This window comes from Artemia franciscana, chromosome 6, assembly GCF_032884065.1.
Source record: "Artemia franciscana chromosome 6, ASM3288406v1, whole genome shotgun sequence".
In the NCBI taxonomy this organism is placed as follows: domain Eukaryota; kingdom Metazoa; phylum Arthropoda; class Branchiopoda; order Anostraca; family Artemiidae; genus Artemia; species Artemia franciscana.
The window spans coordinates 35,499,242-35,643,420 of record NC_088868.1 but is presented as its reverse complement, the minus strand read 5'-3'; the positions used below and the strand labels follow the sequence as shown (position 1 = coordinate 35,643,420).

The following is a 144,179-nucleotide window of genomic DNA, read 5'->3' as shown; positions in this document are numbered from 1 at the left end:
TTTTAGGTTTCCCTCCCCCCAAATGTCACCGGATCCGGTCGAGATTTAAAATAAGCCCTCAGAGACACGATATCCTTCTAAATATCAAATTTCATTACGATCTGAAATACCTAATTTTTAAAACGTTTAAAAAAATTTAAAATTGTAAAGTTAAAAAGGCCTAATTTTTTCTAATTTTTCCGAATTACTCCCTCCACCAAAGAGAGCAGAGCAGATCCGGTCAAGTTATGTCAGTCATGTATCTTGGACTTCTGCTTATTCTTCCCACCCAAGTTTCATCCTGATCTCTCCGCTTTAAGCGTTTTCCAAGATTTCCAGTTCCCCCTCTCCAATTACACTGGATCTGGTCAGGATTTGAAATAAGAGATCTGAGTTACGAGGTCCTTCTAAATATGAATTTTCATCAAGATTCGATCACTCCTTCGAAAGTTAAAAATACCTCATTTTTCCTAATTTATCAGAATTAACCCTCCTCCTCCCAACTCCCCCAAAGAGAGCGGATCCGTTCCGGTTATATGAATCACGTATCTAGGACTTATGCTTATTTTTCCCACCAAGTTTCACCCCGATCCCTCCACTCTAAGCGTTTTCCAAGATTTTAGGTCCTCTCCCAACTCCCCCCAATGTCACCGGTCCGGTCGGGATTTAAAATAAGAGCTGAGACACGGTATCCTTATAAATATCAAACTTCATTAAGATCCGATCACCCGTTCGTAAGTTAAAAATACTTGATTCTTTCTAATTTTTCCAAATTAACCGTACCCCCACTCCCACCCAGATGGTCAAATCGGGGAAAAGACTACTTCTAATTTAACCTGGTCTGTTCCCATTACGTCTGCCAAATTTTATCATCCTAGCTAATCTGGAGGTGCCTAAACTAGCAAAACCGGGACAGACAGACCGACTGACGGACAGAACTTGCAATCGCTATATGTCACTTGGTAAATACCAAGTGCCATAAAAATAAGACTTTATTCAAATATTTCAAAAAACTATAAGCTCCAGTGGTATTTTCTGTTCCTCTCGATAGCCTGTCGAGGCATCCAAAGGATTTTTCCCCGTTTAGAGCAAAACTTGGTTTCGAGTCAAGATGTACACAGAGAAAGGGGGGAGAGGAAGCCTTTAGGCTTGGTTACAACAAATAAGTCTTAACATTTCCCCTTTAATTGCCAGTAATATAGGGCAAATTACAAAATAATTATATAAAAAAATATAGGCCCTACATTTTCATTAAATTTGATTCTTTTGTTTTCATGTGGGTCCTCCAAATACTGCCCCCTTCCGTAAATTAATTACCGCAAAAACTTACCAGACTCAATTATTTCATTTTGTGTCAGTTACCAATATTTTGCCGAAGACATTCGAGAAGCAACGAACTTGCCAATGATTTTGTTCAGTTGCAGAAAAAAGAAATACAACTAACACACCAGACCGTCAAGCGCTCCTGACTATAAAATAGCTTTTTGGCCCTATCCTTAAAATACTTTATTAACAAAAATATAAGAAGTGTGGCTAGCAGTTTTAAGCTCCGTTTATTTTTTTTCTCTTTTGAGACAATATCTAACTTATGTTATGGTCCTTAACGCTCCCTCCGACAAATTTCCGCGTAAATTTAAAAATATTTCAACGAATATGAGAAACTGAAACGCAATCCGTATAACCAATTTTGAGTCAAAGATGGGAAATGATGCTTTAAAATGATGTTTTACAAGAGATTTTCACATCTTGTCAAATCATGATTCTAGCTCTAAATCATGATTCTTCTGATGATCATAAGATCATGATCATGAGACTTTAATGATTCTTCTGATAATCCTGATCATGAGATTTCTAAATCATGATGCTAGCTCTAGAGCTGAACTTAGAACCTGACATGTGACTCGTGAACTTGAACAAAGATTCTGAACAAAGACTCAAAGGCTCTATTAGAGCTTGTGATAGCCTTTTGAAAATAAATATCTTCAAAAATAAATATCTTGTAAAATAAATAAATTATTTTCTAGATCTGTAATTTTGTAATAATAATATATCTATTATTTATAACAATTCTACAAATTATTTTATAATAATAAAATAATTATTATCTTATCTACATAGAATGAATTCTATTTTTGAAATTTTGCAGTATCATAAATGAAACCCAATTAATAATGGCATTTTACTCAGATAAGTTAATGCCGACAATGGAAGGATGGCCGACTTTCAAATACGTCGTGTTTTCAGTTGGTAATCGTGCTAATATTTAACTGGCCACTCTACTTATTCAGCTTCACTTTCCATTGAATATTAACACCTGGCACCTTTGTGCCTTTAAAAAATGGCGTGTTGTGTTTTAGAACACCACCTTAGGACAACAGGGTTACACATTTATTTCATTTTTGTACTATAGTGGTAAGCAGGGGTCACTTTACTTTTGTATTAAAGAGATGGTTGCACAGGTCATTAGGCTTATTGTCTATTTTTTTTTGTAGTGTTGGTTCTTTTGAAATAAAGAATGTTTCATTCTAGAAAAAAAAAAAACAAAAAAAAAACAAAGGACCCAATCTGCAGATGCTAGATTTTTTTTATTAAGTTCCAGAGACTCTGCAGCTCTACATTCCTACACGTTCTAAATTTCTGCACGTTCAATGTTGTGGACACGTTTAATCTGGCAGAGCTCATTAGAACAGTAAAAATCATACCTGAATCTCACCCGTCTTACAGCTTCTGTTGCAGTCAATGTGTATATTTGTTTTTAGTATCTAGAACTGGACAGAAACTGTCTTACCTTTGGAATCCCCGGAGGGATGTTATATACAACTATTTAAGTTGGATTGTGAGTTAGAGTCCAATGTGCAGATTTTATTGGAGCATCAAGAAGGGACTTCAAATTTTAAATTTTCTCTGCAGACTTGTCATCTTGGGTAGCTACAAGCAATGGCCCAAATTGGTTGATGTTTAACGAGAACATAGATTAATTTTACAATTGCTATTTTAATATGAACTTTTTTTACCTCAAAGGGGGTTTAAGGTGATATTTTTGGATAGATGTCCAGGTTTGGCCCCAATTGGTTGATGTTTAATGAGAACATGGATTTTACTAATTTTACAATTGCTATTTTAATAAGAGCTTTTTTACCTCAAAGAGGGTTTAAGGTGATATTTTTGGATAGATGTCCAGGTTTGGCCCCAATTGGTTGATGTTTAATGAGAACATGGATTTTACTAATTTTACAATTGCTATTTTAATAAGAGCTTTTTTACCTCAAAGAGGGTTTAAGGTGATATTTTTGGATAGATGTCCAGGTTTGGCCCAAATTGGTTGATGTTTAATGAGAACATAGATTTTATTAATTTTAATTGTTATTTTTTTATGAGCTTTTTTTATCTCAAAGGTGGTTTAAGGTGATATTTTTGCATAGTTGTCCAGGTTTGGTAATGGGATATTTGTTGTGTGTGTGGTAAATTATATGTGATTGGTGAGAATATTTTTTCTTTTCTTTGGAGCTCCTTTGAAGGGCCTCTGCAAAATCAAATTTATCATATTGTCACAATTGCACCCACCTCAATCATTGAGTATATGAAAACTCCTGGATATGGAACCATACAAGTGTTAAAACACTCCTTGGGGCTAAATGTTTAACAACAAATGTGAAATTCATTTTTGTATATTTGTTTAGTTTTTAATATCTAATAGGGTTTAAATTTTCTGGGTTTTTTTTCAGCATATAGCTTCTTGATTTGTTCTTCTAGGGGTAAAGGGCTAGAAGGTGCTAACAAACATAAATGTAATTCTTTTTTTTACCGTCGTTCTGCTTTTAATTTGTAATATTGTTCAAATTCTCAGTGTTTTTTTATTTTCTTTTGTTTTTTTCAGGTATCTACCTTCTTCATTTGTTCGTTTAAAGTTTCAATTATCCTAACTTGTTGTTTATACAAGCGAGATATTCGCGGTACGTATATAATTTTTAATTTTGCTGTCCAAAAGTCACATTCTTGACTATTCTTATTTTGAATCAAGTTAGTTTTGTTGCCATTTGAGTCGAAGAGCTTGACAAAATGAAATATCGCACTAGTAATCTATCTTGTTAAACGAGCAATAATTATTTATATATATATATCTTCTATATATATAAAAATAAGTTGTCTGTCTGTGGATGGATGGATGGATGTGTCAGGTGACGTCACCTGAAAAAACTGGATTAGGTGACGTCAAAACTGAAAAAACTAAAAAAAGGCAAAAACTACAAAAAAAACTAAAAACTAATAAAAAAAATAAAAAAGCTAAAAAACTAAAAAAACTATAAAGGTAAAAACCAATAAAAAACTAAAAAAAAAACTGAAAAAACTAAAAAAAGGCAAAAACTACAAAAAAAAACTAAAAACTAATAAAAAAAGTAAAAAAGCTAAAAAACTAAAAAAACTAAAAAAACTAAAAAAAGGTAAAAAACTAAAAAAAATAAAAAATAAAAAAAAACTAAAAAAAAGGAAAAAACTGAAAAATAAGCTAAAATAAAGGTAAAAACCAATAAAAAACTAAAAAAAAAAGGAAAAAACTAATAAATGACGACACTCAAAGAGAAAGCGACCAGGACAAAAGGAATGTTCGATTAGCAATCAACAAAGCACCGGGACACAGGGAGTATAAATGACGACCAGGACATAAGTAAAAAAAAAAAAACTATCTATATATATAAAAATAAGTTGTCTGTGGATCTGTGGATCGTGGATCAGGTGACGTCACCTGAAAAAACTGGATCAGGTGACGTCAAAACTGAAAAAACTAAAAAAAGGCAAAAACTACAAAAAAAACTAAAAACTAATAAAAAAAATAAAAAAGCTAAAAAACTAAATAAACTAAAAAAAGGCAAAAACTACAAAAAAAACTAAAAACTAATAAAAAAGCTAAAAAACTAAAAAAACTAAAAAAAAGGCAAAAACTACAAAAAAACTAAAAACTAATAAAAAAAATAAAAAAGCTAAAAAACTAAAAAAACTAAAAAAACTAAAAAAAGGTAAAAAACTAAAAAAACTAAAAACTAAAAAAAAACTAAAAAAGGTAAAAACTAAAAGAACTAAAAAAGAAAAAAATAAATGACGACACTCAAAGAGAAAGCGACCAGGACAAAAGGAATGTTCGATTAGCAATCAACAAAGCACCGGGACACAGGGAGTATAAATGACGACCAGGACACAAGTAAAAAAAAAAATTAACAAAACTAAAAAGAAGGTAAAAACTACAAAAAAACTAAAAAGAAAAAAAAACTAAAAACTAATAAAAAAACTAAAAAATCTAAAAATCTAAATAAACTAAAAAAGAAAAAAAAAAGGAAAAAAATAAAGGAGAAAAACAAAACTAAAAAACGAATGTATATACAGACCGGTACACCGGGATACAAATGACGACCGGGACACAGGGAATATAAATGACGACCGGGACACAGGGACACAACTACAACGGGGACACCGGGGGAAACAGGGGGATATAAATGACGACCGGGACAAAAAAACTAAAAAGAAAAAAAAAACTAAAAACTAATAAAAAAACTAAAAAATCTAAAAATCTAAATAAGCTAAAAAAGAAAAAAAAAGGAAAAAAATAAAGGAGAAAAACAAAACTAAAAAACGAATGTATATACAGACCGGGACACCGGGATACAAATGACGACCGGGACCCTGGACACAGGGAATATAAATGACGACCGGGACACAGGGACACAACTACAACGGGGACACCGGGGGAAACAGGGGGATGTAAATGACGACCGGGACACCGGGACAGGGAATGGTCGATTAGCAATCACCATCAACAAAGCTCAAGGGCAATCATTAGAATCATGAGGTATAGATCTGAATACAGATTGTTTTCCCATGGACCATTATATGTTGCATGTTCAAGAGTCGGTAAACCTGACAATCTATTTATATGCAAAGACAATGGGACAGCAAAGAATGTTGTATATTCGCAAGTTTTACGTAGTTAAAACCATATATATATATCTATCTATATTCACAGGTGGGACATAGGGACACAACTACAATGGCGCGTAACTATTATGGCGCGTAACGACTTACGCGCGGGGGGGGGTTGGGGGGGGGCGAAGCGCCCCCACCAACTAGGTGTTGGGGTGGCGCGAAGCGCCACCCCAACAGCTAGTATATATATATATATATATATATATATATATATATATATATATATATATATATATATATATATAGTTTTTCTAGAAAACAGTATAACTATTTTTTTTAATAGAAATAGTAGCATTTCCAGTTGTGAAAAGATTAAAGGAGGCTACGATAATGTGAAAATTCGTTTCTTCTTCCCAGCCCGCTTAATATTTTCATAAATCATCTGCTGGTTGAAATTATGGACCTCTGAAGGTTCAGTATCAGTAGAAAGAGTTTCTAAAAGCAATTTTTTTGTTGAAAATCAGTTGCTGCTGAAGTTTTAGAGAAAGACATTCTTTCATCTTGGTATATCTTTTTTTATAGATGGCAGGATCCGTGCTGTTTGTATGAACTGCAAAGTTTCTAGAATTTTTTTCAATAATGACACAATAATTTGAAGATTACACGGCATTTAGCGCATTTACCCGATTTTTCAAAAACTGAAAAAAATTTTAGTGGAAAATTATGAATTTCTTAGAAAAACTGGAAAAGAAGGAACATGTGGCAATAAAAGTTCTCCCCTTGCAAAGTACGTTAACTGGGATTATTTTGTATATTACGAATTAATATTTGTTTTATTAACATGTTTCCTTATGTAGTGGACTAAACCTGGACTTACACCCAAAATCTAATAACGAAAGGATAAACCATGATACAAAAATACGAAAAACTAGTTAGTTACATTTGACAACAGTTTTCGTACGTAAAAGTCAAATGTAATCAGTCAGTTCCTTCACAGAGACACCTCCATCTTCAAAAGAAAGACATGCATTTTTAAGTTGTTTGGTGCTCGATATTTTTAGCTTACCTTGTATTGATTTTTCACTCAGTTCTATTTCTTTTTTAAGTTATTATTTAAAAACTGGATTTAAAATTTTTCCAACTATATATTTAGTCGTGTAAGTTTATATTTAAGATTTTAAACGATTAGATTAAATTTCACTGTCCTTGGTACTTCAAAACAGAAAGAGATACCGAGCTTATCTTAAAAACATTTTTATTAAAAGAATTTTTTTTTACATTTTTACATTTTTAAACATTATTATTAAAACATTATTTTTTTTATTATTATATATATTTTTATATATATTATATATTATATATATTCGTATATATTATATATATTTGTATATATATATATATATTTGTATATATATATATATATATATATATATATATATATATATATATATATATATATATATATATATATATATATATTTATTATATATATTATATATATTTTTATTATATATATTTTTTTTTTTCATGATTTTTTTTTACATTTTTAAACATTATTATTAAAACATTATTTATAAAAGAGCGACTTACTTGAAGAGTGCTTTAAGATCACCTTTGATGGCAGCTATGAGTATTGGTGTGCCAAGACACGCTGGCACTAGGTAAAGAAGAGCAGGCTGAGCATGTTTGAACACGTGCATGACGAATATGGTCAGGAACAGTCCGGCAATGTAGGCAAAAAAGGTGGCGTTGAAATATGTTTTTCTACCTCGGTTCAAACTGAAAATAGAAATAAGTGGTAAAATGTAGGCAAAAAAGGTGCCATTGAAATGTGTTTCTACCTCGGTTCAAACTGAAAATAAAAACATGAGGTGTGACATAGGCAAAAAAGATGACGTTGAAATATGTGTTTCTACATCGGTTCAAACCGAAAATAGAAATATATGGTATTAACTGTGGATAAATTAATACTAAGAATGGGAAGAGATCAGTAATTTACTACTTCCCCCTAGAGGAGACACGTCGACAAAAACGAAATACATTTTATTTGTGGCATCTTGCTTTCTCTAGTTCATTTAATCGTCATGACGTCAAAAATGAGAACATCATCACGTTACAGGGCTAAGTGTGGCCTGGATGAAAAAATATATTACCACTGTTTGCTTCTCTGAAAAACTTCAAAAGTTCCAAATAAGGATCAAAAGTTGTTATCACGTTTGTTCCATTATGGCATGGATGGGGCGATACTATAAATCAGGCACAAAAGCCGCTAGGCACCTTTGATAAAAATGATAAAGCACTGTTACTCGACCGTTGCTGCAACTCATCATCGAAACCCCATTTTTCATAGGCTTTCATTCTGAAGTGGGGCCAATAGGGGTTCAGGAGGTTTTGTAGAAATCTCCTGAAAGCGAGCTTCCAGATTTGGGAATGTCCCTCATGCAAGATTTGTACAGAGGGATGATGGAGTTAGGAAGTTCTTATAAGCAATAATTAGGCCCAAATTTCTAGAGTATCTTAGTTTTCTAGATTTCTGAAGAACGAAGGAAACTCGATATTGAAGTATAGATTATGAGAAATATACATCTACAATCGATAAAGCATAAGAATCTACCCAAGAAAATATTGTAATCCAAATTATCATTTTTGGTCCTTACCATACCTTAGTCCTTAAAATGATTTTGTTTTTGCAATCCCTTGCTCCCTCTTCCCCTCAAACCAAGAATTCCGTGGACGATTTAAGCTTCCTCTCGTCCATTTTCAGTCTTTGTCACGCTTATGTAAATGCTCAAGAATAGAATTAATAAAATTTAAAAAGTTAGCGAAAATAGTTTGAAAGCATTTCTTACCTATTGTCAAATCGCAAGAGAAGAGCGATAAATATTCCAGGGATAACAATGTCTCCAAGTCCCAACATGGCAAAATTACTTGCTGAAAGGCCGTTTTCTAGCAAGTCCGAAGGGAAAATCACTGAAAAATGGGAAATAAATAAATAAAACATACTATAAAACGAACGAATATTATAAAGAATTCGGCGAAATCTATATTCAATTAAAAACTAGTATATTGAATCTTAATTCCAATTTTAATGTAAGGAATTCTTCAATGAATTTCATTTGTGGTTGGGCCGTGGATTATACGGCTGAATATTAGCTTTTGAAAGTGAAACAATCTTAGCCCTAGTAATGCTACCACTGTGGCACTGAGCCACCTTAGGCCAATACAGCTGTGGACACTACCCCGACATACTAGAAGCTTCATTTTTTACCTCTCCCACGAAGCACCCATTGGTTTTAAATCCTTTCTTCTTACCTCTTTCCATCCACGTAGATATGTGTTCGAAATATCCAGTTAAATAATTTTATATCTATTCACTGTCAATAAAAAGGTATCATCCCTATGAGTTTTACTGCTGATGATGAACACTGTATATGTGTTCGAAATATCCAGTTAAATAATTTTATATCTATTCACTGTCAATAAAAAGGTATCATCCCTATGAGTTTTACTGCTGATGATGAACACTGTATATGTGTTCGAAATATCCAGTTAAATAATTTTATATCCATTCACTGTCAATAAAAAGGTATCATCCCTATTTTGAACTGTTTTACTCTCTTTCCATCCATTTTGAGGATGCCGTTCTTTTCGTTTTGGCGAAATTTTGGCCAAATTTTGGCAACCTAGCATCAGTAAAACACGACATTAACATCTTAACCTTTCTTAACATGTTTACCGTAACCATATGACCTTAGAAACTGAGGTCGAACCGGCATTTTTTGTATAACTTATTATTTACTAAACGGTCGGTCAAACTAGTAACTCAAACTCACATTAGATGATTCCGTTGAATATAATCTAATATATTTCTCTCAATCTTCTAAAGAATCTATGCTTTATCACCTAGACCCCCACCATCTTATTTTAGCTTGTAGACTTATTCTCCTATCCCTCAATAAAAGAAAGAACTTTGAAAAAAAACAAAGAAAAAAAATTTAAATGTTCAAGTGAAAGTCAACAAAGATTGAGTCGGGCACTTTATTTTTATTCTTTTATACACTAAGTTCAGTTACATATTAAAACCATTAGTAAATACAAAGATAACAATCATTTAAAATATAAGAATAATTCTGACATGAATATTAACTAGGAGCTGAGTTTTGACCAGTGAAATATTTTCTTTTTTAGCACTGGGAAAATGTGAAGTTGAAGTTGGGAAAGTGTGAAGTTAGGCACAGTTCTTATTTTTGCTGTGAACATGCTACCTGCTCCAGCATTGTCCTCAATTAGAAATGAAATAGTTTGGGTAAGATTTTCAACTTAGAATCATGTTTAGTGAAGGCTAAAACATGTGATAGTAAGGAGTTGTGTGGGAACTTAGTGGTGAACTCTTAAATCTAGAAAAGAAAGAAACTTTTCCAGAAAATCTAGAAAAAAAAGGACTAAACTTTTTCAAAAAAGAGAAAGAAAAGGCAAGACAGAGCTGTTTGAGACCCAGGGTAGCTATGTAAGAAAAGTCATTACTAGCATTTCTTTTTTCGGTTAGGCAGTTTTTTCACAGTCTAGCAGTTTTCCGGGTATTTTTCTCACAACTGGTTACAACCTTGGTTCCATTATAATTTAAATGTGGGTTCACAGAAAACCACCCTCATTCTACTTACAAAAGTAAGACAAGTTATACTGTTTATTCTGTCTACCATATATGCAAATAATTTCTTAGATCATACTGTTTTTCATATCTAGTAGGGAAGAAAAAACTTGCAGGAGGAGGTAGTACTTCTCCCTCCACCCCAACAGGGCTTTTACCCCCCATCACCAATTTTCATTTTTGCGTCTCCTCCCCCCACGCTAGATTTTACGTTTCTTGGTGTTTTTATTTAAAAACTGAGACAAGAAAAAACACAACAAAATACCCCCTAAATTTTTTTTAATACATTTGACATTCTCTTCCCTAATTTCCTTGAATTGACACCACTATCCCTCACTCTGATTCTTAGAACTGCATTAGAATTTTGCGACAACACAACAGCAACTCTGTTAACCCTGGGTAGCAATCACAAATGCAAGAGAGACAATGTTTGGTATTTGTTTAGTAGATGCACGATTTAATGTATTTTTCCACGATATCTGCGGTTTTTTTCTTGCTGCTGGTTATAGCCGTGTTTCCAAGAAAATTTATTTGTGAATTTGAGGGAAGGCGGAAGGCACATATTCTATCTGTCATAGATGCAAATAATTTCTTAGATCTCATTGCCTTTAAATTAACAAATGAAATGACAGTATATAGATATACACTTAAATCAACTAATTAACAAGACTTAATTAATTAAGTTAACGTTAATAAGACTTAAATTAACTTGTCTTTTTAGATAGAATAATGGGAGACCAGATTTTGTGAAAGGGTTTTAAATTGCAAATACATGATAAAAAGTACATATTCTCGTATAATGGCACAGTTTGGATTTAAGTCCCATTTTCAGAGTTCTGTTACTCTTAGCATGAGTTGTTTTTTACTTACAGTTTATTATCACAAACTGTTTGAAAACCTCTTCATATGAATTTCCAGAGTCAATTTCAGTTTAATCGAATCGGTTAAATTTCAATTGAATTCTAATTTTACAAGTCACAGACGATTTGAAAATTGATGAGCTTAATTTTTTAAACTTCTTTTTTAATTTAAAAAAAAATCTGATTTTTTTAAAAAAAATTTAAACTTCTTGTTTTTTACTAAAATAGACTTACAATAACATTTACCTTTGAAAACAGGGATTCTCCAGCGGAAGGCTTCCACATTGAGTTTGTTTGACTTTAGCGTAAAAAGGAAGGAATTTTGAGGAGGCAACCTCCCCTCATATACAAAATAATTTCTGTTCGGTCTAAGATTCTCTCTTAGAAAAATATTTGTAATGTTATATTTCGAGCAACGCTTCCGAACTTGACATGAATCATAGTTTTTTGGAAATTGTTTTAAAGGAGCGAAAACCCTAGAACTTTAGGGGTGACTTTAGTCATCTGACTTTTTGAAAAGTAATGGTCGATTTTGCTAAAAGTAAACAACGATTTCGCTATTATTTTTTATTTTTAAATTATTCGAAAAATCACTACTGACTAGTTAAATATGAAAAATGATAACATAAAAAACACAAAACACATAATAAGGAATAGCAACGAACGGAACGAAATTAAGGAGCAGTAGAGAACAAAAACACAGTATCATTTTTATACAGCTCTGAAAAAGTTGTGGCAGCTCTCCCTCTCACGGAGACTATCTAACTCCCAAGCCTTTCATCACAAAAAGATTACAAAAGATTTATAGTTTGAATATCCCTGATTTATCCGGTATAGTTACAAGAATTTTTTCGAACTAGCGAGAAAACGAACGCTCTCCTAGATTAAAAATGAACAGCACGCTAAGAATTAAGTTCTAAGATTGGTTTCGCGCATTGATTTCCTTTTTTGTATAATTAGTATTTTTGGTATTTTTAATTTGGGCTTATAACTACAAGTTCACCCCCTGGAAACTTCCCTCCCTATAGAAAATATCCCCGTAGAAAAACCCCGAGCCACAAATTGGAAACGAAAGTCCAAGGTAATGACTTTTTTTTTAATTCAAGAACTTTTTTCTGATTAAACTTAACAGGATGTGACTTCAAGACACTTTGCAGTAACATGAGGCATCAATTAAATCATTGTTCATTTATTCATATATATATATATATATATATATATATATATATATATATATATATATATACTATACATATATATATATATATATATATATATATATATATATATATACTATACATATATTTATATATATATATATATATATATATATATATATATATATATATATATATATATATATATATATATATATATATATATATATATATATATATATATATATATATATATATATATATATATATATATATATATATCATATATATATATATATATATATATATATATATATATATATATATATATATATATGTTCATTTACATATATATATTATATTACTATTCATAATAATATAACAAACATAATAATATAATAATCATAATAATAATATCATCATATGTTTGTCCATTTATATATATTATTAAGCTTAACGATTTTTTGGTAAACTTACCTACAAGCGCAATTATTTCACTGTTGTTATGACAGATTAGGTTATTTATAATATAATAATTCGTGACAATAATGTAATAGTTACAAATTACGCTTAATTCAGTCATTTTTCAGATTTTTTTTTCACAGTATCATTGGATAATTACAAAATTCATCAAAAAGGAACTTACATTTAATTGGTGCTTCAAAGGATTTGGCAACTGTTACCATCACGTTGGTTCCAAAAACCCAGAAAACGTCATAAATGAATAGGCCAGAGAGAAGAGTGCAACCAGTCAAAACAGAGTTCAAGTGAAGTAATTCAACCCCATTAACGGCGAAAGCAAATGCAAAAATATTATTTGCTATCCAATGCTAAAATTATTTAAGAAGCGAAAAAATAAGTATTATAGTGAACTTGCTGTATGTATTCAGTAAGTGTCCGTAGCATAGACAATCATAATTATGAAAACAATCACGTGATAATATACAACTGGAGACAGTTCCTCCTAAGCAATTTTATGTATTTTTTGTCTGTTAGTACAGTTAAAAGACGTTTAAGCCTTGAATAAACTGCAACACAAATGATTTTTACACCATTCGATAGAAAAAACCTACTTATTAGCCTATCCAAAACCGGCTTCCAAAGTCACGGCGAAATGGGTTAAATTTACCCTGTAAGTACTAAGGATGGCGCAAAAAACAAAAAAGGTTATTTCGCGATAATACTCAGGCATATCTTCTACAGAGTTATCAAGGTCGTGAAAAACAAAAAATGAAAGTAAAAAGGATTTATTCGTATTACAACGTTATTTTTTAAATCATTCTTGTTTCAAGTTAGTGGGGGTAAGTCCAAAAATCAACGAAAAATCCTATTTTAGTCAGTAAAAATTACCTTTCAGAATTTACAAGCATTAATACATGCGTGTACATCTCATATGTAATAAGGCAGTATGAAGACTGCATCGGTCAGACAATGTCGTGAGAAGACCCAATGACCGAACAATCAAGCAACTGCTTCTTGCAACTCCTTTGCCAGATTGGCGCAGGTGTCCTGGTGGTCAATTGAAAAATTGGCGGCCAACTGTTAAAAACAACCTCGATACCATTAGTGGATTTCGGAAGTTTGGCAGAAAGTGGGAGAGCGCATGGTTCCGGTTTGCTGAAGAGCTGGCACAATATTGCGACAAATGGGGGAATACCATACGGAGTCTTTTAGATGCCAGGTGAGGCGTTCACGTTTGGTCGTGCAGCAAATAAAAGTAAGTAAGTAAAGAGAATATCTTATTATCAAAACTGCATAAAGCCAGTGGGTTATATTAAAAGGTGATACATTAACAGAGCTTGTCAAGTATATTATACCATTTTGTGTCATGACTCGGGGCTCGAGTTTAAATTTTAAGATTTTTTCTTATTTTTTTTTGGTGGGGGGAGGGAAGACAAAATTTTTCATTTAAGGGAAGCGGAAAAAATGAGCTTTGTCTGGTCCTCAAAAAAGAGAATACACGACGGTTTATTTTTTAACTGTCGTCCAACCAACTCTTCTGACAGGTAAACACATAAAAAAGTAAAAATTCATTAAATATCAGCAACAAAATAAAAGATCATCAATTTTTCTGGTTACTGCAACATCTGTGCTTCCTAATTAGATTGATCTCTCTGTGAGTATATTGTTTTCCACTGTCCTTATGTTTTTTACAAATGCGAATATTTTTCAATGTTCTCTAAATTGCATATTATTGCAATTACACTAGATAGTAAAGTCATATTAAATTATTAATTTTTTTATCGAATACAATAAAACTGTACTTATTTTAATAACAGAGATTAAAAAACTGTCTTTCTTGACACGAGCATAGCTCGGCCTCATGGTACTAATACATAAGCCTACATGTTTTGTAAATTATTAAAATATATTGTCATTGTTGAAAAAAAACCAAAAACTGTATTGGCTATTTTAAAATACAAACTAGCTGCGTATTTTTTAGACAATGCCTAGTAACAAGTAGCCGTTAACAAGCCTAGTAACATTTGGCTGTTATAAAATGCAAAATAATATAATTCTAATAAAGGTGAAAGGTGAATTATTCCCCCATCTTCTCATGTCTAACATTGCATTGAAATATAATATTTGCCCTTTTAACTCATGCGATACCCAGAAGAACTAAATACTCCGTTACTAAGAAGAAGTTGGCTGGTGCTTGATATTAATCAAGCGTCTCAGTTTGAACCCATTCTCAATGTATTGCTACAGGAAGAAATACCTAATACTCAAGCCTAAATACCTAAAATACTATTACCCTCAAGTGCCACTGCTCCATGGCAAAAAAACATAATACCTTCATTGCAATCCCACTGAGATCCTATAGAAGAGACACATCACCAGTGATTACATTGTTGCTGCAAGTGTAAGATCCCTGATCCCTGATCAGGGTAAATCAGGATTGATCCCTGATTTACTCCTTGTCTTAAATGGTTGAAATTAAATCCCAGTTCTATAGCCAGTTTAATAAAGAGGTCGAAGAACCAGCTTTTTTTGTTTCATGGACCTCTTGATGAAGAAGAAGAAGAAAAAGTACTGTCAAAATGTTTCTGTAATTTTTCTACCAGCAAAACATCTAGGACAATCTTGGTAGGTATTTCCTACCTTTTAGTTCTGGTTGCAAAAATCAGGGATATCTGAATCTGCTAAAAAGTGGTTCTAGACTCAACTACAAACAAACATAAACTTAATATTGAAATTACCCTACCACTAACAAATCTAGGACTATTTTGGTAGGTGTTTCCCACCTTTCAATTCTGGTTGGATTATTTAGGTAAATAATAAACTAGTTTTAAACTCAACTATTAACAAACATAAACTGAATATTGAAATTACATTCCCAATGTATTGTTGTGTCAAAACATTTTGAAATTTCTCTACCAACAACACACCTAGGAAAATTTTGATAAGCGTTTGCCATATTTCATTTCTAGTTTTATAAATCAGGTATACCTATAATACGAACAACTGAAACTCAGTTGTAGACTCGACTAATAACAACTGCAGACTGTATATTGAAATTAATCAACCATGTCAATTCGAAAAACCGTCGCATTGAACTGTAACTATTAACAATAAAAAACGCTCTGCTCAGGTATGTATGTACACATGCGTGCACATAGTAAAAACCAAAGCGTGATGACAAGATTTTCCAGAGGAAAAGGAAAAGCTTCTAATTCATAAGGACATTTTCTAAGAGGACGCTTCAAAAAGCGCATTTTTAACCCCAAATATCAAAAAGTTTGCATATCATGTTTCCCAGACCAACTGACTTGGAGGTGGAAAGGGAAAGAGACGTCCTCTGACGAATATTACGTTATAACGAAAAACTTGGCATTTATGAATAGGTATACATCAGTCCAACTCTTTGGAAGGAAGGGTTAATTCATGGGGTAACTAATATGCATCAGGTTATGGTACCTAGTTGCTACCAAGTACCACCGACTAGGTTGCTAAGTTGCTACTTAGCAACAGACTAAGGTACAGACAGAGCTGCTACTTGTTCCTCTCCAGCAACTGAAACGTCAGTTCGACCCTCTATGCACCCACAATGACTGAAAGAGGACTTTCATTTGTTTTTAGGAATATGCCTCAGAAAAAAAGCTTTGATTTTAAACTAACTTGAAGCTATTCTATAAAAGTGTTTGAGCAGTCACCCCCACATCATCATCTCAGGCTTGCAAGCATAAACAATTACTTTTAAATATTATGTTTATTTCATTACGAAAGGCACTAGATGCAGTAAGTTCCTTTCAAATGGCCTCTTAAACTGATCTCTGTGATATTCCAGTGCCCTGCTAGTGCAGTGATGAAAAAAAGAAGGAAAACTAAGAATACATCAATGCAACCCACGCAAAAAAGTAATTTTCCTTATTGTTCAAGCCAGGGGCAGTAAGTTGCTTGTATCAGGTATTTGGCAATGACAAATCCAATAGTGTCCCTTTAGTTTCGATGAGACGCCATTTTTGACGAGTTTCAGGCTATTTTTTCAAAAATTCCTACAAATTGGTTTTTAAAATAACATCTTAAAATTAAGATTAATCGCGATGAGCTACCAGTCTTGAATCAGCAACAGATGGTTATTCTTTCTCACTAGCCTGTTTTTTTTACGCCTTAAATTGTTTGTTACTATGGGCCGTGGCTCGTTCTTCACTAGATTGTAGTGCAACCACGATATACATACCTTTTTCATGAGGTACCAAACTCCAATGGCTGAGGACAAGGCAGCAGTGATGATGTCAGAAGTCGAAAAATTCAAAGCGAATAGGCTTTTTGTCTTTGCGTGTTCACCTTCAATTTTTTCTGTTAAGATGATATCAAACTTTCTCAGAGGCAACAAGTTGGAAATGATACCGTAATACCTTTCCAAGGTAGGGCTAAAACATAACAAAAATAAATTATTGCGAAGGTAATAATAACAGTAAAACATAAGGAATAATAACAAAAGGTAATGTTGTAGCATACATAAGAAGACTCAAATTAAGACTTTGATCTTGAGTTACAATCTGTTAAGATGATATCAAACTTTCTCAGAGGCAACAAGTTGGAAATGATACCGTAATACCTTTCCAAGGTAGGGCTAAAACATAACAAAAATAAATTATTGCGAAGGTAATAATAACAGTAAAACATAAGGAATAATAACAAAAGATAATGTTGTAGCATACATAAGAAGACTCAAATTCAACAAGTTGGAAATGATACCGTAATACCTTTCCAAGGTAGGTCTAAAACATAACAAAAATAAATTATTGCGAAGGTAATAATAACAGTAAAACATAAGGAATAATAATAAAAGATAATGTTGTAGCACGCATAAGAAGACTCAAATTTAAGGCTTTGATCTTGAGTTACTATACAAGAAAAGGGTCCCCATACCACGTCCCTCCTCCTCCTAGCCCATTCCCTGGCAGCGCTTAAAAAAAACAACCTGACAAGTGGAAAAAATCGTTGTCTTTAGCTGATTCAGGAATGGCAGCTCTTATCTATAATAGTCTTAATAGTAAAACGTTTATTTTGAAAACGAATTTAAGAAAATTCCGAAGAATAGCCAGAAAACCCTCAAAGATGGATTCTGATCGAAACTGAAGGTATATCATTGAAATTGCCATTACCGAAACCCTATGCAAGCAACTTACAGCCCCATGGCTTGAACAACGAAAAAAAATCTCTTTTTTGCTTAGGTAGCATTGATGCCTCCCCTTTTTTTTTCCTTCCCCACTGCTAGCGGTGTACTGAAACATCATAAAGAGCTCATTTTAAAAGAAATTGTTATATCTAATGCCTCTCGTATGTACCAAAACATAATATTTAAAATAAAATTAATTTTCCAGACCAAAAAAAACTGCATCTCCATAAACAACATGATGGATGACGTTATAGTCAGAGATTTCAACCATAAATGACTTCATAGTATAATTACGAGATGGTCCAAGTTGCAAATGGGTTTCATTCTTTACTATATTCAGCTAAAAAAAAGGTGGCTTTTTCTTGTTTTATGGTCTTTATACAAGACGCTGATAAAGAGACAGGAGGCAATATCAATTGCTTTACATTTGTTTGTGCTTTAGCCTAACTACATTTTTAGTCGATCCACGTACTTAGGGTTAAGAAACAGCTAGTAGATGCCATTCACTGAGGTCTAATGGTTCACTGAGGTCGAATGGTACCAGGTTACTGAGGTCACCTGGTCTCCTTCGAGAGGTGATAGCTTCCTTCTTATTGGAGGAAAAATTATTTGTTTTGTAACATAGAAGGTTTCATTCGTATTTTAAACGGCACAGAAGGTGGAGAGATTGAGCAGGGCATTTCAAAAGCGCTGCCAGGGAATGGACTAGGAGGAGGAGGGACGTGGCATGGGGACCCTTTTCTTGGATAGTAACTCAAGATCAAAGCCTTAAATTTGAGTATTCTTATGCGTGCTACAACATTATCTTTTATTATTATTCCTTATGTTTTACTGTTATTAAGACCATATTTACTGTTATACTGTCATACAAGTTTACTGTCATACAAGATGCGGCGATAAAATAACGGGAGTGTTCGGAATAGAGGTACAAATTCGCTAAAAGAGGATGACCGCAACATGTGGAGCCTGAAGCCCTTTCTTTCGAACGCTGCACCTCCCGTGTCAGTAAATAGAATATTCTGGCCATGACCTTATAAGAGCTAGTGATTTGTTTTGCCGGAAAGTGATAAATGTAAATAAATTTGCCCGATTTTTCAAAGCACTGAATAGCTACTTCGCACCCTTGCCTAGTTTAGCTTGTGAGTGCTAGTGTTCCTAGTTTCTTGACCCGGCAATGTAAGTAACCAAAGACTTGATCCTTTTGACTTTTTTTTAGTGCAGTATTCATGCCAGTCATTGATTTATGGACTTTATTCACTTTGACTCATAGTAACGCCATCTACATTCGCCACTCTGTGGCAATTTGGACTCCTGAAAAGGCCACCAGATGGCAATGTTGTGGCGTTGCCATAAACCACCTACAGACGCACACGCAGAGGCAAGCGCGGAGGCAAAGGAGTAAGTGGCATTTTTTCCCAGTGCATATTTCAGATCTGTCGAATCAGATTAAAGACTAAATAGGAAGTTAGACTATAGTCGCTCGTAAAGCTAAGCTGTCAGATGCACTATGAAATCCCACCGACTCTGACGCCGTGGTATGTTGATTTGACTGTTTCTGCTGATTCCAGTGAAATTCCTCCTGTTGTATGTCCTTAACTCCTGTCTGCTAAATCGCAACTTTCCTCTGTTTTCTTGACTAACGCTTGATTCTTGACTAACAAGATGGACGAACTAGAAGTCTTCTTACGAGAATCCAGTATACCTATAGCAATCGTGACTGAATTTGAGATATCAGAAACTATCGGATATATCAAAGCCTATGCTTGTTTTTGACACCCGTCGTGATAGAGGCCTAAGCCACAGAGGTGGTGGTGTTGGACTGTGTTTTTGTAATGACCTCCCATCCAAAGTGCTGAGCCCCCCTCCCCGAGTGACTTTTGCCATGAAGTAGTCTGGGCTGAATGTAAGCCTTCCCAACTTCCGAAGAAGTTTTCGTGCCTGATAATGGATTCTGTCTATTATCCTGAAAGTGCCAAAAACATACAGGAGCTTGTGATTTACTTGCAATCCTGCCTTGATAAGTTTTGACGTGCATATGCTGCTCCTGCCTTTATTGTTGGAAGCGACTTTAACCAGACCATCAAACAGTAGCTATCCAATGCACTTGATCTGAAACAAGTAGTGAACACTCCCATCCATCAAAGTGGCAGTACTTTAGACCTTATATATACAAGACGCTGATAAAGAGACAGGAGGCAATATCAATTGCTTTACATTTGTTTGTGCTTTAGCCTAACTACATTTTTAGTCGATCCACGTACTTAGGGTTAAGAAAGAGCTAGTGGATGCCATTCACTGAGGTCTATCACCTGGTCTCCTTCGAGAGGTGATAGCTTCCTTCTTATTGGAGGAAAAATTATTTGTTTTGTAACATAGAAGGTTTTATTCGTATTTTTAGCGGCACAGAAGGTGGAGAGATTGAGCAGGGCATTTCAAAAGCGCTGCCAGGGAATGGACTAGGAGGAGGAGGGACGTGGCATGGGGACCCTTTTCTTGGATAGTAACTCAAGATCAAAGTCTTAAATTTGAGTCTTCTTATGCGTGCTACAACATTATCTTTTATTATTATTCCTTATGTTTTACTGTTATTAAGACCATATTTACTGTTATAAAGACCATAAAACAAGAAAAAGCCACCTTTTTTTTAGCTGAATATAGTAAAGAATGAACCCCATTTGCAACTTGGACCATCTCGTAATTATACTATGAAGTCATTTATGGTTGAAATCTCTGACTATAACGTCATCCATCATGTTGTTTATGGAGATGCAGTTTTTTTTGGTCTGAAAAATTAATTTTATTTTAAATATTATGTTTTGGTACATACGAGAGGCATTAGATATAACAATTTCTTCTAAAATGAGCTCTTAAACAGCTCTTTATGATGTTTCAGTACACCGCTAGCAGTGGGGAAGGGAAAAAAAGGGGAAGCATCAATGCTATCTAAGCAAAAAAGCGATTTTTTCTCGTTGTTCAAGCCATGGGGCTGTAAGTTGCTTGCATAGGGTTTCGGTAATGGCAATTTCAATGATATACCTTCAGTTTCGATCAGAGTCCATTTTTGAGGGTTTTCTGGCTATTCTTTGGAATTTTTTTTGAATTTGTATTCAAAATAACGTTTTACTATTAAGACTATTATAGATAAGAGCTGCCATTCCTGAATCAGCTAAAGACAACGATTTTTTCCACTTGTCAGGTTTTTTTTAACGCGTTTTTTTAATTTGTTCTCACTATGGACATTGGTTCGTCTTTTACTAGGCTGCAGTACCCAATACAATCATTCTGCTACCACCAGTACTCATTCCGCTGAATCTTAAAAAGACAATTATAATATTCAAGACGGCAAACCGCAAAGGTATTGAGTATTCAAACAAGCGATTTCATAAAGAAAACGTGGAAATGGAAAAGAATAAAATATGTTCATTCACTACCGGATCTTCTTGGGAGGGTGTAAAGAGGAAGTTTTTGAATAGATTGGGATGGAGGAGGAGGTTACGTAGCTGTCTTGGCCCCTGGCAGCTTGGTGCCACAGTGAGGTGCTAGCAATAGTAGTAGTATTTTAAGTTAACACGAACATGTCAAAATTGAAAGAAAAATTAACTTCCATTCTCCCATCCCAATCATTGACTCACACCGACTCAAATGGACTGGAACACTTTAAGTGTGAATTTCATAATCATTAAAGATAATTGCTTAAAACACGGTATTGGTGTTGGAGCCAAAATTCCCCGGTGGCAAGCTGAAATTTCTAACCCTGGGACTATAGGCAAACCCAACGATTTTTCCTTAACTTCTTATTGTAAACCTATCGTTCTATACTAATCAAATAGTTGAAATAATAACAGTTGAAAAAAATTATGTGCCTAATTATTGTTTAATTTATTTGACTTTCCCATTTACTTTCTTCATCCCTGCCAAGAACAACTTATCAACTTAACACCATACAAGACTAACTACAAAGGATACCTATTTAATTTTATTTTAACAGGATATTGCTTCAGCGATAGAAAAATATCATAATTCCTTTATGTAATTAAAATATTTTTTTTTAACTGAAAGTAAGGAGCGACATTAAAACTTAAAACGAACAGAAATTTTTCCCTATATTTAGGAGGCTGTCCCCTCCTAAACGCCTCGCTCTTTACGTCAAAGTTTTTTTGATTGTTTTAAAAGTAGAAAAGTTAAAATTAAGAATTACAAGACTCAGCACTTTGGATGGGAGGTCATTCCAAAAACACAGTCCAACACCACCGACTCTGCGGCTTAGGCCTCTATCACGACGTGTGTTAAAAATCAAGCGTAGGCTTTGATATATCCGATAGTTTGTGATATCTCAAATTCAATCACGATTGCTATAGGTACACTGGATTCTCGTAAGAAGACTTCTAGTTCGTCCATCTTGTTAGTCAAGAATCAAGCGTTAGTCAAGAAAACAGAGGAAAGTTGCGATTTAGCAGACAGGAGTTAAGGACATACAACAGGAGGAATTTCACTGGAATCAGCAGAAACAGTCAAATCAACATACCACGGCGTCAGAGTCGGTGGGATTTCATAGTGCATCTGACAGATTAGCTTTACGAGCGACTATAGTCTAACTTCCTATTTAGTCTTTAATCTGATCGACAGATCTGAAATATGCACTGGGAAAAAATGCCACTTACTCCTTTGCCTCCGCGCTTGCCTCTGCGTGTGCGTCTGTAGGTGGTTTCTGGCAAAGCCACAACATTGCCATCTGGTGGCCTTTTCAGGAGTCCAAATTGCCACAGAGTGGCGAATGTAGATGGCGTTACTATGAGTCAAAGTGAATAAAGTCCATAAATCATCGATTGTTCGATTATGACTGGCATGAATACTGCACTAAAAAAAAAGTCAAAAGGATCAAGTCTTTGGTTACTTACATTGCCGGGTCAAGAAACTAGGAACACTAGCACTCACAAGCTAAACTAGGCAAGGGTGCGAAGTCGCTATTCAGTGCTTTGAAAAATCGGGCGAATTTATTTACATTTATCACTTTCCCGGCAAAACAAATCACTAGCTCTTATAAGGTCATGGCCAGAATATTCTATTTACTGACACGGGAGGTGCAGCGTTCGAAAGAAAGGGCTTCAGGCTCCACATGTTGCGGTCATCCTCTTTTAGCGAATTTGTACCTCTATTCCGAACACTCCCGTTATTTTATCGCCGCATCTTGTATGACATCTAGACCACTAACGACCAAAGTGATCAAATACTGGAAGTGGGCATACCTGGGCCCATGATTTGCATGCTTGAAACTTGGCTATCAAAGGTCGCTCTCCAGTGTAACCAAGGCGGTATCAGAGACAGAAGACCCTCCAAAAAGCCGTGCGACGCAACTAACAAGCTGACCTCGCAAATTTCAACATCCCGTTGTAACCCATACTGGAGGATAGTTAGATTGCTGCAGTGATGAGAGATGACTTGTGACTTCTTAGATACCCTAAGCACCCTGGAGATACAGAAGGGTCTAAGCCTAAGGAATACCTAATTAGTTTTGAGACTCAACGACAACGCTATTAAGCAAGTACAAGAAACAAACAAGATTCAACTAACCTCAGTAGATGCGTTAGAGCTGAAACACCAAGGATGAAAAAGTAGAAAGTCAATAAATAGTTGATGTAAGCCTTTGAAAAAATCTGAAAAGAAAAGTTGAATAAATTTCAACAATTTGATTTAAGAGCACAGAATTGTTTTTCAATAAAAAGATTTTGGACTTAAAGGATTTAAACGAAAGAATAATAAGATTTATTTTAAGACATACATTACAGCTGCTAAACCTGCAATACTTACATACAGCGACATAACTAGGAGATAAGGGGGTAGACTTACCCCCAGACGCAGCATATGTTGGAGTGCCATCTAGGTATTGTATATACTCAGGTAATAACTAAGGCACCCTACAATCCTACCATATAGACGATATGAAATATACTATAAAGACAGGGAATTTCACTTTAACAGTGACAGTACTTCCTTGTTTTAGCAGGGACAGCTATTACATAGCTGTAATATACATGGCCAAAATATAAAATAATGTTATAAGGTTATCTAAATAGCGAACAAGACCACACCACCATTCCATTCTGCCATCAATAAAGACAATATCATAAAGAGCAAATTTTGAAGACAATGAATCGCAGACGATTTAACTAATTGAATCCATTAATTAATTAATCTATTCATTCCGACGTAACAACTTGAATTAGGTATTTTCTTCTTAGACCACGCTGCCGTTCTATGACGAACAAATAAATTTTCAAATGGGGATAATTCCATTTACTTAAACAGTAAAAAACAGGTACAGAAGTCCAGATATTTTGATCACATATACAGCGAAAGTAGAATTCATTAGTAGAATTCAACTGATGACGATCCCTGTATATGTAATCAGAATATCTGGACTTTCATACCTGTTTGCTTCACTGTCTAAATAAATGGACTTATACCCATTTGAAAATTTATTTGTTCGTATATCAATTAAATTAATTGAGCATTTCGCCCACACATCTAGTAGCCGTCCTTACCTTAGTAAAACAAAAGAAGACTCTTAGCTAAACTTTGATAAAGAAATGACGTTAGGACTCACGTTAGGAATTTTTTGTCTTTATTCTACCTTCTTGATTTGCCGAGGGAAGCTATTAGGTATAGCCGACAACCAAGATATTCAATTTTTTTTTTTGCAATTTATTGTTTTCATAGGCCTCTACTCATTTATCTTTTTTTATTATTATTATTATTGGTAGTATTTAAACAGTGGCTGACTTCAGATTATTACTATATTTCCAAACATAATAACATTGATATCTTAAATTCAAAAATTTAGGTTGGATTAAATAGTAACTTCTGAAAGTTACTATATATTCTAAATATCTATAGAAACTTAACTTAATCTTCCTAGATTAAATCACAAACACTCCTAAAAGTTGCAGCTGAATTCGCAATCATTGTCTCCGAGATGACAGACATGTCATTTTGATAGTCTGGGTCTGGATGCATGGTTCTACTCAATTTACTTCTATCTAACTCCTTAGGCCAAACTTGAAATTCAGTTTGGTCACTCAATACCCCTAAAAATGTCAAACTCGTCTTCCAACTTGAACCTGACGGAAAACAGTTTATCTATAAGCTTAGTACATCTATAATCTATATCCTTAGATTTTTTATCATATCTATAATCAAATAATCGATAATCTTAGATAATTTCGATAATCTTAGTACACATGATTTCTGTGGTTCTAGATAGCTACTTCACTGGGAATAGATTTCAGTCGAACAGGGGCTAATAGCGCCAACAATTTTGAATTGGTTAAAGACTTTTTTTCACCCTTCCCCTCAGCCCACGATCAAAAAACAAGATTTGACGTTCTCCAGACCACCGCCTTAAAAAATTCCTGAAAGTTTCAGTTTGATCACAAAGGTCATTCCTTAAATATTGCAAATATTCAATAATTAAGGTGGAAATTAGACTTTAGTCCAATAGGAAGCAAACTGACTTAATTTTAGTGCATAATACGGAATACCATGTTATAAATTTGAACTGTAAATCCTAAAACATGAAAGTTCCCAGGATCATTCGCCCCCTTCTCCCCAGGAACATTTCCTTACAATATATGGAAATGTCATAATTTATTATAATAGTAAATATAATAAAAAATCACTCTAGGGATGTTGATAAGTCTTTGTACAGGGGATATTAAAACACTTTTTATCTATATCATGGAATACATTTCATGGGGTGCCATCAGGGGGAATGGGGGTAATGCTCCCCTTTGGAAAAACGAAAAGATAAGAAAAAACATCAAAAAGGTAAATGACAAATACTTCTATGCAAACTCAGAAAAGTAGAAGTTTTCAGTATGATTCCCCCCCCCCAGGAATATTCCCCTTTTATAATGTGTAAATGCTATTATAATTATATATTATAATCTAATAATATATGGAAATGTTATTACTTATTATAATAATAAATATAAAAAGAAAGAATCACTTTAAGGATGCTATTAAGTCTCTGTGCTGGGGATATTAAAAAACCATTTGCTCTATATCAAGGTCGGTATTATTTTCATGGTTGCCGCCAGGGGGAAAGGGGTTAACTCTCACCTTGGAAAAAAGAAAACACAAGAAAAATATCAAAAAGGAAAATGGAGAAATACTCCTGTGTAGATCCTAAAAATGGAAGTTTCGAGTATCATTCACCCCTCCTCCCTTGGAATGTTTCCCTCATTCTATTAAAATCGAAATATTATTATAATAATATATCATTATGATAATACAGAGAAATTTTATTATTTAATATTATAGTATGCCTAGAAGTTATTTACCCTCTGGTCACTTTTGACTCTTAAAAAGGCCACTAGAACTTCTTATTCCCAATCGTATGATTCCCCTCCAAAGTGTATTCGACCACCTCTTCCATATGAAGTGCCCCTTAGAAAAAAATAATAAAACATTGAAGCCTTATGGTAGGCAACTCTATAGCGCTGCTTCTGAAAACTTTATACACTGCGTCATCTCAACAACGCTTAGTAGCAAAACATTTGATTGATACATTCCACCAATTGCTTCTGTTTGTGGTCAATAAACTCAACAAAAATAAGATGCAATGCTTTGAATACGCATATAGTTGCATAATTGTGCGATGAGAATGATTAACACTTCCAACGATTGCCACAACACACTGAAGTACTCTGGTTGTTAAAAAGAGCATGTAAAAACAAGATTTGCTCAATTTCTGATTCAATTTTAGAGTTCTTGGAAAGTAAAGATCCGAATTTAAAAGAAAACCTGATTAACTTGAAAGTAGATATTGCGCATTCCTCACGTTTGTTAAAAAAAATAGTGCCATTAACTTACAATTATTAAGGGCAATTATGAAAAAAAACAGAGGGTGGAATTTCAGCTTTTCTTGGAAAATTGAGATATATGAAGCAAAGCACTAAATGACGTGAAGTTCCCCAGTTTTCAACCTTGCTACAATTAGAGAATCTTGTTACAATGGGTGGCCTCAATAAAAAAAATAAAATAAAAAAAAGATAAAAAAAACAGCAAAGGGTAAAATTTTCAGCTTTTCTTGGAAAAAAATTTTATGAGGGAAAGTATTAGTTTGCTCGAATATATCCAGTTTTCAAACTTTCCCCAGGTAAAATGCCCTGATGATGATGTTTATCATATATGCATTCAACATTTATTTGCCACCATTAAGACTTCCAAATCAGATTTAAAGACATCCTGAAGATTGAAATGTCACAATGGCTCAAAAGGTGCAATTTAATACCAAAACATCCCAACTCTCATTGAGCCTTCAAATAAATACAGAATTAGTTCTAAGAAAGAGACAAGAGGAGGGTGAAGGTAGAAATTTATGTGTAATCAACAGGGAAGTATTAAGGATTTCTGTTTGGGAGTTTTTTTTTCCGGACAAGGGGGAGGAAAAAACTTAAAAAAACACACCAAAAATGTAAAATTGATATTTAATCCCTCTTGATTTCTGGGATAAAATTTCTGGTCTAAGTTGTTGTAATGGAAGTAAAGAGCAACATTATACCTCAAAATGAGCAGAGCTTATTCTGTATAAGAGGGGGACGTCCCTTCTTCATCGCCACCTCTGTCTCACGGTCATTGAAACTCCGGAGAACCTTCGTTCAATCAGAAATTGAGTTCTAGTCCGTTCTTTAAGCTAAAAGTGATTGGAAACCAGCCAGCTGCTGGGGGGGGGGGGGGGGGTATTTTTCACGGGAGGGTATTTTCCGCGGGTGGTATTCTCCGAGGGGAGGGGTAAACACCTAGACCCGTAGACAGTGAAAGGGCGATGGGAAATCCCTTAACAGACATAAAAAAGGAGAGATAAATCTGGCTTTGATGGTTTGTGACGTGCTATTTTCTTCGTTTTTGTGACAACAAAACACAGGCTTTTCATTAATCATCTTGATAGGCACTTATACCATGACTTTGAAAAACAAACAATTCCAAAAAGGTTGAAAATGTAAAGATTATAACTTCTGTTTTACCCAATGATATTGCCTAGTAGTTGTAGAATACTGCAAAACTGAGTACAGTGGTTCAGTTGCACAAGGGTTCAGTTACACGACGGTTCTGATAAATGGGGTTCAGTTGCACAAGCGTTCAGTTACCCGATGGTTCAAATGCAACATAGTTCAGCTGCAGGAGGGTTCACTTGCTTGGGGTACAGTTACATGGTCGTTCAGTTGCAATGGACCCTCCCATTTAGACTATTACTATTTTGTGATTGTTATTACAGAAGTTGCGTAGCGTTGATGATGTTGAATTTTAGTCATAATAAAATTGTTATTATATTAAAATTAATCAACCATCAAAGCCAGATTTATTTGAATCCAGAAACTAGAACCAGATTGGAATATACAACACCCACCCCCCGCAGACAATCCCTCCTATATTCCCGTTGGATAATTCCAGATCTTTATTAGATGAGAAACTCCTGTCTAAATAAGGGGCAAACGTATGGCATTGCCTATAGTAAAGGCTCATAAGGGTTCAATGTGTTAATATTTATTCTTTTATTTTTCCCAGGGGCAATTCATGTGGAACGGGTGGTCAAAAAATCTTTGGAGGGGACTTAATCAATTGGAAGTCGATAGTTCCAGTGCCCTTTTCTAAGATTTAGCCGGCTTTTCAACCAAATGCTACCGAAGGAGTTGTTACTACTAAAACGTCTTAAAAAAATTATTCTAGTTTAATGGCCCTTTGGTTTCAGCACTTGTTTTGAAAGAATTTCCAGACAAATGTAGAATTAGTTCCAAGAGAGAGACGATGGGAGGGCGAAGGTAGAAATTGATATATAATTCTCAGGGTCGTATCCAGGACTTTTTTTTTAGGGGGGGGGGGGCTTTGGAATAGGCACAGTCCCCAGAATCGGAATCAAAGTCTGAAGGAGAAAAGCTAGATTTATAAGCAAATCAAGTTGAAGACATTCTTAATGACTGTGAAAATGACTGAATGTTTTACAATTCTGATTCAGTGCTTAGTTAATCAAAGTCATCAAATTGGTACCAACTTATTTTTTACTTGTATTAAGTGTTTTTGAAAATAAATGAAAAATAACGTGTATACAATATGAAGAATTGGGCTGAATACAGCTTTTTAAGTATGCAAGGCTATTATGATAACATTTTTCAGATTTAAATATAGAAAAAAATGATTGTGATTTTTCTCCCAAATAATGCTAGATTCGATTTTTTTTTCTTTTTAGAAAATGGATATCCAAAGTCAGCCACTGTCCAATTGTTGAGGTATTACCCTAGGGACGAGATTAACAAAGGGTGAAATTAGACTGTCTATAGACTGAAACTATAGTTAGATGATGAGGCATTACCTTTTTTAAGCCCAGAAAAACCAGAATAATTAAAATATTTCATTAAAAGCTAAAAGTGATGCATAAAAAGAAATGCTCAATTGGGGTTGTAGCTACAGGGCAACACCAATTTTATCCTGTGTTTCATAGGGAGTACCATATTTTACCAATTTTACTTAGCGAGTTTTTTTATTTTACAGTAAACTGACAACACTAAAAATGGGTAATGTTAGAAAACTTGAAACTTCGGCAATCAAAAATAGATGGAACTTATAAAAAAAGGTTCTGAAGAAGAATCTTTAAAAAAAAAAATCAAGAAAATATTGAACTTAGCATCAGCAGAAATATACACCATCAACACTTAAAGAGTTTATTTCACTATAATTTTATTTTCAATGTTGTAATAAATATAAAAGATAATACTCGTAATATAATTCCTTTTTAGTATAGAGGCAATGATGCAGTTGCAGTTATTTGTAGTGATTTTTTTTTCTCTTTTAATTTGATATGCATATTCAATTTAAGTTTTAGTCGTTTTAAGGTTTATTTATACATTTATATCAATACCTGTTGTATGTTTGTTTGCTATGAAAGCTTATTTAATTTCCGTTCGTTTTGGGTTTCATTTATTCTTAAATAGTAATTTCTGGTCGCTTTAAATTTGAATTATATGTTTTTATCTCTAATAATCTTAAGCATAACATGGCATTTATTTTTCTTTGAAAAACTTCGTTTTAGAAACGTTCTTTTTAATTAATTTCATTAAAAGGAGAGAGTTGCAGTAACTGGTCTGCAACTGGTTGTTGAGTTGCAGAGAGTTGCAGAGTCTGCAACAGATACACTGCTGATATTGATTTCGCAATTTCAAGATAAAAAATTTGATACAAAAATTGATTTCAAGAGACAAAATTTTCCTGACCATTTCTGGGTTGTTGGTACAACAACAACAACAACAACAACAATAATAATAATAATAATAAAGTTGTTGGCACAAATTAAAAAGTGTTCATATTCAGAAGATATTTGTTCTAATGCCCTACAATGTCATCACTGCCAAATCAATCTATCCTTACCTTGAAGAATATGTAAATACCAAAAAGTGCACCACTTGCAATCAAAGGATATATATATATATATATATTATATATATATATATATATATATATATATATATATATATATAATATATAATATATATATATATATATATATATATATATATATATATATATATATATATATATATATATATATATATATATATATATATATATATATATATATATATATATATATATATATATATATATATATATATATATATATATATATATATATATATATATATATATATATATATATATATATATATATATATATATATATATATATATATATATATATATATATATATATATATATATATATATATATATATATATATATATATATATATATATATATATATATATATATATATATATATATATATAATGAAAAGAGAAATCACCAATGCAACAGCACAACCACATTAAAAAAAAGAAAAAAAAGAAGAAGACAGAAGGAGAAAAGGAAGACTGTTTTCCTACATCAGTGATTAATAGATCAGCGCTTGAATGAGGCATTAACCTTACTCATCCATACAATCACATAGGTCAAACAGCATAACCATACACAATCAACCATAAAGAATAATCCATGGACAGGCAGTCGTGTCGTCAATAAGTATAAGTCGTCATTTACCAAACAATAAAAACAGCAAAGACAAATAATTCAGAGGCAACAACCCAACACAAGGGCTCATCAGGAGAATACACACTTGCCTATAGGGCAAAAAACACTAATCTGACACAAAACAAAATAATCAAAAACAAATGCCGACTGCTGCTGCAAAACATTGGCCCATGGGTGGATCTTGGCGGATAAATTGTTTTATTTGAGATAGAATTGCTTCTTCAGGGTTGGTAACACTGTACTGGTGTGTACTTGTAGTACAGTGGGCATTATTTCAGTTTATCTGTAGGTGTAAAAATGTGCCAAAATGAGCTAAGGTACAGATAACAAGGCAGAATCATAGCATTGTTCACCTGGGCCAACAGACAACAATCAAACTTCCGCTTTTTTACCACTATATAGCTATATGTAAAAGAAGACCGCTTCTAAAACGAGAGCGCAGTAACCAATTTGTCTCTAGTAATGACCATCAAATAGGGAGGCCCAGATATCCAATATTGTCCACAATCTCAAAAATAGAATGACCAAGTGTGATGCTCTGACCAGCATCTGATTATGAGTTAAAAAGCAGAACTTCAGACTTTTCAGCATTAAACTGGAATCCAACATGGGCATACTCTTGTTGCAACTTGATAAAATTAGCTTCTAGTCCATGCAGAGACCAGCTCAGGTTCAGCACATTGTCTGCATAACCAATCAAAGACAAATCAATACAACACAGAATATAAGTCAGAAGTGACTTTGATTGTGGCCTTATAAGACTGTTATTAAATAGAAACAGTATATGCAGAGAAACAGTAGAATCACATAAGAGACTAGCAAACTCCTTAGCTAGTAGAGGGAGCCTATGCTCCACTTTCAGATTTTCATACATGTCAATGCTAGGAGGCAGGGTCTAACACCAATAATATGAAAAAAACTTCGTTTTCTTAAAGAGTTAAAGAGGCTGCGTCCCAAAGTCAAACCTTAAAACGTACAGGAATTAAGAGAGGCAGTTGGGGGGCTGCCGCCCCCCAAACCCCCCACTTTTAAAGACTCTTTTGTACAGGTTTTTTGTTTTGTTAATTAAAAGAGGGCCTTTCCGAAGCCAAGAGCGGGGGGTTAGGGGGGCGGCAGCCCCCCACAACAAAAAACCTGTACAAAAGAGTCTTTAAAAGCGGGGGGTTTGGGGGGCGGCAGCCCCCCAAATGCCTCTCCTAATTCCTGTACGTTTTAAGGTTCGACCTTGGGACGCAGCCTCTTTAACTCTTTAAGAAAACGAAGTTTTTTCATATTATTTCTGTACGTTTTTCTACAATCCATGGTGGATGTAATTTAATAATAATTTTCCATGTTTATTTTCTCGCTTTCTGTATCAATAAATTCAAACTGACAAAATTATCTAATTTTGATAATTTTAATAGTTTAGCAGCTTAATATAAAATTTAGCAGCTAGTGGTTTTTACCCACCCGCCTCCGGTTTATGGGCCCAGTGCGCTTCCGCTGCGCCAACCTGCTGTTATGCTTGTTATCAAACAAGTTATTACAATAGAAAATTTCACCAACGGCTTCAATTAGGAAATCAATTTAAATGGTTCTTTAGCTTGCTTCCATCAAGCCTTACCCCAGCTTCAGCATAAATTCTTGTGAACATTCCAGTATGTAACTCTGATCACATGTTTCCATGTTTATTTTCTCCCTTTCTGTATCAATAAATTCAAACTGACAAAATTACCTAATTTTACAAATTTTAAAAAGTTAGCAGCTAGCGGTTTCAATCCACCGACCTCTGGGTTATGGGCCCAGCACGCTTCCGCTGCGCCAAGCTGCTGTTAGTGTAAGAATTTTTCAAACAAGTGATGTTATTACAAGAGAAAATTTTACCTTCAATGGGGAAATGGGTTTTTCTAAGCTAGAAAATCGGGGGGTTAAGATTTTCCGACGAAACTTTCCAGGAAAATTACTCGGAGAATTCCGCGTCGAATGAGTCTTCGTACACCCGGATCCGATGTCGGCTGTGACCTGTAGGCGTGGCAGAAAAAAAGGGTTTCTGTCATTTTTCTCAAATAAAAATTTTACGGGTTAAGACAGAATTTTTTAAAGCTTTCAGTCAGTCTCACCATGTCGAGCTGATCATTTTGATGTACTTGATGTTGAAATTCGTAACTTTTAACAACAAAAAACTTAACATGGGCTCTTATGGGGAAATGGGGTTTTTCTAAGCTAGAAAATCGGGGGGTTAAGATTTTCCGACGAAACTTTCAAGCAAAATTACTCGGAGAATTCCGCGTCGAATGAGTCTTCGTACACCCAGATCCGATGTCGGCTGTGACCTGTAGGCGTGGCAGAAAAAAAAACAAAAGGAGAACATGAACTTTAAGCGGCAATGCGTGGTTTCTGGAAAACAGGGAAGGAGTTATCGGATCGAGCTGAAATTTCGCAGATAAGCTCCTGGGCCCTAGGGGACCTTAACTTGTGAGTTTCAGCCCGATCGGACAACGTTAAAGGGGGGCTGGGGTTGGTGGATCGAAACTTTCGGCCAGATTTTCCCCATGAAGGGAAAGTCGGAGGGGGATGAAATTTGGCAGGTTTCTTAGTTGGAGCTCGGGCTACGAAACGCATCCCTCCCCATTCCTCTGCGACCACTGGAACCGAAGATCGCTTAACATTGTTGTGGTTCGCCTCTTTAAAGAGCCACAAGTGTGCCTCCTTGACCAAACCCAAATCAAATATAATCTCCTTGTGGAGAAGAGAATCAAATGTTCGCCTTACATCATGGGCAGCTAAAGCAATATTTCCACCGTGTTTATATGCATCAACTAAAGCAGATACCAAAGCAGAAAGGGCATGACCACACCCAGGGCAAGACTGAAAACCAAACTGGTGGGCCTAAACTGTACATTTAGTTCTCAACTCATCAGTTATCAATTTCTCAAAAATTTTACAAAATAAAGTTGCAACTGTTATTGGGTGGAAAGACGAACATTCAAAAGGGGGTTTATTCTTCTTAAGGATAGGAGTCAAACATCTAATTGAAAAAGAATCAGGGACAAATCTCGAATTGAATATCATTTGGTAAAGGAGTAATAGGTGTTTCATGAACAGTTCACCACACAACAACAAATGCTGTACAGAAATCCCATCAAATCCTCTAGACTTTTTTTTTCTTCAGTTTACCAATTGCAGAAATATTCAGGCTCTTTGTAATAATCAGCCCCAGATTAGAAGCATGCCGAAAAAAAAATCAGAGTTTCACTTTGTAACTATTTTGCAGACATGGACCTGGAGCAGAAAATTCTTTTTTATAATGCTCAACCCATGAGGAAAGTCGTATACGAGACAGTATTTGATTTGGCACATCTTTTAAAAGACTGGACCACAACTTATTTGGCAGAGACCAAACTTCTTCAAAACAAGATGAAATAATTGAACTCTGATGCAGACAAAGCTGCTTTGCAAACTAGAATTTTATATAAACATGCAATTTTCACAGCCACCCATCACGCAGTTTATCTGCTTGAATCCAAACTGAAAGCTAAAACTTAGCAGAAAAACATGCTTTCACAAATTATAATTAGTCAACCAGCCAAGCTCTTCACTTTTAACTTTTACTCACCTAATAGGTACTGCTGAGTCTTGTGCAAGAGCTAGGGCATGAGGAAGTTCACAACAAAAACGTTCAACCTAACTTGAGAGTCACACATATTCTTTCTTGAACTCTGCATCAACAAATAAAACAGTATACAAATTTTTGCAAGGACATCATTGCACGCATTCTGGAAAATATCTAGAGATGCCCTGTCCCAATCACAAGCATAAAATACAGATTGCTTTTTTAGAAGCCAGTTAGAAGAAGGGCCAAAATCACCAATCAGAGCACTAAAGGACAATGGAAAGTGATTTGACATAAAATTGGAATCACTAACAACTTCCACAATAGTTACAGATGATGTATGACAAACATGGTCCAAGTTAGATGTACTACTCAAATTACGGATGCAAGTAAAAATAATACCTGGGCAATCACAATTACAAGAAGAATTAAGTGGGTTGGTTAGATCACAATTGAAGTCACCAGCCACAATACAGTATAAACCATGCTCTTTTATTTTCCACAAGCATTTAGATAAATAAGCAGCACTAATGGCAAAAAGTGTATCAGATTCATTGTTGTGGTAGTTTGTAAGCAGATAATAGAATATATTTAATTCACTGCAATAACTGGAGCTAACATGAGCATGTCATGACACAAAAAAAGACCAAAAACAAATTAACGGCAACACAAAAAAATACGGCAGCAAGTGCTGCTTCAAGGTTAATAAATCAAAATGAGTCATAAAAAATTAATATTAGTCAAGAATCTATTTTCACAATTAAAATGCTGATTGTTTATATAGAATAGTCCAGAAAAATTAAGTATATAAATGATTGGTACATTCACACGCAAATACCTGAAACAAACTGCATCAAACATTAAATATTTGTCAAGGTAATATTATTAAAATACCCAATAAAATAAGGGACAAATGATTTGCAACATCTCTTGGTACTAGAGGCTGGTTAAGTCATTAACTGTGGACAATTATTTTTTATTTGTTGGAGTCTAGTGACAGGTCCTTCAGTAGGGTGGCTTTCAGGGTTGGGTAGTAGACCACATTGAGCTGGGGAATTCAAACAATTTAGTCCATATCAATATGTCAACTCATGTCTATGACTATCGAGTGAATTCAAGTTGGGTTGTTATAGTACATCATCACATGTTGAGTAGCTGTATCCAAGTATATTTCTTACAGCTCTTTTTTGTATCCTCTCAAGTCTATCTGATTGATCTTTTGTCAAACCTGGATGCCAAGCTGGACATACGTACTCAAGAGAAAGTCTAACATAGCTGCAGTATACAAACTTCAAAACCTCAGTTGGGATACAAAATCTCTTCAGGTTGGAAAACGATTGTAAAAGTGAGGTGCCTTATTTAGTCAGATAGTCAACATGCAAGTTCCATCTTAAAATCTTTATCCAAAAGTACTCCAAGTATTCTAACAGTTTTCTTTATCAGCAGTAGGGAAATAGAAGAGTGGCTGTTAACCTTTAGGAAGGAAGAAGTCATATAAGAGCTCTTAGTTTTGCTGACCATCAATTTTGCCTTTCCTAATTTAGCTTTTATGTCATTGAAAATTCTCGTCAAGTCAGACTGTTTGGTAGTCGGAGGGCTTAGTTGCAGTGATAAAACTGTCAAATCATCAGCAAACTTAAAACGCTCTCAAACTGTTGCTAAAATACGATTAAAAACAATTTGAAGAGAAAGTGGGCCTATTTTAGTCCCTTATGATGAACCACAAAAAAAAATATCAAAGAAACCAGATGGCTCATGATAATGGAGTTGGACATACTGAGATATTTTAAAAAGAAAACTAGCAAGCATATGTACAACAAATGGATGGGCAACCATAACCTTAGCTTCTCCCACTATTACATTATGGTCAAGACTATCAAAAGCCTGTACTATATCAGCAAATACTGCATCAACATAAGCCCCATTTTTTCTAAGTGTTTAAGGATGGCATCCAACAACCAACAAAATAATGAACGGTACTATACCCGGGTCTAAATCCAAATAGTTGGGAATCTATGTTATCTTTTATGTCCTCAAACAAATAGTCAAAAATAAAACTTTCAAACACTTTTGAAAGAGCTGGTGTTTTTTAAATTGGCCTCATATCAGTAATATTCTTAGGATCCTTACATTTAAGGATTGGGGTAACATACGTCTGTTTAAAAATACTAGGGAAAACAGTATCAATAAAACATTGGTTGAAAATTTCCATAAAGGAGTAGATAAAAGATTAGCACACTCAGCAATCAATTTCATTGGTATCTCACTTGGGTAACTAGATTTGCATGGATCAAGTGCCTTCAACTTCTTAATCAATAAATATATTCTTAATAGAATTTTAAATGTATTCTTAATTAATAGAAATAAATTCTTAATAAAATCCTCTAGGATAGGGATATTCGAAACTGAGTCATTAGGTGATAATATTGTTAGTCATGGATGGATTTTACAAATTGATGCAAAAATAATTCATTAATCTCATTAGGCTGCAGGAGTTTACCATCATTATCTCTAACTTCCACTTTGGTCACCTTTTTGCTGATAATATTTTGAACCATATGATGGAGCTTCCTTCCATTGGAATGATACATTTTGCTTATTATTTTTGAACCATATTGCTCACAAGGAACATCTTATTTTATACACAATTGTATTTCTTAACCTTTTGAAATCTTCCTCAGGTCCAGATTAATGCAACACATTCCTCAATTTTATCAGATCCTGAATATCTTGAGTAATCCATGGTTTTTCATTAGATTTCACATATTTTGTTTTTTGTGGGAAAATTTCAGAGTATTTTTCAAACAGTTCCCTACAAAATAAACATGCCATTTTGTCACCATCAGACAATAAGAGGATATCACGCCAGTCATGATTTTGAGCCATTTCTTGTTGATATTTACTAGCACAGGTGCGTAGGGCCTGTACACCCCACTACGTTATTGTCTATTTGGGATAAAATGATTGGGTACCCAAGCAACACACAGGTGGTCACTCATACCTAGTGTGGATAATGTAATTGGGGTATTGTAATATTCCATACAGTTGCTAAAGATGAGACCTAACATACAGTTACCTCTTCTTGGCACACTAACTATCTGCTTAAGTGACAGTGAATTGCTTATCCATTTGGGATTGGAGTCATTAAAGTCACCAGTCATTATGATACCAGTGTTAGGATACTAGGATCATATGTAGTCAGTGCAATTAAGTATGTAATTCACAAGGTCTTTATGATAAGGGCCATGGGGTGGATAATAAACAACAAATATCACCAATGATACCACTTATTTAGGTAGCCTCTTAGGCCTACACCAAAACGATAAGATTCAAAACCGGTTTTATTTGGTATATTGTTGAAATTGAGAACTCTTTTTTTATAGATGATCAACAAATAATACCAACACCACCAGCATGTGTTACTGTAATTTAATTGGGTGCCATTCTTGGTTTAAAATAGGTATTATATCCATCAAATGCAATATACTCTTCAGTCACGGACCATGATTCACAGATACAAGCAATATCAATAAGTTAATTTTTCAAGCATAGTTTGACCTCCTCCATTTTGTTCATAAGTGGCCAGCCATTTGACACTAGTATTTTGGAAATGAATAGGGATGAATTAAGGGCTTTACACTACAGTCTCGAATTTGCTTGCCAGCACACTGAATTGGTTCTAAGTTGGGAAACTCAGAAAACATGGTTTGAATGGTGGGTGAATCTTTAAATTCTTGATTTCTTTAAAATTCCAACTCTGTTGGTTGTTTGGACCAGACGGATTGGCAAAAGGCTGGTAATGTTGGTACTTGCCAGTTTTTCCAGAGTTTCAAGAGGGGGGGGGGGCTGGTATGATGGAGGAGGGATGTGCATTGGCTGATTTAAGACAGTTGACATGATATTAAAACTCATAAGAGGGACTGGATATGGCTGTCTTTGGCAGCCCTTCATCAATAGGGGTGTATTTTTTTTTGTTCCTGATTTTTGGACTTAACAATTCAATCTTAAAACGTGGCTTTCTCCTTCTGTGGAAAGTGAGATGTACATTAGGACAACAATTCATGAAACAAAATCCATGAGCGAACTTTTTACACAGAGATTTGTGTGGTAGAAGACAACACTTGTCATGGTAAAATGGCAAAAATATGAAGAAACATGCTATTTTCCACTGCAGCCTCCAGTTATGTGAAATCTGCAAACACATTGCTAGGGGGTATGATCAGTTGTAACAGTCTCTTCATCTGTATGAATGGACTGAGGATACTCTTGTTCAGTCAGCATGACTTGGCTGGTAACAATGCTACTGCATTGGACAGATACATCAGTACTAGGACATTTTGACCCACTCTTAATATTCTGGTTTAAGTACTTTTCACAGCTAAAAAGAAAAGAATCTTGACAAAAATCACACCATCACATTCAGCATATCAGAGAACCCTACTGTAAAAGTTTCAAGCTCCCATCTGCAAAAATGTGGAATTTCGTATTTTTTGTCAGAAGACCAATCACAGGTGCATGTTTAAATGTTTTTCTTCTTTTTTTCCCAAGGGTGATTGTATTGACCCAGTGGTGCTAGTATGTAGTGAGAGGGCTCATTTTAATGGGAACTAAAAGCTCTAGTGCCCTTTCTAAGTGACCAAAAAATTGGAGGGCACCTAGGGCCCCTCCCATGCTTGTTTTTTTCCCAAAGTCATTGGATCAAAATTTTGAGATAGCCATTTTGTTTAGCATAGTCCAAAAACATGACAACAATGTCTTTTGGGACGACTTACTCCCCCACAGTCTAAGGGGGAGGGGTTAAAAGTTATAAAATTTGACCAGTGTTTAAGTATAGACATGGTTCTTGGTAAGTGTACAGACGTTTTCAGGGGGATTTTTTGGGTTGGAAGGAGGGTTGAGGGGAGGGGGTCATGTGGAAGATCAATAGTAATTATTATCCATATGTGGGGTTCATCTCCTCCTAAATACCTTGCTCTTTATGCTAAAGTATTTTTAGTAATTTCAACTATTTATTTTATGGCCTTTGTGATTCAGGGATCATTCTTAAAGAATTGGGGCAAAATTTAAGCTTTGGTGTAAAGAGCAAGGTATTAACAAGGGGAAAACCCCCTCATGTACATAATAAAATATACAAATATAGAATTTTTCACATAAGTTAATTTATAAGTTACATATATTTTCTACCAATAAAAAAAATCATAAAAAATTAGAAGTTCTAGTTGCCTTTTTAAGTACCCAAAAATGGAGGGCAACTAGGCCTCCTCCCACACTCCCTTTTTTCTCAAAATCTCCTGATCAACTAAGAGAAAGCCATTTAGCCAAAAAAAAATTAATATGCAAATTACATTTTAATTATTCATGTGCAGACAGCCAAAATCAAAAACTGCATTAGTTCAGAAACGTTCAGAAATTAAATGAAACAAACAAGTGTTTTAACTGAAAGTAAGAAGCAACATTAAAAATTAAAACAAACAGAAATTACTCCATATAATAAACTGGCTTTTCCCTCCTCAATGCCCCACTCTTTACACTAAAGTTTTTTAACTGTTTTAAAAAGTAAAGTTGAGGGAAATAGTCAAACTTTAGCATAAAGAGCAGGGCATTGATGAGGGAATAGCCCCTTTAATATATGGAGTTATTTCTGTTTTTTTTAAGTTTTAATGTTGCTCCTTACTTTCAGTTAAAAACTTGTTTGTTTTTTTTTTCATTTAATAAGTGGCAAGAATGGCAGTAGCAAGTAAAAAATAATCCAATTATAAATATCTCTGGGCAAATCACACAGGTTGAGCCTTACTTTATAAAAACGTTAACATTCAAAACCAAGGTATACACACAATAAACCCTTAATCAATACTGGATTCTAATTGCCAAAAAGTCACTCAATGAATCAAAAATAGACAAAGGAAAACATGACTTCACAAAGGTTGCTAGACCACCACAAGATTGAGAGCAGCATGCAGCAACCAAGAACACTATATGATTGGTTGATAGTTCCAAGAGGCTCAGGCTCAAAGTAGCTGCAAAGTGCTCCTATTACACATTATATCACATTTAAATAAAAATTTATTTAAAACACAGACTAATTTAGCAAAGTTCCATTTAATTCCATGAGACAATTGCATAAGAGATGGAGGATTCTTGTTTTTTTTCTTCATTGTGCCTTGGGTGGGCAGCATTGTTTATTGCCTTATTAGCCAGACTTCTTACACTGTAGAATGTATGGCCATTCTTTTTGCACAAAATGCAGAACATATCTTCCATGCAACTGTTATCCTTCCTGGAAATGTGGTCAGAAGCACTGCAATGAGCACAAATAGGCATCAGTATGCAGTTGGCTGTTATGTGACCAAGTCCACAACAGGAAAAACACCTTTTAGGGATAAATGTGAACTCTTCTTCAAGCAACTTCTCACAGCCAACACAAACTGATACAACAAGAAAATCTCCAAGATCCTTCCTGGTCCCAAAATACAGCTTAAACACTCTGGAACACTCAAAGTTACCAATTTCTATTGCCCTTGATGTACTTGGAAAAAGGGACTCTACATCAGTATGAGTCATGTTAGGTGGGACCTCCTTCAGGACAGCAATAAACAGGTTCTTTTTTAGCATAGCAGCAACCTCAGACTTACCAGCTTTCATTTTCTTGACAATTTTTGCAGCAGAAGATTTAGATTTGACATACAATTTCCAGACCTGTTTCAACTTTCTTAGCTTACTTATTTCTGCTGAGTCAGGACAAATGCTGACCAAAAACTGCTTATGAGCACTGGGGTTATTGAGATTTTGGCATTTTGAGAACAACAGCATAAGATGGCTGACAACAGCTACTGGATTATCAAGGCCTGGGTCTCTACTTGCCAAGGAACAGCATAGGCACAAAATTCTTGAATTCTAGGCCTAAATCATTTACCTTTTGGGTTAGTGTAGCACTTGCCTCACCAACAACTGCAGAGACTTCATCTGGTTCATATAACAAAATTTGGTAGGGTCACTGAGTTCTTATCACAATAGTCAAGAACTTTCAAAATGTCCACAAAAGTCTCAGCAACTTTCTACCTCTCAGTTTGCCATGTAGCATACCTTGCCATAGACCAAATAACTTATTTCACTTTGTTTACCATATCTTCTGTGAAAAAATTACAACCAGTTCTAATGATATTGGTATTCCCTTTTGATTTTGCCCTTACTGCAAAATTCAGCCCAGCATTTTGTACTAGTCTATCTGACAACATCCTGAGACAAACCCCAACAGACAAGGGATGCATCAGCCCTTGATCAGAGATCAGAGATGATCTCTGTAGTTTAAGGAAGACTCTCCTAGCAGGTAGAAGGGCACTTGAGACAGGGAACTGCCCCTCTAATGCTTGTCAATTATGGTTACATAGAAACAGCTTGGCATGCTTAAATTGAAACCAGAACAAATCTACTTTAACAAAATATAAATAAATGACCAGGAACTAGGTCAGTAGATTACAACATTTTTCATCTCTAGAAAAATGTTTTGAAAGAACAGTCACATAATTAACACCATCCTTGAATTAAGTTAAGGCCCTACCAATCTTTCAGATGAAAAATCCAGAAAAGGTGTTATCACTTTCAAGACTTAAAGAACAGCCTAACTTCCATTCCTGAACAACCAGCTACAAATGGCTCCAGGCTTGGCCTAAATTTCTCAATTAATTCACTAGTGAATGTCTTTAGAATCATAATTTCATCCTGAGGCAAAATACAACATTTGTCTGAGACAGAAATGAAATTAAGACCCTCTACCCTCTAATGTGCAAATATATAGCCTACCCTGAGTTGCAATTATGCACTAAATTGTCAGTAGGTCTCTTTTCTTCAAATTGATTTAACAGCAGGCCAAAATAAGGGAATATTTCTGGCATAGTCACAGTTTATTTGGATTCAAGATGAAATTCTGACTCTACTTAAGCATATGTCTATTTATTTCTACCTCATTAGTGAGTTAATCCAAAGTTACCATAGTGAGTTAATCCAAATGGTGAGTTACCATTTTTTTCTCTAGGCTAGACTTACAAATTGCCTACCCTACATGTCCAAGGCTAACCTAATGTTTGAAAATGGTCAATAAACCATAGCCTATGCTACCCTTAAATAGACCAAATTCAAAACAATTTATTTAAAAATAAGCAAAAATTCCCTAGGTAAAATTCTAGTTTGATGACTTCTTGCTATCTTGGAAAGGGGTTAGGTTACAAAAATAAGACTTTCAGGGATGGGTCTACAGGCTAAAGTATATCACAGAAAGGTATTTTGAAGTACCTAGCCTACCTTCACTCCCTCTCCTCTAGAGTGTCCTGACCTTTAAAAATATGGGTGTTATAAAAGTGAAACCTTGCAAAATAGATCCTCTGCTTGAATGTAATATAACAAAATTGTTTTCAGCTTCATAACTATGCCCAATCCCAATTTATAAGGTTTAAAGATAGCCTATACAAATACATTTCCTAAATTTTCAAAAAAAATTTATATGGCTCAGAATTCTACTCAAATAACAGGTATTGCATTTTCAGAACTAAAGGCAGAGAAAAAGCAATTGGTAACTGAAAATTAAAGTAAAATGTTGTTTTGTCAAAATTTCAGTAAGTATAGACCTGTCATCTAGGCAAATTTCAGGACCCTTTAGGGAGAGAAGGAGCAGAGGTGGGCACTTTAAAATACCTTCCTGGGATATATTTTAGCTTGTAGACCCATCCCAAAAACTTTCATTTTCCTAACCTAACCCCTTTCCGGAATAGCAAGAAGTCACTAAACTAGAACTTTAGCAATTCCCCAAAATGATTCAAATCTACTCCTACCTCTAGTCTTTTCTTTTGCAGGCTATGATGCTTCACAGATCTAAAGGCACCAAGAAAAATGGGCACAAGTGCCATAACCAATAAATTCCCATATGCTATGACCATTCCTTCAACTGATGCAGATGGTTTAGTAGATGATATATTCTGAGGAGGTTCTATATCATCCATAATGTCAGTAAAATTGTCAACAAGGAATTTGGGCAGTGACACGTCGAAGTTATTATAATACTAATATCTACGAGAATAGTTTTCTAATAATAATAAATATATAAAAAATAAGACTTAATAATTGTAAACAACTTCCTCGTTACAAGGTTATAAAAATATTTTTTAAAATATTAAAAATGATTTCCAAGTGTCTCTAATTTTCGTAATCTAATTTCAATAAGAAGCTAGATAGCATTATTCATGCTTTTTCCCGTCAATATTTTATTGTTGTTTTCAGTATTTTATTTTTACGTTTTCAGAATTTTCTTTTAATTCAAGGAAATTATAATGGTTTTGCTACTTCAATAATGAATTTTTATTTATTTTTCTTATACCCAAAACTATAGCTTATTTAAAAGGTCAACAAATCTTTTACTTGATCTTGAGCTCAAACTTGAACACACATGGAAAAAAACGAAATCAAAGAAATGGCTTGAAAAGATGGTATAAGTAATAAGTCCAAACAATTGTATTTTAATGCTAAGTCTTTGCAGTCACCAATTAGTGCCGTGTAGATAAAAAAAAAACTTTTTTCCAAGCATCAGTCCCTTTTATTTTCAAAAAGCCATGTTTACATTTAAACTCTGAATGGTCAAGCACGAATTGTGTGCTTAAAAATTGAACTGTGTTCATCTCTGCAAATGAAGACTTTGATACAAGCTTGAACCATGAAACCATACTTGAAATCGTGGTTTTTACTTTTATCCTGTTAATTATTATAATTTCTGTTCGTTTTGGGTTTGATTTATTTTTTATTGTGATTTATGGTAGTTTTATGCTTGGATGATTATTTGACTATATTTTTGCTTATTTTTGGTTTAACGGATCTCTTTACATTTCTTTGAAAAACTTGTTTTTTGGAGAAGAAATTTCCATGTTAAAACATGTATCAAATACATTTGTGGAAAATGCGACGTTATGGGGCTAGCTACCCTCAGATCACTTTGATTCTTAAAAAGAGCACTATAGCTTTTGAATACCTATCCAATGAGCTCCATTTGGAAGTCTATACAACCGCCCTTTCTCTAAAAAGCTCATATGCCTCCAAGGCATAACTTAAAACCCTTGCCCTAAGAGTAATCTGTCAACCTATAACCAAAGTCACATGGGGAGGGTTGTCGTTCTCAAAAGCATAATTTTGGAACCTTTCAATTACGCTGAACAAAATGGCTATCTCAATATTTTGATTGGGTGTGTTCGGGAAAATGATGGACGTGCGGGAGAGAGATTCCAACCGATTCAACCCCTTTGGAAGTTTCTACGATAAATCTTTCATTACGAAGTGCATTGGTGAAAAAAAATATGTTTTTTTCGTATTGCTCTTTACCTAGGCAGCACTATTGTGTTGCTTAAAATTCTTTTAAAATGGAGGCTTAAACATCTCTCTAAAGTTGCAGTACCTCCTTTGCAGCGGAAGAAGAAAAGGAAAAAAGAGAAGACCATTAGTGGAAATTAAAGAAAATTGTCTTTCCTTGTTGTTCAGTCGCACGGAGAAACGCTATGAACCGATATCAAACCAAAATGATTATTTTTTTTTCCATATTGCTGATAGGTTTTGAGGCTAGGAATTTCTCCTTGTTATATATATATATATATATATATATATATATATATATATATATATATATATATATATATATATATATTATGAAAAGAGAAATCGCCTCATCATCCTTTGGTCCGTCTGTTCGGTTAATCTCATTGTAGCGTAATGTTTTTTCTATTTATAGTGTATTTTACTTGTAGTGTATTTCATTTTTTTTTCTTTTTGTTACTCCACAAGTGCCATAACTTGTTATGATGTGGGTTAAAAATAAATTATTATTATTATTATTATTAAATCACCAATGCAACAGCACAAACACACACAAAAAAAAGAGAGACAGAAGGAGAAAAGGAAGACTGTTTTCCTAAATTAGTGATTAATATAGACCAGCACTTGAATGAGGCCTTAACCCTACTCATTCATACAATCACATAGGTCAAACAGCATAACCACACACAATCAACCATAAAGAATAATCCATGGACAGGCAGTCATGTCGTCAATAATTATAAGTCGTCATTTACCAAACAATAGAAAAAATAATATAGACAAATAATTCAGAGGCAACACCCAACATAAGGGCTCATCAGGAGAATACACTGGCCTATATAGGGTTTCGCCACTCTAAATTCTCTACCCAGCACAGTGTTGTGGCTACCACAGAATATCCATGGCATCCCCGCGTCAGGTATCACCCCCAAAATATATGCCTATGAAAGAAAAAAAACAGCAAATGTAAAACAACCAAGTAAAACCAAAACAAGCTTATCCTATTAATATATCCCTCCCTTTAGCAACAATAGGTAAACTAAATATTATAAATTTTACCAAATCACAAATATTAACACATTGCAAAAAACCTGAATGAACTAAACAATTATAGAATTCATCTTTACCATGTGGCTAATTTTTTAAGTAAATATATAATTTTTAGAAAATATATATATATATATATATATATATATATATATATATATATATATATATATATATATATATATATATATATATATATATATATATATATATAGAAACCAATCAGTTTTTTACGTTTTTTTTTATCAAAGACGTATGAATCTTTTTAAAGATGGAAAGGATGTAGACTTTTAAGCATGCGGAAGTTTAAGATTGTGTGATTCTTATCCAGAACCATCAGTTCTTATCCAAAAAAGTAATGGTTTGTATAAAACTAATATGAAAGAGGAAGATGCTTGGCAAGAAATAAATTTTGCTTAGAGACTTGGCGTAGACAAATTCATGTTACCTGTGCTTTTTAGGAAATTTTTTGCACCTAACGTTTGAACACTTTGCTCCTCGTATCGATTGGTTTTTCTTATCGGGTTTCCCATGTGTCTGAATAGACAATAAGAAACAAAAAAGTACGCCTAGATCCAGAAAACTTATTAAATCATAAATATATATATAAACAAAAGTTTTTGATATAAAAAACCTAACTATAATAACTGAATGATACATCGAAACGGTAAAATTATTAAAACTTAAATGATTTTGCAAAAAAATGTTCAAAAGGAGATCTTTGAAATCGACTGTGCTGCTGAACTGACTGACTGATCCACCTAAAAGTATTGAAAACAACAAAGTTAACTGTTTTCCTATTAGGCCGCTTGTTAGAACAAATAAATCTGTCATCTTAACAATTACCTTGAGAATGTAATTCTAAATTCTAACGTCTGAGCCTCATTATCTACATTGGTGACATATCAGAATTAAGTATGACCACGGTTTCAAGCATGTATCAAAGTCTTAATTTGCAGAGTTGGGCAGTGTTCAATTTCTAACACACAATTCATGATCAATCATTCAGAATTTAGATGTAAACATGGCTTCTAGAAAATAGACGCGACGGATACATGGAAGAAAAGTTCTATTTGTCTACGCAGTATTAATTTGGTGACTGCAAAGACCTACCATTAAACACCTTATTTGGTTGAGAGGGTTGTTTAAAAGACGCCAAACTCAGATGAATAACATATTATTGAAAAAAATAAAGAAGAAAAATATTGAATCAGAAAGCCACTTGAAATTGCATTTAAGCAGAGGAGTTTTTGTTCTCTCAAATACATTTGTTTTAAATTTTGCTCGTTAGTCGAGTCGACCTTCAGCTAAGATTATAAATGTTCTTTTAGCTTTTCATATGAGACTGCTTGACGGAAAGTAAAGGACCGAATTTAAATTAACGTCTACTGGAGTGTTGTTTAGAAGATGTCATACCTTACTAAGATGAATAACGTGTTATTGGAAAAAAGCCAGAAAATAATTGAATCAGAAATTTTATTGACATTGAATTTAAGAAGAGTAGTTTTTGTTCTATAAAATATATTTATTTTAAATTTTTCATGCCAATCCAGTGCACTTATTATTAAGGATTAGAAAAATTCTCAATACTTTTCATATGAGACTGCTTGACTGAAAGGGAAGGAACTAACTTAAATTATCTTCTACAGGGGTGCTGTTTAAAAGAAAGACAATTAGATCACCATGTATCGAATCCTTTATGCATATTTTGTATTAAATAAAATTTGTTAATCCTTTCAGCTAATCCGATAAAGTTAACCCTGACACATATTTAAAGTTCTAAAATTTATACATACCATAATTCATAAGATATTATTTTATTGTTGGCTATTTTTCAAGCACTAAGTTATAAAGAGGGGTCATTTACTGACAAATTATCAATGGGGCTCAAAGATTTAATTGTGAAGCGCGTCATTTACGATCTGAGGAGGAGTAAATCTTGTTTCAATATTTCCTCGGGGAAGATTAAATTCACTTGATAGATATCCACTATTGTATCCTTGTGAATTTAAAGAGTCTGTTTGAGGTTCGACGTAACTGGTAGTTGGTAACTCGTGATGGTTAGTGGTTGGTGTTGACTCGGTTACTGGTGACCAGGTGTGGAATAAGTTACTGGTGATTATGCCATTGGAATAGTTAGTTGACGATGACCCGTGATAAGAGCTGGATGATGATGATGATTCATCAGCAATGTTTTGTTGATTAAATGCTCGTGCGAATTCGACAGTTTGACGATATCGATGTTGAATTTTACACTGACTCATCCTTGTTTCAAATTGGTTTGGAGGAGCATAAGATTCATTAAATGTATTTCCTCTTGAATATCCTAGTGAAGTTGAATGCTCAATTTGAGGTTCGACGTAATTAGTTGTTGGTATGTTGTAATAGGTTGGCACTTCGTAGTTGTTGGCTGCTGATGATTCGTAATAAGAGTTATATGGCAGTGACTTATCAGTAATATTTGGTTGATAAAACGGGTTGGATCTTAGACGATATCCATGAACCTTCATGAACCAGTAGTTAATCTAAAAAAAGAGTGTTAAAATGGGTTTGTAAGAACATTTTGTCAGTATTAATTTGTCACTATCAGCTTAAACATTTTTTCACTGTCAAGTCAAGTAAAGCTATCATCTTTAAGTTAAGTCTGTCAAAATTTGTGTGACAAAATTTAGAAAATTGTTTGGTTACGAAAAGTTGCTGAAGCACTCTTAAGCAGGAAAAATGGGATGATCCGATATCTAGAATATAGGTTCCCAAATATATTTTTCTGGCCTTCTCGTAAAACGTAGTAGAGGAAGGTTCAAATTAGAAACAAGTTGTTTGAAATAGTGACAATATTTATTGAACCTTGAGATGAAAAGAAAGAGAAAAGATTCAAACGTTTGAATTCGTCTAATTTAGAAGGTGGATTACTGAAAAGGTGTGCTAAGAATATTTTAAAATTTCTCAGCTCCATCCTTCTCTGTTGTAATGGTAAATCACCAGGCTTTACTGTGATCCATTGCATCATCAATGTAGTATTTTTAATCAATATAATGCGCTTATGGGTTTCCCTTCATTCAAATCCCTCCTACATTGATTCTGGGGGGGGGGTAGATCCGCCAAACTAAACTGAAAATGAATATAAACATTAATTGAATAGACTTTCTCTGAGAAGAATCAAGTAGGACTGGTATTGTTATTGTATTCTTCTAGATGTATGGCGTAGATGAATAATATTTGCAACAGGTTAATCAAGCACCAGATAATATTTCAGATGATTATAGACCAATCTGGGCTGTTTCGGGGAGGCAAAGGGCAGACATTTAGCCAGGAACATCATAAAGATTCGTCACAAACCAAATTTTTTGGGTTGAGGGTAGGGGTGGAAAGTTGACTCCCAGTTTTTGTTACTATACTCAGAAAATATTGCTATGACCTTTAATTCTGCCAACCTCCTTACGCTACTTTGAATAGAGACGATTTTTGGCAGGTAGGTAGGTAGGTAGGCAGGTAGGTATGCGTTTATTTCATCAAAAAAATTATTAAAATTTCACTTACAATCAATAATATACTGCTCAATTTAGGGACCTAAAATGTCCCTGTTCAGCAGCAAAACTACAACAAATAAATGATAACTATTCATTCTAATCAAAGAAATACGCAAAAAAAAAGAAAAAGACGAAACACTATACAATCTCTAGACAGCCATCTCTCATCATAAAAAAAGTGATAAAAATTTAAAAACATAATTTATAATTTATTCAAAAAATAATTTTTTATTCTTACTTTAAATAACATAAGATTTTCAGAACACCTAACACTCTCTGGAATTGAGTTCCAAATAACAACACCTACATGTTTAATCATAAACCCAGATCGCGTTGTATGCCTGATTTCACTAGTCAGCTGATCAGAGCTCCTAGTAGAATAATCGTGATAATTTGAATTATATCGATAAAAACTTCTAAAATATTGAGGAGATAATCCATTTAAAACCTGGTATACAAAAATTAAAATCTGTTGAGATTTAATAAAATCAATATTCAAAATATCTAAATCTCTAAAACTATCTCTAGTACTACCACACGCAAGATACTCACCCAAACTTCTAATTGCCTTATTCTGCATAATCTGGACCCTTTTTACATGACTAGAAAAATTGCTTGCATACAATGAACAACCATACACTAAATAAGGATGGACAATTGAATAATAAATTGCTTTCAGGACATGTAGAGGAAAAAAATTATGAAATCTTCTTAAAATACCGACTCCGCGAGCCAATTTTGAAGATTGGCTCTTTGCAATGATGAATCCAACTAAAATTTATGTCAAAATAAAATACTAGATATCTACATTGAAAAACCTGACTAATGGAAACACCTTGTAAAAGAATACTATGACAGTTATTTACAACTTTACCAATACGACTAAATATCATATAATTAGTCTTCTCAGTATTCACTGCAAGAAAACTATGCTTTGTGAACTGAGATAAATTCTCCAAAGCTACATTAGTTATCTCTATAAGATCTTCGACAGATTCCCCAATCACTGTAAGCGCTGTGTCATCTGCGAATGATGTAACTACAGCACCAGGAAGGTAAAAACGCATTGTATCCACGTATATAAGAAACAGTAAAGGTCCTGATACCGAACCTTGGGGCACTCCACAATTCACATTGAAGGGTTTCCCTACCACATCATCTATCATAACTTTGATGGACCTACTATGCAAGTAAGACCTAAACCAATCCAAACACTTCTCACGGACTCCCAAACAAGCTAGCCTACTTAATAAAAGATTAAAATCAACGGTATCAAATGCTTTTTTTTTTAAATCTATGAACACAGTAAGAGGGATAAGATTCCTTTCTAGGGCACTATTAATGCACTCCATTAGATGGTATGCCGCATGAACAGTTGAATGTTTAGTTCTGAAACCGAACTGTGACTCACTTAATATTCCGAGCTTGTCTAAATATTCATACAGCTGTCGATGTACTATTTTCTCGTATATCTTTGAGAATAGTGGTAACAAGCTTATAGGTCAATAGTTCGTCATATCTTGCTTATTTCCTGATTTGAACAGTGGTAGGACCTTTGCTTGCTTAAGTGCTTCAGGGAATTGGCCGACTTCAAGTGACAGGTTAACGAGGTAGAGAAGACATGGTAGTAGATACACTGAAACTACTTTGAATGCTTTCAGATTCAAACCGTCAATACCAGCAGCATTTGACTTTAAATTCTTCACAATTTTTGTTAATTCTTCAATTGACGCTTTTTCAAATTGAAATTTATGATGCTCACCTCGATTATCTTCAAAGAGCGTGTCACATTTCACTGGGTCTCCGTGAGAAGTGTCTTCCCTGATTCTACTTCCAATACCAGAGAAGAATTTACCAAACTCGTCAGCATTCTGCTGCTTATCAGTAACTGTAACACCCTCGACAGTGATAGCATTTATGAGGCCATAATGTTTACCTGTGCCTTTAATCACGCCGTTAATGGTCTGCCAAGTGCCCCGTATATCACCTTTTTGTTCATTAAATTTTTCGATGTGATATTTTTTTTTTTGAACGTCTTAACTTATTTACTAAATTTCGTTGACGAATATATTCATTTTTACTTTCTTCAGATGAGTCATTTAAACTTTTAAAGAAGCAAGCGTTACGAGCATTTATAGCTTCAACAACTTCATCATCAATCCAGGGTTTTCGGGGGATATCTCGTTCTTTTTTTCTAGTAAGTTTCAAGGGACAAGCAGACTCAAATATCGGAGTAATTATCCCAAGAAAGTTGTCGAGGGCACGCGAGGGATCCGGTTCTTCATACACTTTATCCCACGATATTACACTTATTTGTTCACGGAACTCATGTAAATTTGCCGGCCGAAGATCTCTTATAAGTTTACGCCTAGACTTTTCGTAAGTCGGGCTCCGTTGCTTTATCGTACATGAAACAGGAAGATGATCGGATCCCGGATGGATCATGATATCACAATAAGAATCAGGAACTAAATTTGAAGGGAGAAACACATTATCAATAAGCGTAGCAGAATGTTCAGTTATTCTAGAAGGAAGGCGATTCATTGGAAAATAACCATGCGATAACATCAAGTTAAAAAACTCAAAATTATAGCTATTCAAACATAACAAATCAAAATTAAAATCACCCATGATTATGCATTCATTTTTTACAGACAGAAGTTTACGTAAATAATCATCAAATAAATCAAGGAACTCAACCGAGGGAGTGCTAGGTGGTTTAAAAACCAAACAAATTACTATCTTTTTATTCTCAACAAATGCAATTTCCACAGAAAAATTTCCACCTTCCCTTCAATCCAAAGGCATAAATCATCCCTTTCTTCAAATTTTATTGCATTTTTCAACAGAAAAGACAAACCTCCTTGTCTCATCCAATTTCTAACCTTCGAAATCATTTGGTAACCTGGAAAAATGTAAGACGAGAGACAGCTGTCCATAGATAAAAAGGTTTCACAAATACCTAATACATCAATACTACTATTCATAGCAGACAAAAAATTTTCAATATCCTCAGACGATGACGTAACATGGCAATTCCATTCAGACACACGTAAACTCTTATTTTCTTTCCGTATTGGAAATTCAAATGATACATACTGACTTTTTCTTACTGGCTCAGGGCATTTTACAACACTATCTTGAGCAATTTTACACTCTAAAATTTCATTAACATCTATAGCATTATTTTCTAATTCAACCGATGCTGCTGGTGTAATGGCAAAACTAATTATCAAGAAATAAGAACAATATAAACTGTACTGATTCCTACTGGAAAAAAGAAAAAATAAAATAAAATCTAAGCGACATCTTGCAACGACCATAGGCGACGGGGGAAAGCATCACTCGCAAGGCGTATATAAATTCGGCCTTGATCAGACCACACTTGTTTATTACCGTATTTTTCACGTGCTAGGTTCAGACTATCCCGTCTCTGCTTTGTTAAATTTTCTGATACAAATATACCCGTGCGCACTAGTTTCGACTTAAGCTTAAAAACTTTTTGGGCAATTTCTTTCGTCCTGAATTTGACTAGGACCAGAGCTATGGCATCTTGACGAGTTGTAGAACTGTTTATTTTAAATCTTCTCACTTCCACAATATCACCATCAGACACTTCAGATATTTCCATTTTATTGCAAATCACACCCCCGATTACAGACTTTAAGTCACTACTTGGAGGCTGTTTGATACCATTGAAAAGAAGACTATCTAGCCTTAAGTCCTGATCATACATATCTAATTTCTGCTCTGCATTTTTAACTCTCTCCTCAAGAAATATTATTTGATTTCTTAGGAATTTCAGTTCATTACTGAGGGCTAAGAATTTCGGTTCAAAATCAACAATCAAAGCTGAATAAACTTCACTAACGATAGTTGAACTCTGAGCTTTTATGGTATGCAAAGTGTCACTGGATAGAGACTGCCTACCAGCAGCAGTGGCCACTAGTTTTTCATTCAGCTTTTCGTCTATTTTTTTAGCAAGATTTTCCATCACACTTTGGATTTCCTGTTCTGTCGCGGAAATGCGAGTAATAATAGCCGACGATCCCGCTATAGTTTGTTGCCCAGGAATTGGAATTTGGGTTTTTAACTTCTCTTTGCAAAGTTCTATATAAATGTTCGGTTGATGAATAAAATCATCAAATGCTCCCTTTACACCCTTGCTAGTAGATTTCATAGCTTCAGCCTTATTTGCTTCAAACTGCACAAGCTGTGACTCGAGAACAAACTGGGTGTCACGGGACCCGTACCAAAAAACTAGATACTTAAAGACTTTTGACTTTGAGTTCGCAGTCTTTGGATCCAAAACCTCAATAATACGAACTGGCCAATCGGGGAACCCTCGAAACTTTGCTAGAGCCAGATCATGAATACTAAATTTAGCCATTATCTGTAGCTCAAATTTATCAAAAGTAGTTTACAGACCTGCTAATTGATTTCTTCACCGTACTGTTAAAAAATATCCAAATATCCAAGCATCCAAAATACTCGTGCCAAAAATCACACAAGGATTATCCTCAACCGAGGATAGGAACAGATAAATCACTATATCTGGTGGAAAACAAAAATCAGAAACTCTCTTATGCGAAGTCTAGCAAAGTGAAATATTTGACGAAGAATACATTATTTTTTATGTCGAGTAAAATGTTATGGTGGGTAAACTGCTCGAAAGTGTTGAAAGTATATCGTATTCATTAAATATTAAACTGAGAATGATAAAATATTTAAAAATATTCGCTTGCAAGCCCGGTAGAATCAGCTGTTACTTTTTCAAGACCTTAGAGTGGAGCCTAATCCTGGAAGTTGTTCTGAAACCCCTAAGAGATAATCAAAAGTACTAACTCATCAATCTAGCGCCTTATCAATGGTTTTTTTCTAAGTTATCCTTGTAATACGTCTATTTCTAACGTTAGACGTGTTGCAAAATTTATCAAAAGTTGGTATGAAGTTTATCTATGCTTGGAATATTAAATTCAGAAATATGCTGCGTTCTGCTATGTCGGCTGTCTTTTCCCCTCTGCGCCTATTAGTAATAGAAGTAGTGATGATTTCATAGTTGGGACTCGTCAGTGGGAGAAAATAAAACCAAGGAGCTGGTCAGCAAGGGGCAGAATTAACATTATCCTGATGACAAGGCTTGGTATGAAAACCATGAAAGTCGTCCCTACAAAATCAGTTACTTTAGTGGGAGGCTCAAAAATGAGTCTATCTCTTTCCTTGAAGAAGAAATTAAACATAAACTAAAAGAAGGTGTTCACAAGTCGATGTTCTTTGGAGTCTTTCCTGATATGAAGCTTGACTTAAGCCATGCAGAGTCCAAGGGTATGATATATTAAAGAAGAAGGACTATCTAAAGTGCTTATGTTGTATAAAGTGGAATCAAAATCAAAGAAAGGCTTGGGTACGTAGCAGAATACATTCAAAATGCTATCCTTAATAAGGAGAAGCTGGCTTTTGAGTAGTTTGACTTCGCCAACAATATATCAGGACGTTTGGAAGGAGTTCAAGGTCATGAAACCAGAATTTTCATTCGGTACATTAATACATTCGGTACATTTCATACGGTAAGGTACATTCAAAATGCTAGTCTTAATGAGGAGGAGCTGGATTTCAGTCATTTTATTTTGCCTACAATGTGTCGGGATATTTTGAAGGAGTCCAAGCTCATGTGACCAGAATTTCCATATGGGAAATTCTGGTCACATGAATTAAACTGAAATTCCACATTTTCGTTAATTACAGCTTGGACCATGGTGCCGGTATCCCCAGAGCTACCTTTGCCGATGAAAAGTGATGCTGGATTATGCACTGATGAATAAAAAAACTGTCAAATAAATTTGTCTAGTTTAAAGCTACCATAAATGACCATCAGTATATACCTGAAGCCAACAAAAGGCACATGTTATGTGAGTGCTACTCCTTCCCTTAGTTTCTGCTTGTTTTGAGTTTGACTTGGTTATTTTTGTTTTGATATCAATATATTTATTGATGGCGGTTTACTATAGGTTGGCACTTGAATAATCATTTGCCCGTATTTTTATTCATCTTTTTGTTAATTTGACATCTGTATTGACATGGCGTATTTCAGTTTAATTCATCACTCCCTCGACATTTCCTGAAGTTCTTGGCTTCATGGTAATAGCAGTAGTAGTGGTAGTATTAGTAATTGTAGTGGTAGTAGTAGTAGTTACAGAAGTAATGATAATAATGATAGTAGGATTCATAGTAATAACAGCGCTACTTAAAATAGCACTACTAGCATTAGTAGTATGCACATATTGCATTTTGGTCTTTATTCATCTTTTGGTTAATTGACATTTGAATTCACACAGTGCATTTTGATATAGTTCATCATTCTCTCAACATTCTCTGAAGTTTTTATCTTCAAGTCATTAACTGTAGTAGCAATTGACATACACCCTGAAATTTTCAGCTTAAAAAAGTAGGGTGTTCCTAAGACATAGCTGATCCCCATAACATGTCCTCAAATTTTCGCCTTAATACCCTTAGCATTGGTAGTCCCTGCAAAAGATGAAGTACTTGGATTACTAGTACTAGTATCCATGGGCGCCCCGAGCCTTTTTTCAGAGGGGGACCTATGTGATTTAATCAAATAACTACCAGATTTCTACCCAATAAAAAAAAAATTGATCGTCAAATATAATGTAATATCCAAAGATTACAAAGTATGTATAAAATGATAGTTAGAGAAAAATAAGTGAATTAGAGACTGATTAGAGGAATTTGTTAATTAGAGAAATTAGAGAGTGTCAGCAGGTGGCCAAGTCGTTTTTTATTCATTATAGACCTAAGAGCAGTTTTCACCAACTTGAGCTTGAAAAAAATTTCTTCCTCCTATTCTTTTTTGAAATTGATAAACAGAAGGAAGTAACACGCCAACATTTATTAATTCAATAGAACTGACTGATTTACCCACCCATGACTAAAATTTGAAGAATAACGCTATGAATATACTAATGTATAATTTTAATATCTCAGAGGCTGTGTGCAGTAAATCACGCCAGCTTGCAACTGATTTATGTAACAAAATATGCAAAAAAAATACTGGATGAAAAACTGCAAAAGAGCAGTCTGTAACCAGTACTGTACCTAATCCAGGTTACCATAGGATAGAATATCTAGTTTTTACCTTGGCTTTAATACCAACTATACCTATTTCTAATAAAGGGGGGCATTGGAGATTTTCAATATCTCTAGCTGGGGCCCTACCTATTTACCCCTATAACTGTTACTAAAATTTATCTAAGTCACTGCTGTCTCTATCAGACAGTTTTATAGTGGCATACACTACTATGGATGATTCCCTACACTTTTAAGTCATAAAATAATGAATTAAAATCATTAATTCAATTGAAATAAAATTTTAATCAAATCAAGTTGCCATCAATGCGAGGTTAATTGGAAAAAAAACAAGACAGATAGTCTGAGCGAGAGACATAGCTAGCATAAGCCGTTTTGAAAGTAAGGTCAGGAAAGTAAGTAATTAATAATACAGAGAGATGGAGGAACTACAAACAACTAATTTTGTGTTTCGTCGGCTAATGCACAGTTTGAACTCCTAATACATTACATAAAAAACACTTTCCTTAAATATTCATATGCTTTGACATCATTATGGTTGGATACTTGGAACAGGACTTGGAAGCTTCCTTTTTTATCATGAGCCCTACTCCTGACCCATGCACCCTATCTTTCCTACCTGAGTAAATATATTTATATGTGTTAATTTCATGCCTCCTATCCCTTGGATATGAGTTTCTAATACTTCTTATAAGTCTACTTGGATTCTTTTGAATTCGTGAGTTAAAATGTTAATATTATATTTGTTTTTAACAGCATAACACTCTAAACTGGAAGTTTCATTTTCTATTAATCGTTGAAATAATTATGGCCCCAGGAAAAGTAATGGTCCCAAAGCCAGTGCACCAACGTCTCTTTTTAAGTCTAAACAAAGTACTTAAGTCAGCTTAGAACTGGACAGTAAGAAGTCCCAGCAAACTCCAAACAATGAAAGCTTTGCGCGATCCTGGTACCCATCTTGGTCACAACATGGTTTTCCACAAAGAGCAATGCTCTTTTATCAACAAGAGTTAAGATCCTGCAGAGACAATCTCAAGATTATCGCTTTCAATTCATCGAATATTTATGCTTACAAATGTTATGCTACTGCGGGGAGGCAGCCCATAATAGAAAACTTAGCTAGGAAAATGTTTTTCAGCCTACAAAAGCAAACTAAAGCAAGCAAAACCCAGAGGAATCATCTATTAATCAGTTCCCAGTGCAAATGCTATGTCATGTACTAATCTATAATTTCCTCAAGGGGCACAACTCCTCAAGGTCCCCCACAGAACTTTTAGCAGTCATAGTCGTAGGACGGATAGGAAAGCTCGAGAAAGGTTTAACCTGATACCACTTTGAAGTTACGCAAGTAGGGTTTCTTTATTGGGGATAGAGACGGAGAACGAAACTTGTGACAGAGTAGAGACCCTAAGACCATTACACAACACCGGTAGTTTTATATCCGGCCTATCTTCGTCTGGGCATTTGGAAGGGGAAAAAGGTTTGTAAATGAGCCATGCAACAGAGCCGATAAGAACTCTGAGCCATGCAACTCTGTAATAATGTAGGTAAGATCGCTCTGTTATTCCATCTGTAATCTATTAATCCGTTATTCTGTCATATTAATATTGATTATTCCCATTGGTATTCTATAGACATCGAACTTCAACTTGTTGTGATCACACTACTACCTAAGTCTTACAACTAAAATTTAACTTTCAAATTAATGCTGAATCTAGCCAGTGTCATAATTTACCTCTGTGAAAGATAAATACAACGCTAAATCCTCATAATTTTCGTTATCAACAAGTGCATCTATCGTGTGTCGAGAGAACAAACATTAACGAATCGTCGCTGTTACAAGTCTGCCCATAAGTTTTTAAATTGGATTAAAACAAAAGTTTAAACAGGCTAATGACACTAAAAAATAACAATTTGACAAATTCAATCTGACTAAATACGGATCAAATGCATCAAAATAGGTAAAACATATCAAAAAGCATCATCAGAATGAATGAAGTAAACCCATATTCAACTGTGCTTACCTGCAGCATGGATAAGCCGGCTTCTTGCATCAATTTTCTTTTGTCTTCCTCAGTTGGGTATGGCTGATGTCTATTGTGAAAAAACCACCGTTTTAAAACTTCAAATCCCTCTTTGGGGATCTCCTCTAAGCTGCATTGTAAATCTGAGCCATCTGAATTATTTGAAAACAGGGGACCCGCGTGAAAGTAATCTAAAAGATTTAAAATTTATAAAAAAGTGTTTTGGTTATAACTTGTATGTTTCAATTATTAGATTATTCGATTTTTTCGTTTGCGAGAGATGGCTAAGAAAAACACTCAACATAGGAGATTAGAATAGAAAAAATTGTGTTCAAATGAATGGGCTTAGAACAGGCATGCAAAAATTCCAAAACTGCCAGTAGCAGAACTCCAAAAGCTACCGGCACTTTAGCCGGCACTACCGGCACAACTTGTATTTTGACAGCTTTGCTTGGAACAGTTCTTTACCACAATTTGTTTGATATGTTAACACAAATATCCAAAAACTTGAAGAATAGGACGTTATCTGTGCTTACTAGGTATTTCAATTACAAATATGAGAATTTGGAGAATTATAAGAATTTCGATTAGATATTAGAACTAAAGATTAAAACCATTAGACAATCAAAAGTAGATACCCCCCTTCTTACTCCCAACCAACTTCAATCATCAAACTACAATCAATTTAATTTATCTAGTTATATTACAAATCCTATTATAAAAAAAACTAAGTCCTATTTTCTTTTTCAATGCTTTCATTTTCTTTTTTCATTCAGAAAATTATACTTAATTTGTACCTTCTCATTTTTCAATGACTTCATCTTCTCTTCTAATTGGAGATATAGAGGGTGTATTTATATTCACCATTCATTCAACTTTCAAAAGTTTTAACAAAAGAGAATCTAATTTAGAACTGATAGATTACAGATAAAAAACCATAAATATGAAGACAAAAACTCAACTGGAGCAAATGTTGTGAAATAGGAAGTATAGAACATTTTTCAAGTTTTGCGATTAGCTATGTCGATTACCTATCTAGATGATAATGCTCTAGAGCAGGGCTTCTTAAACTATGAGTCGTAACCCCATTTGGGGTCGCGTAGCAAAATTATGGGGTCGCGAGTGATAAAATACAATTTAACGAAAAATATTTTTTAACTTGTAAAATTATTGTTATAAAGAAAAATAACAATCATCGTAGATAAATATATCATAAAATCTTCTGGTTCGGAAAGACTGTTTATACCAGCATTTCTATTCCGATCATTATAATATATTGTATAAATTTACTATGAATCAGAATATGTTATAGACATTTATAAAAAATGTAGATTTATTTTTGTCAATCTCTTAAAACCGAAATAATCCTGATAAATATTATCTACAAAATTTCTAAGTATTATTTCGAAGAAACTATATAAACATTTCGTGTTATTTTCATTTAGCCATTGTATGATTGTGAACGAAGTGAATTTTATTCTGAATTAATCAGTTTAACCCTTTCGCGACCGACGTGACCTTACAGTCCCGGCATGTAAAAATCCTTTGGGCGCTTCTTAATTGATCGATAGCACCAGAATTGAACGATGTGCTTCAGGATTCTGTTAAGGTCATAAATTTTATTAAGAGCCATGCCCTTAACAGTCGCTTATTTTCAAATCTCTGTAAGGATACGGATTCCAACTACATAACTTTGTTATTACATATAGAAGTAAGATGGTTGTCAAAAGGTCAAAGTTTTAAAAGATTATCAAACAGTTCGTGGTAACGAACTGTAGTAAGGAGCGACCCGGCTCAATAGTAACCGAAACTCTAAAAAACGGAATTTTGATACCAATAGTTACATCAAAAGAATTGTATTTTAATGCTGATTTTAAATATATAAGTTTCATAGAGATTAGTCTTACCCATCAAAAATTACGAGCCTGATAAAATTTGCCTCATTTTTGAAAATAGGGGGGAACACCCCCTAAAAGTCATACGATCTTAACGAAAATCACACCATCAGATTTAGCGTATCAGAAAACCTTCTTGTAGAAGTTTCAAGCCCCTATCTACAAAAATATGGAATTTTCGCATTTGCCAGAAGACAAATCACGGATGCTTGTTTATTTGTTTTTTTGTTTGTTTTTTTTTCCAAGGGTGATCGTATTGACTCGGTGGTCCTAGAATGTCGCGGAAGGGCTCATTCTAACGGAAATTAAAAGTTCTAGTGCTCTTTTTAAGTGAACAGAAAATTGGAGGGCATCTAGGCCCCCTCCCACGCTCATTTTTCCCCCAAAGACACCGGATGAAAATTCTGAGATAGCCATTTTATTCACCATAGTCGAAAAACCTAATAACTCTGTCTTTGGGGACGGCTTACTCCCCCGTAGTTCCCGTGGGAGAGGCTGCAAGTTACAAAATTTGACCTGTGTTTACATATAGTAATGGTCACTGGGAAGTGTACAGACGTTTTCAGGGGGATTATTTTGGTTGGGGGGGGGGGGGGGTTACATGGGAGGATCTTTCCATGAAGGAACTTCTCATGGGGGAAGAAACTTTCAATGGAGGGGGCGCAGTATTTTCTAGCATTATTTAAGAAAACAATGAAAAAATAAATATGAATAGTTTTTTCTACTGAAAGTGAGGAGCAGCATTAAACTGAAACCGAACAGAAATTATTACGCATATGAGGGGTTTACCTCCTCGTAATACCTCGCTCTTTACGCTGAAGTATTTTTAGTAATTTCAACTATTTATTCTACGGCCTTTGTGATTCAGGGGTCATTCTTAAAGACAAAATTTAAGCCTTGGGACAAAATTTGGGAAAACAAAAACTTGGGACAAAATTTAAGCTTTAGTGTAAAGAGCGAGGTATCGAAGAGGGGTGAGCCCCCTCATATACGCAATAAAAACATACGAATATAGAAGTTCGCTACGTAAGTTAATTCGTAAGTTACGTATATTTTTTACTTATGAAGACGTTCGTAAAAAACTAAAAGTTATAGTTGCCTTTTTAAGCAATCAAAAAATTGGAGGGCAGCTAGACCTCCTCCTTCGCTCCTTTTTTCTCAGAATCTTCCGATTAAAACTATGAAAAAGCTATTCAGCCAAAAAAATTAATATGCAAATTTCGTTTTAATTATTTATGTGCGGAGAGCCAAGATCAAAACATGCATTAATTCAAAAACGTCCAGAAATTAAAAAAAAACAAGTTTTTTTAAATGAAAGTAAGGAGCGACGTTAAAACTTAAAACGAACAGAAATTACTCCGTATATGAAAGGGGCTTTTCCTCCTCAACGCACCGCTCTTTACGCTAAAGTTTTTACCTGTTTTAAAATGTAGAGTTAAGAGAAAGATTCAAACTTTAGCGTAAAGAGCGGGGCGTTGAGGAGGAAAAGCCCCTTTCATATACGGAGTAATTTCTGTTCGTTTTAAGTTTTAATGTCGCTCCTTACTTTCATTTAAAAAAACTGTTTTTTTTGTTTAATTGTTATTAAAGGACGAGATCGAAATATTTTTAACTGAACGAAAATGTGAATTTGCTGTTTTTTTTTTTTTCAAAATGGCTTGTGTCTATCCAAGCTGTGTTATTTGTCAGATATTTTTGCGAAGTTAAACGATCTTAACTTTTCTCTTCAAGGAAAAAATTGCGATATATTTACTTCAAACGATAAAACTGAAAGTTTTATTAAAAAGATCCGCATTTGGAAAAGTAGGGTCGAAAAAAATTCGTTCGAAATGTTTTCCAGGGTCGACAATTTTGTAATTGAGAAAATTCATCGTAAAACTTTTATTGCAAAAAGTATTTGTAGATCACTTAAAAGCGCTGGAAATACAGTTCCGGACATATTTTATATTAAATATTGATTTACAAAAAAATAGTTTGGATTCAAAGGCCGTTTTGGATTGGCTTAAGTGAGATTGATCATCTGACACTTTAAGCTCAAGAGGAATTTGCTGAGCTTTCGTGTGACTCGAACTTAAAACTACAATTCCAGAAAAAAGCCCTTGGCTGAATTCTGGATCGGAACTAGAACTGAATTTCCCACAATCGCCGACATGGCGTTAAATGTACTTCTGCCATTCAACACCACATATTTATGTAGAAGTTACTTTCTCAGCTTTAACACACATTAAATCCCAATATCGTTCAGCGGTAAAAAACGTTGAAGAGGTCTTACGTCCAGCAGTTTCAAACATTACACCAAGATTTGATTTTTTATGCAATAAAAAACAGGCACACCCATTTCATTAAATTTTTAACGTAAACTTTAATTTAATATTTACCACGCAACTACTTGGATATATACGAGAGAATTAAGACGGTCAGAATCCACTTTTGTTTTTGAAACCATAATAAAAACATTTCCATAACATTTTGTGCAAATTCCAATTTTAGATTTTTATATGTTTCAAAACGAATTCTAAATTTATATATTTTCATATGCATATGTATATTGTTACCTAATAAATATATCATCAAAAAATATTAATTTATTTTTCTTTTATATTTGTTGGGGTCGTTAAGAAACTCGCAATCATAAATGGGGTCGGGAATTACAAAAGTTTAAGAAGCCCTGCTCTAGAGTCTATATCTAATGTAGTCATATGGTGGGAAATCAGAAGTTTCAAAGGTGGTATATTTGCCACCTAATGGAACCATTAGGTGGTTCCATTATGGTTCCATTTATTCCTAATGGAATAAATTAGTTTATTCCATTAATGGAACATATCATGGAACATATCATTAATGGAACATAAATGGAACATATCGTAAACTGTAGTGAATCACTCTTTTGTGTTTTTTGTTAATTTTGTTAATTAACTCTTTTGTTAATTACCTTCCGATATGATTTATTTGATTTAATCACGAATCTACGCAATATATCGTAAAAAATCAAAAGATTTAAGAAGAAATCACTAGTTTTTGAACAAAAATCAATAGAAATCACTAGCTAGAAGAAAATCACTAGGCAACATAAAAAAATTGATAGAAATAGTGATGAGTCATTACGGGTGGCGACCCTGCAGATATTGCAGCCAGTTTTTCTTTCGCATAAACTACCCAAATTTTAGGAAGTTACAAGATCAAAAAAACTAGTTTGTTAACTTACTTCTCGTTGCATAGTGCAGCGCTGGGTCGGGTAATCCATTTTCTTTTACGACATACTGATGGATCTTTGAAGAAAAATGCTGTTTTAGAAGTCCATTAGAAGGGAACCTCTTATTACATGCTGTGCAAGAGAAAGCTTTGGAACGAACGTCCCTGGTGTAAGTACTGGTTGGGTTTTGTCCCCGGATGATACTGGAGCTTGAAAGTTCTGGAACTAAATATATTGTCAAGGTTTTAACTTGTCTTAGAGTTTGAACACGGCATCTCTAGGCTTTCACACTAATTTGATAGTTTAAACTGAAATTAAATCCAAAATGATTAAAACAAAACCTGAGGTATTGTCTAGCACTTGGTAAAATAAAATATATAAAAAGTAAGGTAACTGATGAAAGAAAAGACAAAAAGGCTAGGTCTCTAGACCAGAACATAATTTGTACTTTACTGAAGAAACGAAAAATTATCGTTGAATGTCAGGTCAATATGCATAAACTGATGTTTATTCCTGAAAGTCTTAATGATTTTTTATTTATTAAGCTCAAAAAAATGAAAATGCTTTTTCGTATTTTGTTTTCATTATAGAGCACAATATGCTAAGGTCTTAAGGAGGCATGAGGGTGGTCAACGCCAGTCATGTTAGTTTTTGCTCGTTTTGAATTTGACATGGTTATTTATTGTAATTTTTGTATGTTTTGGATGTCCTTTATTTTTTTTATGGTGACTTGTGATAGTTTTATACTTGGAAAATTATTTGGATTTATTTCCGCTCATTTTTGGTTTAGCGATGTTCTTTGCTCTTCTTAGAAAGACTTCTTTTGTGGAAAAAGTTAATATCCTGAATTCGCCACCACTACTAATATATTTATTTATTGGTATTTACTGATATAAGGCACTATAAAAAAAATACTACATTAAGAATAAAAGAAATAATTTACTATGTAGATGTTTAAGATAGCTTCAACATGGGAAAACTGTAAATGAAAATGTCGGTGAAAACCATTTCTAGGAGTTAAGTTGCTCATGGTCAAGATGTATTTTCGCCTTTCACCCTCCCGTCCTTCCTGTCCTCCTAAGAAATGCAGAGATACTTCATTACTAAAAATATCCATGTCTTTTAAAATATAATCAGCTATTGAAGACAGGTATCCCATTGGAAGATAAAAGGATCTTACAGCCCTATACATGTATAGAAAAGGAAAATTTTGATACTGAAAATCAACAATATATAAAAGTGGTAAGTTAATAATACAATTTATTTAAGTGACATATTTCTGTGAAAAAGGTTACATTTTCAAACTTTTTTATTTAGACCTCCATGTTGAGCTCAGATTATCCTCCCCTTAGAAAATTTATTTGAACGTCTGCTAATCCTTATGAGACTTGAAGGAATGAAAGCGTTCAGCATAAAGGGAGAGGTTTCGTCAGTTTAAATTTTTCATTTTATTTTTAATTCCTAATATACAAAATTAACTCTGTTTCTCGAGATATTGCTGTCCAAAATTCGATTTTGATTTAAAGAGCTGTGTTTGAGGAGGCAATAGTCCTCCTTTCATTGAGTAACCTCAGGATTGCTATTAAAACCAATAAAAACTAAATAAAAAATTGTAGAAAAATTACAAAATTTTCTTCAATTGTTTGTTTTTTAAATGAAAGTAAAGACTGACATTAAAATAATCAGGAAGCTAAGAAAAAGGCAAACTCTTTTTCTGGAACGATTTTTGCTCATTTTCAGCTTTAGTCCTACTCGTTACTTTTATTTGAAGCCACGGTATTTAACGTTATGCATGTTTTATAGCTTTCTTAGGGTAATTATGGTCTAAGGTGAAATACACTCTATGCGCGAGGGATAATCATTAACTTGGCTTAAATACATCTATCAGCTTATAAAATTTTAGGCCGCTGATGCAATATGCTTGAAAGCGATTTAATGGGAGTCCAAGCCCTTAGAGTAAAGAATATTTTGACGCGATGTAAATAAGATAAATTTATCACAGAGGGTTCCTAAGGAAATAAATATACGTCTAGTCTCTATAACGATTTTATTCATAGAGAATGGCGGCAAAAATCTCTTGTTTTCTGACACAAAATGGCTGTAAAGCATTGAAATATTTGGTGATGAAGAATTAGAATCATGTCCTTACTTGAAGGAGGGTCCTTGCAGGTTTTTAAACATAAAAACCAAAGAAATCCTAATTTGTCAGAGTTTCGTAGGTTTTTATTTAGCAATCATAGAAATCCTGGTTGAGCAGGATCTGAGACATGAGTTCCTTCTTAATATCAAATTCAAGAATACCTCACGAACGGTCATCCGCTCTTAAATTAAAATACCCCAATTTTTACAATTTTTCCGAATTAACACCCCCCTACAATCCTCCAAAGAGAGCGATCCATTTCAGTTATGTCAATCACGTATCTTGGACTTGTGCTTATTCTTTCCACCAAGTTTCATTTTTATCTGTCCGCTTTGAGCGTTTTCCAAGATTTCTGGTCCTCATCCTAATGACACTGGATCCGGTCGGGATTTAAAATAAGAGATCTTAGTTTTGAGTTCATCTAAATATGAAATTTTATTAAGATACAATCACTCTTTCGTAAGTCAAAAATACCTCATTTTTTCTAATTCCTTAGAATTAACCCTCCCCCCAACGCCCCCAAAAGAGAGCAGATTCGTTCTGATTATGTCAACCCCGTATCTAGGACTTGTGCTTATTTTTCCCACCAAGTTTCATCCCAATCCCTCCACTCTAAGCGTTTCCCAGGATTTTAGGTTCCCCCCAATTTCCCCTTCACCGGATCCGGTAGGGATTCGAAATAAGAGTTCTGAGACACAATATCCTTCTAAACATCAAATTTCATTAGGATCTGATCACTCCTTCGTAAGTTAAAAATACCTCATTTTTTTATTTTTCGGAATGAACCCTCCTCCCCCAACTCCCCCAAAGAGAGCGGATCTGTTCCGGTTATTTCAAACACGTATCTAGCACTTATGATTATTTTTACCACCAAGTTTCATCCCGATCCCTCCACTCTAAGCATGTTCCGAGATTTTAGGTTCCCCCCTCAGTTCCCCCCCCCTTCAATGTCACCGGATCCAGTTGGGATTTAAAATAAAAGCTCTGACACACAATATTCTTCCAAACTTCAAATTTCATTAAGATCCGATCACTCTTTCGTAAGTTAAAAATTCCTCTTTTTTCCTAATTTTCAGAATTAACACCCCTCCAACTCCCCAAAACAGAGCAGATCCATTCCGGTTATGTCAATCACGTATCTAGGACTTCTGCTTATTTTTCCCACCAAGTTTCATCCCGATATCTCCACTCTAAGTGTTTTCCAAGATTTTAGGTTCCCCCCAACTTCCCCTTCACCAGATCCGGTCAAGATTTAAAATAAGAGCTCTGAGACACAATATCCTTCTAAACATCAAATTTCATTAAGATCCAATCACTGCTTCGTAAGTTAAAAATACCTCATTTTTTTAATTTTTCAGAATTAACCCTCCTCTCCCAACTCCCCCAAAGAGAGCGGATCCGTTCCGGTTATTTCAATCACGTAACTAGGACTTATGATTATGTTTGCCACCAAGTTACATCCCGATCTATCCACTCTAAGCGTTTTCCAAGATTTTAGGTCCCCCAACTCCCCCCAAAGTCACCGGATCCGGTCAGGATTTAAAATAAGAGCTCTGGGACAGGATATCCATCCAAAAATCAAATTTCATTATTATCCTATCACTCCTTTGTAAGTTAAAAACACCTCATTTTTTCTAATTTTTAAGAATTAACAACCCCCCCCAAACTCTCCCAAAGAGAGAGGATCCATTCCAGTTATGTCAATCACGTATCTAGAGCTTGTGCTTATTTTTTCCACTACGTTTCATCCCAATAGCTCAACTCTAAGAGTTTTCCAAGATTTTAGGTTCCCCCCTCAATTCCCCCCGATGTCAACGGGTCCAGTCGGGATTTAAAATAAGAGCTTTGAGACAAAATATTCTTCCAAACTTCAAATTTCATTAAGATCTGATCACTCCTTTGTAAGTTAAAAATACCTCATTTTTTCTAATTTTCAGAATTAGCCCCCCCCCAACTTCCCCAAACAGAGCAGATCCGTTCCGGTTATATCAATCACGTATCTAGGACTTCTGCTTATTTTTCCACCAAGTTTCATCCCTATCACTCCATTTTAAGCGTTTTACAAGATTTTAGGTCCCCTCCCAACTCCCCCAATGTTACCGGATCTGGTCAGGATTTAAAATAAGAGCTCTGAGACACGATATTTTTCCAAAAAAATTTCAATAAGATCCCAACACCAATTTGTAAGTTAAAAATACTTCATTTTTTCTATTTTTTCCGAATTAACCGATCCACTCCCCCAGATTGTCAAATCGTGAAAACGACTATTATTTCTAATTTAATGTGGTCTGGTCCCTAATACACTTGCCAAATTTCATCGTCCTAGCTTACCTGAAAGTGCCTAAAGTAGCAAAACCGGGACAGACAAAGAGACGAACAGAATTTGCGATCGCTATATGTCACCAAGTGCCATAAAAACTATTTTGCTAACTTACTTCTCATTGCGTACTGCAACGCTGGGTCGGGTAATCCATTTTCTTTTACGACATACTGATGGATCTTTGAAGAAAAATGCTGTTTCAGAAGTCGAGTAGAAGCGAACCTCTTATTGCACGCAGTGCAAGAGAAAGCTTTGGGGCAAACATCCTTGCTGTAAGTACTGGTTGGGTTTTGTCCCCGGATGATACAGGAGCTTGAAAATCCTGGAACTAAAAATATTGTCAAGATTTTAACTTGTCCTAGAGCTTGAACACGGTATCTCTAGGCTTTCGCACTATTTTGATAGTTTAAACTGAATTTAAATCCAAAATTATTAAAACACAACCTGAAGTATTGTCTAGCAATTGTTAAAATAGAACGTATAATAAGTAAGGTAACTGATGGAAGAAAAGACAAAAAGGCAAGGTCTCAAGACCAGAACATAATTTGTACTTTACTGAAGAAACAAAAAATGATCGTTGAATGTCAGGTCAATATGCATAAACTGATGTTTATTCCTCAGAGTCTTAATGATTTTTTATTTATTAAGCTCAAAAAAGTGAAAATGCGTTTTCCGTATTTTCTTTTCATTTTAGAGCACAATATGCTATGGTCTCGAGAAGGTATGGGGGTGGTCAAACCCACTCGTGTTAATTTTTGCTTGTTTTGAACTTGACTCGGTTATAACGATTTTTGCTCATTTTAAGCTTTAGTGCTACTCGTTAATTTTATTTGAAGAAAATATGAAACCCTTTTTTATTTTGCAACAGATAGATACGATTTTTTTTCTTATCGAGACGATATGTTCGTCAAAGAATAAAAATAACTAACACCTTAAAAGATATGGAACAAACCATAACAAATTGAAAGAGTTTGAGTGGGACAAGAGATGTAAACAGGTGGAGTGGGCATTCCTATACAAAATTTATTTTGAGGATTTGTAATTTATCATCAAAGTTTATTATTTATTGCTTATTTACTCTCATTAATTCCCGCAAAGTGCCTTGGTGAGACCTATGCCTAGAGGTGAAATGTACATGCAGGATTGGGCCAAAAGCGACCACACTCCTCATAGGATCTTAGAAAATTTTCTTTAAGTTTCTTGTATTTGTGCATAGTTCCTTAAATTTCTTAGATCTGTACCTCCTCCTATAATGAGTACATATGTACGTGCCTACTAGAGATCGTATATGACTGGCTTATTCATGAACCCCTGAATGTAAATTAGATTTTTTAAGCTGTCTTGAGATTCCTGTATCGTTGTTAATTTTATCAAGAATTTTGTTTATTTACAGAATATTTTTTTATTCCATTCAATATAGAATTGACAAAGATTCTTGAAATAAAAAGTCTTTAGCTGCAAACTACCTAGGGCAAGAAAAACTCATAACAATCTTTGCAAAAATAGGAAAAGTAACTTACTCATTGTTGAAAACGAGTATATCCAATCCAAATTGAAAACGCTTGAGCTTAACTGAATAGATTATAAGGAAAGAAGCAATAAGATGCACTACCAAATTATGTCTCCAGGGACACAAGCCTGGTGTGAATTAAAAGTAACTCTTCACCATGATTATAAGACCTTTGATGATTATCCACTTTGAAATTATTTTAGCTATAGAAATCAGCACACAAAAATTCCACCCAATGACTGCATGAACTAGGCGAGGAAACAGGAAAAGGAGAGGGCTTGGGTAAAACTCTTTTTCTAGGGTTTTTTTTTTTTTAAAGTTCTTGAGCCCAAGAAGGTTGTCCTTCCCCCGCCATGTCTATTTGGTCAAGAAATGGGGAATGTGGATGAGAGTATCGAAGAAAATTTCTGTTGGAGTGGGGATTTGAAATTCCCATGTTCAGACCCTTCTGCTCAGTTTTATTAGGGGAAATTTTCTTTAGACTAATTTTAAAGCCATTCGAAAAGAGTAAACATCAATTCAAACACGAAACATGACATGAAAAGATATAGACTATATATATATATATATATATATATATATATATATATATATATATATATATATATATATATATATATATATATATATATATATATCGTCCTGAAAGCTAAAGAGCAAATACTGTGGATTGATAACTTACGCAAATTAAGTTTTTTAGGGTTCAAGCAAAGACCTTGAAGGTTTTCAGGGAGTATAATTATTTTTGCTAATTTTTCCTTGAAATTACTTAGATCCTCTTTAACTTAAGTCTAGGTACCCCTTCCCCTGAAAAATTTCCCAACGGAAATTTACCCCTGTAGAAAATTTCCCCACGGAAATTTCCCATCACGGAAAAATACCCACCTGAAAATTCCTCTTGGACAGTACTACCTGGTAGTTCCCCCCGTCGAAAAATCCCCCCAGAGAAAATTCCCCTAAAATTTCCCCAGCGGAAAATATCCCCTGTGGAAAATTTCCTCTGGAAAATACCCCCCTCCCATATTCCCCCTGAAAAGTTCTGGATATTCATTAGAAGGAAAACTGAAAGTTCCAATCACCTTTTAAGTCAGGGACAATGCTTTAACCCTGCCATAAAAAAGCAATTAGGGTTCAATAGAATAATATTTTTTCCCAGAAGAAATGATCGAATTTACTTCAGGGGGGTTTGTTCAACTGCAAATCAAAAGTTCTATTGCCTTTTTAAGAGTCAAAAGTGATTGGATGACAAGAGCCCCTTTTTCCCCAAAAAGAATTCAATCAGAATTATATATCAAATACAATTCCGGCTAGACCCGTCCCTAGTTTATCTGAAGGCTCATGAAGAATTTGACAATTTGGATATTGAGATGTGCTATCTTAGACATTAGGGACCCCGCACCCTATAAAATGACATATCTCTCCTCATTAATAATACCTGACGTGCAATTATACGTCACCAAGAATAATTTCACAAAAAATAACTTGAATCAACTGAATTAAACGCCGCATTAAGATAAATGTCCACATTAACACTTCGTCTTGTATGGACTACGGAACTTTTCACTGACGAATGCTCCACCATGTGCCACTGCTGTCTTTACGCCTAGAGGCTCAATACAAAAAAAAATTCACTTTTAAATCGATTGGGGATCTCAGAATTTTCAATTGATTCCAACTTGGTTCTCTTCGGGGCAGAATCATAATTTTCAGAATTTTAATAATTTGATTCAGAAAATAAGGAGACTTTATTCAGGTTCACCAACACTCCTTCATAATAGCTGATACTAAATTATACATCACATAAATTATTATGATACAGCACATACATAAAATTTCATCAAATAAAACTTGAATGAACTTAGTCACATCTAAGACACTAGGATTGTACTACTTCCCTCCCCCACCTCAGAACCAGTTATAGAAACATTGACCAAATTATAGATGGGAACCAAGAATGATTAGAAAATAAGTCCCAAAAACTCATTCAAATTTCCCATTAAGGCTTAATAGAGCATAGGAAATTAGGCCATTGAAACGTACTTTTTTTGGCGTGTTAGCCTGTCCCCTATAAAAGATTTACCGCCCCTTCATAATTATACATCACTGTTTTAAGAAGCAAATCACTCCAGTTAAACGAAGCATCGAAACAAACGCCAGAATTTTTTTTTTTTTTTGCAATAAATTTTTTTTTGCAAAAATTTTGCAATTTTTTGCAATTTTTTTTGCAAGAGGTATTGGAGCACCCTTTTGAGCATTACCCACATTTTTCCACGGAATAATCTTGCCAGACAAATTGATCTGCGCTGAACATTTCCCCTCGACAATTATATTGTAAGATTCGCTGAATATGTAAAAGTGTACATCCAAAGAGGAAGAAAGACAAATAAAAAGACATTAAATAAAGATAAATGAAATTAATTCAGGGAAACTTTTCCCAGAAAATTTTCTACCTACCTAAATTCTCCCCCAGGACCTTTCCCTCCGTCACAAAAAAACTCCCCGTGAAAAGTGCCCGTAAGTTTCTCAAAAACAAATAGTTGCTGTAAGTAATGGACAAATCGCAAAACTTCCAAAAATTCTCTAAGGTGTGTGGGGCGTCTCTTCATCCCCAGAGGCATATTTGTATTGTATTGTGATGAACCAAGTGACTATCCCAAAGTTTCGTTTGGATGCCTTTTGCGGGGCAGGGGGCAAAGGAACAGGACTAGTGCTTATGAGAGCACTTATTTTTTGAATATTCATGAATATTTATCAGCCCTCTCCCGATCTTCTAGGTCCCTTGGTTCGATACAATAATCCTTAATCGTTTCCTTTTTGTTTCCCTGGGGAAACCTAAAGAAGCAAACGACATAAGTTCACAATATTTTAATAATGATGAAGACCACACTGCCTTTTTATCATAATTAAACAAAAAAACAAGTTGTTTTAAATGAAAGTAAGGAGCGATATTAAAACTTAAAACGAACAGAAATTACTCCGTATATGAAAGGGGCTTTTCGTCCTCAACGCCTCGCTCTTAACGCTAAAGTTTGACTCTTTCTCTTAACTCGACTTCTTAAAAATTTAAAAAACTTTAGCGTAAAGAGCGAGGCGTTGAGGACGAAAAGCCCCTTTCATATACGGAGTAATTTCTGTTCGTTTTAAGTTTTAATGTCGCTCCTTACTTTCATTTAAAAAAACTTGTTTTTTTTGTTTAATTTCTGGACGTTTTTAAATTAATGCATTTTTTTATCTTGGCTCTCCGCGCATAAATAATTAAAACGAAATTTGCATATTAATTTTGTTGGGCTAAATGGGTTTTTTATAGTTATAATTGGAAGATTTTGAGAAAAAAGGAGCGAGAGAGGAGGCCTAGTTGTCCTCCAATTTTTTGATTACATAAAAAGGCAACTATATCTTTTAATTTTTTACTAACGTTTTCATAAGAAAAAAATATACGTAACTTACGAATTAACTTACGTAGCGAACTTCTATATTCGTATGTTTTATTGCGTATATGAGGGGGCTCACCCCTCGTTGATACCTCGCTCTTTACACTAAAGCTTAAATTTTGTCCCAATTCCTTAAGAATGACCCCTGAATCACAAAGGCCGTAGAATAAATCGTTGAAATTACTAAAAATAATTTAGCGTAAAGAGCGAGGTATTACGAGGAGGTAAACCCCTCATATACGTAATAATTTCTGTTCGTTTTAAGTATTAATGCTGCTCCTCACTTTCAGTAGAAAAAACTTTTCATATTCATTTTTTCATTGTTTTTTTTTAAATAATGCTAGAAAATCCTGCGCCCCCTCTATTGAAAGTCTTAACTCCCATGAGAAGTTCCTCCATAGAAAGATCCTCCCACGTAACCCCCCAGCTCTCCCCCAAACAAAAAAATCCCCCTGAAAACCTCTGTACACTTCCCAGTAACCATTACTATATGTAAACACAGGTCAAAGTTTGTAACTTGCAGCCCCTCCCACGGGGACTGCGGGGGAGTAAGTCGTCCCCAAAGACATAGTTATTAGGTTTTTCGACTATGGTGAATAAAATGGCTATTTCAGAATTTTGATCCGGTGACTTTGGGGAAAAAATGAGCGTGGGAGGGGGCCTAGGTGCCCTCCAATTTTTTTGGTCATTTAAAAAGGGCACTAGAACTTTTAATTTCCGTTGGAATGAGCCCTTTCGCGACATTCTAGGACCACTGAGTCGATACGATCACCCCTGGGAAATAAAACAACAAAGAAACAAATAAACACGCATCCGTGATTTGTCTTCTGGCAAAAAATGCGAAATTCCACACTTTTGTCGATAAGGGCTTGAAACTTCTACAATAAGGTTCTCTGATACGCTGAATCTGATGGTGTGATTTTCGTTAAGATCGTATGAATTTTAGGGGGCATTTCCCCCTATTTTCTAAAATGAGGCAAATTTTCTCAGGCTCGTAACTTTTGACGGGTATAACTAATCTTGATGAAATTTATATATTAAAATCAGCATTAAAATGCGATTATTTTGATGTAACTATTGGCATCAAAATTCTATTTTTTAGAGTTTTGGTTACTATTGAGCCGGGTCGCTCCTTACTTACAGTTCGTTACCACGAACTGTTTGAAACAACAAACTTGAGACTGTTTTAATTTTTCAATTTCAGTTTTAAAGATCTCAGTTTATTGTTTAATTCTATTAAAAAAGACAGATACTGTTTAAATAATACTAATAATATTCATATATATATATATATATATATATATATATATATATATATATATATATAAATAATAAGTTTTATTCAATATATATACATGGTTTTTTGTGGACAAATCTTGGATATAGAGGCAAAATATATTTTTGAACAAATTTCACGGTCTTAGATTAATTTTCTTGTTATATTACTTGCTTTTTTTCTATCCATGATCTTTTTTAGTAGAATGTGCATAATTAATTACACCGGGTCTCTGCCATTAAAAGTAAGTAGCCGCTCACTTACCCTGGTCATTCCCTAAGACATTTGGAGTGGGAATAACCCCTTGGGCAGCCGATTTCTCTAGCCATGTGTGTTAGTTATATAGGTTATTTCCCAAGACGCTTGAAAGGGCAATGAAATCTTGCGCAACCGATTTCTCTAGTCTTGAGTGTTAGTTATATATATCATTCCCTGTTCTACTTGGACCAGCAATGAACTCTTCCACAACCGATTTCTCTAGCATTAATTGCTCGTTGCGCAATGATTTATCCCCAAGTAGCTTGGTGGATCAATGAACACAGAGAATGGGTTTTAGATTAGTTACGCAACAATTTTTACGCTTCATTTGCATTTAATAGATACTGAAAGTTTTACAACTCCTCTCCGTAATGAATTCAGACGGTTTTATGACTCCTTCCTCTTGCAATTGGAAAAAAAATCGGTTATATAACAATTGGAGTCAATGAGCTCTTACTTGCACTATGGCGTAACAACTATCTCTGGCCTCGAGTAAGAATATAAAAGAACCCTTTAACGTCATTAATTGAACAGTGATTGACAAGGAATGGATTATTTCTAGTAAAAAAAACTATCGATGATAGTCCTGATAAATCAATGGAAATGGCTAATAGTCGTAATTTTTTTTGTCATATGCTTAGTGGAGTGTTTTGTGACAGTTTTGTTTTGTCAAGACACACTTAAGACCCCTTCAGTTACTGAATTGCTTATGACTGTATGACATATATAGTCTTTTTTCAAAAAGAATTCCCTCACAACCGGCTATTCTTGTATTTTTGAATTCAATCCGTGGATTGTTTTTGAGCATGGACCTTCAGAACATTGTATATGCATTGCCTTCAGTTGGTTTACAACGTTAACCCTTGAGGCGAATCTGATTTATTTTTGATTTTGAAATTTTTTGTTCTGGAACCAATGCCGGTTCTGTTTTTTTTCTAACAGATTCTTTTTTTTACCGGTTCCGGTTCCGCCTTTTACTGGTTCTTTGTTTTTTACCGGTTCTGGTTCCGTTTCTTTCATCAGTTCCAGTTAGGTTTTTTTTACCAGTTGCTGCTCCGTTTTTTTCCAGTTCAATTTCCTTTTTTACCGGTTCCAGTTTTGTTTCTCTTACCGGCTCCGGGTTCCTTTTTTTACCGGATCCGGATCTATTTTTTTTTTAACTTGTATATTTTTTTTAACTTTTCTTTTCATGTTTTGAAATAACATTACATATACTTATAACAAGAGAAATTCCGTTGTAACATTTTTGGAATACAAAATGAAAATGCCATATATATACGCCTCCTTATAGGGATTTTTCCTTTTACAAAAACAGTATTTGTATTGACATTTTTTTACTTTGCTTTTTTGAACTTTGAAGTTTTTCATTCTCTGTTTTTTGTTCGTTTTTTTCAACTGAAAGTAAAGAGTAACATTAAAACAAACATAAAATTTACCGTATACGAGGAGATTGAGCCCTTCGTCAATCCTCGTTTGTACACTCCATCTTTGGGTCTAACTCCATCTTTGGGTTGAAACCAACAAACAGCTTGAGGTTCTAAAGCAGCCAATTCAGAGGACACCGCCCTTTCATTAAATGAATAACATACTACTGGGGAAAAAACAAGAAAAATAATTGAATCCGAAATTCACTTGAAATTCAGTTTCAGCAGAGGAGATTATTGCTCCCTTAAAATTTTTCATGTGAATTCATTCCACCTTCTATTAAGAATTAAGAAATTCTTTCACCTCTTAATGACAGACAGCTTGACTGAAAGGTAAGGACCGAATTTAAATTAACGTGTACTGGAGTGTTGTTTAAAAGACGCCACACCTTACTAAGTTGAATAACAAATTATCGGGAAAAAAGAAAGAAAAAAAATAATCAAAAATTCAATTGAAATTAAAGTTAAGCAGAGGAGTTTTTGTTCCCTCGAATACTTTTGTTTTAAATTTTTCATGTTAATTCAGCCCGCCTTCAATTAAGGATTATAAACAATTTTTATGCTCTATATGAAACGGCTTCACTGAAAGAGAAGGACTGACATTAAGTTGACATATACTGGAGTGTTGTTTGACACTCCAGAAACTGGATAAGAAACACTTTTTGATTACCATGCATCCTATCACCCTTCTACACGTTTTTGTATTAAATAAAATCCGTTAATCCCTTGAGCTAATCCTATGGCGTTTACTCTAGCCCATTTTACTGTTCTAAAATTCATATATACTACTGTTCATAAAATAATATTTTATTATTGGCTATTTTCAAGCACTAAATTATAATAATTATTATTTGATGACAATTTTTAAGTGGACGTAAGTTTTAATCTAAAGACTCCTCAGGTATGATCGAAGGAGGACTAAACCTTCCTTGGGGAAGATAAATCCACTAGATGGATATCCACTGCGGTGTCCTTGTGAGTATGAAGGGTCTATTTGATGTTCGCAGTAACTAGTAATTTGTAACTCGGGATGCTTAGTGATCGGTACTGACTCGGTTACTGGCGACCAGGTGTGAATGCCGTAGGAATAGTTAGTTTCTGGTGACCGTAATAAGAGTTGTATGACGATGATTCATCAGCAATATTTGATTGATTCAATGCTCCTTCGACTTCAATAGTGCGACGTTATCGATACTGACATTTACACTGACATATCCTTGTTTGAAAATTTTCTGGGGAAAGATAAGATTCATTAAATGTATTTCCATTAGAGTATCCTTGTAAATATGAAGGCTTGACAAGAGGTTCGACGTAATTAGTTGTTGTTGGTAACTTTTAATTTTTAGTGGTTGATTTTGGTAGTAGGTGGCCGCTGATAACTCGTGATTAGTGCTGCATAATGATGACTAATGAGCGATATTTGGTTGATTAAATAGGTTTGACTTTCGAAGATATTCATGAACCTTCTTGAACCAATAACTAATCTGAAATAAAAGAAATGTTAAAATGTGTTTGTAGAAACGTTTTGTCACTATCGACTGAAGTCAAATAAAATTTGAGTGACAAAAATTTAATACATTGTTTGGTTTCTTGAAAAGAACAGCCAGCCTTAAACCCGTAAATTCCTGGGACCCTTATAGAAGACTTTTTTCCGAAATAAGAGAATGCTAGACAACCGGTGCGTATAGTTTAAGCTTAAATATAATGTCACTTTGGTTACAATTTTGGACTTTGTTTATTGGCTTAAATAAATGTGAGCCAACTGTTGTGGCCATTCAATTTGTCAACTTCATTTACTGGTTTATCACCTAAGCCAAAACAGTTGACTCAAAATTATTTATTACAGATGGATGGGAATCAAGAAGATGTCCCATTTAGTCTTTTTCTTCTTTTTTTCTTGTAAAAGATTTAATCAATTTGGTGCTATTAGAATAAGGAAATGCGTCTGTTTTGGAAAATTATTTTACTTGGAAAAACAGAAATCATAATAATAATTAAAATACAAAAAAGAAAACGCCAACAGCACCCGGAGTTCCCAGGCGGTCGCCCATCCAAGTACTGACCGGGCCCGACGTTGTGTGACATCCATGATCTGACGAGACTGGGTACTTTCAACGTGGTATGGCCGTTGTCTGAGAGATTTTGTAACAAAATAGCTGATGGTAAACAAAGTGAAAAGAAATAAAAAAAAATGCCAAATTTTAGCTAGTTCATGAAGCATGGTTTCAGTAGAATAACATTTAGAAAGAATCAAACCATGTTTATTCATTTAATTTTTTTTTCAACTTTTTTCCTTCCGAAACAAAGCTGGAAGCCCCCAAAATTTTTCTATGTCCCCCGCCTCCAGTAAATTCTTGCGCATTTGTTACTAATTAAATGTGAAGGCCCCTTTTTTTTGCCTTTTTAGATTCAGTTTATTTTCTTTTCATAGGTTTGTCCTTTCCAGGTGGTCACGTGCTACATTGTTATTCAATTTATTGGTAGCCCTTGAAAGGGCCGTTGGGTATCTTGAAGTAGGGCCGAAGTTCATTTAAGCCTTTGCCGGTTTTTCAGTCTTCTTTGGTAGAAGGACTGCTTGAATGTTGGGCAAAACGCCTCCTTGAGCAATGGTAACGCCCGACAGGAGCTTGTTCAGTTCTTCGTCGTTTCTCATGGCAAGCTGAAGGTGACGAGGAATGATGCGAGTTTTTTTGTTGTCTCGTGCAGCATTGCCCGCAAGCTCAAGGACCTCGGCCGCCAAATACTCCATCACTGCTGCAAGGTAAACGGGTGCCCCTGCACCAACTCGCTCCGCATAGTTGCCCTTTCTCAGAAGACGGTGGATTCTTCCAACTGGGAATTGAAGACCGGCCCTATTTGAACGAGACTTTGCCTTTCCTTTCACTTTTCCACCCTTTCCTCTTCCTGACATGATTTCTTGGTTACGAAATTCGCTTTGACTACAAACACCACAAATTCACAAGGCTGTCTGTTTCTGAATAACGCAATGAATAACAATGAAACGCAATAACACTCTGAAAAGCGCAAACTATTTATACTGGAGCCAAGAGCTTGAGTTCCTCTGAAAACAAATTTGTGCGAAAACTGTAGCTTGTATAAAACCGGGTCGAATTTTACAAACACTATCCAGTCGAAAGCTAGATTTTGTCAAGGAATCACTGATCATGGCACCTAAAACTTCAGGAAAAGCAGCAAAGAAAGCTGGAAAGGCACAGAAAAACATAACTAAAACTGATAAGAAAATGAAACGAAAGAGGAAGGAAAGCTACGCCATTTACATTTACAAAGTTCTCAAGCAAGTGCACCCCGACACTGGTGTTTCCAGTAAGGCCATAAGCATCATGAATAGCTTTGTCAACGACATCTTTGAAAGGATTGCCGCGGAGGCCTCTCGCCTAGCTCACTACAACAAAAGGTCCACCATCACTAGCAGAGAGGTTCAAACTGCTGTGAGGTTACTCCTTCCCGGGGAACTTGCCAAGCACGCTGTTAGCGAAGGTACTAAAGCTGTAACAAAATACACAAGCTCCAAATAAGGTGTTTTCTCCCGTCTACTACCGCCCAATTAGCTGGGCCCTAACAAACAGCCCTTTTAAGGGCTAACACCCTATTTTAAAACCTCTCAAATTACTTTCATTGCTCGTAGCTTTGATGTGTGAAATTTCGGGTAAAGTCAATAATACAACTTGTCCATTTTCAAAATTCTCTTTTTCGGTGGTTGGTCTCAATTTGCTAGTATAGAAAGTAATATCGACGGATAGTTGGAAGAGAATGGGGGGGGTGGCTTTTTCAACACTTTCCCTTGGAAACCATAGAAAGCCTTTTAATAGGTCTCTTGGGAATTTCTGGATGCTGGCCTTATTTTGTGTTTGTATATGGTTCTTTTTAATTAGATTTTGTTGAATGCCACACCGAATCTATGACCCATTTTATCAATAATGAGGTCTATCTTAATGATTTCAACCACTTTGTTATTGTTTCAAGCTTCTTTTCTTTCTTTTTTCTACTGGCACTTAAGCTCTCTCGCCATGGATACGACGGGCAAGTTGAATGTCTTTTGGCATGATGGTCACCATCTTGGCGTGAATGGCGTACAAGTTGATATCCTCAAAAAGTCAACTAGGTACGCCTCACTGGCTTCTTGTAGGGCCATCATAGCCGATTTCTGGAACCTTAAGTCAGTTTTGAAATCCTGGGCAATCTCTTTTAAGAGAAGTTTTACCACTTTTTAAGAGAAGGAACCCGATGGCTTACGAAAATTAATGTTTAATAGCGCTTGTCCTTGCTTTAAGTAAGAGATTAGAGAAAATATTAGATACTAGGCGTTTCAATTGGTTAAATAAAAACAACATAATAAACGAAGAACAAGGAGGCTCCAGGACAGGGTGTGGGACGACATATGGTTTGTTCATTTCAAAGGCATTAATAGGTAAACATGGAAAGGGAAAAACTTGCCTTTATGTCGGATTTAAATAATAACATAAATAATAAGCCGGTATTTACTGCTTGAAATGATACAGATTAATAATAGCTTGTTGTCATTTCCTGTAATGTTATTAAGTAGCAAACCTTCGTGGGTCTTGTTTCTTAAATAAATTGAATAAAATAAAACAAGTTTTTTTTAACAGAAAGTAAGGAGCTGCATTAAAACTTAAAACGAACAGAAATTACTTCGTATATGAAAGTGGCTGTTTCCTCATCAACGCCCCTCTTTTTACGCTAAAGTTTGACTCTCTCTCTTAACTCTACTTTTTAAACGGTAAAAAACTTTAGCGTAAAGAGCGGGGCGTTGATGAGGAAGCAGCCCCTTTCATATGCGAAGTAATTTCTGTTTGTTTTAAGTTTTAATGCCGTTCCTTACTTTCTGCTAAAAAAAACATGTTTTTTTAATTAATATCTGAACGTTTTTGAATCAATGCATGTTTTGATTTTGGCTCTCCGCAGATGAATAATTAAAACGAAATTTGTATATTTATTTTTTCGGCTAAATGGCTTTCTCCTAGTTTCGATCGAATGATTTTGAGAAAAAAAAGAGCGGGGGAGGAAGCCTAGTTACCCTCCGATTTTTTGGCTACTTAAAAAGGCAACTAGAACTTTTAATTTTTTATGAATGTTTTCATTATTAAAAGATATAGGTAACCTATAAATTAGCTTACATAACGAACTTCTGTATTCTCAGTTTTTTATTACGTATATGAGGGGATTCACCCCCTTGTCAGTACCTCATTCTTTACATTAAAGCTTGAATTTTGTCCCAATTTCTTAAGAATGACCCCTGAATCACAAAAGCCGTAAAATAAATAGTTGAAATTACTAAAATTACTTTAGCGTAAAGAGCGGGGTATTAGGAGTAGGTGAGCCCATCATATGCTTAATAATTTCTGTTCGTTTTAAGTTTTAATACTTTTCCTTACTTTCAGTTGAAAAAACTTTTTTATATTTATTTTTTTATTTTTTTCAAAAATAATGCTAGAAAATCCTGCGCTCCCTTCATAAAAATTTTTTCGCCCATGATAAATTCCTCTAAGGAAAGTTCCCCAACATACCCCCTCTTTCCCCCCCCCTGAAAACGTCTGTACAGTTCCAAATAAACATTACTATACGTAAGCACTGGTCAAAGTTTGTAACTTGTAGCCCCTCCTACGGGGACTGTGGGGGAGTAAGTCGTCCCCGAAGAAATAGTTTTAAGGTTTTTCGACTATGATGAATAAAATGGCTATCTCAGAATTTTAATCCGGTGACTTTGGGAAAATAATTGGTGTGGGAGGGGGCCTAGGTACCCTCCAGTTTTTTTGGTCACTTAAAAAGGGCGCTAGAACTCTTCATTTCCGTTAGAATGAGCCCTCTTGCAAGATTGTAGGACCAATGGGGCGATGCGATCACCCCTGTGAAAAAACAAAACAACAAAAAAACAAACAAACAAATAAACACGTATCCGTGATCTGCCTTCTGTCAAAATATACAAAATTCCGCATTTTTGTAGACAGGAGTTTGAAACTATTACAACAGGGTTCTCTGATACGCTAAATCTGATGGTGTGATTTTACGTTACGATTCTACGACTTTTAAGGGTTGTTTCCTCCTATTTTTTAAATGAGCAAAATTTTCTCAGGCTCATTATATGTATGTACCTTGCACATCTTTAGCAATGAGTTCTGTTCTTTTTGAATTGTTGTTTCAACTATTCTAACACAATTCCTTGTGATGAAATATTTGAGATATTTATGCGCCCATTCAAAGGTTCCGGCGTTAGCCAGATCCTTTAAAGGAGCTTCAAAAATTGTTCAATTTTAGAATCTGGTTACTCTTAAAATTAGAGGCGATTTTCACGTCATTTAAATTTTTTTCTTTAAATCATTTGGCTCAGTTACAATCCTTACACAAAAAAATATTTGTGTAGATAAAGGATTACAAGTATACTATTAATCATTTTAATTATTTATAAAATCTTTATCGTTGACGAAAAAGTATTTTAAAATTTTTAATAATGTAGTGTATGGCAAGCAACTTAATTTGTCAAATTTTAGATTTCGAATTAATAGTCTATTTGACCAAAAAAGGTGAGGAATGCTTCTCTAATGGAATTTATTTTTAAAAACTTTAATTCTAAGAAATTGATTCACTTAAAAGAGCACTATATCTATAAGTATTCATTGGAATGAACCTCTAAAATCAATCATTATTGTAAATGAAACGTAGGAGGGCGGGGGGCTGGTAAAATATACGATACAAAATCTAAGAGACAATCTTTTCTGTTTTGTCAACATTTATGTGAATTTTTTTTTATTTTTCCAATGAAACTACGGAGAAATGGAGCATATTTAGCAGATATACAAATACACATTTTTGGAATCAAGGGGAGCCGTGGCTATAGGCATTTACCTCGCGTCCTCCTTGGAAAACAACCTCCCCGACAGAAAATATCTCCCTGGAATATACCCTTCCCAAACATAGCCCCTTGGAATTTATCCTCAGCAGAAAATACCTCCAGGAAAAAATCCCCCTTGGAAATCCCCCCCCCATTCGAAAAGTACCCCCTCATGGAAGATACATCTTTGCTGAAAGAAAATTATCCTAAGATTTCTTCCTACTGGAAATTCCTCAGACAATCCCTTCTCCCTGTAGGAAACGACGCCACGAAAAATGTCCGTATATTTCCCAATAACAAATACTATCTATATGCAATGAACAAATTACTAAACTTAGAAAGGCACTTGAACTTCTACAATAGGGTTCTCTTATTTTGTAGTATGTAGTTAGGGAGAGAGATGCCTCAAAAAAGGCAATTTCATGCCGAAACATCCCAGTAAAAAAAAAAGTGCGAGATGCCTACTTTTGCTCTTAAATTTTGATAATACAAGAAGACAGAAAAAATTGAAAGGCCTTTTATGCACTTTGATTCTCGAATCATAAACAAATAAATATCTTTGGGCTATCTCATTTCACACAAGATGTAACATACAGAGCTTTTTGCTGAAAAATTGCAAGTGCTAGGGACCAACTTTATAAAAATGCTGTGGACCAACTTTATAATATGGAAAACCTGTCTTTCTAAAAAAAAAAAGACTTGGAAAGGGCTGCGGGAATGTTTGAAAGACCGTGAGCCCACTTTATGCTTTCACTTGTGCTTCCAACAATCCATTTATGATTTCTTTTTGAACTAGGTGCCACGCGTTTACCGGTAAGGCCTGAATTATACGCCACTTTCCAAAATCTATTGCTGCAGCCATCTATTCGACCAGAGGTCCATAGTTTCCGTGAAATAACAAACTTTGTCTATCAAATTCTGTCGGGACCTTATGGCAATATGAAAAAAAAGAAAAATGTATTTAATATAAAAAATATATAAATAATAAAAAAAATAAAATATATAAAATATTTATAAATTAAAATAAAATATATAAAATATTTATATATAAAATATATATAAAATATATAATAAAATATATATAATATATAAAATATATAAATATTATAAAATATATAAAATATAAAACATTTAAAATATATAAAATATTTTACTATTATAAAATATATAATAAAAAAAATATATTTATTATAAAAAATAGAAGTTTACAAGCATGGTGGCCATGCTGAATACATACAATGTGTTTCTATTTTACCGAATTATACTTTTATATGACAAACGTTTGTGGCTCTGCAATCAATTTGAATCCTTGCCCAAGCTGCTAGGTAATAAAACCCCTACAAATGCGTTACTTTTTGTTTCTTTGTAAGCATTTATTCATTTCTCCATTGTTTTTACAGAAGAATCTTTTATCATGATTGCAGCGGTAGCTGCAACCTAGTAAAGAGCGAACCACAGCCCATAGTAACCAAAAATTAAAAAATACATTTTGAAAAATACTACCTATTTAAAAAACATTGCCATCTTGCATTGACTCAGGAATGGTAATTATTATTTTGATTCGTCTTAAAAGTAAAACTTTATGCGAAAAAGATTCATGGTGATTTCGAAAAAAAACCTTTAACCCCTCAAAAACGGCGTCAGATCAAAATTAAAAGTGTACTATTGGAATAATCATGGTCAAAAGCCTTATACAGGGAAATTACAGTGAATAGTGAAATTACCTTGAAAAAAAAGGAGTTTCATGTCCCCCGCCTCCAGTAAATTCTTGCGCATTTGTTACTAATTAAATGTGAAGGCCCCTTTTTTTGCCTTTTTAGATTCAGTTTATTTTCTTTTCATAGGTTTGTCCTTTCCACGTGGTCACGTGCTACATTGTTATTCAATTAATTGGTAGCCCTTAAAAGGGCTGTTGGGTATCTTGAAGCAGGGCCGAAGTTCATTTAAGCCTTTGCCGTTTTTTCAGTCTTTTTTGGTAGAAGGACTGCTTGAATGTTGGGCAAAACGCCTCCTTGAGCGATGGTAACGCCCGACAGGAGCTTGTTCAGTTCTTCGTCGTTTCTAATGGCAAGCTGAAGGTGACGAGGAATGATGCGAGTTTTTTTGTTGTCTCGTGCAGCATTGCCCGCAAGCTCAAGGACCTCGGCTGCCAAATACTCCATCACTGCTGCAAGGTAAACGGGTGCCCCTGCACCAACTCACTCCGCATAGTTGCCCTTTCTCAGAAGACGGTGGATTCTTCCAACTGGGAATTGAAGACCGACCCTATTTGAACAAGACTTTGCCTTTCCTTTCACTTTTCCACCCTTTCCTCTTTCTGACATGATTTCTTGGTTACGAAATTAGCTTTGACCACAATCACCACAAATTCACAAGGCTGTCTGTTTCTGAATAACAAAAGCGCAAACAATTTATACTGGAGCCAAGGGCTTGAGTTCCTCTGAAAACAAATTTGTGCGAGAACTGTAGCTTGTATATAAACGGGTCAAATTTTACAAACACTATCCAGTCGAAAGCTAGATTTTGTCAAGGAATCACTGATCATGGCACCTAAAACTTCAGGAAAAGCTGCAAAGAAAGCTGGAAAGGCACAGAAAAACATAACTAAAACTGATAAGAAAAGAAAACGAAAGAAGAAGGAAAGCTACGCCATTTACATTTACAAAGTTCTCAAACAGGACTGCCAAATTGACACATTTTGTGTCAAAATGACACAATTTGATGTTGCGTGACACAATGACACATTAAGTCGAAATGATGGCACAATCGACGAAAATGACACATTTTTCAATAAAAAATTTTTAGGAGTACAGGAGAGGTATCCCACCTCGGACAAGATTACAAATATCCAGAGATGTCCTTCCTTCAGAATAATCCGTCTGGCTTGAAAAGGCACCAACAAATATGACAAAAATACTATATTGAAGCTGGTTGAATGGCTTACATATTGAGTAAATAAAAAGCTTAGCCAATAAAGCCGATTATGTATAGAGCCGATTACGATTACGACGTCATACGAAAAGTCTATTTTCAATTTACTGTCGGAATTGATTGTCCCTAAAATTTTTATAAATGTAAACTTGCCTCGTTGGCCGCTCAGACACAAATTCATTGTGTGTAACTTTAACTTAATCGAATGTTTCTATTTCTTTCATGACGCAATAAAAAAGTCATGATCCCAAGATAATAGGATAAGGTTAAGTTTCTTTTTTTTGAACTGATTTGGAAAAGATTATATATTCAAAACTCTAAATAAAGATTTGACAATTAAATATGATACCACTTGTGGCAAAAAAAAAATGACACATTTTGTGACACATTATCGAATCTGAGATGAAACAAAAAGCACATTTTTGGAAAAAATATGCCACACTCCTTAAAAAAAAATTTGGCAGCCCTGCAAGTAACCATGGAAAACGCAGAATAATTGAAGTCATTTATGAACAAAAATCCAATCTTTTCAAAAATATAAAACAAATTGTGAAGTTATGGGCAGATAGCAAAAAGGGACAGTAATTTTGAAGTATGGCACACCTTCTAGGGGTGTCTAAATAGGCTATGTTTATAGTGAAGTAGACGTGATTAGTGTTGTTAGTTGCCTAGTTGCCAACAGCTCTTGGATGTATCTTTTGCAGATTACATCCAAGGGAAGCTACTTTTAAGCGGGCAAGGGATGCTCGAAGGCACTCTTGGTTTGTTGCAATAGCGTGCCAAGTCCTGGGTGCTCTTGAGTCTATATTATCTTAGGGTCCTCATTCCTCCCTCGTCTAGGAACCATATTTCCATTCTGTTTAGGGGTTGGTTCCTCTAAAATGAGGAGTTTTGAGATCTTACTGGGGCAAATCCTTTCATTTGGGTATTCTATTGGTTTTTAGACACAATACTCTGTCTAGGGGGAGAACACGATTCAAAAGACAATTCTCTGTGTGAAGGGAAAAGAGAATCAACAGGCGATTGTCCATGTGAAGGGAGACCAAGAAACCGGTCTGTTGTGAGGATGGAAAAGCCTGGAGCCTAAGTCACAAAATCCCTGTGTGATCTTTGTTGATACATTCGGGGAGTCTGAAGTATGGCATTCTAACAGCATGATGATTGAAATGACTGAAATGCATTCTAAAAGAATGCATATTTTGGTACAAGGAATTGGTATGGTCAGGACTGGCCCTTGTTTCTTTAGCAGGCTTTTCCTGCAGAACCGTTCTAAATTTTACAGAAATCTATTTTGTCTCCAGAAGGAGAATACTTTGTGATTGCTGGGCCAATGGGCCTGTACGAGATTGGATGGAAACGATTCTTGTATTTATCTCTTAAGCCCTTAGATGGTGTAAAAGCGAGCCAAGTCCAAGCTACGTTTAGTTGTCTTTTGTTTCGTCTTAGAAAGTAATTATTTCTGGATTTATTATCCTTACAGCATAGCCAGGTAATTTATTTAGGCTAAAAAGTAAAAGGCAAAGCATTGCACAAGAAATCTGAACAAAGCTAACTCAAATCAATACACACTATTACTGCTTAAGGCGATTGATCTCCTGCCCTTGAAAAATCAAAAGATACCACCATCTTGGAATGCAACTTTCCTCGTACAACTTTGTTTCTACTAAGTCCTTTTAGCTCGAGTCCTTCTTATAGGACTTTTTTTTTTTCTATTTCTTTTGCTTTTCTACAGCGGCGTAATTTCGTGAAAATCCAAACTTGATGGGGATGGAGGGGCAAAGTTGGAGCCCTTTTTCCAAAATCAAGTGAAAAACGCAGTAAAAACTAAATAGAAGCCATTTGGTACCACAGAGGTACTATTTAGTACTCTAAAAGGACTATAAAGCTAGTTCAAAAAATAAAAATGATGTGTTTCTGTAGATGTTTGAATTTATAGGTTTACATTAGTTTTGACAAAGTTTTGGAAGAAACTAAATTTCAGAAAGGTTTGGGGAGGGGCAGTTGCCCCTCTCAGCTCCATACCAAATTTTGCCCCTACTTTTCCATAGTTCGAACCTAAGAGTTGTTTAATAAGCTTAGATCAAATTCTCCTTACTAGAATTAATTTGAAGGCCATCTTTTCTTCAAGACAGTTTTCTGGCTACATTGTTAGTAATAGGATGGAATTATAGAATTAATCAAGTAAATGACAAATGAAAAGGACAAAAAGCTACATCTGTTTAATAAATTAGAGTTTCTGAATGGCATTCAAAGCAACCGGATTTATGTCGAAAGATATTAGTAAAATGTTAGATTCTGAAGAATTCATACTTACCTGGCTGGGAAGCTGCCTTGATCATGAAGGAGGCGCTCCCAGGGTGAGGCCTTTCCATTGCACTTCGGATTGGCTGACCCCTGTGATTACCCCAAATGGGGGTAGCTCAACAGCGTAATGTTTGGTAGTGGGGGACTGTGTTCGCGCGGACCCATGTCCACACATTGACAAGGTTTCTTCCTTTGAGCCTAAACTACGTTGCAAATTGTGAGCTGAAAGAGAAAAGTATACAAATTGTTGGTGTTAAGACCAAGTAAATTGGATTGTTGGGCCGTATTGAAAAAAATTAATTTACTGACAAGCTGACATGTTTGAAATATTACGGAGAGAGTTGAGCGTATACTTTACAGAGAATGGTTCTGGAATTTTCTCCAGAACATCTCTTAAGTAAACACATTTTGTTTTTTTTAGTCAGGTGTTAAAGCAAATGATGGTATCAATGACCAGTCGCCATAATTCAATTAAATTGCCTAAACTGATTAAATTCCTGATGCATTTTGTTTTTGAAAATACTCTGTAATTATCAAAACTAATTGGCTTTTAAATTGAAATAGGAATCGAATCAAATTGCTGAAATTTAAATTAAGTCACAAAGGCTAGTCTTAAAAAAGTGAAATGCCCTTGGTCACCACACATTTTATCAAGTCAATTGCATTGGCAACATATCAAACTAAGAATTCCTTCACTACCGCTAAGCTTCTTGAAATATTTTAATAGGGGTGCCTTTGGCTACAGCAATTGATCGACCATTCAGCTACATTACAATTATTTTTGGGCCTGATTACTGAATATTTATGTTATTTTCTGCGGATGTAGTTTTAGTAGCATGTCATTAAAGTTGCCCATGAATTGCTGTTCATTGAATATGTTTTCGCATCATATGATTTTTTGGCCCGTAATTACTTGATTCAACATTGAATTTCTTATTGTTTTCGAACCTTGTTAGAAAAAACCACGAGGATTTACTAGGATTTATTTTTATATACACAAGTCAACCTTGGAAATTTTGATAGCTCTGGCCTCTCCTCCAGGGCCTTCAAACTTACACATTTTGTGTCATAATGACACAATTTGATGTTGCGTGACACAATGACACATTCAGTCGAAATGATGACACAATCGACGAAAATGACAGTTTCTTCAGTAAAAAATGACACAATCGACAAAAATGACACATTTTGTTTAAAAAAATGCCACATTTTTTCATCCAAGTCTTGTCTTTTAAAAGAAAAGTAAAATTTCAATTTTATACCTCCATGAAAGCTACAAACTAATGGAAGGGAATAGCACTACCTAACGGTGGCAGTAGTACACAAATAGTGGGGAATACAGGACAGATGCCATCACCATATTTAAAATTCAAACCACGTGAAGAAAACAGCCATATGCAGAAATTTCAAATCGAAATGTACGCTGAATATCTGATCTTAATAGGCTTTTTGATTGAGTATTTGATGTAGCCAACTGGTACATACTTAATAGTAAAAAGTAAACAGCATGCAGTTTACCAAAGCTGTATGCATAAGCAACAGCTCCCATTTTTAGGAGTACAGGAAAGGTATCCCACCTCGGACAAAATTACAAATATTCAGAGATGTCTTTCCTTCGGAATAATCCGTCTGGTTTAAAAAGGCACCAACAAATATGACAAAAATACTACATTGAAGCTGGTTGAATGGCTTACATATTTGTTAAATAAAAAGCTTAGCCAATAAAGCCGATTATGTATAGAGCCGATTACGATTACGACGTCATACGAAAAGTCTATTTTCAATTAGCTGTCGGAATTGATTGTCCCTAAAATTTTTATAAATGTAAACTTGCCTCGTTGGCCGCTCAGACACAAATTCATTGGGTGTAATATTAACTTAATCGAATGTTTCTATTTCTTTCATGACGCCATAAAAAGGTCATAATCCCAAGATAATAGGATAAGGCTAAGGCTACTCCTTTTTGAGCTGATTTGGAAAAGATTATATATTCAAAACTCTAAATAAAGATTTGACAATTAAATATGATACCACTTGTGGCAAAAAAAATGACACATTTTGTGACACATTATCGAATCTGAGATGACACAAAAAGCACATTTTTGGAAAAAATATAACTCACTCCTTAAAAAAAAATTTGGCAGCCCTGCAAGTAACCCTGGAAAATGCAGTCATGAAAGCACAGAACAGTTCTCAAGCAAGTGCACCCCGAAACTGGTGTTTCCAGTAAGGCCATGAGCATCATGAATAGCTTTGTCAACGACATCTTTGAAAGGACTGCCACGGAGGCCTCTCGCCTAGCTCACTACAACAAAAGGTCCACCATCACTAGCAGAGAGGTTCAAACTGCTGTTTCCTCATCAGTGGCTGTTTCCTCATCAACGCCCCTCTTTTTACGCTAAAGTTTGACTCTCTCTCTTAACTCTACTTTTTAAACGGTAAAAAACTTTAGCGTAAAGAGCGGGGCGTTGATGAGGAAGCAGCCCCTTTCATATGCGAAGTAATTTCTGTTTTTTTTAAGTTTTAATTCCGTTCCTTACTTTCTGTTAAAAAAAAACATGTTTTTTTAATTAATATCTGAACGTTTTTGAATCAATGCATGTTTTGATTTTGGCTCTCCGCAGATGAATAATTAAAACGAAATTTGTATATTTATTTTTTCGGCTAAATGGCTTTCTCCTAGTTTCGATCGAATGATTTTGAGAAAAAAAAGAGCGGGGGAGGAAGCCTAGTTACCCTCCGATTTTTTGGCTACTTAAAAAGGTAACTAGAACTTTTAATTTTTTATGAATGTTTTCATTATTAAAAGATATAGGTAACCTATAAATTAGCTTACATAACGAACTTCTGTATTCTCAATTTTTTATTACGTATATGAGGGGATTCACCCCCTTGTCAGTACCTCATTCTTTACATTAAAGCTTGAACTTTGTCCCAATTTCTTAAGAATGACCCCTGAATCACAAAAGCCGTAAAATAAATAGTTGAAATTACTAAAATTACTTTAGCGTAAAGAGCGGGGTATTAGGAGGAGGTGAGCCCATCATATGCTTAATAATTTCTGTTCGTTTTAAGTTTTAATACTTTTCCTTACTTTCAGTTGAAAAAAACTTTTTTATATTTATTTTTTTCAAAAATAATGCTAGAAAATCCTGCGCTCCCTTCATGAAAATTTTTTCGCCCTTGATAAATTCCTCTAAGGAAAGTTCCCCAACATACCCCCTCTTCCACCCCCCAACCCCCCCCCACTCCGAAAACGTCTGTACAGTTCCAAATAAACATTACTATACGTAAGCACTGGTCAAAGTTTGTAACTTGTAGCCCCTCCTACGGGGACTGTGGGGGAGTAAGTAGTCCCCGAAGAAATAGTTTTAAGGTTTTTCGACTATGATGAATAAAATGGCTATCTCAGAATTTTAATCCGATGACTTTGGGAAAATAATTGGTGTGGGAGGGGGCCTAGGTACCCTCCAGTTTTTTTGGTCACTTAAAAAGGGCGCTAGAACTCTTCATTTCCGTTAGAATGAGACCTCTTGCAAGATTGTAGGACCAATGGGGCGATGCGATCACCCCTGTGAAAAAACAAAACAACAAAAAAATAAACAAACAAATAAACACGTATCCGTGATGTGCCTTCTGTCAAAATATACAAAATTCCGCATTTTTGTAGACAGGAGTTTAAAACTATTACAACAGGGTTCTCTGATACGCTAAATCTGATGGTGTGATTTTACATTACGATTCTACGACTTTTGAGGTTTGTTTCCCCCTATTTTTTAAAATAAGCAAAATTTTCTCAGGCTCATTATATGTACCTTGCGCATCTTTAGCACATCTTTTAGGGGTTATTTCCTCCTATTTTCTAAAATAGGCAAAATTTTCTCAGGCTCATTATATTTATATAAATCAATCTTTAGCAATGAATTCTATTCTTTTTGAATTGTTGTTTCAACTATTCTAACACAATTCCTTGTGGTGAAATATTTGAGATATTTGTGCGCCCTTTCAAGGGTTCCGGCGTTAGCCAGATCCTTTAAAGAAGCTTCAAAAATTGTTCAACTCCAGATTTTACGTTCTCTTCAAATTTAAGGCGATTTTCACGTCAATTTAAATTTTTTTCTTTAAATCATTTGGCTCAGAAACAATCCTTACACAAAAATATATTTGTTTAGATAAAGGACTACAATTATACTTTTAATCATTTTAATAATTTATAAAATCTTTATCGTTGACGGAAAAGTATTTTAAAACTTTTAATATTGTGCTGTATGGCAAGCAAATTAATTTGTCATATTTTAGATTTCGAATTCATAGTCGTATTTGACCAAAAAAGGTGAGGAATGCTTCTCTAATGGAATTTATTTTTAAAAACTTTAATTCTAAGAAATTGATTCACTTAAAAGAGCACTATATCTATAAGTATTCATTGGAATGAACCTCTAAAATCAATCATTATTGTAAATGAAACGTAGGAGGGCGGGGGGCTGGTAAAATATACGATACAAAATCTAAGAGACAATCTTTTCTGTTTTGTCAACATTTATGTGAATTTTAGCAGATATTTTAGCATATTTAGCAGATATACAAATACACATTTTTGAAATCAAGGGGAGCCGTTGCTATAGGCATTTACCTCGCGTCCTCCCTGGAAAACAACCTCCCCGACAGAAAATATCTCCCTGGAATATACCCTTCCCAAACATAGCCCCTTGGAATTTATCCTCAGCAGAAAATACCTCTAGGAAAAAATCCCCCTTGGAAATCCCCCCCCCATTCGAAAAGTACCCCCTCATGGAAGATACATCTTTGCTGAAAGAAAATTATCCTAAGATTTCTTCCTACTGGAAATTCCTCAGACAATCCCTTCTCCCTGTAGGAAACGACACCACGAAAAATGTCCGTATATTTCCCAATAACAAATACTATCTATATGCAATGAACAAATTACTAAACTTAGAAAGGCACTTGAACTTCTAAAATAGGGTTCTCTTATTGTGTTGTGTGTAGTTAGGGAGAGAGATGCCTCAAAAAAGGCAATTTCATGCCGAAACATCCCAGTAAAAAAAAAAGTGCGAGATGCCTACTTTTGCTCTTAAATTTTGATAATACAAGAAGACAGAAAAAATTGAAAGTGCACTTTGATTCTCGAATCATAAACAAATAAATATCTTTGGGCTATCTCATTTCACACAAGATGTAACATACAGAGCTTTTTGCTGAAAAATTGCAAGTGCTAGGGGTACTGGGATGTTGGTAGGGCTGTGGACCAACTTTATAATATGGAAAACCTGTCTTTCTAAAAAAAAAAAGACTTGGAAAGGGCTGCGGGAATGTTTGAAAGACCGTGAGCCCACTTTATGCTTTCACTTGTGCTTCCAACAATCCATTTATGATTTCTTTTTGAACTAGGTGCCACGCGTTTACCGGTAAGGCCTGAATTATACGCCACTTTCCAAAATCTATTGCTGCAACCATCTATTCGACCAGAGGTCCATAGTTTCCGTGAAATAACAAACTTTGTCTATCAAATTCTGTCGGAACCTTATGGCAATATGAAAAAAAAGAAAAATATATTTAATATAAAAAATATATAAATAATAAAAATAATAAAATATATAAAATATTTATAAATTAAAATGAAAATATATAAAATATATAAAATATTTATATATAAAATATATATATAAAATATATAATAAAATATATATAATATATAAAATATATAAATATTATAAAATATATAAAATATAAAATAATTAAAATATATAAAATATTTTATTATTATAAATTATAAAATAAAAAAATATATTTAATAAAAAAAAAGAAGTTTACAAGCATGGTGGCCATGCTGAATACATACAATGTGTTTCTATTTTACCGAATTATACTTTTATATGACAAACGTTTGTGGCTCTGCAATCAATTTGAATCCTTGCCCTAGCTGCTAGGTAATAAAACCCCTACAAATGCGTTACTTTTTGTTTCTTTGTAAGCATTTATTCATTTCTCTATTGTTTTTACAGAAGAATCTTTTATCATGATTGCAGCGGTAGCTGCAACCTAGTAAAGAGCGAACCACAGCCCATAGTAACCAAAAATTAAAAAATACATTTTGAAAAATACTACCTAGTTAAAAAACATTGCCATCTTGCATTGAATCAGGAATGGTAATTATTATTTTGATTCGTCTTAAAAGTAAAACTTGATGCGAAAAAAATTCATGGTGATTTCGAAAAAAACCTTTAACCCCTCAAAAACGGTGTCAGATCAAAATTAAAAGTGTACTATTGGAATAATCATGGTCAAAAGCCTTATACAGGGAAATTACAGTGAATAGTGGGCCTGTTGAATAGTGGGCCTATAGTGAATAGCCTACTGGGCCTGTTGAAAAAAAAGGAAAATCACATTTTTACATCAGCAGCACTAACCTGTCTCCTGTTTCTTTCTTTCTTTCTTTCTTTTTTTTTTCAACAGGCCCAGTAGGCTACCTGAATATCATAAAGTGGCTTAATGACTCTTTCAAATCTGCAAGTGCCATATGGCACTAAAATGGCAATTTTTTGCCATTTCTCATGGGGTGGCGCTAGCAGGCTATCAGAACATTGTAAACAGATCTTTTGTAGCTCATATACAAGTTATTGCTCATATTTACGTCCTCCATATAAATTCCACCATCAGCATGTTCCAAATATTGCTAAGACTCTTGGTGCCGTTTCTCAAGTGGAAAAGCTGGGGCCAATGGGCTAGCAGAACTGATAAGAGTGATGTTTAATGACTCATTTGAAAGCTATTGCTCATATATACGTGCTTAATTTATTATCAATTTTACCATTTGTAAGTGTGATATCGCACTGAAAAGAACACATCTGGTGCCACTTCTTAAGTGGAAAAGCTTCGAAGCACAAAACAGGTACTATTTTAATAATTAGGTTCCAGAACCCTTCGCTGGAGGTTTACAAGAACCCCTCCTAGCCCCCTTAGTAATTTTCGTAAATCGTCTGCTCATCAGTAAGCTACTGAAACATTAGCTTGCTACCACATTACCGTAGATAGATGTTTGATGGCTCAGTTATTGGCTATTAATTGCATTGAATAGGCTTTTAAAAATTCTACCTTCTCTTAGATTTCAAAGATTTCAATGTTAACTACTTTCTTGGGAGAATTTTCAATGAGCTCTTTGTCATGCGACCTAGTAAAGAGCAAACCATAGCCCATAGTAACTAAGAGTTAAAAAATGCTAAAACAGTCTTTTTTTCTGACCTAGCAAGTTACTAGAACATCATAGAGAGATGCTTAAGAGCTGATTTAAAAGCTATTTCTCATGTCTACGTGGTTTATATAAATTCCACGGACCCCCCCCCCAAGTAATTGTGACATACTTGGAACCTCAGATAACTCAAAACTTTTAAAGCCAGTTCCAATTTTAAAAATAAGAGGTAACTATCAAGATGATTAAGGTGATTTAAAAGATAGTAAAAGACATGGTCTCTTTTTTTATTATTAGATAAAAAAAAACAAGTTTTTTTTTAACTGCAAGTAACTAGCGATATTAAAACTTAAAACGAACAGAAATTATTCCTTATATGTAAAGGGTTGTCCCCTCTTCAACGCCTCGCTCTTTACGCTAAAGTTTGACTCTTTCTCACAATTCTTCTTTTAAAAAAGTAAAAAACTTTAGCGTAAAGAGCGAGAGGTTGATGAGGGGACGACCGCTTTCATATAAAAAATCATATTTGAGAGAGTCGTTGACGCGGCGCTGTTGAAGGAACAACTTTAAAAGTTGGTCTTTGATTGAAATCAGTTGTTTACGTGGCGCTACTGAAGGAACCAGTAGACTTTTGCTATGTAGGTAGATGCTATTGAAAGACTAAGGCAATTTGAACTTTGCAATGGAGTTGAGCCCGAAAACATATAAAGAGGATTTGGATATGGACAAATCAAAGACTAACTTTAAAGTAAGTCTTTGATTTTAGTCAGTCGTTGACGCGGCGCTATTGAAGGAATTAGTAGATTTTGCATTAGATGCTATTGAAAGACTAGAGCAATTTGAGCATTGATGGACCCGAAAACATATGAAGAGGATTTGGACATGGACAAATCAAAGACTAACTTTACAGTAAGTCAGTTGTTTACGCGGCGCTATTGAAGGAACAAGTAGAATTTTGCTATAGATGCTATTGAAAGACTAAGGCACTTTGAACTTTGCAAGGGAGTTGAGCCCACAAAATATTTGACGAGGATTTGGACATGCCACTAATGCTAATTAGAGGTAAAGTGCCCCCAATGGAATATACTGAATTACACGTCAACTTTTCAGAAATCAGGAATGAGTGGTATTCAACTGTTGTTTTGGCTTAGCTGATGAGCCAAAAAATAAGTTAAGTCAAAAATTGTGATATTATAAGCCTTCAATATATGTTACCGATAGATGGGACTCAAGGAGATGCCCCAAGGGCTAAAGAACCAATCCCGGCATAGGAGAATTAGCCAGTGAAAACTGTCTGTTTCTTGGTGGCTTTCAACTTGATTTCGTTGCTCGAATGGTCAACTAAAATATTTTGGGGAGCTTATAATGTCACTTTGGTTACAATTTTGGACTTTGTTTATTGGCTTAAATAAATGTGAGTCAACTGTTGTGGCCATTCAATTAGTCAACTTCATTTACTGGTTTATCACCTAAGCCAAAACAGTTGACTCAAAATTATTTATTACAGATGGATGGGAATCAAGGAGATGTCCCATTTAGTCTTTTTCTTCTTTTTTTGCTTGTAAAAGATATAATCAATTTGGTGCTATTTGAATAAGGAAACGCGTCTGTTTTGGAAAATTATTTTACTTGGAAAAACAGAAATCATAATAATAATTAAAATAAAAAAAGAAAACGCCAACAGCACCCGGTGTTCCCAGGCGGTCACCCATCCAAGTACTGACCGGGCCCGACGTTGTGTGACTTCCAGGATCTGACGAGACTGGGTACTTTCAGCGTGGTATGGCTGAGATATTTTGTAACAAAATAGTTGATGGTCAACAAAGTGAAAAGAAATTAAAAAATGCCAAATTTTAGCGAGTTCATGAAGCATTGTTTCAGTAGAATAACATTTAGAAAGAATCAAACCATGTTTATTCATTTAATTTTTTTTCAAATTTTTTCCTTCCGAAACAAAGCTGGAAGCCCCCAAAATTTTTCTACCTTTGATGACACCCCTATAGCTTCCTAATTTAGATTTGTCAAATTAGAAGGCTCTTGTTTTTCAAACAGCTCATCGATTTTCGTAGTAAAATCTATTGGTTTTTGGGGGAAGTGAGCTCCCTCTCCTAATAAATTCCTATGCATTGTAACTAGATCAATGTGCGAGCAAACTTTATTTCTTTTAATAAAAGGGCAAGTCTCGAAAATTTATTTAGATTTTGTCGGGGTACAATTTATGAGTTTTTTAATAAGAAAAAAAATTTGTCCCCCGCCTCCAGTAAATTCTTGCGCATTTGTTACTAATTAAATGTGAAGGCCCATTTTTTTGCCTTTTTAGATTCAGTTTATTTTCTTTTCATAGGTTTGTCCTTTCCACGTGGTCACGTGCTACATTGTTTTTCAATTAATTGGTAGCCCTTAAAAGGGCTGTTGGGTGTCTTGAAGCAGGGACGAAGTTCATTTAAGCCTTTGCCGGATTTTCAGTCTTCTTTGGTAGAAGGACTGCTTGAATGTTGGGCAAAACGCCCCCTTGAGCAATGGTAACGCCCGACAGGAGCTTGTTCAGTTCTTCGTCGTTTCTAATGGCAAGCTGAAGTTGACGAGGAATGATGCGAGTTTTTTTTGTTGTCTCGTGCAGCATCGCCCGCAAGCTCAAGGACCTCGGCCGCCAAATATTCCATCACTGCTGCAAGGTAAATGGGTGCCCCTGCACCAACTCGCTCTGCATAGTTGCCCTTTCTCAGAAGACGGTGGATTCTTCCAACTGGGAATTGAAGACCGGCCCTATTTGAACAAGACTTTACCTTTCCTTTCACTTTTCCACCCTTCCCTCTTCCTGACATGATTTCTTGGCTACGAAATTCGCTTTGACTACAATCACCACAAATTCACAAGGCTGTCTGTTTCTGAATAACAAAAGCGCAAACAATTTATACTGGAGCCAAGAGCTTGAGTTGCTCTGAAAACAAGTTTGTGCGAAAACTGTAGCTTGTATAAAACCGTGTCGAATTTTACAAACACTATCCAGTCGAAAACTAGATTTTATCAAGGAATCATTGATTATGGCACCTAAAACTTCAGGAAAAGCAGCAAAGAAAGCTGGAAAGGCACAGAAAAATCTAACTAAAACTGATCAGAAAAGGAAACGAAAGAGAAAGGAAAGCTACGCCATTTACATTTACAAAGTTCTCAAGCAAGTGCACCCCGACACTGGTGTTTCCCGTAAGGCCATAAGCATCATGAATAGCTTTGTCAACGACATCTTTGAAAGGATTGCCGCGGAGGCCTCTCGCCTAAATCACTACAACAAAAGGTCCACCATCACTAGCAGAGAGGTTCAAACTGCTGTGAGGTTACTCCTTCCCGGGGAACTTGCCAAGCACGCTGTTAGCAAAGGTACTAAAGCTGTAACAAAATACACAAGCTCCAAATATGGTGTTTTCTCCCGTCTACTACCGCCCAATTAGCTGGGCCCTAACAAACAGCCCTTTTAAGGGCTAACACCCTATTTTAAAACCTCTCAAATTACTTTCATTGCTCGTAGCTTTGATGTGTGAAATTTCGGGTAAAGTCAATAATACAACTTTCCATTTTCAAAATTCCCTTTTTCGGTGGTTGGTCTCAATTTGCTAGTATAGAAAGTAATATCGACGGATAGTTGGAAGAGAATGGGGGGGGGTGGCTTTTTCCAACACTTTCCCTTGGAAACCATAGAAAGCCTTTTAATAGGTCTCTTGGAAATTTCTGGATGCTGGCCTAATTTTGCGTTTGTATATGGTTCTTTTTAATTAGATTTTGTTGAATGCCACACCGAATCTATGACCCATTTTATCAATAATGAGGTCTTTATTAATGATTTCAACCACTTTGTTATTGTTTCAAGCTTCTTTCCTTTCTTTTTTCTAGCAGCACAATAATGTTGTTTAAGGATATTTCACGTGTTTGTTTGAACCAAGTAGTGGCCCTTAAAAGGGCCGTTGGTTAAGAATCAGTTATATAGAATAAGGGCACTTAAGCTCTCTCGCCACGGATACGACGGGCAAGATGAATGTCTTTTGGCATGATGGTCACCCTCTTGGCGTGAATGGCGCACAAGTTGGTATTCTCAAAAAGTCCAACTAGGTACGCCTCACTGGCTTCTTGTAGGGCCATCACAGCCGAGCTCTGGAACCTTAAGTCAGTTTTGAAATCCTGGGCGATCTCTCGCACATGTCTCTGAAACGGCAATTTCCGTATCAAGAGTTCGGTACTCTTTTGATGTCTCTCTATAGTCAGGGCTGCCAAATTTTTTTTTAAGGAGTGTGTCATATTTTTTCCAAAAATGTGCTTTTTGTGTCATCTCAGATTCGATAATGTGTCACAAAATGTGTCATTTTTTTTCCACAAGTGGTATCATATTTAATTGTCAAATCTTTATTTAGAGTTTTGAATATATAATCTTTTCCAAATCAGTTCAAAAAGGAGTAAACTTAACCTTATCCTATTATCTTGGGATCATGACCTTTTTATGGCGTCATGAAAGAAATAGAAACATTCGATTAAGTTAATGTTACACCCAATGAATTTGTGTCTGAGCGGCCAACGAGGCAAGTTTACATTTATAAAAATTTTAGGGACAATCAATTCCGACAGCGAATTGAAAATAGACTTTTCGTATGACGTCGTAATCGTAATCGGCTCTATACATAATAAGCTTTATTGGCTAAGCTTTTTATTTACTCAATATGTAAGCCATTCAACCAGCTTCAATGTAGTATTTTTGTCATATTTGTTGGTGCCTTTTTAAACCAGACGGATTATTCCGAAGGAAAGACGTTACTCGTATTCTTATAATAACTTTGACAATCCTTGTTGAATTATCGCTTCTCGGCCTTTTGGCTAAGATCAAAGTGTAGTATTTGTTCCTATCAGTTTAATATCTGATACGGCCCCTACATGGGGCTCAGAATATTAAACTGATTTTTGGAAACCGGAGGGATGTCGGGGCTTGCTCCGCTCCCTTCACGCGTGGTACTGCGTCATCCCGGAGATACTGCAATACCGGGCCAACGAAATGACTGAAATACTTTTCAAACGGAATGTGAAATGACTGAAATGCATTCTACAACATATTTTGGTACAAGGAATCGGTATGGTCAGGACTGGCCCTTGTTTCGTTAGCAGGCTTTTCCCGCAGAACCGTCCTAAATTTTACAGAAATCTATTCTGTCTCCAGAGGGAGAAGACTTTGTGATTGATGGGCCTGTACGAGATTGGATGAAAACGATTCTTGTATTTATCTCTTAAGCCCTTAGATGGTGTAAAAGCGAGCCAAGTCCAAGCTACATTTAGTTCTCTTTTGTTTCGTCTTAGAAAGTAATTATTTCTGGATTTATTATCCTTACAGCATAGCCAGGTAATTTATTTAGGCTAAAAAGTAAAAGACAAAGCATTGCACAAGAAATCTGAACAAAGCTACCTCAAATCAATACACACTATTACTGCTTAAGGCGATTGATCTTCTGCCCTTGAAAAATCAAAAGATACCACCATCTTGGAATGCAACTTTCCTCGTACAACTTTGTTTCTACGAAGTCCTTTTAGCTCGAGTCCTTCTTATAGGACTTTTTTTCCATTTCTTTTGCTTTTCTACAGCGGCATAATTTCGTCAAAATCCAAACTTGAAGGGGATGGAGGGGCAAAGTTGGAGCCCTTTTTCCAAAATCAAATGAAAAAGGCAGTAAAAACTAAACAGAAGCCATTTAGTACCACAAAAGTACTATTTAGTACTCTAAAAGGACTATAAAGTTAGTTCAAAAAAAAAAAAAAATGATGTGTTTCTGTAGATGCTTGAATTTATAGGTTTACATTAGTTTTGACAAAATTTTGGAAGGAACTAAATTTCAGAAAGGGGTGGGGAGGGGCAGTTGCCCCTCCCAGTTCCATACCAAATTTTACCCCTACTTTTCCATAGTTCGAACCTTAGAGTTGTTTAATAAGCTTAGATCAAATTCTCCTTACTAGAATTATACTTGAAGGCCATCTATTCTTCAAGACAGTCTTCTGGCTGCATTGTTAGTAATAGGATGGAATTATAGAATTAATCAAGTAAATGACAAATGAAAAGGACAAAAAGTTGCATCTGTTTAATAAATTAGAGTTTCGGAGTGGCATTCAAAGCAACCGGATTTATGTCGAAAGATATTAGTAAAATGTTAGATTCTGAAGAATTCATACTTACCTGGCTGGGGAGCTGCCTTGATCATGAAGGAGGCGCTCCCAGGGTGAGGCCTTTCCATTGCACTTCGAATTGGCTGACCCCTGTGATTACCCAAAATGGGGGTAACTCAACAGCGTAATTTTTGGTAGTGGGGGACTGCGTTCACGCGGACCCCTGTCCACACATTGAAAAGGTTTCTTCCTTTGAGTCTACACTATGTTGCAAATTGTGAGCTGAAAGAGAAAAGTATACAAATTGTTGGTGTTAAGACCAAGTAAATTGGACTGTTGGGCCGTATTGAAAAAAATTAATTTACTGACAAGCTGACATGTTTTAAATATTACGGAGAGAGTTGAGCGTATGCTTTACAGAAAATGGTTCTGGAATGTTCTCCAGAACATCGCTTAAATAAACACATTTTGTTTTTCTTAGTCTTGTGCTAAAGCAAATGATGGTATCAATGACCAGTCGCCATAATTAAATTAAATTGCCTAAACTGATTGAATTCCTGATGCATTTTGTTTTTGAAAATACTCTGTAATTATCGAAACTAATTGGCTTTTAAATTGAACTAGGAATCGAATCAAATTGCTGAAATTTAAATTAAGTCACAAAGGCTAGTCTTAAAAAGTGAAATGCCCTTGGTCACTACACATTTTATCAAGTCAATTGCATTGGCAACATATCAAACTAAGAATTCCTTCACTACCGCTAAGCTTCTTGGAATATTTTAATAGGGGGGCCTTTGGCTACAACAATTGATCGACCATTCAGCTACATTACAATTATTTTTGGGCCTGATTACTGAATATTTATGTTATTTTCTGCGGATGTAGTTTAAGTAGCATGTCATTAAAGTTGCCCATGAATTGCTGTTCATTGAATATGTTTTCGCATCATATGATTTTTTGGCCCGTAATTACTTGATTCAACATTGAATTTCTTATTGTTTTCAAACCTTGTTAGAAACCACGAGGATTAATTTTTATATACCCAAGTCAACCTTAGAAATTTTCATAGCTCTGGCTTCTCCTCATATCGATTTAATTTTTCGCCTTTTACTAAAGATTACCATGGGGAGGGGCGCTTGATGAGTCTTAACAAATTTTTGAATGCCGAAAGGCAGACTCGTCTACACTATTGTTGTATATTTTAACATTTCAAGATTACTTATCTCTTGATTAGGGTTGTCAGACCAAGTAACCAGGGTTGCCAAATTGACACATTTTGTGTCAAAATGACACAATTTGATGTTGCGTGACACAATGACACATTAAGTCGAAATGATGACATAATCGAAGAAAATGACACATTTTTCAATAAAAAATGACACAATCGACAAAAATGACACTTTTTTGTCCTCCAAGTCTTGTTTTTTAAAAGAAAAGTAAAATTTCAATTTTCTACCTCCATGAAAGCTATAAATGAAAGCCATGAAAGCATGAAACATGGAAAGGGAAAAACTTGCCTTTATGTCGGATTTAAATAATAACATAAATAATAAGCTGGTGTTTACTGCTTGAAATGATACAGATTAATAATAGCTTGTTGTCATTTCCTGTAATGTTATTAAGTAGCAAACCTGCGTGGGTTTTGTTTCTTAAATAAATTAAATAAAATAAAACAAGTTTTTTTTAACAGAAAGTAAGGAGCTGCGTTAAAACTTAAAACGAACAGAAATTACTTCGTATATGAAAGGGGCTGTTTCCTCATCAACGCCCCTCTTTTTACGCTAAAGTTTGACTCTCTCTCTTAACTCTACTTTTTAAAACGGTAAAAAACTTTAGCGTAAAGAGCGGGGCGTTGATGAGGAAGCAGCCCCTTTCATATGCGAAGTAATTTCTGTTTGTTTTAAGTTTTAATGCCGTTCCTTACTTTCTGTTAAAAAAACATGTTTTTTTTAATTAATATCTGTTTTGATTTTGGCTCTCCGCAGATGAATAATTAAAACGCAATTTGTATATTTATTTTTTCAGCTAAATGGCTTTCTCCTAGTTTCGATCGAATGATTTTGAGAAAAAAAAGAGCAGGGGAGGAAGTCTAGTTACCCTCCGATTTTTTGGCTACTTAAAAAGGCAACTAGAACTTTTAATTTTTTATGAATGTTTTCATTATTAAAAGATATAGGTAACCTATAAATTAGCTTACATAACAAACTTCTGTATTCTCAATTTTTTATTACGTATATGAGGGGATTCACCCCCTTGTCAGTACCTCATTCTTTACATTAAAGCTTGAATTTTGTCCCAATTTCTTAAGAATGACCCCTGAATCCCAAAAGCCGTAAAATAAATAGTTGAAATTACTAAAATTACTTTAGCGTAAAGAGCGGAGTATTAGGAGGAGGTGAGCCCATCATATGCTTAATAATTTCTGTTCTTTTTAAGTTTTAATACTTTTCCTTACTTTCAGTTGAAAAAACTATTTATATTTATTTTTTCATTTTTTTCAAAAATAATGCTAGAAAATCCTGCGCTCCCTTCATGAAATTTTTTTTCGCCCATGATAAATTCCTCTAAGGAAAGTTCCCCAACATACCCCCCTCTTTCCACCCCCCCCCCCCGAAAATGTCTGTACAGTTCCAAATAAACATTACTATACGTAAGCACTGGTCAAAGTTTGTAACTTGTAGCCCCTCCTACGAGGACTGTGGGGGAGTAAGTCGTCCCCAAAGAAATAGTTTTAAGGTTTTTCGACTATGATGAATAAAATGGATATCTCAGAATTTTAATCCGGTGACTTTGGGAAAATAATTGGTGTGGGAGGGGGCCTACGTACCCTCCAGTTTTTTTGTCACTTAAAAAGGGCGCTAGAACTCTTCATTTCCGTTAGAATGAGCACTCTTGCAAGATTGTAGGACCAATGGGGCGATGCGATCACCCCTGTGAAAAAACAAAACAATAAAAAAACAAACAAACAAATAAACACGTATTCGTGATCTGCCTTCTGTCAAAAAATACAAAATTCCGCATTTTTGTAGACAGAGGTTTGAAACTATTACAACAGGGTTCTCTGATACGCTAAATCTGATGGTGTGATTTTACGTTACGATTCTACGACTTTTAGGGGTTGTTTCCCCCTATTTTTTAAAATAATCAAAATTTTCTCAGGCTCATTATATGTATATACCTTGCTCATCTTTAGCAATGAGTTCTGTTCTTTTTGAATTGTTGTTTCAACTATTCCAACACAATTCCTTGTGATGAAATATTTGAGATATTTATGCGCCCATTCAAAGGTTCCGGCATTAGCCAGATCCTTTAAAGGAGCTTCAAAAATTGTTCAGTTCTTAATTCTAGTTTATCTTCAGATTTAAGGCGATTTCCACGTCAATTTAAATTTTTTTCTTTAAATCATTTGGCTCAGAAACAATCCTTACACAAAAATATATTTGTTTAGATAAAGGACTAAAATTATACTTTTAATCATTTTAATAATTTATAAAATCTTTATCGTTGACGAAAAAGTATTTTAAAAGTTTTAATAATGTACTATATGGCAAGCAAATTAATTTGTCATATTTTAGATTTCGAATTCATAGTCGTATTTGACCAAAAAAGGTGAGGAATGCTTCTCTAATGGAATTTATTTTTAAAAACTTTAATTCTAAGAAATTGATTCACTTAAAAGAGCACTATATCTATAAGTATTCATTGGAATGAACCTCTAAAATCAATCATTACTGTAAATGAAACTTAGGAGGGCGGGGGGCTGGTAAAATATACGATACAAAATCTATGAGACAATCTTTTCTGTTTTGTCAACATTTATGTAAAAAAAAAATTATTTTTCCAATGAAACTACGGAGAAATGGAGCATATTTAGCAGATATACAAATACACATTTTTGGAATCAAGGGGAGCAGTGGCTACAGGCATTTACCTCGCGTCCTCCCTGGAAAACAACCTCCCCGACAGAAAATATCTCCCTGGAATATACCCTTCCCAAACATAGCCCCTTGGAATTTATCCCCAGCAGAAAATACCCCTAGGAAAAAATCCCCCTTGGAAATCCCCCCCCCATTCGAAAAGTACCCCCTCATGGAAGATGCATCTTCGCTGAAAGAAAATTATCCTAAGATTTCTTCCTACTGGAAATTCCTCAGACAATCCCTTCTCCCTGCAGGAAACTCCACCGCGAAAAATGTCCGTATATTTCCCAATAACAAATACTATCTATATGCAATGAACAAATTACTAAACTTAGAAAGGCACTTGAACTCCTACAATAGGGTTCTCTTATTGTGTTGTATGTAGTTAGGGAGAGAGATGCCTCAAAAAAGGCAATTTCATCCCGAAACATCCCAGTAAAAGAAAAAGTGCGAGATGCCTACTTTTGCTCTTAAATTTTGATAATACAAGAAGACAGAACAAATTGAAAGGCCTTTTATGCACTTTGATTCTCGAATCATAAACAAATAAACATCTTTGGGCTATCTCATTTCACACAAGATGTAACATACAGAGCTTTTTGCTGAAAAATTGCAAGTGCTAGGGGTACTGGGATATTGGTAGGGCTCTGTACTAACTTTATAATATGGAAAACCTGTCTTTCTAAAAAAAAAAAAAAACTTGGAAAGGGCTGCGGAAATGTTTGAAAGACCGTGAGCCCACTTTATGCTTCCACTTGTGCTTCCAACAATCCATTTGTGATTTCTTTTTAACCAGGTGCCACGCGTTTACTGGTAAGGCCTGAATTATACGCCACTTTCCAAAATCTATTACTGCAACCATCTATTCGACCAGAGGTCCATAGTTTCCGTGAAATAACAAACTTTGTCTATCAAATTCTGTCGGAACCTTATGGCAATATGAAAAAAAAAGAAAAAATATATATTTAATATAAAAAAAAGAAGTTTACAAGCATGGTGGCCATGCTGAATACATACAATGTGTTTCTATTTTACCGAATTATACTTTTATATGACAAACGTTTGTGGCTCTGCAATCAATTTGAATCCTTGCCCTAGCTGCTAGGTAATAAAACCCCTACAAATGCGTTACTTTTTGTTTCTTTGTAAGCATTTATTCATTTCTCTATTGTTTTTACAGAAGAATCTTTTATCATGATTGCAGCGGTAGCTGCAACCTAGTAAAGAGCGAACCACAGCCCATAGTAACCAAAAATTAAAAATAAATTTGAAAAATACTACCTAGTTAAAAAAATTGCCATCTTGCATTGACTCAGGAATGGTAATTATTATTTTGATTCGTCTTAAAATTAAAACTTTATGCGAAAAAAATTCATGGTGATTTCGAAAAAAAACCTTTAACCCCTCAAAAACGGCGTCAGATCAAAATTAAAAGTGTACTATTGGAATAATCATGGTCAAAAGCCTTATACAGGGAAATTACAGTGAATAGTGAAATTACCTTGAATAAAAAGGAAAATCACATTTTTACATCAGCAGCACTGATCTGTCTCCTTTTTTTTTCATTTCATTTTTTCTTTCATTCTCATTTTTTTTCATTTCATTTTTTCTTTTTCTTTTTCTCTTTTTTTTCAACAGGCCCAGTGGACTACCTGAATATCATAAAGTGGCTTAATGACTCTTTCAAATCTGTAAATGCCATATGGCTAGCAGGCCATATGGCCATATGGCTAGCATATGGCGCTAGCAGGCTATCAGAACATTGTAAACAAATCTTTTGTAGCTCATATACAAGTTATTGCTCATATTTACGTCCCCCATATAAATTCCACCATCAGCATGTTCCAAATATTGCTAAGACTCTTGCTGCCGTTTCTCAAGTGGAAAAGCTGGGGCCAATGGGCTAGCAGAACTGATAAGAGTGATGTTTAATGACTCATTTGCAAGCTATTGCTCATATATACGTGCTTAATTTATTATCAATTTTACCATTTGTAAGTGTGATATCGCACTGAAAAGAACACATCTGGTGCCACTTCTTAAGTGGAAAAGCTTCGAAGCACAAAACAGGTACTATTTTAATAGTTAGGTTCCAGAACCCTTCGCTGGAGGTTTACAAGAACCCCTCCTAGCCCCCTTAGTAATTTTCGTAAATCGTCTGCTCATCAGTAAGCTACTGAAACATTAGCTTGCTACCACATTACCCTAGATAGATGTTTGATGGCTCAGTTATTGGCTATTAATTGCATTGAATAGGCTTTTAAAAATTCTACCTTCTCTTAGATTTCACAGATTTCAATGTTAACTACTTTCTTGGGAGAATTTCCAATGAGCTCTTTGTCATAGGGCCTAGTAAAGAGCAAACCATAGCCCATAGTAACTAAGAGTTAAAAAATGCTAAAACATTCTTTTTTTCTGACCTAGCAAGTTACTAGAACATCATAGAGAGATGCTTAAGAGCTGATTTAAAAGCTATTTCTCATGTCTACGTGGTTTATATAAATTCCACGGACCCCCCCCCCCCAAGTAATTGTGACATACTTGGAACCTCAGATAACCCAAAACTTTTAAAGCCAGTTCCAATTTTAAAAATAAGAGGTTGCTATCAAGATGATTAAGGTGATTTAAAAGATAGTAAAAGACATGGTCTCTTTTTTTATTATTAGATAAAAAAACAAGTTTTTTTTTAACTGCAAGTAACTAGCGATATTAAAACTTAAAACGAACAGAAATTATTCCTTATATGCAAAGGGTTGTCCCCTCTTCAACGCCTCGCTCTTTACGCTAAAGTTTGACTCTTTCTCACAATTCTTCTTTTAGAAAAGTAAAAAACTTTAGCGTAAAGAGCGAGAGGTTGATGAGGGGACGACCGCTTTCATATAAAAAATCATATTTGAGAGAGTCGTTGACGCGGCGCTGATGAAGGAACAACTTTAAAAGTTGGTCTTTGATTGAAATCAGTTGTTTACGTGGCGCTACTGAAGGAACCAGTAGACTTTTGCTATGTAGGTAGATGCTATTGAAAGACTAAGGCAATTTGAACTTTGCAATGGAGTTGAGCCCGAAAACATATAAAGAGGATTTGGACATGGACAAATCAAAGACTAACTTTAAAGTAAGTCTTTGATTTTAGTCAGTTGTTGACGCGGCGCTATTGAAGGAATTAGTAGATTTTGCTATAGATGCTATTGAAAGACTAGAGCAATTTGAGCATTGATGGACCCGAAAACATATGAAGAGGATTTGGACATGGACAAATCAAAGACTAACTTTAAAGTAAGTCAGTTGTTTACGCGGCGCTATTGAAGGAACAAGTAGAATTTTGCTATAGATGCTATTGAAAGACCAAGGCACTTTGAACTTTGCAAGGGAGTTGAGCCCACAAAATATTTGACGAGGATTTGGACATGCCACTCATGCTAATTAGAGGTAAAGTGCCCCCAATGGAATATACTGAATTACACGTCAACTTTTCAGAAATCAGGAATGAGTGGTAGTCAACTGTTGTTTTGGCTTAGCTGATGAGCCAAAAAATAAGTTAAGTCAAAAATTGTGATATTATAAGCCTTCAATATATGTTACCGATAGATGGGACTCAAGGAGATGCCCCAAGGGCTAAAGAACCAATCCCGGCATAGGAGAATTAGCCAGTGAAAACTGTCTGTTTCTTGATGGCTTTCAACTTGATTTCGTTGCTCGAATGGTCAACTAAAATATTTTGGGGAGCTTATAATGTCACTTTGGTTACAATTTTGGACTTTGTTTATTGGCTTAAATAAATGTGAGTCAACTGTTGTGGCCATTCAATTTGTCAACTTCATTTACTGGTTTATCACCTAAGCCAAAACAGATGACTCAAAATTATTTATTACAGATGGATGGGAATCAAGGAGATGTCCCATTTAGTCTTTTTCTTCTTTTTTTTCTTGTAAAAAATAATAAAATAATAAAAAATAAAAAAATATCTTGTAAAATAAAAAAAGAAAACGCCAACAGCACCCGGTGTTCCCAGGCGGTCACCCATCCAAGTACTGACCGGGCCCGACGTTGTGTGACTTCCAGGATCTGACGAGACTGGGTACTTTCAACGTGGTATGGCTGAGAGATTTTGTAACAAAATAGTTGATGGTCAACAAAGTGAAAAGAAATAAAAAAAATGCCAAATTTTAGCGAGTTCATGAAGCATTGTTTCAGTAGAATAACATTTAGAAAGAATCAAACCATGTTTATTCATTTAATTTTTTTTTCAACTTTTTTCCTTCCGAAACAAAGCTGGAAGCCCCCAAAATTTTTCTACCTTTGATGACAACCCTATAGCTTCCTAATTTAGATTTGTCAAATTAGAAGGCTCTTGTTTTTCAAACAGCTCATCGATTTTCGTAGTAAAATCTATTGGTTTTTGGGGGAAGTGAGCTCCCTCTCCTATAATAAATTCCTATGCATTGTAACTAGATCAATGTGCGAGCAAACTTTATTTCTTTTAATAAAAGGGCAAGTCTCAAAAATTTATTTAGATTTTGTCGGGGTACAATTTATAAGTTTTTTAAGAAGAAAAAAAAATATGTCCCCTGCCTCCAGTAAATTCTTGCGCATTTGTTACTAATTAAATGTGAAGGTCCCTTTTTAGATTCAGTTTATTTTCTTTTCATAGGTTTGTCCTTTCCAGGTGGTCACGTGCTACATTGTTTTTCAATGTATTGGTAGCCCTTAAAAGGGCCGTTGGGTATCTTGAAGCAGGGCCGAAGTTCATTTAAGCCTTTGCCGGTTTTTCAGTTTTCTTTGGTAGAAGGACTGCTTGAATGTTGGGCAAAACACCTCCTTGAGCAATGGTAACGCCCGACAGGAGCTTGTTCAGTTCTTCGTCGTTCCTAATGGCAAGCTGAAGGTGACGAGGAATGATGCGAGTTTTTTTGTTGTCTCGTGCAGCATTGCCCGCGAGCTCAAGGACCTCGGCCACCAAATACTCCATCACTGCTGCAAGGTATACGGGTGCCCCTGCACCAACTCGCTCCGCATAGTTGCCCTTTCTCAGAAGACAGGGGATTCTTCCAACTGGGAATTGAAGACCGGCCCTATTTGAACGAGACTTTGCCTTTCCTTTCACTTTTCCACCCTTTCCTCTTCCTGACATGATTTCTTGGTTACAAAATTCGCTTTGACTACAATCACCACAAATTCACAAGGCTGTCTGTTTCTGAATAACAAAAGCGCAAACTATTTATACTGGAGCCAAGAGCTTGAGTTCCTCTGAAAACAAATTTGTGTGAGAATTGTAGCTTGTATAAAACCGGATCGAATTTTACAAACACTATCCAGTCGAAAACTAGATTTTGTCAAGGAATCACTGATCATGGCACCTAAAACTTAAGGAAAAGCAGCAAAGAAAGCTGGAAAGGCACAGAAAAACATAACTAAAACTGATAAGAAAATGAAACGAAAGAGGAAGGAAAGCTACGCCATTTACATTTACAAAGTTCTCAAACAGGGCTGCCAAATTGACATAATTTGTGTCAAAATGACACAATTTGATGTTGCGTGACACAATGACACATTAAGTTGAAATGATGACACAATCGACGAAAATGACACATTTTTCAATAAAAAATGACACAATCGACAAAAATGACACATTTTTGTCATCCAAGTCTTGTTTTTTTAAAGCAAAGTAAAATTTCAATTTTATACCTCCATGAAAGCTACAAACTAATGGAAGGGAATAGCACTACCTAACAGTGGCAGTAGTACATAAACAGTGCGGAATACAGGACAGATGCCATCACCATATTTAAAATTCAAACCACGTGAAGAAAACAGCCATATGCAGAAATTTCAAATCGAAATGTACGCTGAATATCTGATCTTAATAGGCTTTTTGATTGAGTATTTGATGTAGCCAACTGGTACGTACTTAATAGTAAAAAGTAAACAGCATGCAGTTTACCAAAGCTGTATGCATAAGCAACAGCTCCCATTTTTAGGAGTACAGGAAAGGTATCCCACCTCGGACAAGATTACAAATATCCAGAGATGTCTTTCCTTCGGAATAATCCGTCTGGTTTAAAAAGGCACCAACAAATATGACAAAAATACTACATTGAAGCTGGTTGAATGGCTTACATATTGAGTAAATAAAAAGCTTAGCCAATAAAGCTTATTATGTATAGAGCCGATTACGATTACGACGTCATACGAAAAGTCTATTTTCAATTTACTGTCAGAATTGATTGTCCCTAAAATTCTTATAAATGTAAACTTGCCTCGTTGGCCGCTCAGACACAAATTCATTGTGTGTAACTTTAACTTAATCGAATGTTTCTATTTCTTTCATGACGCCATAAAAAAGTCATGATCCCAAGATAATAGGATAAGGTTAAGTTTCCTCCTTTTTGAACTGATTTGGAAAAGATTATATATTCAAAACTCTAAATACAGATTTGACAGTTAAATATGATACCACTTGTGGCAAAAAAAATGTCACATTTTGTGACACATTATCGAATCTGAGATGACACAAAAAGCACATTTTTGGAAAAAATATGACACACTCCTTAAAAAAAAATTTGGCAGCCCTGCAAGTAACCATGGAAAACGCAGAATAATTGAAGTCATTTATGAACAAAAATCCAATCTTTTCAAAAATATAATACAAATTGTGAAATTATGGGCAGATAGCAAAAAGGGACAGTAATTTTGAAGTATGGCACAGCTTCTAGGGGTGTCTAAATAGGCTATGTTTATAGTGAAATAGACGTGATTAGTGTTGTTAGTTGCCTAGTTGCCTACAGCTCTTCAGTTGACAAGTGGCTGGCTAAATGTTTGTTGTTATCTTTTTCAGATTACATCCAAGGGAAGCTACTTTTAAGCGGGCAAGGGATGCTTGAAGGCACTCTTGGTTTGGTGCAATAGCGTGCCAAGTCCTGGGTGCTCTTGAGTCTATATTATCTTAGGGTCCTCATTCCTCCCTCGTCTAGGAACCGTATTTCCATTCGGTTTAGGGGTTGGTTCCTCTAAAATGAGGAGTTTTGAGATCTTACTGGGGCAAATCCTTTCATTTGGGTATTCTATTGGTTTTTAGACACAATACTCTGTCTAGGGGGAGAACACGATTCAAAAGACAATTCTCTGTGTGAAGGGAAAAGAGAATCAACAGGCGATTGTCCATGTGAAGGGAGACCAAGAAACCGGTCTGTTGTGAGGATGGAAAAGCCTGGAGCCTAAGTCACAAAATCCCTGTGTGATCTTTGTTGATACATTCGGGGAGTCTGAAGTATGGCATTCTAACAGCATGATGATTGAAATGACTGAAATGCATTCTACAAGAATGCATATTTTGGTACAAGGAATTGGTATGGTCAGGACTGGCCCTTGTTTCTTTAGCAGGCTTTTCCTGCAGAACCGTTCTAAATTTTACAGAAATCTATTTTGTCTCCAGAAGGAGAATACTTTGTGATTGCTGGGCCAATGGGCCTGTACGAGATTGGATGGAAACGATTCTTGTATTTATCTCTTAAGCCCTTAGATGGTGTAAAAGCGAGCCAAGTCCAAGCTACGTTTAGTTCTCTTTTGTTTCGTCTTAGAAAGTAATTATTTCTGGATTTATTATCCTTACAGCATAGCCAGGTAATTTATTTAGGCTAAAAAGTAAAAGGCAAAGCATTGCACAAGAAATCTGAACAAAGCTAACTCAAATCAATACACGCTATTACTGCTTAAGGCGATTGATCTCCTGCCCTTGAAAAATCAAAAGATACCACCATCTTGGAATGCAACTTTCCTCGTACAACTTTGTTTCTACTAAGTCCTTTTAGCTCGAGTCCTTCTTATAGGACTTTTTTTTCTATTTCTTTTGCTTTTCTACAGCGGCATAATTTCGTCAAAATCCAAACTTGATGGGGATGGAGGGGCAAAGTTGGAACCCTTTTTCCAAAATCAAGTGAAAAAGGCAGTAAAAACTAAATAGAAGCCATTTGGTACCACAGAGGTACTATTTAGTACTCTAAAAGGACTATAAAGCTAGTTCAAAAAAAAAAATTGATGTGTTTCTGTATATGCTTGAATTTATAGGATTACATTAGTTTTGACAAAATTTTGGAAGAAACTAAATTTCAGAAAGGGGTGGGGAGGGGCAGTTGCCCCTCCCAGCTCCATACCAAATTTTGCCCCTACTTTTCCATAGTTCGAACCTTAGAGTTGTTTAATAAGCTTAGATCAAATTCTCCTTACTAGAATTATACTTGAAGGCCATCTATTCTTCAAGACAGTCTTCTGGCTACATTGTTAGTAATAGGATGGAATTATAGAATTAATCAAGTAAATGACAAATGAAAAGGACAAAAAGCTGCATCTGTTTAATAAATTAGAGTTTCTGAGTGGCATTCAAAGCAACCGGATTTATGTCGAAAGATATTAGTAAAATGTTAGATTCTGAAGAATTAATAATTACCTGGCTGGGGAGCTGCCTTGATCATGAAGGAGGCGCTCCCAGGGTGAGGTCTTTCCATTGCACTTCGGATTGGCTGACCCCTGTGATTACCCCAAATGGGGGTAGCTCCACTGCGTAATTTTTGATAGTGGAGAACTGCGTTCTCGCGGACCCATGTCCACACATTGACAAGGTTTCTTCCTTTGAGCCTAAACTACGTTGCAAATTGTGAGCTGAAAGAGAAAAGTATACAAATTGTTTTTGTTAAGACCAAGTAAATTGGATTGTTGGGCCGTATTGAAAAAAATTAATTTACTGACAAGCTGACATGTTTGAAATATTACGGAGAGAGTTGAGCGTATACTTTACAGAGAATGGTTCTGGAATTTTCTCCAGAACATCTCTTAAATAAACACATTTTGTTTTTTTTAGTCAGGTGTTAAAGCAAATGATGGTATCAATGACCAGTTGCCATAATTAAATTAAATTGCATAAACTGATTGAATTCCTGATGCATTTTGTTTTTGAAAATACTCTGTAATTATCGAAACTAATTGGCTTTTAAATTGAACTAGGAATCGAATCAAATTGCTGAAATTTAAATTAAGTCACAAAGGCTAGTCTTAAAAAAGTGAAATGCCCTTGGTCACCACACATTTTATCAAGTCAATTGCATTCGCAACATATCAAACTAAGAATTCCTTCACTACCGCTAAGCTTCTTGAAATATTTGAATAGGGGTGCCTTTGGCTACATCAATTGATCGACTATTCAGCTACATTACAATTATTTTTGGGCCTGATTACTGAATATTTATGTTATTTTCTGCGGATGTAGTTTTAGTAGCATGTCATTAAAGTTGCCCATGAATTGCTGTTCATTGAATATGTTTTCGCATCATATGATTTTTTGGCCCGTAATTACTTGATTCAACATTGAATTTCTTATTGTTTTCGAACCTTGTTAGAAAAAACCACTAGGATTTATTTTTATATACCCAAGTCAACCTTGGAAATTTTCATAGCTCTGGCCTCTCCTCCAGGGCTTTCAAACTGACACATTTTGTGTCATAATGGCACAATTTGATGTTGCGTGCCACAATGACACATTCAGTCGAAATGATGACACAATCGACGAAAATGACACATTCTTCTGTAAAAAATGACACAATCGACAGAAATGACACATTCTGTTTAAAAAAATGACACTTTTTTTCATCCAAGTCTTGTTTTTTAAAAGTAAAGTAAAATTTCAATTTTATACCTCCATGAAAGCTACAAACTAATGGAAGGGAATAGCACTACCTAACGGTGGCAGTAGTAAACAAACAGTGCGGAATACAGGACAGATGCCATCACCATATTTAAAATTCAAACCACGTGAAGAAAACAGCCATATGCAGAAATTTTAAATCGAAATGTACGCTGAATATCCGATCTTAATAGGCTTTTTGATTGAGTATTTGATGTAGCCAACTGGTACATACTTAATAGTAAAAAGTAAACAGCATGCAGTTTACCAAAGCTGTATGCATAAGCAACAACTCCCATTTTTAGGAGTACAGGAAAGGTATCCCACCTCGGACAAGATTACAAATATCCAGAGATGTCTTTCCTTCGGAATAATCCGTCTGGTTTAAAAAGGCACCAACAAATATGACAAAAATACTACATTGAAGCTGGTTGAATGGCTTACATATTTGTTAAATAAAAAGCTTAGCCAATAAAGCCGATTATGTATAGAGCCGATTACGATTACGACGTCATACGAAAAGTCTATTTTCAGTTAACTGTCGGAATTGATTGTCCCTAAAATTTTTATAAATGTAAACTTGCCTCGTTGGCCGCTCAGACACAAATTCATTGGGTGTAACATTAACTTAATCGAATGTTTCTATTTCTTTCATGACGCCATAAAAAGGTCATGATCCCAAGATAATAGGATAAGGTTAAGTTTACTCCTTTTTGAGCTGATTTGGAAAAGATTATATATTGAAAAATCTAAATAAAGATTTGACAATTAAATATGATACCACTTGTGGCAAAAAAAATGACACATTTTGTGACACATTATCGAATCTGAGATGACACAAAAAGCACATTTTTGGAAAAAATATGACTCACTCCTTAAAAAAAAATTTGGCAGCCCTGCAAGTAACCCTGGAAAATGCAGTCATGACAGCACAGAACAGCCCTGTTCTCAAGCAAGTGCACCCCGAAACTGGTGTTTCCAGTAAGGCCATGAGCATCATGAATAGCTTTGTCAACGACATCTTTGAAAGGACTGCCACGGAGGCCTCTCGCCTAGCTCACTACAACAAAAGGTCCACCATCACTAGCAGAGAGGTTCAAACTGCTGTTTCCTCATCAGTGGCTGTTTCCTCATCAACGCCCCTCTTTTTACGCTAAAGTTTGACTCTCTCTCTTAACTCTACTTTTTAAACGGTAAAAAACTTTAGCGTAAAGAGCGGGGCGTTGATGAAGAAGCAGCCCCTTTCATATGCGAAGTAATTTCTGTTTTTTTTAAGTTTTAATTCCGTTCCTTACTTTCTGTTAAAAAAAAACATGTTTTTTTAATTAATATCTGAACGTTTTTGAATCAATGCATGTTTTGATTTTGGCTCTCCGCAGATGAATAATTAAAACGAAATTTGTATATTTATTTTTTCGGCTAAATGGCTTTCTCCTAGTTTCGATCGAATGATTTTGAGAAAAAAAAGAGCGGGGGAGGAAGCCTAGTTACCCTCCGATTTTTTGGCTACTTAAAAAGGCAACTAGAACTTTTAATTTTTTATGAATGTTTTCATTATTAAAAGATATAGGTAACCTATAAATTAGCTTACATAACGAACTTCTGTATTCTCAATTTTTTATTACGTATATGAGGGGATTCACCCCCTTGTCAGTACCTCATTCTTTACATTAAAGCTTGAATTTTGTCCCAATTAATTAAGAATGACCCCTGAATCACAAAAGCCGTAAAATACATAGTTGAAATTACTAAAATTACTTTAGCGTAAAGAGTGGAGTATTAGGAGGAGGTGAGCCCATCATATGCTTAATAATTTCTGTTCGTTTTAAGTTTTAATACTTTTCCTTACTTTCAGTTGAAAAAACTTTTTTATATTTATTTTTTTCAAAAATAATGCTAGAAAATCCTGCGCTCCCTTCATGAAAATTTTTTTCGCCCATGATAAATTCCTCTAAGGAAAGTTCCCCAACATACCCCCCTCTTTCCACCCCCCTCCCCCCGAAAACGTCTGTACAGTTCCAAATAAACATTACTATACGTAAGCACTGGTCAAAGTTTGTAACTTGTAGCCCCTCCTACGGGGACTGTGGGGGAGTAAGTCGTCCCCGAAGAAATAGTTTTAAGGTTTTTCGACTATGATGAATAAAATGGCTATCTCAGAATTTTAATCCGATGACTTTGGGAAAATAATTGGTGTTGGAGGGGGCCTAGATACCCTCCAGTTTTATTGGTCACTTAAAAAGGGCGCTAGAACTCTTCATTTCCGTTAGAATGAGCCCTCTTGCAAGATTGTAGGACCAATGGGGCGATGCGATCACCCCTGTGAAAAAACAAAAAAACAAACAAACAAATAAACACGTATTCGTGATCTGCCTTCTGTCAAAAAATACAAAATTCCGCATTTTTGTAGACAGGAGTTTGAAACTATTACAACAGGGTTCTCTGATACGCTAAATCTGATGGTGTGATTTTACGTTACGATTCTACGCTTTTTAAGGGTTGTTTCCCCCTATTGTTTAAAATAAGCAAAATTTTCTCAGGCTCATTATATGTATGTACCTTGCACATCTTTGGCAATGAGTTCTGTTCTTTTTGAATTGTTGTCTCAACTATTCTAACACAATTCCTTGTGGTGAAATATTTGAGATATTTATGCGCCCTTTCAAAGGTTCCGGCGTTAGCCAGATCCTTTAAAGGAGCTTCAAAAATTGTTCAATTGTTTCAAATTCTCTCCAGATTTAATGTGATTTTCACGTCAATTTAAAATTTTTTCTGTAAATCATTTGGCTCAGAAACAATCCTTACACAAAAATATATTTGTTTAGATAAAGGACTAAAATTATACTTTTAATCATTTTAATAATTTATAAAATCTTTATCGTTGACGAAAAAGTATTTTAAAAGTTTTAATAATGTACTGTATGGCAAGCAAATTAATTTGTCATATTTTAGATTTCGAATTCATAGTCGTATTTGACCAAAAAAGGTGAGGAATGCTTCTCTAATGGAATTTATTTTTAAAAACTTTAATTCTAAGAAATTGATTCACTTAAAAGAGCACTATATCTATAAGTATTCATTGGAATGAACCTCTAAAATCAATCATTATTGTAAATGAAACTTAGGAGGGCGTTTACAATTAACATTTATGTAAATTTTGTTTTATTTTTCCAATGAAACTACGGAGAAATGGAGCATATTTAGCAGATATACAAATACACATTTTTGGAATCAAGGGGAGCAGTGGCTATAGGCATTTACCTCGCGTCCTCCCTGGAAAACAACCTCCCCGACAGAAAATATCTCCCTGGAATATACCCTTCCCAAACATAGCCCCTTGGAATTTATCCTCAGCAGAAAATACCCCTAGGAAAAAATCCCCCTTGGAAATCCCCTCCCCCCATTCGAAAAGTACCCCCTCATGGAAGATAATCTTTGCTGAAAGAAAATTATCCTAAGATTTCTTCCTACTGGAAATTCCTCAGACAATCCCTTCTCCCTGTCGGAAACTCCACCACGAAAAACATCCGTATATTTCCCAATAACAAATACTATCTATATGCAATGAACAAATTACTAAACTTAGAAAGGCACTTGAACTTCTAAAATAGGGTTCTCTTATTGTGTTGTGTGTAGTTAGGGAGAGAGATGCCTCAAAAAAGGCAATTTCATGCCGAAACATCCCAGTAAAAAAAGTGCGAGATGCCTACTTTTGCTCTTAAATTTTGATAATACAAGAAGACAGAAAAAATTGAAAGGCCTTTTATGCACTTTGATTCTCGAATCATAAACAAATAAATATCTTTGGGCTATCTCATTTCAGACAAGATGTAACATACAGAGCTTTTTGCTGAAAAATTGCAAGTGCTAGGGGTACTGGGATGTTGGTAGGGCTGTGGACCAACTTTATAATATGGAAAACCTGTCTTTCTAAAAAAAAAAAAAAGACTTGGAAAATGCTGCGGGAATGATTGAAAGACCGTGAGCCCACTTTATGCTTTCACTTGTGCTTCCAACAATCCATTTATGATTTCTTTTTGAACCAGGTGCCACGCGTTTACCGGTAAGGCCTGAATTATACGCCACTTTCCAAAATCTATTGCTGCAACCATCTATTCGACCAGAGGTCCATAGTTTCCGTGAAATAACAAACTTTGTCTATCAAATTCTGTCGGGACCTTATGGCAATATGAAAAAAAAAAGAAAAATATATTTAATATAAAAAATATATAAATAATAAAAAAATTAAATCTATAAAATATTTATAAATTTAAATAAAATATATAAACTATTTATATATAAAATATATATAAAATATATAAAATATTTTATTATTATAAAATATATAATAAAAAAATATATTTAATATAAAAAAAAAGAAGTTTACAAGCATGGTGGCCATGCTGAATACATACAATGTGTTTCTATTTTACCGAATTATACTTTTATATGACAAACGTTTGTGGCTCTGCAATCAATTTGAATCCTTGCCCTAGCTGCTAGGTAATAAAAACCCTACAAATGCGTTGCTTTTTGTTTCTTTGTAAGCATTTATTCATTTCTCTATTGTTTTTACAGAAGAATCTTTTATCATGATTCCAGCGGTAGCTGCAACCTAGTAAAGAGCGAACCACCGCCCATAGTAACCAAAAATTAAAAATACATTTTGAAATAAACTACCTAGTTGAGAAACATTGCCATCTTGCATTGACTCAGGAATGGTAATTATTATTTTGATTAGTAAAACTTTATGCGAAAAAAAAAATCATGGTGATTTCGAAAAAAAACCTTTAACCCCTCAAAAACGGCGTCAGATCAAAATTAAAAGTGTACTATTGGAATAATCATGGTCAAAAGCCTTATACAGGGAAATTACAGTGAATAGTGAAATTACCTTGAAAAAAAAGGAAAATCACATTTTTACATCAGCAGCACTGACCTGTCTCCTGTTTCTTTCTTTCTTTCTTTTTTTTTCAACAGGCCCAGTGGGCTACCTGAATATCATAAAGTGGCTTAATGACTCTTTCAAATCTGCAAGTGCCATATGGCACTAAAATGGCAAGTTTTTTGCCATTTCTCATGGGGTGGCGCTAGCAGGCTATCAGAACATTGTAAACAGATCTTTTGTAGCTCATATACAAGTTATTGCTCATATTTACGTCCTCCATATAAATTCCACCATCAGCATGTTCCAAATATTGCTAAGACTCTTGGTGCCGTTTCTCAAGTGGAAAAGCTGGGGCCAATGGGCTAGCAGAACTGATAAGAGTGATGTTTAATGACTCATTTGTAAGCTATTGCTCATATATACGTGCTTAATTTATTATCAAATTTACCATTTAAAATATCTAATCTGAGATGAAACAAAAAGATGAAACAAAAAGCACATTTTTGGAAAAAATATGACACACTCCTTAAAAAAAATTTGGCAGCCCTGCATGTAACCATGGAAAACGCAGAATAATTGAAGTAAAAAAAAATTTAAAAAAAATTTGGCGGCCCTGTTCTCAAGCAAGTGCACCCCGACACTGGTGTTTCCAGTAAGGCCATGAGCATCATGAATAGCTTTGTCAATGACATCTTTGAAAGGACTGCCGCGGAGGCCTCTCGCCTAGCTCACTACAACAGAAGGTCCACCATCACTAGCAGAGAGGTTCGAACTGCTGTGAGGTTACTCCTTCCCGGGGAACTTGCCAAGCACGCTGTTAGCGAAGGTACTAAAGCTGTAACAAAATACACAAGCTCCAAATAAGGTGTTTTCTCCCGTCTACTACCGCCCAATTAGCTGGGCCCTAACAAACAGCCTTTTTAAGGGCTAGCACCCTATTTTAAAACCTCTTAAATTACTTTCATTGCTCGTAGCTTTGATGTGTGAAATTTCGGGTAAAGTCAATAATACAACTTGTCCATTTTCAAAATTCCCTTTCTCGGTGGTTGTTCTCAATTTGCTAGTATAGAAAGTAATATCGACGGATAGTTGGAAGAGAATGGGGGGGGGGGGTTGGCTTTTTTCAACACTTTCCCTTGGAAACCATAGAAAGCCTTTTAATAGGTCTCTTGGGAATTTCTGGATGCTGGCCTAATTTTGCGTTTGTATATGGTTCTTTTTAATTAGATTTTGTTGAATGCCAAACCGAATCTATGACCCATTTTATCAATAATGAGGTCTATCTTAATAATTTCAACCACTTTGTCATTGTTTCAAGCTTCTTTTCTTTCTTTTTTCTAGCAGCACAATAATGTTGTTTAAGGATATTTCACGTGTTTGTTTGAACCAAGTAGTGGCCCTTAAAAGGGCCGTTGGTTAAGAATCAGTTATATAGAATAAGGGCACTTAAGCTCTCTCGCCACGGATACGACGGGCAAGTTGAATGTCTTTTGGCATGATGGTCACCCTCTTGGCGTGAATGACACACAAGTTGGTATCCTCAAAAAGTCAACTAGGTACGCCTCACTGGCTTCTTGTAGGGCCATCACAGCCGAGATCTGGAACCTTAAGTCAGTTTGGAAATCCTATGCAATCTCTCGCACAAGTCTCTGAAACGGCAATTTCCGTATCAAGAGTTCGGTACTCTTTTGATAGCGACGAATCTCTCTTAGGGCTACAGTTCCTGGTCTATATCTGTGTGGTTTCTTGACCCCACCAGTGGCAGGAGCCGACTTACGTGCTGCCTTTGTCGCAAGCTGCTTTCTAGGTGCCTTTCCACCTAGCTAGACTAGCTAGCTAGTCTAGCTAGCTAGTTAGTCTAGCTAGCTAGCTAGTCTAGCTAGCTAGTAGGTGATTGCGTAGATCTTCATAAGATAGCGCACACCCCTGAGACAGTTATTTATCCTATGAGGGAACACGATTATGATTTAGTGGGTGATGTGAATGGCCAAGAAATTAAGTTTGTATTTAAGAATTTAAAAGGTGGTACTGCTGTGGGTGTTGATGGTATACCAATAAAGCTATTTAAGAATTTTTTTACCATTTTTATGCCAATAATTGTTCTTCTTTGTAATAATGTGTTATCTTCAGGGCAATGGCCAAAATTTTGGAAGACATCATTGTTTATACCACTTTTTACGAGAAGGAACCCGAAGGCTTACGAAAATTATTGTTTAATAGCGCTTGTCCTTGCTTTAAGTAAGAGATAAGAGAAAATATTAGATACTAGGTTTTTCAATTGGTTAAATAAAAACAACATAATACACGAAGAACAAGGAGGCTCCAGGACAGGGTTTGGGACGACATATGGTTTGTTCATTTCAAAGACATTAATAGGTAAACATGGAAAAGGAAAAACTTGCCTTTATGTCTGATTTAAATAATAACATAAACAATAAGCCGGTATTTACTGCTTGAAATGATGCAGATTAATAATAGCTTGTTCTCATTTCCTGTAATGTTATTAAGTAGCTAACCTGCGTGGGTTTTGTTTCTTAAATAAATTAAATAAAATAAAACAAGTTTTTTTAACAGAAAGTAAGGAGCTGCATTAAAACTTAAAATGAACAGAAATTACTTCGTATATGAAAGGGGCTGTTTCCTCATCAACGCCCCTCTCTTTACGCTAAAGTTTGACTCTCTCTCTTAACTCTACTTTTTAAAACAGTAAAAAACTTTAGCGTAAAGAGCGGGGCGTTGATGAGGAAGCAGCCCCTTTCATATGCGAAGTAATTTCTGTTTGTTTTAAGTTTTAATGCCGCTCCTTACTTTCTTTTAAAAAAACTTGTTTTTTTATTTAATATCTGAACGTTTTTGAATCAATGCATGTTTTGATTTTGGCTCTCCGCAGATGAATAATTAAAACGAAATTTGTATATTTATTTTTTCGGCTAAATGGCTTTCTCATAGTTTCGATCGAATGATTTTGAGAAAAAAAAGAGCGGGGGAGGAAGCCTAGTTACCCTCCGATTTTTTGGCTACTTAAAAAGGCAACTAGAACTTTTAATTTTTTATGAATGTTTTTATTATTAAAAGATATAGGTAACCTATAAATTAGCTTACATAACGAACTTCTGTATTCTCATGTTTTTATTACGTATATGAGGGGATTCACCCCCTTGTCAGTACCTCATTCTTTGCATTAAAGCTTGAATTTTGTCCCAATTTCTTAAGAATGATCCCTGAATCACAAAAGCCGTAAAATAAATAGTTGAAATTACTAAAATTACTTTAGCGTAAAGAGCGGGGTATTAGGAGGAGGTGAGCCCATCATATGCTTAATAACTTCTGTTCGTTTTAAGTTTTAATACTTTTCCTTACTTTCAGTTGAAAAAACTTTTTATATTTATTTTTTCATTTATTTCAAATAATGCTAGAAAATCCTGCGCTCCCTTCATGAAAATTTTTTTCTAGTATATAATACTAGAATGAAATGAAACTTATTTCCATTAGAATACAAATTTAACACACAAACTTCAAAATCTGGTCTCCTTTCTTATTTCTTTACCCTCTGTGTATTTAGTTGGAGTTTCAGAATTAATTTCAATACAAATTTACAAGCACACATGCATGTATCTTACATTTTCTGAACGCACTTGTACTGGATTTCACTAATAAAAAATCAAAAGTGGACATCGAGGATCCAAATTCCTATTAAAAAGGTGTTTTTTGAGATTGAACACTAGTTTTGACGGATTTCCACTATTCTCTGCCCATTTGCTGGAACATTAGAATGAATGAAGCAATGAAAAAAAATACCTACCTATAGAAGAACGACCTCTTTATCCTCTAGTATAGGTTTTATTCCTCAAAGTCCCACCTCCCATTCAAAAATGAGAATAAAGTGATTCCAAACAAACACAAGTGCTGCCGAAATTCCTTAGCTCGCGCACACAGAGAAATGTTAACCCGGGTACGGCGGTTCCCGCCGTAACCGGTACGTCAATGGTAGAACTTTGAAAATAAGCAGGCATTTGAAATCTAGTCGCACTAGTGATATAGAGAGAAGTTGAGAAGAATTTGAAATGTCTGAAGCTGAAATGTCTGAAGCGGCCCCAACATCTGTTGAATCCCAGAGCATGGCTTCACCAGCCAAGAAGGAAAAGAAAGCAAAGGCTCCAAAACCATCTAAGGCTGCAAAACCTAAAGGGGATAAAAAGGCCAAGGCACCAGCGACCCAACCGAAATACACGGAAATGATCACCAAATCCAGTGCGGACCTGAAAGAACGTGGGGGATCTAGCCGTCAGGCCATTCTCAAATATATAATGGTCAATTTCCAGGTTGGTAACGATGCCAAAGTTGTGAATATGCATCTTAAGCAAGCTTTGAAGCGTTGCCTTGCCAATGGAATTGTTATAAATCCAAAAGGTACTGGTGTAACTGGTTCTTTCAAGCTTGTAAGGCCTGTCAAGGTCGAAAAACCCAAGGCTGCAAAGCCTGCGAAGCCCACAGCTAAGAAAACATCAGTCAAGAAAACAGCCAAACCTGCCGTTAAAAAGTCGACTTCAGCCAAAAAGGCTACCAAGCCAACGGCTGGTAGTAAAAAGCCTATAAAGGTTTTCAAGAAAACCGCTGTGGCCAAGAAAGCAGTACCAGCAAAGAAATCGACACCCAAGAAGGCGCCATTAGTCAAAAAAGCTCCCGCCAAGAAAGTGTCATCTAAAAAGTCAGTAGCTAAGAAGCCAGCTAAAAAGTAATGTCTACAATAGGTTATCCTTTACTATCAAACAGCCCTTTTCAGGGCTATCAAAGGAAATGCTCGAAATTTTCTGTTCAGAAAGTTATAACGGTATTAATTGTACAATTTTGACTTGTATTCCTTTCCCTTCCCAGCATAATTCAGCTGTTGTTTACGCCCAAAACACGTTCTGTAATATTTACTTTTGCATTCTAGCATTATTGCCGTCTATACAAGACCATCTTAAAGACTAGTTTTTGTGGCTAGCTAGTAAGGTTCAAGCTTATGAATAAAGTGGTCACATTAATAAATACACAGATACCTCGCCGTTGCCGAATGGATAGAGAAGCGCCTTCAAATCATGGGAACTGAAGTTCTATTCTGACTAGGCTGATAGACGATAACCAATATAATTATATAGCGGAATATAAATAATTATAAAACGGAAAAAAAGTGATGTAATTTTATTATATTTTTGCTTAAGCCAAATTCTGTGAATCCAGTTATAACTTTTTTTTTCTTTATGTTTTTCTTTTCTTTTTTTTTGAAAAGATTAATAGAGGAAGTATAAATCGTCAGAGTTGAGGTTCTATTCCAATTAATCTTATAAATAACGGTACTACATAACAGGAAAGTAATCTTTGCAAAATTTAAAGAAGAAGAAGCACAGATTACCTGGAAATGACACTTCTGAACAGAAATTGTTGTTAGCCCGGGTACAGCGGTTGCCTGAATATAGTTTAAAAGCTTATATTTGAGAGTTGACGCGGCGCTGTTGAAGGAACAACTTGAAAAGTTGGTCTTTGATTGAAAGTTAAAATAGTGTAAAAGCGCTGTTAAGGCAGTGCTTCCACTTTCCCCGAATTTTCGGGGATTTCCCCAAAAATCTAGAAAAATCCCCGAAAGAAATGACGTTCCCTGAATCCCCGAAAACTACCCGAATTTCTTTCTTTTCCCTTAATCTACCCGAAAATAGAGTTATTGGAAGGCTAACTGTTCGTTCCACAATTTTAATACTGTTTTGCACCTTTATACTGTGGTACGCTGGCGAACGTATGATATTGAAAACTCCATTTTGCAAACCAAAATAGGAATGAAACAATTGGATACGGATTCCCCCTCTCTTATTGTGAATATAGGAATGGCAAAAATGCTGTCTTATAAAGCTGATGCAACTGCTAAAGAAGAGGCTACGAATATCTCTAGACTTCCAATTTAATAGTCAGTCAATTTTGTCACATTCTTCTAATTTTTCTAACTGTTTATCGTTTTTAAATCTCTCATTCCTATTTTGGTTTCGGAACACCAAAAACAAAATACTTTGAAGTGATTTCCATTGCTTTATTTTATATGAAAATAGACCAAATATAATGATTTTATCTCTATTCAGCATTTAAGGTTTTGTGTAAATATGGCAGTCATCAGATAGTTCATGGTAACAGACTGTAACTAAGGATCAACGTTGCTCAATAGTAGTGGCGGATCCATGGGAGGGGGAGTGGGGGCGTGCACCCCCTGTGTGAGCTGGTGGATTTGTGGTTGGGAATGTTTGCTCTGGTTTGGATTGGGAAAAAATTTATTTTTTGTAACTAGTTTTTAATCAGTTTTTAATTATTAACACTGTTTCTTTTTGAAAACAAGTTTGAAACAAGGTTTTAGTCACTTTGTGCGGTCTCTGTTAGATTTTACTAATATTGCATACGGCCAAAAAGTATTTGATGAAATTTAGGTTTATCAAGGGAATCTGTCCGTATTACCACAAAGCCTACTGGGAGGCGAAAATCTTCTTTTCGTAATAACAAGGAGGGGAAATGTAAAATTCTAGCTTCTCTAGGATGTCCAAATGATATTTCAGTATTGTGCTGTCACAACAGGGCTGAAAAGCAAAATATTCACTTCTTTTTACTGTCAAATTTTTTTTTTCGAATACAATGAGGTGAAGAAATTGATATCATTATTTTTTTTGGCTGTTTGTTTCGGTTTTTTGGGTTTGCTTTTTTTGCAATGCTTGGTTATTTTTTCAACAATATTGCTTATAGGGGATTTGTATAATAGAAAGTAAATGTATGAGAAGTGCAAAAATTATTAATTTAAGTTTTGGATTTTGGTGAGGAAATCGTGACCCCTTTACTGCCTATTTTCATCTAATTATCACCATCTTTGGTGATCTACATATCACCTTCTTTGTTCATTCTAAAATATTAAAATAAAGGCCAAACTCTTTAGAATCTTAATAAATGTTCATATAAGTGTATACTTAAAACTAAGTATATGAGTCGAAATACTCCTTCCATGGTCGGGGTAATCATTTAAGAAAAATATATTTTCGAAAAAACTGTTTATAAAAGAAGGTAAATAATAATGTGTTTATTTTTTTATCTAGCTGGTATAAATGGGTCTCTGAATTCTCATTTTGAATCAGAAGAATGGCATCGATTTTTTTTCAAACATTTACTAATAAAATGTTAATAAAAAGTGGAAATTCATACAACTTAAGTTAACCACGGAAATGAAATGTAACTACAATATTATTTCAGAATTTCTCACCTTCTCAATATCAACCAATCACAAAATATGGTTATGTTCTTGTTTAAGGATTGCATATATTTGTCCATAAAATTATCTAAACTGCTATATATACCGCTGAGGATTTTCATACTTACTTTGATACATTCCATCCAATCATATTTCCACGATTAGTTGTTTATAAATCAGAATTTTTACAGGGCAATTCTTTTACTTAATGCTAAATCCGAGTCAAATTTCAAATTTTTATTTTTGCGCTTAACAGACGTATCGAGATTTAAACATTTGAATTGAATATCAGAAAATCTCAAGATTAAAAAAAAAAAAATTAGAAATCTACCACAGCTTGAAACCCTGAGAATTTAAATCACCAATCTATACATATCAAATACAAAAATAACAAACACTTAATAATTTGTTTTTTAAAGAGAATTTCGACTTATATACTTAGTTTGAAGCAAATACCTACATGCATCTTCATAAGAGTTCATATTTTTCTGACGGTTTTGGTCTTTATTCAAATATTTTTGGATGAATAGAAAAAGAAATACTAATGAAGAGCTCTAAACTGACATGACTTTAGACTGACATGACTAACCATTACAAACATTCACCTAAATATTGAGGTAGACATCGACTTTGTAATAAATAGATATGGCGGAAGTGGAATTGAGAAATAGACTTTTTCTTATAAAAGTGTAAATTCTGTAATTTAAGTGAAATTTATCAAACGTTAAAACATGGAAAGATACGCTATGAAAAGTAGAATTTTGATAAGCAAATTTTTTGGATTTCTTCAAAGTTGACACTGTTTATTAAAACACAATTTTAAAAAGAAACAGTTATTAGTTAATGCTTTATTGCCTGTACTTAAAACCCTCGTTTTAAATGTTTTTTATGCGTTTCTATCTGTCACATTATAACAAAAAAAAAAACATTTTGTTTTTCTCGGTACATTCCTAAAAGAACTGGTATTTAATGTTCAATATATCTTTTACGAATATAAAAGTTGTATCTTTATCCTCATTCCCTATTCTTCATTACTACCATAGTTACTAAACGATGCTACAAAGTTATGCGACATGCTAAATGGTTTGACCTGTATAAATTCTCACAAAGAGTGCATGACCCCAAAAGATGCTTTAAGATCATTTTTTTTTCCCAATAAAAAGATTAACTCACTCGCTATAGTGAGAAGTGTAAAGGCAAAAAATTATGTAGAAAATATTAAATATCATTTTTTTATAGATGGTGAACAGCTTTTTATTTTTTTTTTTTTATGGCGGGATGGTTTTTATAACTTACTGTTTTTGTATGAATATTTTTATACCATTTCGTATAATATACCATTTCGTATTGGTTCGTCCCAACCCCATGTTTGGACTGTTCAAATACAAAACTTTATAAGCATTAAAAACCTATGCTTTGGAAAAAAAAAACATGCATCCGAGTTCCTTTTGACTCATCTTTTTTGAAAACTGTCGTGCTAGAGGGATCCTGGTAAAAAAAAAGATAAAAAATCAAAGATTCTTGTTCTTAGAAGCCTTCCTATAGCCCTCATTTCCTCTTTGTACTACCACTAATGCAGATTTAGATACCAAAGCCTAAAAAGCAGTCATATTTTATTTACTTATTGAAATAAATGTAAACATTTTTAATGTGTCGGATTTTTTTTTTAATTAGGCTAATTTAGGTTTTTCTATTGTTCTTTTTTTAGCAAAAGCCAAAAGTATATGGTAGAAAGGGACACTGCTCAGGTTTCAAATAATTCCGTTTTAAGGAAAAAAAACATACATGCGAGCTCCTTTTGACTCATCTTTTTGAAATTTGTCGTGCTAGAGGGATCCAGGTAAAAAAAAAAAAAAATCAGAGAAAAAACAGCTTTTTATTTTTTTTTTTTTTATGGCGGGAGGGTTTTTATAACTTACTATTTTTGTATCAATATTTTTATACCATTTCAATTTTAACAGCTTTAATAGAACTGTAACCCTCTCCAGGTTTTGGATTAGATTGCGACCATTTCCACTACCTACTTACGGCGCATAGTTGCGCCGTAATCACAGAGCCGACTAGAGCGTTGAAGATCTGCAGTTTCGTTGTACGACTGATGTTTGGTTTTCTCCAGAGGTGACGATGCATAGTTGTCAGAGCAACCTATTATGCCCCCCCCCCCCCTAAAGAAAATTCTGGATCCACCCCTGATCAATAATAACTGAAACTCTGAAAAACAACAGACATATCAAAAGGATTGACTTATTATGCTGGTACCTAATATATAAGATACAATATATAAGTCCAGTAAGATACAATATATAAGTCCAGTGTTACTCTTCAAAGACCACAAGCCTAAGAAAATTTGCTTAATTTTTAAAAAAAAGGGGAAAACACTCAATAAAATCTCAAATATTCTTAACGAAAATAACACCATCAGATTCAGCGTATCAGAGAACGCAACTGTATAGGGTTAAAGCTCCTATCTGCAAAAATGCAGACTTTCCCAGAAGATGTATTTTTCCATGAGGATGGCAACTTTGCCCCCTTCCGCGCCCCCCCTTAAATCGTTTGATTAAAATTTAGAGAAACCGTAGCCATTTTGTTCAGCATAGCCGAGAGACCCATTAACTTTTTCTTTGGAGTTAATTTGACCTCCCACAGAACCTGGGGAAAGGTCTTGCAAATATATTTTGCCCATTGTTTACGTATAATATCTGCTATTTGGAAGTATGCATAATTTTTTCGGGTAAAGGATTAAACTTTCTGCTGGAGGATTTTCCGCAGGGAGAACTTTCCATTGGGAAGCGTATTTCCGGGGGACAAAATTTTGAGTGGAAATTTTACGCTGGGGGGATTGGACAGAATTCCTAAAAAAATAGTTTTTATTTATTTTAAGTTATTCTTTGTAAACCCAATCTTACGCGTGGAGATGTTAAGGGTAATTGTCCGGGATAAATTTTTAACGGTATTATTACGGAATAATTTTTCCGTGGAGGTGGAGCTGGATTTCCTGGTACTAAAAAAAAAACATTTGAAATAAAATAAAAGTTTTTTTTCGTCTGAAATTACTCCTAAGGAGCAACAGTAAAATGAACAAAAAATATTACATATATGAAGAGGATTGGCCCCTCTTTCTTTACGCTTAAGTTTGAATTTTGTCCCGATTCTGTAAGAACGACTCTCGAAACATAATTGTAGTTTCAACAGAACAATGAGAAGTTTAAGTACTAAAAAACTTCAGCGTGAATAGTCGGGTGTTCAGAGGGGACAATCCCCTTATTATGTTATTGTTCCTATTCGTATTGATTTTTACTGTTGCTCCTTACTTTCAGGTGATTTTTTTTCTTATTAAATTCCTGGTGTAAGTTCATGTTTGCTTGCCGAATAATATTCATTAATTTGGGGAAATAATTGCACTTGTTATTGCTGTGTATTCGATTATTGCCTTTCTTTGCTTTATTATTTTCGTCTTTCTGAAAATAAATGACATAAAAGTCTTGTTTTCCCTAAAGCAACACAGTTTCAAAGCGTAATTCAGCCTATTTGTTTTAGTTTGAAAACAGTTTTGAGGTTTTGTCCGCAATATCAGCAATAATCGTTTTTAGCTATGGGTTCCAATCCCGTACTCTGGCTCTAAAACCTACTCTGTTAAAAACTTGATTTACTACGCGGACCCAAGCCCTACTTGAGCCTGAAAATGAAGCTATAACCAATTTTGGCTCCCAAATTTTTGGCAACGAAATTTCATTTTGAACGTGCCCCCGAAAATCCCCCGAATCTTGAAGACTTGTCCCCGAAAACTCCCCGAATTCTTAGAACTTGTCCCCGAAAACTCCCCGAATTCTTAGAACTTGTCCCCGAATTTTGAGATTCGAGAGTGGAAGCACTGTGCTATCCAGTCAAAAGCTAGATTTTGTCAAGTAATCATTGATCATGACTCCAAAAACTTCAGGAAAAGCAGCATTGAAAGCTGGGAAGGTGCAGAAAAACATAAGTAAAACTGACAAGAAAAGGAAACGAAAGAGGAAGGAAAGCTACGCCATTTACAATTACAAAGTTCTCAAGCAAGTGCCACCCGACACTGGTGTCGGGTGGCATCCTCAAAAAATCTTTTAGTTTCTGAGAAGACGGTGGATTCTTCCGTTCTAATTACTTATTATGGGAATGGCGGAAGAGGATCCGTCACTATGCTAGCATTATTAGATTTGGTATTGCTGTGGATTGTTAATAGTGGTAGTAGTAGTATTTTTTTTTTCATTTTCAATTCAATAGGTTCATTGCCTAAGTTTAAAAAATTCCATTGAATGCAGTTTATTGTCAATATTTAAAAACCTTAAACTAAATAGATTTTAAAAACAAACTTTTAAATAAAACACAAAGTGAGGAATAGATACTACTTCGTGGTTTATTCAAAACAATTTTAAAAACTGTTTCAAACAAACTAGTTCTTGATGTTTCCTTATATTGGTAGAATTCTGAAAAACCAGCACTTTAGTGAAGACAGAGCTTTCTTAAGTTTATATAGAGTTAAAATTAAGTCCTAAGTCATTGATTTCATAACCAGTTAAAGACTATTAAGAGCTTCGTGAATTATTCTTCCATTTACTGTAGACCACTTTAAGGATTTTTCCTGCTGTGTTGTGTATCTGTTCCTTTTCTGCTGCGTTGGTTCTGAGCCTTTACCAGATAATCTCCAATTAGTATTTTCTGGCTATTATGGCTAGTTTACGAGCAACCTTCTTTCCAGTAAGTTACTGTTTGGTCCTTTTTTGTGACTAGGGAGCATAATGGTTTTTTGTTTTTTGAAATTACTTTCTACAATATTTTCAAGCTAGTAGTTGAGATACAAGAATAGGAGTCTCAGGAATTATCAAAAATAAATGTTTGAGCTATTTCCTGATAGTTTCATTCACGCGGCTCAAGTATTTTCTTTGGAATATTTAAGGAGATGCTTCCTGTAATCAGCGATTTCATAGCGATTTACGCTATGAAACATTTGCTGTTTGTTATAATGATTGGATTAAGCTCTTGTTTGGTTTTATATTTGGCTTCTTTGGTTATATATATATATATATATATATATATATATATATATATATATATATATATATATATAAAAATAAGTTGTCTGTGTCTGTGTGGGTCTGTCTGTCGGGTGACGTCATGTTTGTGTGTTGACTGACGTCATGTTTTCGACTGACGAAATTACCAACCGGGATATCGGGACAAAAATGACGACCGGGACACCAGCACATAGGGAATATAAATGACGACCAGGACACTCAAAGAGAAAGTGACCGGGACACAAGGAATGTTCGATTAGCAATCACCATCAACAAAGCACCGGGACACAAATGACGACCGGGACACAGGGAGTATAAATGACGACCAGGACATAAATAAAAAAAAATAAAAAAACTAAAAAAAAGGTAAAAACTACAAAAATATTTAGTGCGTCTGTTCATAACAGCCATCGATTTGATGCCTACTGATACGCATAAAATTGTTATTTCCGCTGACAAAACGCCTCCTGGCCAACATGTGCGTAGATACAATGCTCCAACTATCGACGAAGTAGCAATCGTTATGGTCGGTGATCAGTTTTTACCTCGAGATATTATTCTTCATAAGCGAAACGCTCAGTTGTTAAGAATTGCTGAAACTCATCGATGCTACGATGCCCTACAATATCCTATCATTTTTTGGGATGGAGCCGACGGCTATCACTTTAATATTAAATTGATGAATCCAGCCAATAACAAAGAAATGAATAAGAAATGCAGTGCAATGCACTATTATTCCTATAGACTAATGATTCGGCAGGATGAAGAAAATTATATTTTAAAATGCCGTCAATTGTTTCAACAATTAGTCGTTGATATGTATGCTAAAATTTAATCAGAACGTTTGCTATATATCCGCCTGAATCAGACAAAGCTCCGCTCTGAACAATACATTCATTTGCGAGATGCAGTTATAAATGACGGTAATACCACAAACGTTGAAAGATTAACAATTTTACCTTCGTCATATGCTGGCAGTCCCCGTCATATGCATGAATATGCTCAAGATGCTATTGCGTATGTTCGTCTCTATGGTCGTCCAGATTTATTTATTACATTTACATGTAATCAATCTTGGGACGAGATACTGCAGCTTTTACTTCAAGGACAATCGGCGGTTCATAGACATGGCATTACGGCCCGTGTCTTCCGGCAAAAGTTGAAATCACTGATAAACTACATAGTAAAACTTGAAGTGTTTGGGTCAGTGCGATGCTGGATGTACTCAGTGGAATGGCAAAAACGAGGTTTGCCACACGCACATATACTAATCTGGCTACATAAAAAAATTACTTCGAACGAAATTGATGATGTGATTTCCGCTGAAATACCTGATGAAGATGTCGATAAGGGGTTACATGATATTATTGTAAAAAATACGATGCATGGACCTTGCGGTGCACTGAACGAAAATTCACCATGCATGGCCAAAGGAAGGTGTACAAAGCAATATCCTTGACTTTTGGTATCCAAAAAAATTACTGGCAATGATGGTTACCCACAATATAGAAGAAGATCTACTGAAGATGGCGGTAAAACAGCAATAATAAAGAAGCGTAACGGTACCACCATCGAAGTAGATAACCAGTGGGTTGTTCCATATTCCCCATTATTATCAAAAACATTTAATGCACACATAAACGTTGAATACTGTAACTCCGTAAAGGCAATCAAATACATATGTAAATACGTCAACAAAGGCAGTGACATGGCAGTTTTTGGCTTGCAGCCCGAAATCAAAGATATCGACGAAATCGTACATTATCAGGCTGGAAGATACATAAGCAGTAATGAAGCTGTTTGGCGAATTCTTTCATTTCCGATACATGAACGTAGTCCAGCTGTTGTTTACTTAGCGGTACATTTACAGAATGGTCAACGTGTTTATTTCTCGGAAACCAACCTGCAACAAAGAGCCCTGAATCCACCGGATACAAAGTTAACCGGTTTCTTTCCGCTTTGCAAAAATGATTCTTTTGCAAAAAAAACTGCTGTATACTGAAGTGCCTTCGTATTACACGTAGAATACTAAAAATAAAGTATTTGAACGTCGAAAAAAGGGTGAGTCAGTCGACGGCCTACCATCTTCAAAGATACCACGATAAGAAGACTCTACACCGTTCAACCCAATAAACATGAATGCTTCTTTCTACGCCTGCTTTTGGTGAATGTACCCGGTCCGACATCCTTTGAGTATTTGAGAACTGTAAACGGTACTATACATGACACTTACCGTAGTGCATGCCAAGCTCTGAATTTATTGGAGAATGACCAACACTGGGATAACTGCATCAATGACGCGTGCGAAATGTCAACTCTAAGTCAAATTCGTGCATTGTTTGGCATCATTTTAACAACTTGCTCTCTATCAGCTCCTACAGAGTTATGGGAAAAATATAAGTCAAAAATGTCCGAAGATATACTCCATCGAAAACAGTTAGAGACGTCAGATATGACTTTTGATTTTACATCAGAAATTTATAACTACACTTTAGTTATTATAGAAGATCTGTGCGTACGTATGGCAAACAAACCTCTTCAGGATTTGGGAATGCCTCCACCTAACCGTATCGCTGCTGTTTCGACATGTGTAGAATTGGATCGTGAACAAAGTTATAGTACGAGTGATCTATTGTCGTATGTACAAAATAACATTTCCAAGTTAACGTCGGAACAAAAAGACATTTATGATACGATAATGCATTGTGTCGATAACAACGCTGGAGAAGTTTCTTTTTGGATGCGCCAGGAGGTACCACTTCGTCGATAGTTGGAGCATTGTATCTACGCACATGTTGGCCTGGAGGCGTTTTGTCAGCGAAAATAACAATTTTATGCGTATCAGTAGGCATCAAATCGATGGCTGTTTTGAACAGACGCACTAAATTATTATTTTCGTGGAAAAGATGTTGCAATTGGGAAACGATTGTCCTTTCAACGTTGGGAGAAATTTCGCAACGTGCATTCAATTCAGAATTTCAATCACTGATGAAGTACAATTGTAAAAATTGATGATTCTCGCCTGGGAATGGTAGAAGGGACTCTGCTCTATGATATTTTTGCCCTTTTACTTTGAAAGTAGACATAAATTGATCTGGATTTTCGATTTGGGCTCCAAACGACGTCATTTGGAAACATGAGTTGTATTTTCTGATTTTTGACAAAAACCGCTTAGATTCTGACGTAGTTGCAGTAAGGAAAGTCTTCAATGGCTCTGGTGGTGCAGCCAATAGAGGAAGTTTAACATTTCCTGAGGCGCAACACATTCCCATTGTTTCACCATTGAATTTCAAGGCCTTGCAATAGGGACAAATTTTAGACATTGTCCCGATTTGAACACATCTACTCAAGCTATAATCATCGACTGGGGTGTACCTGAATGCCAGGCGATAACTTTCAGGTTGCTCTGATTCCTCAGCACGCTTTCTTTTCTTACTTTCTCTATCAGCAGCAAGCCTGATTTCTTGCTGTTCTTGTGATTCCTTGGCACGCTTTCTTTTCTTACTTTCTCTATCAGCAGCAAGCCTGATTTCTTGCTGTGCTTGTGATTCTTCGGCACGCCTTCTTTTTTCACTTTCTCTTTTAGCAGCAAGTCTGCTTTTGCGTTGCTCTGGTAGTTCCTCGGCACGCTTTCTGTTCTTTCTTTCTCTATCAGCCTCAAGCCTGTTTCCTTGCTGTTCTTTTGATTCCTCGGCACGCTTTCTGTTCTTTCTTTCTCTATCAGCCTCAAGCCTGTTTCCTTGCTGTTCTTTTGATTCCTCGGCACGCTTTCTTTTCTGACTTTCTCTATCAGCAGCAAGTTTTTTGGCAGAGACTCTTTGAGCATCTTCATCGGCTTTTGCCATTGTAAGTTCATCAGTCATTTTAAACTTAAACATTAATAGATTTCTACGTGAACATATATGTCTTAAATATCTTTAATGACGTCACCGTCATAGCAAAAATGACGACAACTAACTTCATGATTAAATATCTGTAATGACGTCACCGGCATAGCAAAAATGACGACAACTAACTTCATGACGTCAGTCGACACAGAAACATGACGTCACCTGACAGACAGACACACAGACAGACAACTTATTTATATATATATATATATATATATATATATATATATATATATATATATATATATATATATATATATATATATATATATATATATATATATATATATATATATATATTATTATATATTATATATTATATATTTATATTATTATTATTATATTATATATTATATATTATTATATTATTATTATATTATTATTATATATTATATATTATTATATTATATTATTATATATTACTAGCTGTTGGGGTGGCGCTTCGCGCCACCCCAACACCTAGTTGGTGGGGGCGCTTCGCGCCCCCCCCAAGCCCCCCCGCGCGCGTAAGTCGTTACGCGCCATATTAGTTACGCGCCATTGTAGTTGTGTCCCTATGTCCCACCTGTGAATATAGATATATATATATATATATATATATATATATATATATATATATATATATATATATATATATATATATATATATATATATATATATATATATATATATATATATGTTTTTAACTACGTAAAACTTGCGAATATACAACATTCTTTGCTGTCCCATTGTCTGTGCATATAAATAGATTTTCAGGTTTACCGACTCTTGAACATGCAACATATAATGGTCCATGGGAAAACAATCCGTATTCAGATCTATACCTCATGATTCTAATGATTGCCCTTGAGCTTTGTTGATGGTGATTGCTAATCGACCATTCCCTGAGTCGCCATCGTCATTTATATATCCCCCTGTGCACCCCGGCGTCCCCTTTGTAGTTATGTCCCTGTGTCCCGGTCGTCATTTATATTCCCTGTGTCCCGGTCGTCATTTGTGTCCCGGTGTTCCAGTCTGTGATTTCTCTTTGAGTGTCCCGGGCGTCATTTATATTCCTTGTGTCCCGGTGTCCCGGTCGTCATTTATATCCCCCTGTGCCCCCCGGCGTCCCCATTGTAGTTGTGTCCCTGTGTCCCGGTCGTCATTTATATTCCCTGTGTCCCGGTCGTCATTTGTATCCCGGTGTCCCGGTCTGTATATACATTCGTTTTTTAGTTTTGTTTTTCTCCTTTATTTTTTTCCTTTTTTCTTTTTTTTCTTTTTTAGTTTATTTAGATTTTTATATTTTTTAGTTTTTTTATTAGTTTTTAGTTTTTTTGTAGTTTTTACCATTTTTTTAGTTTTTTTAGTTTTTTTTTTTACTTATGTCCTGGTCGTCATTTATACTCCCTGTGTCCTGGTCGTCATTTGTGTCTCGGTGCTTTGTTGATTGCTAATTTATATTATATTTATATTCTTTATATTTATTAATATTTTTTTAGTTTTCTTTTTCTCTTATTTTTCAGTTTTTTCCTTTTTTTTAGTTTTTTCTTTTTTAGTTTTTAGTTTTTTTTTGTTTTTTACCTTTTTTTAGTTTTTTTAGTTTTTTTAGTTTTTTAGCTTTTTTAGTTTTTTTATTAGTTTTTAGTTGTTTTTTTTAGTTTTTGCCTTTTTTTGGTTTTTTCAGTTTTTTTTAGTTTTTAGTTTTTTACCTTTTTTTAGTTTTTTTTAGTTTTTTAGCTTTTTTAGTTTTTTTTCTTTTTAGTTTTTTTTGTAGTTTTTACCTTTTTTAGTTTTTTTTCTTCTTTTGTATTAGTGTGAAATAATTCAGACGTCATATGCGGACAAACACGACGTCACTCGACAGACAGACAGATAGACATAACCCACAAACAACTTATTTTTATATATATTTATTCATATTTTTTTAGTTTTCTTTTTCTCTTTTATTTTTCAGTTTTTTCCTTTTTTTTAGTTTTTTTCTTTTTTAGTTTTTAGTTTTTTTTAGTTTTTTACCTTTTTTTAGTTTTTTTAGTTTTTTTAGTTTTTTAGCTTTTTTAGTTTTTTTATTAGTTTTTATTTTTTTTGTAGTTTTTGCCTTTTTTTATTTTTTCAGTTTTTTTTAGTTATTAGATTTTTACCTTTTTTTAGTTTTTTTTTAGTTTTTTAGCTTTTTTAGTTTTTTTTTCTTTTTAGTTTTTTTTGTAGTTTTTACCTTTTTTAGTTTTTTTCTTCTTTTGTATTAGTGTGAAATAATTTAGTGTGACGTCACCTGATCCACAGATCCACACACAGACAACTTATTTTTATATATATAGATATATATATATATATATATATATATATATATATTATATATATTATATATATATATATATATATATATATATATATATATATATATATATATATATATATATATATATATATATATATATATATATATATATATATATATATATATATATATATATATATATATATATATATATATATATATATATATATATATATATATATATATATACTAGCTGGTGGGGGCGCTTCGCGCCCCCCCCCCCCAAGCCCCCCCGCGCGCGTAAGTCGTTACGCGCCATAATAGTTACGCGCCATTGTAGTTGTGTCCCTATGTCCCACCTGTGAATATAGATATATATATATATATATATATATATATATATATATATATATATATATATATATATATATATATATATATATATATATATATATATATATATATATATATATGGTTTTAACTACGTAAAACTTGCGAATATACAACATTCTTTGCTGTCCCATTGTCTTTGCATATAAATAGATTGTCAGGTTTACCGACTCTTGAACATGCAACATATAATGGTCCATGGGAAAACAATCTGTATTCAGATCTATACCTCATGATTCTAATGATTGCCCTTGAGCTTTGTTGATGGTGATTGCTAATCGACCATTCCCTGTCCCGGTGTCCCGGTCGTCATTTATATCCCCCTGTTTCCCCCGGTGTCCCCGTTGTAGTTGTGTCCCTGTGTCCCGGTCGTCATTTATATTCCCTGTGTCCCGGTCGTCATTTGTATCCCGGTGTCCCGGTCTGTATATACATTCGTTTTTTAGTTTTGTTTTTCTCCTTTATTTTTTTCCTTTTTTTTTCTTTTTTAGCTTATTTAGATTTTTAGATTTTTTAGTTTTTTTATTAGTTTTTAGTTTTTTTTTCTTTTTAGTTTTTTTGTCCCGGTCGTCATTTATATCCCCCTGTTTCCCCCGGTGTCCCCGTTGTAGTTGTGTCCCTGTGTCCCGGTCGTCATTTATATTCCCTGTGTCCCGGTCGTCATTTGTATCCCGGTGTACCGGTCTGTATATACATTCGTTTTTTAGTTTTGTTTTTCTCCTTTATTTTTTTCCTTTTTTTTTCTTTTTTAGTTTATTTAGATTTTTAGATTTTTTAGTTTTTTTATTAGTTTTTAGTTTTTTTTTCTTTTTAGTTTTTACCTTCTTTTTAGTTTTGTTAGTTTTTTTTTTACTTATGTCCTGGTCGTCATTTATACTCCCTGTGTCCCGGTGCTTTGTTGATTGCTAATCGAACATTCCTTTTGTCCTGGTCGCTTTCTCTTTGAGTGTCGTCATTTATTTTTTTCTTTTTTAGTTCTTTTAGTTTTTACCTTTTTAGTTTTTTTTAGTTTTTTAGATGAAAATTTTTTTTAGTTTTTTCCTTTTTTTCTTTTTAGTTTTTTATTGGTTTTTACCTTTATTTTAGCTTATTTTTCAGTTTTTTCCTTTTTTTTTAGTTTTTTTTATTTTTTATTTTTTTTAGTTTTTTACCTTTTTTTATTTTTTTTGGTTTTTTTAGTTTTTTTAGTTTTTTAGCTTTTTTACTTTTTTTATTAGTTTTTAGTTTTTTTGTAGTTTTTGCCTTTTTTTAGTTTTTTCAGTTTTTTTTTAGTTTTTTATTGGTTTTTACCTTTATTTTAGCTTTTTTTCAGTTTTTTCCTTTTTTTTAGTTTTTTTTAGTTTTTAGTTTTTTTAGTTTTTTACCTTTTTTTAGTTTTTTTAGTTTTTTTAGTTTTTTAGCTTTTTTATTTTTTTTATTAGTTTTTAGTTTTTTTTGTAGTTTTTGCCTTTTTTTTAGTTTTTTTAGTTTTTTAGCTTTTTTATTAGTTTTTAGTTTTTTTTGTAGTTTTTGCCTTTTTTTAGTTTTTTTAGTTTTTTAGCTTTTTTATTTTTTTTATTAGTTTTTAGTTTTTTTTGTAGTTTTTGCCTTTTTTTAGTTTTTCAGTTTTGACGTCACCTGATCCAGTTTTTTCAGGTGACGTCACCTGATCCACGATCCACAGATCCACAGACAACTTATTTTTATATATATAGATAGTTTTTTTTTTTTACTTATGTCCTGGTCGTCATTTATACTCCCTGTGTCCCGGTGCTTTGTTGATTGCTAATCGAACATTCCTTTTGTCCTGGTCGCTTTCTCTTTGAGTGTCGTCATTTATTTTTTTCTTTTTTAGTTCTTTTAGTTTTTACCTTTTTTAGTTTTTTTAGTTTTTTAGATGAAAATTTTTTTTAGTTTTTTCCTTTTTTTCTTTTTAGTTTTTTATTGGTTTTTACCTTTATTTTAGCTTATTTTTCAGTTTTTTCCTTTTTTTTAGTTTTTTTTTATTTTTTATTTTTTTTAGTTTTTTACCTTTTTTTAGTTTTTTTAATTTTTTAGTTTTTTAGCTTTTTTACTTTTTTTATTAGTTTTTAGTTTTTTTTGTATTTTTTGCCTTTATTTAGTTTTTTCAGTTTTTTTTTAGTTTTTTATTGGTTTTTACCTTTATTTTAGCTTATTTTTCAGTTTTTTCCTTTTTTTTAGTTTATTTTTAGTTTTTAGTTTTTTTTAGTTTTTTACCTTTTTTTAGTTTTTTTAGTTTTTTTAGTTTTTTAGCTTTTTTGTTTTTTTTATTAGTTTTTAGTTTTTTTTGTAGTTGTTGCCTTTTTTTAGTTTTTTTAGTTTTTTAGCTTTTTTATTAGTTTTTAGTTTTTTTTGTAGTTTTTGCCTTTTTTTAGTTTTTTTAGTTTTTTAGCTTTTTTATTTTTTTTATTAGTTTTTAGTTTTTTTTGTAGTTTTTGCCTTTTTTTAGTTTTTTCAGTTTTGACGTCACCTGATCCAGTTTTTTCAGGTGACGTCACCTGATCCATCCACAGATCCATATTGAAATATTTGTGCAATTCCTAGTTGTTGTTTTTTTAGTTTTTCTTTTTTTTAGTTTTTAGCTTTTTTTTAGTTTCTTTTTGTTTTTAGTTTTTTACCTTTTTTATCTTTTTAATTTTCTTACGTTTTTTCTTTTCAGGTTTTTTCTTTTTTTAATTTTTTCTTTTTATTTTGTTTTTAGTTTTTTCTTTTTAGCTTTTTTTAGTTTCTTACCATTTTTCTTTTTTCAGTTTTCCTTTTCTTCTTTATTTTTCAGCTTCACTATGAAATAGTGACGCTGAAAGTCGGACAAGAAAAAAAAGTCCTGATTGCTATTGATAGTTTGCATTGTTTAAATGCTCTCCGTCAGCCCAACTAAAAGACGGGACAAGGAAAAAGGGGAGAAGAATGGCTTAAGAAATTAAAAGAAGTGAGAGAAGCGATTTGTCAACTATCAACCACAGTTACAGAGCTAAAAATGCTTTGGATTCCTGGTCATATTGGAATAATAGACCATGAGATGGCAGATAAAGGGGCTAATTTTGCCCGAGTTTGCGGTGATAGTGACAATTTCCTTACGACGGTAAGATTTGAACCTGAATGCCCATGCGCTTAAAGCAAGGTCTGATCCACTTTACCATCACAAGGTATTTATATTTATGTACAATCTTTTATATGATATTTCATGTTATTATTACCAGCCTGCGTCAGGTGGCTTGGTGCTGTGGTGAGTAGTTAGCAGTAGTAGAAGTAGTTACTTACTGTTACAACTAAGAAAAGCCATAGGTTTTTTTCAAATTGTTATTATCTTTGAAAAAACGTGTCTTGTCAAGTATTGGGCTATTATTTATCACATTAAACATGACTATTTGAATCTCTTTTAGGTAAGGGGAATCAAAGTTTAAATCAATCTGTTGTAATTAGTTTCACATCAAGTAAGGTTTATAAGGTTATCAAGGTTGTAGAGATAGTTGATGTGAACTCCGTAAACAGCAACCAACAGTCTATAGTAACTGAAAGCTAACACAATACAAGTATCTGTTGAATACAAACCAGTACCTATTGACTAGTTACTTTTCAGCAACTAAAAAACTAAATAAAGAAAAAAAAAATCCTAAAAAAAGAAAAACTAAAAAAGACTAAAAAACTATCAACCACAGTTACAGAGCTAAAAATGCTTTGGATTCCTGGTCATATTGGAATAATAGACCATGAGATGGCAGATAAAGGGGCTAATTTTGCCCGAGTTTGCGGTGATATTGACAATTTCCTTACGACGGTAAGATTTGAACACAATCTTGACAGGGCCTTCTGAGGTTGAGGCTGTTCTTATTCCTCGCATTCCCATGATTCCAACGGATCTGCCTTTTCAATTTAAAAGATTGCAATTCCCAATTCGATTAGCATTTGCAATCACCATTAACAAAGCTCAAGGTCAATCATTAGAAAAATTTTGGTATAGATCTTAATACTGATTGTTTTTCCCATGGACAATTGTACGTTGCATGTTCGAGGGTCGGTAAACCTGACAATCTATTTATATGCAGCGACAATTGGACAGCGAAGAATGTTGTATATTCGCAAGTTTTACGCAGTTAATTTGTATTGTATCTATCTATCTATCTATCTATATAAAAACGAGTTGTGTGTATGCATGTTTGTTTGTTTGTAAAACGAGCGTTTGCATATGACGTCATTATTAGTACATACGGCTTTGTATATGCACAGACAATGGGAAAGCCAAGAATGTTGTATATTCGCAATTTTTACGTAGTTTGAAACACATATATAAATCTATCTATATTCACAGGTGGGACACAGGGACACAACTACAATGGCGCGTAACTAATATGGCGCGTAACGACTTACGCGCGCGGGGGGGCTTGGGGGGCGTGAAGCGCCCCAAAAACTAGGTGTTGGGGTGGCGCGAAGCACCACCCCAACAGCTAGTATATATATATATATTCACAACTGGGACACGGGGACACAACTACAATGGCGCGTAACTAATATGGCGCGTTTTGCTTTTTCCTTTAGTTTTTGTCTCTGTCTTTTTTTAATTTTTCTTTTTTTAGTTATTTTTCTTTTAGTCTTTCCTTTTTGATTTTTTTTTCTTTTTTAGTTATATTTTTGTCTTTTTTAGTTTTTCTTTTTTCTTTATTTAGTTTTTTAGTTGCTGAAAAGTAACTAGTCAATAGGTACTGGTTTGTATTCAACAGATACTTGTATTGTGTTAGCTATACAAGTTTTAGCTATATAGGATATAACAACATATATAGGGTATAGGCTTATATAGGGTATAAGCTATACAGGATATACAACTTTTAAGTTGGATATCCTGATGACGGCAAAAAAAAAAAAAATGAAAACGATGTCTATTAAGTAAAGACCAATGAAGGTCGCTTAATTCGACCAATTCGGTCAATGTATTAAATCACAAAAACAAAGTAATTATGTCATCATCCTCTGCAAGGCTCCGTAGCCTGGTAAAACAGCAAATGATGGGGGACAAATGCGACTATCTACATCTATACATTGTAGATATATAGGGGGACAAA

General features: G+C 34.6%; 8 protein-coding genes, 5 non-coding genes and 3 pseudogenes across 13 annotated transcripts in view; 9 read left to right on the top strand and 7 right to left on the bottom strand.

Moving 5' to 3' along the window:
• The window catches only part of LOC136028358 (minor histocompatibility antigen H13-like), a 45,439-nt gene extending 1,515 nt beyond the window's left edge, over nucleotides 1-43,924 (bottom strand). The window contains exons 1-8 of the mRNA XM_065706144.1: nucleotides 43,685-43,924; nucleotides 41,772-41,796; nucleotides 30,607-30,668; nucleotides 23,758-23,840; nucleotides 17,242-17,434; nucleotides 13,207-13,390; nucleotides 8,745-8,865; nucleotides 7,486-7,674 (exon numbers count right to left, since the gene is read on the bottom strand). Coding sequence (XP_065562216.1) covers nucleotides 7,486-7,674; nucleotides 8,745-8,865; nucleotides 13,207-13,390; nucleotides 17,242-17,434; nucleotides 23,758-23,840; nucleotides 30,607-30,668; nucleotides 41,772-41,796; nucleotides 43,685-43,852 — 1,025 coding nt within the window. The 5' untranslated portion in view covers nucleotides 43,853-43,924. The remainder of the gene's footprint in view (nucleotides 1-7,485; nucleotides 7,675-8,744; nucleotides 8,866-13,206; nucleotides 13,391-17,241; nucleotides 17,435-23,757; nucleotides 23,841-30,606; nucleotides 30,669-41,771; nucleotides 41,797-43,684) is intronic.
• A 4,127-nt stretch (nucleotides 43,925-48,051) lies between these two features.
• LOC136028356 (uncharacterized) lies at nucleotides 48,052-70,118 on the bottom strand. The gene is made up of 5 exons (XM_065706143.1): nucleotides 69,980-70,118; nucleotides 68,575-68,787; nucleotides 64,012-64,224; nucleotides 58,912-59,102; nucleotides 48,052-48,778 (listed from the first exon to the last, which is right to left on the bottom strand). The coding sequence occupies exons 1-5, from the start codon at nucleotides 69,981-69,983 to the stop codon at nucleotides 48,149-48,151; spliced, it is 1,251 nt and encodes a 416-aa protein (XP_065562215.1). The 5' UTR covers nucleotides 69,984-70,118; the 3' UTR covers nucleotides 48,052-48,148.
• An 8,254-nt stretch (nucleotides 70,119-78,372) lies between these two features.
• Nucleotides 78,373-78,491, bottom strand: LOC136028580 (5S ribosomal RNA; annotated as a pseudogene).
• A 391-nt stretch (nucleotides 78,492-78,882) lies between these two features.
• LOC136027865 (histone H2A-like) lies at nucleotides 78,883-79,637 on the bottom strand. The gene has a single exon (XM_065705281.1). It carries the CDS (start codon nucleotides 79,267-79,269, stop codon nucleotides 78,889-78,891), a length of 381 nt encoding a protein of 126 aa, XP_065561353.1. The 5' UTR covers nucleotides 79,270-79,637; the 3' UTR covers nucleotides 78,883-78,888.
• On the top strand, nucleotides 79,523-79,894 carry LOC136028554 (histone H2B-like). The gene has a single exon (XM_065706400.1). The coding sequence runs from the start codon at nucleotides 79,523-79,525 to the stop codon at nucleotides 79,892-79,894; it is 372 nt and encodes a 123-aa protein (XP_065562472.1).
• Nucleotides 79,895-88,463: 8,569 nt separating this feature from the next.
• Nucleotides 88,464-88,627, top strand: LOC136028576 (U1 spliceosomal RNA). The gene has a single exon (XR_010617837.1). It is a non-coding gene; the product is annotated as a U1 spliceosomal RNA (small nuclear RNA).
• Nucleotides 88,628-97,343: 8,716 nt separating this feature from the next.
• LOC136028581 (5S ribosomal RNA) lies at nucleotides 97,344-97,462 on the bottom strand (annotated as a pseudogene).
• Nucleotides 97,463-98,712: 1,250 nt separating this feature from the next.
• Nucleotides 98,713-99,117, top strand: LOC136028553 (histone H2B-like). Its single transcript, XM_065706399.1, has one exon. The coding sequence runs from the start codon at nucleotides 98,713-98,715 to the stop codon at nucleotides 99,115-99,117; it is 405 nt and encodes a 134-aa protein (XP_065562471.1).
• Nucleotides 99,118-100,508: 1,391 nt separating this feature from the next.
• Nucleotides 100,509-100,703, top strand: LOC136028578 (U2 spliceosomal RNA). Its single transcript, XR_010617839.1, has one exon. It is a non-coding gene; the product is annotated as a U2 spliceosomal RNA (small nuclear RNA).
• A 1,159-nt stretch (nucleotides 100,704-101,862) lies between these two features.
• On the top strand, nucleotides 101,863-102,026 carry LOC136028575 (U1 spliceosomal RNA). The gene has a single exon (XR_010617836.1). It is a non-coding gene; the product is annotated as a U1 spliceosomal RNA (small nuclear RNA).
• An 841-nt stretch (nucleotides 102,027-102,867) lies between these two features.
• On the top strand, nucleotides 102,868-102,983 carry LOC136028579 (U5 spliceosomal RNA). Its single transcript, XR_010617840.1, has one exon. It is a non-coding gene; the product is annotated as a U5 spliceosomal RNA (small nuclear RNA).
• Nucleotides 102,984-109,707: 6,724 nt separating this feature from the next.
• Nucleotides 109,708-109,826, bottom strand: LOC136028574 (5S ribosomal RNA; annotated as a pseudogene).
• A 644-nt stretch (nucleotides 109,827-110,470) lies between these two features.
• LOC136028552 (histone H2A-like) lies at nucleotides 110,471-110,851 on the bottom strand. Its single transcript, XM_065706398.1, has one exon. The coding sequence runs from the start codon at nucleotides 110,849-110,851 to the stop codon at nucleotides 110,471-110,473; it is 381 nt and encodes a 126-aa protein (XP_065562470.1).
• Nucleotides 110,852-114,155: 3,304 nt separating this feature from the next.
• LOC136028577 (U1 spliceosomal RNA) lies at nucleotides 114,156-114,318 on the top strand. Its single transcript, XR_010617838.1, has one exon. It is a non-coding gene; the product is annotated as a U1 spliceosomal RNA (small nuclear RNA).
• A 1,998-nt stretch (nucleotides 114,319-116,316) lies between these two features.
• Nucleotides 116,317-121,145, top strand: LOC136028551 (histone H2B-like). Its single transcript, XM_065706397.1, has 2 exons — nucleotides 116,317-116,511; nucleotides 120,906-121,145. The coding sequence occupies exons 1-2, from the start codon at nucleotides 116,317-116,319 to the stop codon at nucleotides 121,143-121,145; spliced, it is 435 nt and encodes a 144-aa protein (XP_065562469.1).
• Nucleotides 121,146-124,345: 3,200 nt separating this feature from the next.
• LOC136028550 (histone H1-delta-like) lies at nucleotides 124,346-125,020 on the top strand. The gene has a single exon (XM_065706395.1). The coding sequence runs from the start codon at nucleotides 124,346-124,348 to the stop codon at nucleotides 125,018-125,020; it is 675 nt and encodes a 224-aa protein (XP_065562467.1).
• The last annotated feature ends 19,159 nt before the right edge of the window (nucleotides 125,021-144,179 follow it).

What these genes read in the sequence shown, in the direction of transcription:
- LOC136028356 (XM_065706143.1), bottom strand. An exon ending in GCTGCACTATGCAACGAGAA is followed by an intron (nt 59,103 to 64,011) that starts GTAAGTTAACAA and finishes TAAATCTTTTAG; the next exon opens with ATTACTTTCACGCGGGTCCC. An exon ending in CCGGCTTATCCATGCTGCAG is followed by an intron (nt 48,779 to 58,911) that starts GTAAGCACAGTT and finishes CTCTTTTTTTAG; the next exon opens with ATTAACTACTGGTTCATGAA.
- LOC136027865 (XM_065705281.1), bottom strand. Translation starts at nt 79,269, where the DNA reads ATGTCAGGAAGAGGAAAGGGTGGAAAAGTGAAAGGAAAGGCAAAGTCT.
- LOC136028554 (XM_065706400.1), top strand. Translation starts at nt 79,523, where the DNA reads ATGGCACCTAAAACTTCAGGAAAAGCAGCAAAGAAAGCTGGAAAGGCA.
- LOC136028553 (XM_065706399.1), top strand. Translation starts at nt 98,713, where the DNA reads ATGGCACCTAAAACTTCAGGAAAAGCAGCAAAGAAAGCTGGAAAGGCA.
- LOC136028552 (XM_065706398.1), bottom strand. Translation starts at nt 110,851, where the DNA reads ATGTCAGGAAGAGGAAAGGGTGGAAAAGTGAAAGGAAAGGCAAAGTCT.
- LOC136028551 (XM_065706397.1), top strand. Translation starts at nt 116,317, where the DNA reads ATGACAGCACAGAACAGCCCTGTTCTCAAGCAAGTGCACCCCGAAACT. An exon ending in AAACTGCTGTTTCCTCATCA is followed by an intron (nt 116,512 to 120,905) that starts GTGGCTGTTTCC and finishes CCTGTTCTCAAG; the next exon opens with CAAGTGCACCCCGACACTGG.
- LOC136028550 (XM_065706395.1), top strand. Translation starts at nt 124,346, where the DNA reads ATGTCTGAAGCTGAAATGTCTGAAGCGGCCCCAACATCTGTTGAATCC.